This window comes from Haliotis rufescens, unplaced genomic scaffold (assembly GCF_023055435.1).
Source record: "Haliotis rufescens isolate VD_foot unplaced genomic scaffold, xgHalRufe1.0.p SCAF_4, whole genome shotgun sequence".
NCBI classification, from domain to species: domain Eukaryota; kingdom Metazoa; phylum Mollusca; class Gastropoda; order Lepetellida; family Haliotidae; genus Haliotis; species Haliotis rufescens.
In genome coordinates, this window is record NW_025964112.1 from 23441276 (window position 1) to 23585454 (window position 144179).

Sequence of the window (144179 nt, forward strand, 5' to 3'; positions counted from 1 at the left end):
AATCCAGTGACTGATATCATGAGCAACGTCCCAAGCGATCGGGGTACGGTGACACGCAATCAACCAAGTCACCGAGCTTGACCAACCGAACCATCACTGGGACGTATTCTTACCCGAATTCGCGTGACAAGGGGACGTAATGTATTAGGTTGATATGGCATTACTTCGGAAATTGGGGGCGATTGCAGATAAAATTTGTAACATCCTAAGTTCCTTCACTTCCAGTGTGTAAACATTTACTGTTTCGTTTGAAATAGCCGAAACTAATTTTCCATCAGCGGGTTTGGCACCGATTAAGTCACGAGCGGTTAGTGGGCGACCTGTAACTTATCAAGTCTGAACTACACAAACCAGTGGTTGTTAGCATGAGCGATGGACAGTCGGGACACGCTGAACCACACCAGGTCCCACTCCCAATCACAAGTTCAATCAGCTCTTACCAAGCGCATGGGCTACTTTCTCCCCGCACATCACCGTGGGGCCTCATTTTAGTTTCGCTCCCCCAAGAAGCCATTGTAGCTTGAAGACCCCAATTAACTCAACTTCATTACGAATACTGTGTAAGGAAATCTTTCATTGCGCAAATAATCCCAACGGGGATACATTTTCAGTGTATCAGTACTCAATTAACCGTAGATCTATACTAAAAACGCGTAGCGTAGGATCAAGTGTTTCTCTTGAATAGAGAAATGATGAGGTGACTGAGATCGTTGGAGTCAGTCTGTGCGCTGCGCTCATTATTATACGACATTGAATAACACATAACTGCCGGTCCTACGGGACTCACGGATACATTTGTGATGCGAGCAGTTAAGAACTATTCTGGTGGGGAAGCGACTACTGCAATATCCGAAGACATATAATAGATTTTCGAAACGTCGATACGGCATGGCATCGTACCCTTTTTTGGTTTCACGTCATTGTGTCAATTTCAATACGTGATATTCAAAAGGGGGTGGGAGATCCACCACATGGTGACACAAATCTATCACTAGACTCAAGGGCTACGCCAAAGTTAAGGTCACAAACAGGCAAACCATTAACGACAAAATTCCTGTATTTCAACACAAACTCGTTGTACAATATAACCATGTCCAAACGGTTGTCAATTCTGCAGATTCTTGTTCTATACACACATCGTAAGCTCCATACACCCAAAGGTTTCAGAGCAGATTTCGAAAATATGAAGCTATTATTTGAAGTGAAAAGCTCATAGAAGAGAGTTGTTTTATTGGGGTGGTTTTAGCATTATTCCAGCTATATCCTGTCGGTGGGACAGCAGCAGTGTGTTTCCTACATTACAGGAACACACTCTTGTCCTCCCATCTTACCGGGAATGAAAAACGTCGACGATGCGCGCCTCACCCTGTGACTGCGTTATTCTAGGTCAAGGTCATGGGTGTGACCAGCGAACGCTTTAACCACAAGGCTACCCCCATTTCCCCAAGCAAGGTCAAAAAGGAAAATGCACAGACAACTGAACATCTGATCATATACGTACCACATGCTTTTTTCAAAATAACTAAATTAGAAAAAATCGAAAACCCATTCACAATACAAGAAGCAGTAAGATAAGACAGTGTGTGTCAGTAGAAATGTTGAAACTACCACCAACAGAACTCTCCTCATCTTATTCTGCTTAGGTGCACAAAGAATGCCCCCCAAAACAATGTGTACTGCATAGTGCTCACCCAAACCAGAAACAAAACACTGGTCTCAGCTAATAATGATCCAACACATGATGCTAAAATAGTTTATTGCACATGAGCCAGTCATTGTTGAGTGAAATGAAGGTACATAACTCAAGTAATATATATGCATGAACAATATAATGAAACACCCACTTGTTTTCTTGCTAATAGCCTTTGCATAAGTGTCTCGGTATCACTGGAGTAGGGTTCATGGCCCACAGAAAGAATTATCATCTAAACCAAGCAATATATTAATTATTAGAATTGCAGCCCACCCACCTCAGTACCAAAGACTCCGCCTCATTATATTGTCCCCAAGTACCTACAGAAGAAACAAACACTGTGTTCCCTGCTTATTTCACTTGAAGAAATACACCACACATACATAGTCCAGTCAGATATATGGATGGTTAGTGTACACAGAAACTTTGTTCAAAAATAGAAGTAAAAATAGAATGACAACCACCTCATAGATTTTTGAGTGAGTGAGTGAGTTGTGTTTATTTCTGCTTTTAACAGTATTCCAGTCATACCATGGCATGTCAACTTAAGGGGGGAGGAAAGCCCCAAGACTTGATGCAGGTGATGTGATGTGATGCAGGTCTTTGACGTTTGCCACTTCAGCGAAACCCTCGTTTGGTGCTGACAAACCTAGAAACATAATCGGGATTCGAACCAACAACCATAGGTTTCTGGTGTGCCCAAGGGACGCAACTCTGCACAGCGAATTGCGGCGCCTTAAGACGATTGGCCCACCCTTGCCCCCCTCATAGTTTTCTAAACAAATGGATGAAAACATAATCAATTTATTGTGGCCTCATCCAATTACATCGTTCATGGACCTCAATACACATGTGAGATCAAACATATCTGGCTTCAACATTCAGGGTGACAAATACAAACACAACCTGGCTCTGCAACTCCCGTTTCATGAGTGATGCAATAAGGCATCTATCACCCATCCATCTTGATTTGTGCATTACATACATTTCTTATTCCATAATTGCTAGTGCAGATATCAAAGGATAAATAACACAATAAAGTGTCAAAGAAAATTAACAAGGCAATACTGGTAAGAAAAACTGTCAATGATGTTAATAAGCTGAGGCAATGCCATTTAGATGCATGCATTTTAGTTCATGTCTTGTAGCTTGTCATGTGTTATCCAGCTAGCCACTGTTATGGCAAAAACACTGAATAATAGTCAATACTGTCAATCAATATCAAAATAGTATTTTAACATAGATAAAGTACAAAGAATAGACAAGATAGAATAGGGACTTGTCAGTTCCTTGTTGATAAAGGTTTGTTAAAAATACCAATATTACTGCAGTAAGTGAGTGAGTGAGTTTTGTCTTTAGCCACTTTTAGCAATATTCCAGCAATATCAAGGCGGAGGACACAAGAAATGGGCTTCACACATTGTACCCTTAACACATTCTGAACATGAACAAAAAGAACATACCTTTCAAAACTATTTGACAAGAAACAGCATTATCACTATCCCCCACCATAGGGCACATTAGAATTTTGTCTGTTCTTATAATAGTGAATATAAATTATAAACAAAAGTCCTATAAAGCTTCAAATAGAGATAGCCCTGTAGGCTGCTTTTTGTCATAAAAAAAATTGATTAAATGTGAAATTAATACACACAAAAAATCCCCTCCTCTGGAAAAATAACTTACATACTTAGAGAAGCTAACTTCAGCAGTTTCTGAGAAAACTTGTCCCCATTGCACACACTATGCAGCAAGAAAATGAACATGGATCAAAGGTCATAACTCTGTAAACAAATAATTACGGGAAAATGTTTTAACTCATTTGAGATTGTGGCCAGTAACCATGGTAACATCAGTGCGTAAATTTTCATTTCTCTAACTTGAATAGATTCTGTGAAAACTTGTCCCCATTGCACAGTATGGACTTAATTGGAAAGTACGAAGCAAGGGCCATAACTAATTAATGAGGGGACAATTTCTTTAACTCAGTCTTAAAAGGTATCTCTTAGATAAACTTGCAACGTTTCATTCATGTAACGTCAGTAGTTTCTGAGAAAACTTGTCCCAACTGCAGACACTATGCACTGAGTTGAAAAGTATGGAGCAAGGGCAATAACTCTGTAAAACAATACTTGACGGGACTTCGTGGTGGGGGATAATAATATCATTGCATTTGACAAAATAAACATGCCAAGATGAGCACTTTGAGAGCCCCGATATTTACACTGACCCTCATTCCCTGTGTCATGCATGTGGAACAGTGTAACATTGTGTTGTGCACCTGCAGCAGTGTTATCATTGTGTCATGCATGTGGAACAGTGTTATCATTGTGTCATGCATGTGGAACAGTGTAACATTGTGTCATGCATGTGGAACAGTGTTACATTGTGTCATGCATGTGGAACAGTGTAAACATCAGGTCAACATGTAGAACAGTTAACATCATGTCAACATGTAAAACAGTTAACATCATGTCAACATGTAGAACAGTTAACATCAGGTCCTGCAAGAAAAACACTTCTACATTGAAGATGCTGTAATGTTCTGCCATCCTCTAAAATACTTGTGGTCAGAAACAACGATAAACACAGACTATCAGTAATGCCAACTGCGATCTGGCAGCCATAACACTTCTGTCTCTCCAGCCAGAGTAGTATACCAGGACACCATGTGCAGTTCAAATTAAACCTTCAGCTAAATTGATGAAATGTTGAGCAATGTCAGGAGGGTTATCCTAGTGACCGTCTTACTCATCTCCACACCAGGAACTCTTTATCATAGGATTCAGTCTGAAATGGAAAATAAGTAAGTTACTCAATGAATGAAATGTAAATTGTTAAACAGATGACATGTGTTAGTGTGTGTTTTTTGTTGAACTCTGCACTCAGCAATATTCCAGCTATATGACAGTGGCCCACAATAATCAACTTTTGTCCAGAAAATCCAGTGATTGATATTGTGAGCAATGATCCACACTATCAGGGTATGAAGACACGCTATCAAACAAGTCACTGAGTCTAAAAACCCGATCTATTTGGTCACCTCTTATGACCAGTATTCTAAACCGGAAACCCTGCCAGGCCAGTCTTCATACTAAGCACTCGCCCTTAGGCAGTGGCAGGTAGATTTCGTGTCGGGCCCATAGTTAAACAGTCGTATGGGTCTTTATGGCCTGCAGTAAATATACAGGTGTATTTATTTGTCACAATAAGCTGCAGTTTTGTAAATGAGGACCTTAAGAGCTAAGTCAGGGCCTGCAGCTTCTGAAGTCTTTGGGTCCTGATGTTTTTTATTCTAAACGCTGGCCAGGACAGTTGACAGATGGTCATGACATACACACGCTGACATACACACGCTGACATACACACGCTGACATACACATGCTGACATACACATGCTGACATACACACGCTGACATACACACGCTGACATACACATGCTGACATACACACGCTGACATACACACGCTGACATACACACGCTGACATACACATGCTGACATACACACGCTGACATACACACGCTGACATACACACGCTGACATACACATGCTGACATACACATGCTGACATACACATGCTGACATACACATACATGTGCAGGCTATCAAGCACTGGGTGGCATGGCACAGCCTCCATTAGTTACATTCACAAACCATGCATTCAGTTCAGCATTTATTGATGTTGTCAGGTGTCATGGCACAGCCTCCATTAGTTACATTCACAAACCATGCATTCAGTTCAGCATTTATTGATGTTGTCAGGTGTCATGGCACAGCCTCCATTAGTTACATTCACAAACCATGCATTCAGTTCAGCATTTATTGATGTTGTCAGGTGTCATGGCACAGCCTCCATTAGTTACATTCACAAACCATGCATTCAGTTCAGCATTTATTGATGTTGTCAGGTGTCATGGCACAGCCTCCATTAGTTACATTCACAAACCATGCATTCAGTTCAGCATTTATTGATGTTGTCAGGTGTCATGGCACAGCCTCCATTAGTTACATTCACAAACCATGCATTCAGTTCAGCATTTATTGATGTTGTCAGGTGTCATATGAACAACAGTCATATTTCATGTTTTATTTAGGAGATAAACCTACTGTGTTTTGAAACTTGTTGTAGTCCCACTGTTGAGTCGATACCTCTTATTTTAATTTGGAACCAAGTGCTTTAGCGCGAGGTTTCAAATGTATAAATAAGAGGAGGGACTGCATCAAATTTCAAAACACAGTAGGTTTATTTCCATTCTACCATGACGGCAACAACGCTTTCAAAACGGCGCTCTCTTGCAACGTGTAACAACACAGGTACAAAGGTCAGCTATCATAGAACATTCCAAAAAGTGATCAGAGGTAGTTAATATTTTACAAATATTACTAAAGTTCCAGATTAAAAACACCATAGTCTTGAGTAGTTCAAAATAAAAGGCCTCAAAGTTTAAATTTTTACCAAGTAGTCATATGGCTACAAGTATTTTTTTCCAGGTAGCCAGTGGTAAAATCATGAAGTCAAGCCAATATTATAGATAGTCAAAAGCATTTGAAATTATCTTTATCAAATAACTATCATAATATGTACAAGTTACAGCACTATACTTGAAATTGTATATTAATGGAAACTCTACTTGAATTTTGTAACTTGTGACTTGAACAATGATGCAATTTATGTTACTAGATAATACAGGTATATCCTCGCTTAGCCAATGAGCATTGCCAACTGAAATAAAGTACTAAGTACATTAATTTTTATTTATTTTGGTTCACTGTCGACTTTAGAAGGAATTATTTGTGAGTACAATTATTAGCAGACGTGTTTTCCAATATCAGCTGTTATTTATTTCTTATGTCTACAGATGTGTAGCAATAGAATTTAGTTGCCACAAGATATTTTTTCTAGGTAGTCATTTGGCTCCCTCTGAATATTAGACAGTAGAAAAACTGCAATTTGGGTCGCATTGGCTACCATTTTAGTCACAACTTTGAGGCCTGTCAATAAGTGTTCAAAACACATAGTTTTTCAAAAAGAAGTTGAGAAATAACCCTCCAAACTTAGTCTAAAGACAGATGTTTTATTTCTACCAACCTGCTGTGCACTGTTTGGACCGACCCCAAGTCAATTCTTGGAAATCAGCGAGAGAGGTCATTTCTTGGAAATCGAACATGCCATTTCCATTGTAGGGGTGATAGGTTGTAGAAATAGTTATTCAAAATGCTAAACGAATATATTTCTACAACAAAATTTATGAATTAACATTCTACTATTTATTTTGCATGTGTAGTTTGTCAGCAATTACACCCAGTAATGAGTATATAATAAAAAATGAAAATAAATGCCACTCCACCCACATCTTTGATGTGGCAGAACTTGACCTACATCACAGGTACTCACACTTCAAAGCTGTTTACATTTTCCGTGCCTCAGCAGACACGTTACAAAGCAAGATGACAACACCGATCTATGATGTGGTTCAACATTAACCTGTAGATTCACTGCGAATGACCCTGCTGGTACAATGTGATTACCAATGGAACTGGAGTATGGCTGAACAGCCATTTTGTAAGCTGCAGACAAGATGCTTTCATGGCTGCAGACAAGCCAGCTATTGTGACATGAGGAATCTGCATGATTTTATCTGTCAATTTGAAGTTTTCACGGATTCATGCAAGCGTATGAAAGAAAATTATTGTGACTATCGTGGCCCAGAAACAGTGGTTCGTGTATGATTTTCATAATTGTGCATGTTCTGAAATGAATCTCATCAGATAAGTTGCTATGATCAAGTGTGCTTTGACTTCAGTGATGTCGGGATATTGTTTTCGCCTTTCGAGTGTTTTCTGATGGACTTTTAAATCCTCTCCTGCCAAATCCTTACGGTGGTGGTAGACGGAGATGTCAATGAATATCACAAAAAGGTTTGTTAACAACATGTTGTCATGAATAAAGTTTCTTCAAACATGTTTTTTAATGTTTTATCATACTGTCATTGTCAGTTGTTTCAATTAGGAAATAGCCTGTTGCGATTCTGGTCACCATAGAATGTCCCTAACAGTTTCATAAAAATTTCATATGTAGGGAAAAGATATGCCTTCGTTAAATTTTGCAATGTCATCAACGTAGCAGTCAGGGTTGCGGCCTAGAATGCCAAAATCATCCGATATCAAACTGACGTATATCCTCTATTAGACGCTAGGCCGTCTATTAATTTCCCAAAAGGGCCTTTGACTCAGCATGTTTTAGAGACCTGGCTTGTATTAGAGACCCAGTGTGTATTAGAGGAAATATTGATACGTTTTACAGTTCATGTGGGGGTGATCAATTGGCAGACATTTTTTATGAATCGATATGTAGGCTATCGATGTATTCATACGCACGTTTTTTGTGTGAAAAGGCTTAATATATTTGAAAGAGGTTTCTGTAGCAAAAAGGAAACCTGTTTTTAACCAATAAGAATCAAGCATTCATCAATGTCATGGTAGCATCACAAATATCCCTGTTCATAAATGGATTTACTTTCAGTCTTGATCTTCAAAACCTGCTGGTGATACACATTTCCCGTGAAGTTCATCATGGCCAAGTGGTGCATTGACTAACAACTCATTCAGTTGCCACATGGTCAAAGACAGATGAGCCATGGTTTACATAAATAGAGATGTCACACTGTATTTACGTCAGAATGATACACACACTTATGTAATAATTTGTACATTATCAAAATGTCAAAATACCAAATATTTGCTAAGCCCACATTTAACTGCTTTCAAAGACAATCCCAAAGTTGTATTGTTGCTATACCAGTATATGCAGCTTGAAATATGACCAAGAACAACAGCAAATACACAAAGAATCCAGGGATTACTTGGGTGCATGATTCCATGATATTACTGCCAAACAGGTGTTCACATTGCTTTTTATGTATCATTATAAATATATACAAAGTAAGTCAGTTATTCAATGCATTGCATACTTTTAACAAATAGGATATAACATATTTTCTAAAAGGTTTCATCTAATACTTTCAGTCAGCTTTAAGTTTTTTCAAGACTTTCTCAACCACGTGTGTATCATTGAAAAGACAAATATTATTAGTATTAATTATGGTGTGATTGTGATGTCAATAAATTTGTGAGTGAGAAAACGTAGTACATATACATGGTTTCACTTTCACATGTATATATATGTCAAGCTGTAAACCAAACACATGTTGCTTGATAAAACTTTCAGCCATATGGTGACAGTGGTTATCTTCAAATCTATATGTCACCAAATTATAAAGGAAACACAATCCAAGTGATGTTGTAGAGACTGCTCACCCTGATCCCACACATTCTGGCATTCTCCCACACATATTATTTCCAGGTCAAACTTTGAAAGACAAATGTCTTTGAAAGAAATTAGTGGTGCAAGTGTGTCCCAGCCATGAAAAAAAATGATTCAACCACCTTCAACTTTGTACCCCTACTTTACCTGATTTGTTTCATTGGTGATGTGATCAAACTTTAGCCAGAATCTGAGATGCCGCCGCCACTCTGGGTGTCGTGTAAGCGTTGCCACTCCCTCCAGTCGGTCCTTTGATTTCACGTCTAGTGGAATGTCCAACATAAACAAGTTCTGCTTCCAATGTGTCAGGCTGAAAAAACAAGAAGTCAGAAGTTTCTTGAAGTTAATATTCTTTTTATCTCTTTAGCATCCAGGGCACCGCATGTTCCACTACGATATGTGTTGTTGTAATGTAGCATAACCTCTGGGTACAGGAGAAATATTTCTATTTTCATTTGAAGGGTAAATTCAAAGGGAAATACCTTCTCCTGGCAGTGTGTAGCTGTGACGTAAGTGAGTAGCCTGCCCCAGGTGTTTAGCTGTGAGGTAAGTGAGAAGCCTGCCTCAGGTGTGTAGCTGTAAGGTAAGTGAGAAGCCAGCCTCAGGTGTATCGCTGTCCCCAGGTGTGTAGCTGTGACATAAGTGAGAAGCCTGCCTCAGGTGTGTAGCTGTGAGGTAAGTGAGAAGCCTGCCTCAGGTGTATCGCTGTCCCCAGGTGTGTAGCTGTGACGTAAGTGAGAAGCCTGCCCCAGGTGTGTAGCTGTGAGGTAAGTGAGAAGCCAGCCTCAGGTGTGTAGCTGTGAGGTAAGTGAGAAGCCAGCCCCAGGTGTATCGCTGTCACCAGGTGTGTAGCTGTGAGGTAAGTGAGAAGCCTGCCCCAGGTGTATTGCTGTCCCCAGGTGTTTAGCTGTGAGGTAAGTGAGAAGCCTGTCCCAGGTGTATCGCTGTCCCCAGGTGTGTAGCTGTGAGGTAAGTGAAAAGCCTGCCCCAGGTGTATCGCTGTCCCCAGGTGTGTAGCTGTGAGGTAAGTGAGAAGCCAGCCTCAGGTGTATCGCTGTCCCGAGGTGTGTAGCTGTGAGGTAAGTGAGAAGCCTGCCTCAGGTGTATCGCTGTCCCCAGGTGTGTAGCTGTGATATAAGTGAGAAGCCTGCCCCAGGTGTATCGCTGTCCCCAGGTGTGTAGCTGTGACATATCTGAGAAGCCAGCCTCAGGTGTGTAGCTGTGAGGTAAGTGAGAAGCCTGCCCCAGGTGTATCGCTGTCCCCAGGTGTGTAGCTGTGAGGTAAGTGACTAGCCTGCCTCAGGTGTATCGCTGTCCCCAGGTGTGTAGCTGTGACGTAAGTTAGTAGCCTGCCCCAGGTGTGTAGCTGTGAGGTAAGAGAGAAGCCAGCCTCAGGTGTGTAGCTGTGAGGTAAGTGAGAAGCCTGCCCCAGGTGTATCGCTGTCCCCAGATGTGTAGCTGTGAAGTAAGTGAGAAGCCGGCCCCAGGTGTATCGCTGTCCCCAGGTGTGTAGCTGTGAGGTAAGTGACTAGCCTGCCTCAGGTGTATCGCTGTCCCCAGGTGTGTAGCTGTGACGTAAGTGAGAAGCCTGCCTCAGGTGTGTAGCTGTGAGGTAAGTGAGAAGCCTGCCCCAGGTGTATCGCTGTCACCAGGTGTGTAGCTGTGATATAAGTGAGAAGCCTGCCCCAGGTGTATCGCTGTCCCTAGGTGTGTAGCTGTGACGTAAGTGAGTAGCCTGCCCCAGGTGTTTAGCTGTGACGTAAGTTAGTAGCATGCCCCAGGTGCGTTGCTGTGAGGTAAGTGAGAAGCCAGCCTCAGGTGTGTAGCTGTGAGGTAAGTGCGAAGCCTGCCCCTGGTGTGTAGCTGTGAGGTAAGTGAGAAGCCTGCCCCAGGTGTGTAGCTGTGAGGTAAGTGCGAAGCCTGCCCCTGGTGTGTAGCTGTGAGGTAAGTGAGAAGCCTTCCACAGGTGTATCGCTGTCCCCAGGTGTGTAGCTGTGACGTAAGTGAGAAGCATGCCTCAGGTGTATCGCTGTCCCCAGTTGTGTAGCTGTGAGGTAAGTGAGAAGCCTGCACCAGGTGTGTAGCTGTGACGTAAGCGAGAAGCTTGCCTCAGGTGTGTAGCTGTGACGTAAGCGAGAAGCTTGCCTCAGGTGTATTGCTGTCCTGAGGTGTGTAGCTGTGAGGTAAGTGAGAAGCCTGTGCCAGGTGTGTAGCTGTGACGTAAGCCAGAAGCCTCCCTCAGGGGTATCGCTGTCCCGAGGTGTGTAGCTGTGAGGTAAGTGAGAAGCCTGCCCCAGGTGTATCGCTGTCCCCAGGTGTGTAGCTGTGAGGTAAGTGGGAAGCCTGCCTCAGGTGTGTAGCTGTGAGGTAAGTGAGAAGCCTGCCCCAGGTGTATCGCTGTCCCCAGGTGTGTAGCTGTAACGTAAGTGAGAAGCCTCCCTCAGGTGAATCGCTGTCCCGAGGTGTGTAGCTGTGAGGTAAGTGAGAAGCCTGCCTAAGGTGTATCGCTGTCCCCAGGTGTGTAGCTGTGAGGTAAGTGAGAAGCCTGCCCCAGGTGTATCGCTGTCCCCAGGTGTTTAGCTGTGACATAAGTGAGAAGCCTGACCCAGGTGTATCGCTGTCACCAGGTGTGTAGCTGTGAGGTAAGTGAGAAGCCTGCCCTAGGTGTATCGCTGTCACCAGGTGTGTAGCTGTGACGTAAGTGAGTCGCTTGCCCCAGGGGTGTAGCTGTGAGGTAAGTGAGAAGCCAGCCTCATGTGTGTAGCTGTGAGGTAAGTGCGAAGCCTGCCCCTGGTGTGTAGCTGTGAGGTAAGTGAGAAGCCTGCGCCAGGTGTGTAGCTGTGAGGTCAGTGATAAGCCTGCCCCAGGTGTATCGCTGTCCCCAGGTGTGTAGCTGTGAGGTAAGTGAGAAGCATGCCTCACGTGTATCACTGTCCCAAGTGTGTAGCTGTGAGGTTAGTGAGAAGCCTGCACCAGGTGTGTAGCTGTGACGTAGGCGAGAAGCTTGCCTCAGGTGTATTGCTGTCCTGAGGTGTGTAGCTGTGAGGTAAGTGAGAAGCCTGCGCCAGGTGTGTAGCTGTGACGTAAGCGAGAAGCTTGCCTCAGGTGTGTAGCTGTGACGTAAGCAAGAAGCTTGCCTCAGGTGTATTGCTGTCCTGAGGTGTGTAGCTGTGAGGTAAGTGAGAAGCCTGCGCCAGGTGTGTAGCTGTGACGTAAGCCAGAAGCCTCCCTCAGGGGTATCGCTGTCCCGAGGTGTGTAGCTGTGAGGTAAGTGAGAAGCCTGCCTCAGGTGTATCGCTGTCCCCAGGTGTGTAGCTGTGAGGTAAGTGGGAAGCCTGCCTCAGGTGTGTAGCTGTGAGGTAAGTGAGAAGCCTGCCCCAGGTGTATCGCTGTCCCCAGGTGTGTAGCTGTAACGTAAGTGAGAAGCCTCCCTCAGGTGAATCGCTGTCCCGAGGTGTGTAGCTGTGAGGTAAGTGAGAAGCCTGCCTAAGGTGTATCGCTGTCCCCAGGTGTGTAGCTGTGAGGTAAGTGAGAAGCCTGCCCCAGGTGTATCGCTGTCCCCAGGTGTTTAGCTGTGACATAAGTGAGAAGCCTGACCCAGGTGTATCGCTGTCCCCAGGTGTGTAGCTGTGAGGTAAGTGAGAAGCCTGCCTCAGGTGTATCTCTGTCCCAAGGTGTGTACCTGTGAGGTAAGTGGGAAGCCTGCCTCAGGTGTGTAGCTGTGAGGTAAGTGAGAAGCCTGCCCCAGGTGTATCGCTGTCACCAGGTGTATCGCTGTCACCAGGTGTGTAGCTGTGACGTAAGTTAGTAGCCTGCCCCAGGGGTGTAGCTGTGAGGTAAGTGAGAAGCCAGCCTCATGTGTGTAGCTGTGAGGTAAGTGAGAAGCCTGCGCCAGGTGTGTAGCTGTGAGGTCAGTGATAAGCCTGCCCCAGGTGTATCGCTGCCCCCAGGTGTGTAGCTGTGAGGTAAGTGAGAAGCATGCCTCACGTGTATCACTGTCCCAAGTGTGTAGCTGTGAGGTAAGTGAGAAGCCTGCACCAGGTGTGTAGCTGTGACGTAAGCGAGAAGCTTGCCTCAGGTGTATTGCTGTCCTGAGGTGTGTAGCTGTGAGGTAAGTGAGAAGCCTGCGCCAGGTGTGTAGCTGTGACGTAAGCGAGAAGCCTCCCTCAGGTGTATCGCTGTCCCCAGGTGTGTAGCTGTGAGGTAAGTGAGAAGCCTGCCTCAGGTGTATCTCTGTCCCAAGGTGTGTAGCTGTGAGGTAAGTGGGAAGCCTGCCTCAGGTGTGTAGCTGTGAGGTAAGTGAGAAGCCTGCCCCAGGTGTATCGCTGTCCCCAGGTGTGTAGCTGTGAGGTAAGTGGGAAGCCTCCCTCAGGTGTATCGCTGTCCCGAGGTGTGTAGCTGTGAGGTAAGTGAGAAGCCTGCCTCAGGTGTATCGCTGTCCCCAGGTGTGTAGCTGTGAGGTAAGTGGGAAGCCTGCCTCAGGTGTGTAGCTGTGAGGTAAGTGAGAAGCCTGCCCCAGGTGTATCGCTGTCCCGAGGTGTGTAGCTGTGACATAAGTGAGAAGCCTGCCTCAGGTGTGTAGCTGTGAGGTAAGTGAGAAGCCTGCCCCAGGTGTATCGCTGTCCCCAGGTGTGTAGCTGAGACATAAGTGAGAAGCCTGCCTCAGGTGTGTAGCTGTGACATAAGTGAGAAGCCTGTCCCAGGTGTATCGCTGTCACCAGGTGTGTAGCTGTGACGTAAGTGAGAAGCCTGCCCCAGGTGTATCACTGTCACCAGGTGTGTAGCTGTGACGTAAGTGAGAAGCCTGCCCCAGGTGTATCACTGTCCCCAGGTGTGTAGCTGTGAGGTAAGTGAGAAGCCAGCCTCCGGTGTATCGCTGTCCCGAGGTGTGTAGCTGTGAGGTAAGTGAGAAGCCTGCCCCAGGTGTATCGCTGTCCCCAGGTGTGTAGCTGTGATATAAGTGAGAAGCCTGTCCCAGGTGTATCGCTGTCACCAGGTGTGTAGCTGTGACATAAGTGAGAAGCCAGCCTCATGTGTGTAGCTGTGAGGTAAGTGAGAAGCCTGCCCCAGGTGTATCGCTGTCCCCAGGTGTGTAGCTGTGACGTAAGTGAGAAGCCTGCCTCAGGTGTGTAGCTGTGAGGTAAGTGAGAAGCCTGCCCCAGGTGTATCGCTGTCACCAGGTGTGTAGCTGTGATATAAGTGAGAAGCCTACCCCAGGTGTATCGCTGTCCCTAGGTGTTTACCTGTGACGTAAGTGAGTAGCCTGCCCCAGGTGTTTAGCTGTGACGTAAGTTAGTAGCCTGCCCCAGGTGTGTAGCTGTGAGGTAAGTGACAAGCCAGCCCCAGGTGTGTAGCTGTGAGGTAAGTGCGAAGCCTGCCCCTGGTGTGTAGCTGTGAGGTAAGTGAGAAGCCTGCCTCAGGTGTGTAGCTGTGAGGTAAGTGAGAAGCCTGTCCCAGGTGTATCGCTGTCACCAGATGTGTAGCTGTGAGGTAAGTGAGAAGCCTGCCCCAGGTGTATCGCTGTCACCAGGTGTGTAGCTGTGACGTAAGTGAGAAGCCTGCCTCAGGTGTGTAGCTGTGAGGTACGTGAGAAGCCTGCCCCAGGTGTATCGCTGTCCCCAGGTGTGTAGCTGTGAGGTAAGTGAGAAGCCAGCCTCAGGTGTATCACTGTCACCAGGTGTGTAGCTGTGACGTAAGTGAGAAGCCTGCCCCAGGTGCATCGCTGTCCCCAGATGTGTAGCTGTGAGGTAAGTGAGAAGCCAGCCCCAGGTGTATCGCTGTCCTCAGGTGTGTAGCTGTGAGGTAAGTGAGAAGCCAGCCTCAGGTGTATCGCTGTCACCAGGTGTGTAGCTGTGACGTAAGTGAGAAGCCCGCCCCAGGTGAATCGCTGTCCCCAGGTGTGTAGCTGTGAGGTAAGTGAGAAGGCTGCCCCAGGTGTGTAGCTGTGAGGTAAGTGAGAAGCCTGCCCCAGGTGTATCGCTGTCACCAGGTGTGTAGCTATGAGGTAAGTGAGAAGCCTGCCTCAGGTGTATCGCTGTCCCCAGATGTGTAGCTGTGAGGTAAGTGAGAAGCAAGCCTCAGGTGTGTAGCTGTGAGGTAAGGGAGAAGCCTGCCCCAGGTGTATCGCTGTCCCCAGATGTGTAGCTGTGAGGTAAGTGAGAAGCAAGCCTCAGGTGTGTAGCTGTGAGGTAAGTGAGAAGCCTGCCCCAGGTGTATCGCTGTCACCAGGTGTGTAGCTATGAGGTAAGTGAGAAGCCTGCCTCAGGTGTATCGCAGTCCCCAGATGTGTAGCTGTGAGGTAAGTGAGAAGCAAGCCTCAGATGTGTAGCTGTGAGGTAAGTGAGAAGCAAGCCTCAGGTGTGTAGCTGTGACGTAAGGGAGAAGCCTGCCCCAGGTGTGTCGCTGTCACCAGGTGTGTAGCTGTGAGGTAAGTGAGAAGCCTGCCCCAGGTGTATCGCTGTCACCAGGTGTATCGCTGTCACCAGGTGTGTAGCTGTGAGTTAAGTGAGAAGCCTGCCCCAGGTGTATCGCTGTCCCCAGGTGTGTAGCTGTGACGTAAGTGAGTAGCCTGCCCCAAGTGTGTAGCTGTGACGTAAGTGAGTAGCCTGTCCAGGGTGTGTAGCTGTCCCCAGGTGTGTAGCTGTGACGTAAGTGAGTAGCCTGCCCCAGGTGTGTAGCTGTGACGTAAGTGAGTAGCCTGTCCAGGGTGTGTAGCTGTAAAGTAAGTGAGAAGCCCTGCCCCAGGTGTGTAGCTGTGACGTAAGTGAGAAACCTGTCCCAGGTGTATCGCTGTCCCCAGGTGTGTAGCTGTGACGTAAGTGAGAAGCCTGCCCCAGGTGTGTAGCTGTGATGTAAGCGAGTAGCCTGTCCCGGGTGTATCGCTGTCCCCAGGTGTGTAGCTGTGACGTAAGTGAGAAGCCTGCCCCAGGTGTGTAGCTGTGACGTAAGTGAGTAGCCTGTCCCAGGTGTATCGCTGTCACCAGGTGTGTAGCTGTGACGTAAGTGAGTAGCTTGCCCCAGGTGTGTAGCTGCGACGTAAATGAGTAGCCTGCCTCAGGTGAATCGCTGTGACCAGGTGAGTAGCTGAGACGTAAGTGAGAAGCCTGCGCCAGGTGAGTAGCTGTGACGTGAGTGAGTAGCCTGCCCCAGGTGTGTAGCTGTGACGTAAGTGAGAAGCCTGCCCCAGGTGTGTAGCTGTCACCAGGTGAGTAGCTGTGACGTAAGTGAGAAGCCTGCGCCAGGTGAGTAGCTGTGACGTGAGTGAGTAGCCTGCCCCAGGTGTGTAGCTGTGACGTAAGTGAGAAGCCTGCCCCAGGTGTGTAGCTGTCACCAGGTGAGTAGCTGTGAGGTAAGTGAGAATCCTGCGCCAGGTGAGTAGCTGTGACGTAAGTGAGTAGCCTGCCCCAGGTGTGTAGCTGTGATGTAAGCGAGTAGCCTGTCCCGGGTGTATCGCCGTCCCCAGGTGTGTAGCTGTGACGTAAGTGAGAAGCCTGCCCAAGGTGTGTAGCTGTGACGTAAGCGAGTAGCCTGCCCCAGGTGTATCGCTGTCCCCAGGTGTGAAGCTGTGAGGTAAGTGAGTAGCCTGTCCCAGGTGTATCGCTGTCCCCAGGTGTGTAGCTTTGACGTAAGTGAGAAGCCTGCCCCAGGTGTGTAGCTTTGACGTAAGTGAGAAGCCTGCCCCAGGTGTGTAGCTGTGATGTAAATGAGTAGCCTGCCCCAGGTGTGTAGCTGTCACCAGGTGAGTAGCTGTGACGTAAGTGAGAAGCCTGCGCCAGGTGAGTAGCTGTGACATGAGTGAGTAGCCTGCCCCAGGTGTGTAGCTGTGACGTAAGTGAGAAGCCTGCCCCAGGTGTGTAGCTGTCACCAGGTGAGTAGCTGTGACGTAAGTGAGAAGCCTGCGCCAGGTGAGTAGCTGTGACGTGAGTGAGTAGCCTGCCCCAGGTGTGTAGCTGTGACGTAAGTGAGAAGCCTGCCCCAGGTGTGTAGCTGTCACCAGGTGAGTAGCTGTGACGTAAGTGAGAAGCCTGCCCCAGGTGTGTAGCTGTCACCAGGTGAGTAGCTGTGAGGTAAGTGAGAATCCTGCGCCAGGTGAGTAGCTGTGACGTAAGTGAGTAGCCTGCCCCAGGTGTGTAGCTGTGACGTAAGTGAGTAGCCTGCCCCAGGTGTGTAGCTGTGATGTAAGTGAGTAGCCTGCCCCAGGTGTGTAGCTGTGACGTAAGTGAGAAGCCTGCCCCAGGTGTGTAGCTGTCACCAGGTGAGTAGCTGTGACGTAAGTGAGAAGCCTGCCCCAGGTGTGTAGCTGTCACCAGGTGAGTAGCTGTGAGGTAAGTGAGAATCCTGCGCCAGGTGAGTAGCTGTGACGTAAGTGAGTAGCCTGCCCCAGGTGTGTAGCTGTGACGTAAGTGAGTAGCCTGCCCCAGGTGTGTAGCTGTGATGTAAGTGAGTAGCCTGCCCCAGGTGTGTAGCTGTCACCAGGTGAGTAGCTGTGACGTAAGTGAGAAGCCTGCGCCAGGTGAGTAGCTGTGACGTGAGTGAGTAGCCTGCCCCAGGTGTGTAGCTGTGACGTAAGTGAGAAGCCTGCCCCAGGTGTGTAGCTGTCACCAGGTGAGTAGCTGTGACGTAAGTGAGAAGCCTGCCCCAGGTGTGTAGCTGTCACCAGGTGAGTAGCTGTGAGGTAAGTGAGAATCCTGCGCCAGGTGAGTAGCTGTGACGTAAGTGAGTAGCCTGCCCCAGGTGTGTAGCTGTGACGTAAGTGAGTAGCCTGCCCCAGGTGTGTAGCTGTGATGTAAGTGAGTAGCCTGCCCCAGGTGAGTAGCTGTGATGTAAGTGAGTAGCCTGCCCCAGGTGTGTAGCTGTGACGTAAGTGAGAAGCCTGCCCCAGGTGTGTAGCTGTCACCAGGTGAGTAGCTGTGACGTAAGTGAGAAGCCTGCCCCAGGTGTGTAGCTGTCACCAGGTGAGTAGCTGTGAGGTAAGTGAGAATCCTGCGCCAGGTGAGTAGCTGTGACGTAAGTGAGTAGCCTGCCCCAGGTGTGTAGCTGTGACGTAAGTGAGTAGCCTGCCCCAGGTGTGTAGCTGTGATGTAAGTGAGTAGCCTGCCCCAGGTGTGTAGCTGTCACCAGGTGAGTAGCTGTGACGTAAGTGAGTAGCCTGCCCCAGGTGTGTAGCTGTGATGTAAGTGAGTAGCCTGCCCCAGGTGTGTAGCTGTGATGTAAGTGAGTAGCCTGCCCCAGGTGTGTAGCTGTCACCAGGTGAGTAGCTGTGACGTAAGTGAGTAGCCTGCCCCAGGTGTGTAGCTGTGATGTAAGCGAGTAGCCTGTCCAGGGTGTATCGCCGTCCCCAGGTGTGTAGCTGTGACGTAAGTGAGAAGCCTGCCCAAGGTGTGTAGCTGTGACGTAAGCGAGTAGCCTGCCCCAGGTGTATCGCTGTCCCCAGGTGTGAAGCTGTGAGGTAAGTGAGTAGCCTGTCCCAGGTGTATCGCTGTCCCCAGGTGTGTAGCTTTGACGTAAGTGAGAAGCCTGCCCCAGGTGTGTAGCTGTGACGTAAGTGAGTAGCCTGCCCCAGGTGTGTAGCTGTCACCAGGTGAGTAGCTGTGACGTAAGTGAGAAGCCTGCCCCAGGTGTGTAGCTGTGACGTAAGTGAGTAGCCTGCCCCAGGTGTGTAGCTGTCACCAGGTGAGTAGCTGTGACGTAAGTGAGAAGCCTGCCCCAGGTGTGTAGCTGTGACGTAAGTGAGTAGCCTGCCCCAGGTGTGTAGCTGTCACCAGGTGAGTAGCTGTGACGTAAGTGAGAAGCCTGCCTCAGGTGTGTAGCTGCGACCCGGGAATGATTGTGCGATTGTTGGGTGTTGACCTTGGAATGACTGTGGTTGTTGGGTGTTGACCTGGGAATGATTGTGCGATTGTTGGGTGTTGACCTTGGAATGACTGTGGTTGTTGGGTGTTGACCTGGGAATGATTGTGCGATTGTTGGGTGTTGACCTTGGAATGACTGTGGTTGTTGGGTGTTGACCTGGGAATGATTGTGCGATTGTTGGGTGTTGACCTTGGAATGACTGTGGTTGTTGGGTGTTGACCTGGGAATGATTGTGCGATTGTTGGGTGTTGACCTTGGAATGACTGTGGTTGTTGGGTGTTGACCTGGGAATGATTGTGCGATTGTTGGGTGTTGACCTTGGAATGATTGTGTGGTTGTTGGTAGTTGACATGGGAATGCTGGTTTAACTTGATTCTATTGCACAAAACAGATGTCATATTACATATTTCAAACAGCTATCTTTAGGGGACTGTTGACATTTCCAAATCCACCCTTTTCTGTTATATGAAAAACCAGTGAACACACCTGCAGAAACCAAACAATGAATGCGACAAACCAAACAATAACATTTCTGCATATTCTAATTTAAATCTCATATCTTTTCATACTTCTGGGCATGCTGAGACACTCAAATTTTCTATTTATTCTGCCGATTCCACAAGGCATAGTTACCCAAAGTTATCAAGGTGTAAGTCTTGGAACCTGGAGTCTAAAGGACACCAACAGCTACAGTGCTACAGAGTCGGCTACAACACTAAACAATCAGCTACAATGTCTTACTCATGATCCGGTCCGGTGTTCAGGATGGTCATTTTCACCCCTGACCCAAGCCCCTTGAAGTCTGTCTGGAACCAGGTACAGAAGCCATGGAGCTGGCCATCTTTGGTTATGTGGAATTCAAACTGCTGTGCGATCTTCTCCAGGTCCTCAATGATGACTGTGTGAAGGTCAAGGGAGAAGAGCTCGGTCTCCATGGCAAGACACTGCTCCCTCTGCAGGACATAGTTGTGGTACGGTTTCTCAAAGAACTCACTACTGGCAGGACCTCTGAAAACACAAGCAATAGCTGCATGATCCATGATCCAAATGACAGAAACATAAGTATGATCATCATGTGAAGTGAAAACATTTGCTTAAACTGTCCAGCCTTCTTGGTCTCCATGTGTGGATCTCCTGTTTAAAAACAATTACAGATGTATAAACATTTGATACATGCTGTCTTATCTCAACTCATTGTGACAGATATTTTACATTGGTGTCAGAATGACTAGCACTATTTACAGAGGCCTACATTGAGTTGTTGTTGTTGTTGTTTGTTGTTTAACGCTGCACTCAGCAATATTCCAGCCAGAAACAGGTGGTCTGTAAATAATCGAGTCTGGACAAGATTAGCTAGTGATTGACATCATGAGCGTCAATCTACTCAATGGGGATATGATGACATAAATCAACCAAGTCAGCGAGCTTGACCATCTGATCTCGTTTGTCACCTCTTACAACAAACAGTCGCCTTTTACAGCAAGCATGGGTTGCTGATGAGCTATTCTACCCCGGATCTTCACGGGTGACTACACTGAGTTTCACGTGGGCATCAAACAAACCCATGACTGAGAGGGTTTCACTAATCTTTGCCATCTGTCAGTCACCCCTTGTTCCTCCCACAACTCACACAGAACATGATTCTGGGTGGCCAATACATTCAGCATTGTCTTCATACTTGTTTTACAGGTCCGTAGATGCAAAAATTCACAAATGTTGACAAAAATAAAGAAAAGCCCATTTTCCCCATTAATATGTAAATGAATACAAAATCCACTGAGGACATACATTTTAAACATAAGGGGGAAGAATTTGACTGCAGAAAGGGACAGTACTATTTAATCTTCAACATAACTTCAGCATATCAGTGATGAATGTATGTAACAATGCAAGCCACAAAGGAGGATCAACTATCCTAAAACATGTACATATATCTTGTTATTTTCCTTTAACCTTGCATAAAAATTAATTGGTCTTACTTGAGAGATGAGAAGTCGAAGCTGTACTGGTTGTCCCAGAACTGTACCAAGTCCCTGTGTTTGTCATGAGCCATGCATGGCACCAGGTACAGGCTAGCCCGGGACGGCCACATCACACCCTCACTCTTCAGGAACTTGTCCCGAGCAATAATCACAGACTCAATCATCATTTCAAACTGAAACAGTGAAAGTGGCATGACAAATCAGTGTGTCACCTACTTTGTGAAATATGACAAATCTTTTCAGAACTTACAGTTCCAGTACAACCCTCAGCAGCATGTGACATTACTGCATTGTCTGTGGTCATGACAGCTCCTTGACGGCATGAGAGTGAGTGAGTGAGTATGGTTTTATGCTTCTTTTAGCAATATATTTCAACAATATCAAAGCGGGGACACCAGAAATGGCCTTCACACATTGTACCCATGTCAGGAATCAAACCCAGGTCTTCGGCGTGACGAGCAAACGCTTTAACCACTAGGCTACCCGACCGCCCCGGCAGTGAGTAAGTGAGTGAGTTAATATTTAAAGTCACATCAGCAATATTTCAGCCATATAGTGACTATATCAAATTATACTATACATACATTTAGATTAAAAACCTGTCAACAAAGGACAGTAAAAGAACAAGATTATCACAGATATAAGTTTAAAACTAGTAAATGACCATAAAACTTATTTATTTATAACAATACAATATAAAAGTGGGCTTTGTATCACCAGCAACCAAAGGTAGGCCACCATACTGGGGACAATGGGGACTTATAGTACCTTTGCTACCCAGCAGTATTTACACTATCCCTTTAGTCACTGGTGATTATTCAGGAGGTTAGCCAAAGATAAAAACAATCAGATATGCTATGATTAAATCACTGGTATATATAAATTACTTTGAATGACATGGGCTTATGTACACTCTCAGGGGGAGAATAATTTTACGCAGGACATGCTTGACCATGATTCTCTCATCACAAAGGATACAAAACAGAGGATCCTCACCTTTAAAAATATACTCAGGGGTGTATCAGGAATGGCCAATACGACATCATCTTAGAATGTCCTCTTCATATCTGGACTGACAGCCTAGGTAGGTGTAACCTATACTTGGTTTAATTTCATGTAACTTATTGATACCTACTTGGGTGTCCCTCGCCCTGACAGCATGTGACAATACATTACTGCATGGTCTGTAGTCATGACAGTAAAGGCCGGCAGATGGTACTCAGCTCCTTGACAGCATGTGACAATACATTACTGCATGGTCTGTGGTCATGACAGTAAACGCGGGCAGACAGTACTCAGCTCCTTGACAGCATGTGACAATACATTACTGCATAGTCTGTGGTCATGACAGTAAAGGCCGGCAGATGGTACTCAGCTCCTTGACAGCATGTGACAATACATTACTGCATGGTCTGTGGTCATGACAGTAAACGCGGGCAGACAGTACTCAGCTCCTTGACAGCATGTGACAATACATTACTGCATGGTCTGTGGTCATGACAGTAAACGCGGGCAGACAGTACTCAGCTCCTTGACAGCATGTGACAATACATTACTGCATGGTCTGTGGTCATGACAGCTCCTTGACAGCATGTGACAATACATTACTGCATGGTCTGTGGTCATGACAGTAAACGCGGGCAGACAGTACTCAGCTCCTTGACAGCATGTGACATTACATTACTGCATGGTCTGTGGTCATGACAGTAAAGGCCGGCAGACGGTACTCAGCTCCTTGACAGCATGTGACAATACATTACTGCATGGTCTGTGGTCATGACAGTAAACGCGGGCAGACAGTACTCAGCTCCTTGACAGCATGTGACATTACATTACTGCATGGTCTGTGGTCATGACAGTAAAGGCCGGCAGACGGTACTCAGCTCCTTGACAGCATGTGTCAATACATTACTGCATGGTCTGTGGTCATGACAGTTAAGGCCGGCAGACGGTACTCAGCTCCTTGACAGCATGTGACAATACATTACTGCATGGTCTGTGGTCATGACAGCTCCTTGACAGCATGTGACAATACATTACTGCATGGTCTGTGGTCATGACAGTAAACGCGGGCAGACAGTACTCAGCTCCTTGACAGCATGTGACATTACATTACTGCATGGTCTGTGGTCATGACAGTAAAGGCCGGCAGACGGTACTCAGCTCCTTGACAGCATGTGACAATACATTACTGCATGGTCTGTGGTCATGACAGTTAAGGCCGGCAGACGGTACTCAGCTCCTTGACAGCATGTGACAATACATTACTGCATGGTCTGTAGTCATGACAGCTCCTTGACAGCATGTGACAATACATTACTGCATGGTCTGTGGTCATGACAGTTATGGCCGGCAGACGGTACTCAGCTCCTTGACAGCATGTGACAATACATTACTGCATGGTCTGTGGTCATGACAGTTATGGCCGGCAGACGGTACTCAGCTCCTTGACAGCATGTGACAATACATTACTGCATGGTCTGTAGTCATGACAGCTCCTTGACAGCATGTGACAATACATTACTGCATGGTCTGTGGTCATGACAGCTCCTTGACAGCATGTGACAATACATTACTGCATGGTCTGTAGTCATGACAGTAAACGCGGGCAGCATGTGACAATACATTACTGCATGGTCTGTGGTCATGACAGTAAACGCGGGCAGACGGTACTCAACTCCTTGACAGCATGTGACAATACATTACTGCATGGTCTGTGGTCATGACAGTAAACGCGGGCAGACGGTACTCAACTCCTTGACAGCATGTGACAATACATTACTGCATGGTCTGTGGTCATGACAGTAAATGCGGGCAGACAGTACTCAGCTCCTTGACAGCATGTGACAATACATTACTGCATGGTCTGTGGTCATGACAGTTATGGCCGGCAGACGGTACTCAGCTCCTTGACAGCATGTGACAATACATTACTGCATGGTCTGTAGTCATGACAGCTCCTTGACAGCATGTGACAATACATTACTGCATGGTCTGTGGTCATGACAGCTCCTTGACAGCATGTGACAATACATTACTGCATGGTCTGTAGTCATGACAGCTCCTTGACAGCATGTGACAATACATTACTGCATGGTCTGTGGTCATGACAGTAAACGCGGGCAGACGGTACTCAACTCCTTGACAGCATGTGACAATACATTACTGCATGGTCTGTGGTCATGACAGTAAACGCGTGCAGACGGTACTCAACTCCTTGACAGCATGTGACAATACATTACTGCATGGTCTGTGGTCATGACAGTAAACGCGGGCAGACAGTACTCAGCTCCTTGACAGCATGTGACAATACATTACTGCATGGTCTGTGGTCATGACAGTAAAGGCTGGCAGACGGTACTCAACTCCTTGACAGCATGTGACAATACATTACTGCATGGTCTGTGGTCATGACAGTAAACGCGGGCAGATGGTACTCAACTCCTTGACAGCATGTGACAATACATTACTGCATGGTCTGTGGTCATGACAGTAAAGGCTGGCAGACGGTACTCAACTCCTTGACAGCATGTGACAATACATTACTGCATGGTCTGTGGTCATGACAGTAAACGCGGGCAGACAGTACTCAGCTCCTTGACAGCATGTGACAATACATTACTGCATGGTCTGTGGTCATGACAGTAAACGCGGGCAGACAGTACTCAGCTCCCTGACAGCATGTGACAATACATTACTGCATGGTCTGTGGTCATGACAGTAAAGGCTGGCAGACGGTACTCAACTCCTTGACAGCATGTGACAATACATTACTGCATGGTCTGTGGTCATGACAGTAAAGGCTGGCAGACGGTACTCAACTCCTTGACAGCATATGACAATACATTACTGCATGGTCTGTGGTCATGACAGTAAAGGCTGGCAGACGGTACTCAACTCCTTGACAGCATGTGACAATACATTACTGCATGGTCTGTGGTCATGACAGTAAACGCGGGCAGACAGTACTCAGCTCCTTGACAGCATGTGACAATACATTACTGCATGGTCTGTGGTCATGACAGTAAACGCGGGCAGACAGTACTCAGCTCCTTGACAGCATGTGACAATACATTACTGCATGGTCTGTGGTCATGACAGTAAACGCGGGCAGACAGTACTCAGCTCCTTGACAGCATGTGACAATACATTACTGCATGGTCTGTGGTCATGACAGCTCCTTGACAGCATGTGACAATACATTACTGCATGGTCTGTGGTCATGACAGCTCCTTGACAGCATGTGACAATACATTACTGCATGGTCTGTGGTCATGACAGTAAACGCGGGCAGACAGTACTCAGCCCCTTGACAGCATGTGACAATACATTACTGCATGGTCTGTGGTCATGACAGCTCCTTGACAGCATGTGACAATACATTACTGCATGGTCTGTGGTCATGACAGTTAAGGCTGGCAGACGGTACTCAGCTCCTTGACAGCATGTGATGATACATTACTGCATGGTCTGTGGTCATGACAGCTCCTTGACAGCATGTGACAATACATTACTGCATGGTCTGTGGTCCGGACCGAGATCCACTCTGCTTCTGCTTCTGCTTCTACTTCTACTTACTTTCACAAATCTCTACATAGTGCAGGCTTTTACCAGCATTAGAAAGTGTCAATTGTCCTGCAGTCCTTGCTAAACTGCCTAATAATTAAGGTATCTTAAGGACAAGTTGAGATTTGCCATTATTAAGGGTTTTGCTGATATTTTAAGTGACATTTTATTTTGGTAAGAAATACACTCAAAGTGAATAATTCCCTAAGCTACTTTTCCTCAAAATAACATTGAAACTCCTGCCAATGATAAGCTTTAGACATTAGGAAAATTATATGACATGAACAACTTTTTGGTAGATGTTGTGAGGCATGCCACATGTCACCAGGCTGGGACCCTGATGTTCCTGCCTTGGACCTGGTAAATTCCTGACAGTTTATGTGTAATTTGCTTCCAAGGATGATGTTATTTACAGCAGAACATGGTCGTAACCAACGCAGCTATAACAAACTACAAGTTCATCAAAAGTCCCTCCTGCTTTACCATATATTATCACATTAAGTTTACAGCAGCAAATATTATTGATAACAAATTAAATGCTATCGCGAACTGATATTTCACCTCAAACAGACCTAATAACAATATATTCTTACATTCAAGGCCTCAGTACAGCTTCAAAAAGTTTTATGGTAGACATGTGGAAGACATTTCCAAATTTGATGCATCAGTGTACGATGCAATGTCCTATTCTAACTTGTACCATATGTTCTCATGCTTTTTTTTCAGGTGAAATATTTATTTGCCTTTGCATGCATTTGTAAAGGGTGCCACCATTAGGGCAGAAGATGCTCACCTTTTTGTGAACACCTGGTATCATCTCTCTTTGACAATGATTCATAAACACTTCTCATGACATAGTGGAAACTGTCTGCTTCAAGCAGAGATTGCTGATGAATATGGACAGGGTTTTATCACTGTTGTTTACAAAGGTCATGAACTGGTCCAGGTCAGTTAAAATCCATGATGAATCTTACAATGTGCATGTACTTATCCCATCAAAACAGACCACATACAGATTAGTGAACCTCCATTTGCAACTATCAGCAGTGAATGAATAGTTATATTAGTCGGTGACTAATCAACATTATCACCAGATATCAGATTGACTCTGATGGTGTCAACTTTTAACATAAAACAACACTATTGAAACACAAGTACATCTTGCTACATTATGAGAACAGAGAAACATGTATGGCACTACAACATAGACATATATATGGCACTTCATCATAGACATATATATGGCACTTCATCATAGACATATATATGGCACTTCATCATAGACACATATATGGCACTACAACAGGGAAACATATATGGCACTACAATATAGACACATATATGGCACTACAACAGAGAAACATATATGGCACTACAACAGAGGCACATATATGGCACTACAACAGAGACACATATATGGCACTACAACAGACACATATATGGCACTACAACAGAGACACATATACACAGTAAAAAAAGTGTTGCACCCCCTATACTTTTTCATGGAGGGGTGTTTTGAAAGGGCGTAAAGATAACCGAATTAATATTATAACCAGGATTTCGTGTATACCAACAAACCAGTGTATTGTCTATACAATGAACTTAAATGGGGTATTCCATGACCTTATGGCATGTAATAATCTCTTGCTGAACTTTTACGAAAAATGAACGAACAACGAAGACGCATTAAGTATGGTGACATCTCAATAATTTTTAGTGACCAAATTCATCCAATAGGGTAAGAATGTCATATGGAGATTTGACGAACACAGTAAGTCAATATCGAGAACTTCCACCAAGCACTTGGATCACAGCTTGAAGTCTTCGTCTCATACTCCTCACCAGACGTTGGAATCGCTCCATGGGCAGCTGCTGCCACTCCTCGTGTAATGCTGCTTCCAATTCACGCAAGTTCTGTGGAGGAGGGTCCCGACGATAAATCAGGCGTCCCAAAATGTCCCATACATGTTCCAGAGGATTCAGATCTGGACTCATTGCTGGCCATGGAATCTGCGTCAGAGCATTGTTGTGGATAACCTGGGTCACAGCTTGTGAACGATGTGGTCTGGCATTGTCATCCATGAATATCGGTCTGGTGGCCAGTGGATGATTGTCAAAATGGGGCACCACAACTGGATTCAGCACCTCTTGGATGTAGCGCTCCCCTGTCAAGTTGCCTCGTATGGTCACTAAATCAAGCTTACAATCAAATGAGAAGCATCCCCAGACCATAACAGATCCACCTCCATACAGTTGGTACAGTTGGCATGATGTTTCTTGCAGTATAAGCTGTTCCAGGACGCCTCCATACTCTCACTCTGCCATCCACAACATGCAGAAGGAACCTGCTTTCGTCCGACCAGTGGACTCTTCTCCAGGACCTCAAGTTCCAGTTCTGTCTCAGTCTACACCAGGCTAGACGTAGTCGTTTGTGGTTGTCTGTGAGTTTAGGTCGCTTGATAACCCTTCTGGACTTCAACCCTGCAGCTTTAAGACGATTTCTCACGGTCTGGGTACTGAACTGTTGACGAGGAAGCCAAAGACGTTTCAAGGTTGTGCTTGTAGCAAATGGATGACGCCTTACCACCCTCAACAACGCTCTGTCATCTCTAACTGTGGTCTTACGTGGTCTGCCAGAGGGTCTGCGATTCCTTACATCATTAGTTTGTGCGTGTTTTCTGACCAAACGGCTTATTGTTGAGTAGTGATGTCCGGTTCTTCTGCCAATCTCCTTGAACGAAAGACCTGCTCCATGAAGGCCAATAATCTGCCACTTGACTGCTTCTGACAATCGTCTACCCGGCATTGTGGGTTACAATAAAATGGGCTGTCAGAGAACATCTTTTATAGGCGATGTTGAGCTTAAGAAGATACTGCAATCTGCAAATGTCATGCACCATGCAATTCACGTGCTGATTGCTACGTTTTGGTGATCATCTTCCCTCCGAAAACATTACACATTTAACATCAGATCCCCAAGGAATACCTACCATTAAAACCAGAGTCGGGCGTTTTAAATGTTGTGATGTATCAAACGTATTAATGTGGGGGTGCAACACTTTTTTTACTGTGTATATATGGCACTACAACAGACACATATATGGCACTACAACAGAGACACATATATGGCACTACAACAGAGATACAGTACAAGCGTGTATGTCATGTTTAAAGTCTGGTTAGTCTTCTGTGCATAACGTACCAAGAGGATTGTGCCCATCCACTCGGAAATGATCAGATCAACTTCATCATCCAGTTGAGCATCCTCGATGTAGCTGCGCTTGACACAGATGATGTCCTCAAATCCATTGTCACGGACAACACCTTCAGTTTTCTCCGCCATATCACTGGCCTCTACAGCATACACCTGTTGAATACAGAGGACAGCAGCATGGCAACTGTAACAATGGTAACGGTAGGTTGCAGGTTTGAATATGGCTGTCTTAGAGTCCATTAGAGTTCAATTTCTAATCAGAACTGGAACCACACTCACTTAAACAGGGCTCCAGATAATCTTTCAGCATCAGGAGTACTTACAATATAGGAGTATTGGCAAAACTACATAGTACATTTAAAGTACTGAATGGAACTTAATGGATAAATCATGTATTTCATTTTGGATATGCACCACAGCATTTCTACTTTTTTTTCATCGTAAATGGATGCCTATTGTATAATGTGCACCCCTTTAGGGAAAAAAATGAGAATTATGAGCAGAATTTGTTTTACAATGTATCCCATAAGTAAAGTCAGGTAAACAAACAGGTGATAACAAACTTGGTTAATACAAATTTGAAATTTGAGATAAAACATCACTAGACATGATGATTTATAGTTGAACTTGTATTTCCAGTTCTACTAGGCATTGTTTTATATGTAGAGATTAAGGTTATATTTTCTCGTAAACTAAGCCAGAAAACGCAATCATTTGCACACACATTTTCTCACAATCTACGGTGATATGGTCAAACTTTACCCGGGGGCACGGGTGGCCCAGTAGTCTAGTCTAGATTCGCTGTGCAGAGTTGCGTCCCTTGGGCAACACCAGAAACCTCGGATTGTGGGTTTAAAATCCCGGTTCGCCCCGGTTATGTTTCTAGGTTTGTCAGCACCATACCCGTGCTCGTGGGTTTCACCGAAGTGGTAAACGTCTTAGACCTGCATCACTTCGGGCTTTCCTCCCACATTAAGCTGGCACGGGGTGATATAACTAGAATACTGTTAAAAGAGGCGTTAAACCAACTCACTCACTCACTCAAACTTTACCCAAAAATATAACTGAAAGAAGTTTGAAGCAATGCTCTTAAGAATTGTACCTGAAACTATTATTTTATCAGGAATAACATAGTCCAATATCGTGTTACTCGTATTATAGTTGCAGCTTTACTATATATATTTAAAATAATAATAACCATAAGTGTAGAAGTAACTTTTATTGAATAATATAAACAGTCACCGTTGAGTCTCTCGGGCTCGTGCTTGTGAAAACTATATGTTGACATATATCAGTCCAACTACAACAAATATGACTATTAACGAGTCAAAGTATGGCATTTTCTGTCAACTAAAGTTTGTTTCAAAACATTGATAATTGTTATATGACCGTGGTTGCTGTAAATCATGGTGAGTTGTGCGATCTACCGTTCATTTCCTACACGATTTCCCCAAAATTAATGTAAACAAAATTGAATGAAACTTTGTATAAATTATTAAAATAGGTAACAAACATAAGTCCAGATTTTCAATAAAAACGTTTTGTTACCAGACAGTGTAATTACATGATTAATTTGTGTACTTCAGTACGGATTTGTTGACATGGCATTTCCAGTGTTAAGTGCTCACGGTAATGTATTTGCGCTGGGGATAAAAACTCATTATAACGAGTATAATGCGCACCCCATTTACACAGCTTTTTTGAAAAGTGTGCACTATACTCAAGAAAATATGCTGCTTGAAATCAGAAAAGTAAAATCCTAGATATTTTTTATATTTGTATACTTATCCTGCATTACTGCTTGTTCTTGACAGAGAATAGAGCTATGTTTTTGCTTGAAGAAGTTGTTTCAACTAGCTGAGAGGCCAACCCGATCACACATCTCCCACATGACCAAGGGAAGTCACGTCACAGATCCTCACATTGCTCTTGAGTCCAGAACATCGGAAGACATCGTGGGGAGGCAGCTCTGAGACGGGCGGGTCTCTTTAGATGCAGTAATGCAGGATAAGTAAACAAATATAAAAAATAACTAATATTTTACTAGATTTTTTACTTATCCTACATTACTCCTTAATGCATCTTTATCCGACGGTATCGGTGGAGGGCAAACCTTCAGATGTGGACTTTCATCTCAGAACTCTGTTTCCCTCAGCCAATCCTCGGCTGTGTGGTCGGCATCAAATGACAAATCCATGGATGGGAACCAAGAGTCAGGTATGCGGTGTGTCCAGGTACTACGCAGCCATAGACGATAACCTTACTCAAGTTAAAGTTGTTGACTGGTGTACCGAGCCTTATGCAAGTGGGGCATGAACCTTCTTCTCTTACCGCTACTAACGGACCAAAACTATGCGTGCCTTGCATATCCGCCAAAGGGACGTCTCGCAGGTAGTGACTGGCGAGGACGATCGCCAGAAGCACTCCTCCATGTTGGCACCTAGAGAGCAGTTGCTGTGTAGCGCCATGGTGGAGGCGACCGCCCAGATCTTATGCGGGTTGTTGGAGCTTGGGTGGTCCAACCCTGTGGCCTCGTAGGCCTGGAGAATGATGGCTCATAGCCAGAGGGCGATCGTGTTGCGGTTGACAGGTATAAAGAGGTTGCGGCATTGTCTACGGCATTCCTTGGACGATGAATGTAACAACGGAGCACTCTTACCGAGCACAGCCAGAGCTCTTGTTCGTCTTCGGCGCCCAAGATATTGGAGGGATGAGGAATGATCTATCGGGCTGACCTGGGAGCTGGTTTTTGGCAATGAAGTCCCAGCACAGTCCGCCATGAATGTCTTCATTTTTCATCAGATGATAGAATGATGCCACGTCGAGGGGCTCCAAGGGTGCTTCTCTCAGCAAGGTGAGAATGATGTTCAGGTCCCAAACTGGTGGACGAAATTTCGCCTTTTGGCTCTATGTAAATGGACCAGATGTAAAGACAAAGCTTGTCTGGTCCTGGGTGTGCTGTGCCTGCTGTGGATGAATCAGCAGGTTTGGCCAGTCTGGGAGTGGCCGCGGGTCGATGTCGGCTAATTCTCTGATGGACCAATCCCTCGCCAGCCACCAGGGCGCAAACAAAGTCAGATCGAGGCTCTGCGTCGATCTGGTCTTCTGGATGACCCTGTGGAGGAGTACATGTGGCTGAAAAGTGTAGGCTTTTAGTCCTTCCCAGGGGACGCTGAAGGTGTCGACTGCCCAAGCCAGGCGATCCGATACCGGCCATATCATTGTCGGTATCTGGTAGTTCCGGCTGGTAGCGAACTAGTCTATGTGGCTTCCACTATGTGGGAGCGACCTTGTCTGGCCAAGAAAGCGCATCCATGAGGGTGTTGCGACAGCCCAGAATGTGTTTGACCTGAAATGGATTCCCAGATGATCAACCAGGTGAAAGAAAATGTATATTGAAGGAGTGAGAGTGAGTGAGTCGTTCCTTGTGGGAGGCGCCGACGTCTGTTGCATGGCCTGCAAGGAGAAAGGCGTCCATCATAGGCAATTTGGACATAGGCGGGGGCGCCTGTTGGAAACCATAGCCCAAGGGCGTCTGTCAGATGGACTGGATAGGCGCCATCTGGTAGGAGTGAGTGAGTGAGTGAGCTGGGTTTAACGCCGCTTTTAACAGTATTCCAGTTATATCACGGCGTGTCAGCTTAATGTGGGAGGAAAGCCCGAAGTGATGCAAGTCTTGGACGTTTACCACTTCGGTGAAACCCACGAGCACGGTATGGTGCTGACAAACCTAGAAACATAATCGGGGCGAACCGGGATTTGAACCCACGATGAAAGGTTTCTGGCGTGCCTTTTCTCTATGCGCAAAGCGGATGCGCGTGACGTCCAGACATGGGCTGCTGTGCTGAGGGCAAGGAGGAAGACCGATTTTTCATCAGATGATAGAATGATGCCACGTCGAGGGGCTCCAAGGGTGCTTCCCTCAGCAAGGTGAGAATGATGTTCAGGTCCCAAACTGGTGGACGAAATTTCGCCTTTTGGTCTTCCAACGGAGCAGAGCCTGTAGTTCTGATGATTTTCGTCATGCGCTTATCTTCCGGAACTGCCACGATGGAGTTGAGTGCCACAAGGTAGGTCATGATGGTGCTACCCTTGAGTCTATTCATGTGGCAAAGATAGAGCAGGAACTCGGCCAGGAATTGAGGCCATGAAGTAGGGGGGTCTTGCCCTGCAAAAGCTCTTGAAGGATAGCCATTTGCCGTCATAAAGGTTCCTGTTGGTTGGGCGGTGAGCCATTGTGATGGCCTTCGCCACTCTGGCTCTATGTAAATGGACCAGATGTAAAGACAAAGCTTGTCTGGTCCTGGGTGTGCTGTGCCTGCTGTGGATGAATCAGCAGGTTTGGCCAGTCTGGGAGTGGCCGCGGGTCGATGTCGGCTAATTCTCTGATGGACCAATCCCTCGCCAGCCACCAGGGCGCAAACAAAGTCAGATCGAGGCTCTGCGTCGATCTGGTCTTCTGGATGACCCTGTGGAGGAGTACATGTGGCTGAAAAGTGTAGGCTTTTAGTCCTTCCCAGGGGACGCTGAAGGCGTCGACTGCCCAAGCCAGGCGATCCGATACCGGCCATATCATTGTCGGTATCTGGTAGTTCCGGCTGGTAGCGAACTAGTCTATGTGGCTTCCACTATGTGGGAGCGACCTTGTCTGGCCAAGAAAGCGCATCCATGAGGGTGTTGCGACAGCCCAGAATGTGTTTGACCTGAAATGGATTCCCAGATGATCAACCAGGTGAAAGAAAATGTATATTGAAGGAGTGAGAGTGAGTGAGTCGTTCCTTGTTCCAGACACCTGATGATGGTTATGTTGTTGCCACGTGTCTGATGGCCTGCTTCAAATGAGCGAAAGCCAGTATAAGCGTCTCCAGTTTGAGGTTGTTGATGTGCCAAAGGCGATGAATGGCAGACCACAGCTCCATCTGATTCCACTGTCCAACACCGGAGACGCTTTTGAGGTGATCCAGGAGGACGATGGACACGGAGGGGTCCTGATGCCTGATGTTGCGAGCCAGGAACATCTGAACTGGGCGTAGTTGAAGCCTTCCTCTGTATGTCAAGTCCTGCGCTGAGGTTAGGAGGCCCAGGAGGACTTGTATGCGCTCCAACTGATCCCTGGGTAAAGACAGGAGATCGAGGTGTGTCTGATCGAGGTTGTGTATTACCTTTGTCTGTCCGAGTCCTTCTTGGGGACAAGGATGATAGGTGAGTAGAGGCCTGGTGTTATGGCTGGGGCATGTACAAACTCTATGGCCTCCTTGGCCAACAGCGACAGGATGTTCTGGCATAGTAGCTGCTGTTGAGTGACATATGGATCCCCCAGGATCTCCCAATTTTTCCAGAATCGACCCAGTCTCCCGCCTATTGAAGAGTCGACAACTTGGAAGGCTGTGGGTGGGAGATCCCAGTCGAGAGTGTCTGACATTTTACTTAAAGTCCTTGCTGTCGCCACTTCCTCCCTTGGAGTGGCCTCGGTGGGACTGATTTGAGCCTTTGCCTTTGCCTCTGCCTCTACTTTGAAAGGTTGAGGTGGAACCCCGCCCTCGGGCCTGGATAGTGTTGTGTCGCGGCTGGTTGGAGCCAGATTGGGACGACTTAAGAGAGGCTGGCTGTGATACCCTAACTAGGGACATGAGAGCTGTCTTGGGCTAAGGCTGAAACTCAGGAGTGGGTCTTGGAGAGTCCTGTCAGAGGAAGACCATGGTTGACGGAGTATGTCTCTCTTAAATTCTGGGTCCCAATCCGACAGAGCAAGGCAGTGAGTTCAATCACAGCGGCACACATATGAGAGCACATATGCTCGACCTTTTGTTGGAGGTAGGTTAAGACGGTGGTAAGGTGGTCTATCTGGTGCGGGTTATCCTCCTGGAGAATGGCTCTGGAGGTCGATGCCATGAGTGAGAGTGGCTTAAGAGAGCGACGACTCTCAGTTTCCACGTAAGTGAGTTTGTTGTCTGAAACTTGTACTGAGGTGGGACGATTGGACCCAGTCATGCAGATCCTCATCTGACTCATGGGCATGGTCCACGACCTGGAGAGAGTGGATCGGATAGTCGCTCCATTTGTAGCGTGGGGCTCAAAAGGACAGTGTCAGTGAAAGCTTGCAAAAATCCTCATCCAGGGCCGAGATCATGTCCTTGATCAAAGGGTCAGGTGGGAGTGAGGTAGGGTCCGATCTAATGGCGGTCTTACTGTTGACATATAGGCGAGGGGAAGGAGAGACTTCCTCAAGTCTGTCCGCCAACCAGTCTGCTAGGTGGTCTAGACCAAGGTGGGACCCGCTGTCAATGGGAGTGTCATTGTAGCATGGGACGAAGTCACCCTCTGAGGAGTCTGAACGGTAACCGCTAGAACTTCTGTGGAGGGGAGAGCAGCTCCTAGATCAGGAGTCCAGCGAGACGAGGGACTGTCACTCCTACGAGAGGACGAACTGGGTGAAGCCAAGTCCAAGGAGGTAGACCGTAGATCGACGACTGGTAAAAGAGAAGGCGTTTGTATACGCGTCCGACAAGGCTCACCTCAGAGAGGCGCTTCTTCAACAGTCAGAGGAGCTGGAGGTGGCAGGAGTGTCTGTATAAGCGCTGTCTGGCAGATAGGAGAGATAGGCGCTAGGAGCGTCCGCAGAGGTGCTGTGGGAGGCGTTTGTAGAGGCGTCTGCATAGGTGCTTGGGCCGAGGCTGAGGCGGGAGGCGCCGACGTCTGTTGCATGGCCTGCAAGGAGAAAGGCGTCCATCATAGGCAATTTGGACATAGGCGGGGGCGCCTGTTGGAAACCATAGCCCAAGGGCGTCTGTCAGATGGACTGGATAGGCGCCATCTGGTAGGAGTGAGTGAGCTGGGTTTAACGCCGCTTTTAACAGTATTCCAGTTATATCACGGCGTGTCAGCTTAATGTGGGAGGAAAGCCCGAAGTGATGCAAGTCTTGGACGTTTACCACTTCGGTGAAACCCACGAGCACGGTATGGTGCTGACAAACCTAGAAACATAATCGGGGCGAACCGGGATTTGAACCCACGATGAAAGGTTTCTGGCGTGCCTTAGACGACTGGGCCACCCGTGCCCCCTCCATCTGGTAGGAGAGAGCCACACCTGATGTCATGGTAGTTGCCGCCGACGTAAAGACAGATGTGGTGGTGGTCGTCAGGGCGCTCTTGGTAGAGACTGAGACCGGGGGGGGGCCAACATCAAGGTAACAGTGGAGGCCAGGGAGTTTGTGTCCGAGGTAGCCGACAAAGCAGCTAAAGTAGGCGAATTCTCGGACATCTTACAATGCAGGTTCCTTGCCTGCTGTGATCTCTGCTTTTGTGACACACAGGCATATTGCCTAAAAGCTGTGGGGAAAAGTGGGAGACAATCTTTACATCGAGAGGCCTGGAGGCCTTGAGAGTTACAATTAAGGCACAAAGGTTGGGGATCCCACGCCGACATATTAAGCCGGCACTTTGAGCATGAGGGCATGATATCTGCAATGAAGCAGTGTAAAATCACAATGCATCGCAGCCCGATTATTTATCCCATCACATGGGTTTATGAAACAAATATTACGACAAACATAAGACAACATACAATGACAAAACAATGTACATGTACTTGCAAAGGTACGACAATTGTGGGGTACCAAGCAAGAAGGATATAGAACGTCAGGCAGATCATAACTCGTAGTCACATAAATATTCAAGATAGCCACTTGAAACAACAAAACACCTGGGTTTACCATTGTTTTCTTTTTTAAGAAAATGCCAGCATCTGTCAAAAAGTTTTAAAACATTTTAAAACAAACAATGTTGAAGATACAAACCGTATGCACAACACAAGCACAATGAGCAATAACTCAAGAAGCAAAACGTGTGAGGGTTATGCTACTGATCAAAAACAGGTCTTCTCTCAGCAAGTGACAAGAGTAATGTGAGGATCCATGACGTCACTTCCCTTGGTCATGTGGGAGTTGTGTGATAGGGTTGGCCTCTCAGCTAGTTGAAACAACTTCTTAAAGCAAAGATCTTCACACAGTTCTTTTCTCTTGTCAATAAAAAGCAGTAATATGCATTGAGTAATGCAGGATAAGTAAAAAATCATAATTGTTTAGAAATATGTCTATAAAGAAAGATGTATTCTGTGATGTGTATCTGATACATTTTATAAATTATCCCCCACCATATCGTGCATATTTTTCATCAGTACATACACCGATACAGCCTTTATCTGGAGCCCGACTAGGGTGACAAATGTCTATAAGCATTGTTCTCTTTCAGATTAAATCCTCCTTGGGGCACCTATTGCATTTTTCTTGCTCAAGAAAATCTACATGACATAGTTGTAACCATTTTCCTTAATAAAAATGTTACCACACAAAAAACTTCGTTTTTGTTGATATACGACCACCCTTACGGGGCCTCACCCTCCACGGCGCATCATGCCAGGGGGAGCAACTCTCACCCAAATCACTTTCCTTATGTCATCTGTAAGAGACAGACGTGCTGATTTTTCACACAAGACAGAAATAAGAGAATCTATAACGTTCAACAAGAACCATGGCTGACCAAACTGTATGTATGGTACATTTCTTTCGTTGCAAAGGCGTAATACCTCGCATTGTAAAGTTATAGAGTTGTAATTATATGCCACAGGTACAGTACATTTGAATTCAAATGGCCATAATGGCGTCCATATTGTAGTTCCACGGTCTGATACATGTAACACCAAGGCCATTAGAAACGGCTTGGGGTTTTGTTATATCATACAGCATTGGACTACAGTTTTTTCCTTTACATAAACCCAAGGTGGTGTGTTAATTTATAAACTACACTTACCTTTTTTACGGGTTTTACACCTTAGCGCGTAACACGCCCCTTTGGTGTTATAATTAAACTACGACATTGGCTATTAGTATCGCGTTACAAATCGCATTCTACATTACGCCTTTGCTTCTAGTTTCACAATTTATGCATGTATCTTTCCGATCTTTATATCGCACTGATACACTTTAATTCCCTCCCCGCCCACCTCAGAAATTACAGTCTTTTTTACAGACCTTCAAACTGTGTACTGGTTGTTCTGCTACCATTCCCCCCCCAAGACCGGCACGCCTGAAATGTCTGGTGGAGGACGGGCATGATGATGGGTCATGCCCTATATGCATTGCCTTTACCCCCCCGGGCCCAAAAGTAGAGACAAGTTGACTTGCTTCTCTTTAAAGGTCTCTTAAAGGCGGGGGTAGATATCAGATCTGCTAAGACCAACCCCCCCCAATCTATAAAGGGTAAAAAGAGTAAAAAAACTGCCGAGACTGTCTCCTCCGCTCCCTCTCCGGGGGCCGGGGGAGAAGGCTCGAGGGTCCCCGTAGTACGCACTGCACCCTCTCCTGCACCGTCTTTGGCAGACGTTTCTGCGTTACTTAAGTCGCAGATGGCGTCGATGATGGAGGAGGTGAAGTCTCAGTCTTGCGGGCTGTCTTCGAGACCTTGTGATATGCCCGGCGTCGGCCGAGGCAGGCCACTTGGTCTCGGGGACGATCCGAGACCGGGCTTCGGCTCCGGCTCGAGGTCGCTCCCCAGCGGAGGGGTGGCGGGCGCTGGCCCGTGCACTACCGACGCACAATTTTCCCTAGCATCCCCTTCCGACATCGTCTGCTTCATCTCTCGGGGAAGAGTCGATTAACTTCGGCTCGGAATCGAGAGAGGAGGAGTGGATGGAGGAATGGGGGGGAGGACTCGGAGACCTCGGTGACGTTTTCCTTCGCTGCCTCGTTGAGGCAAGTGCGGGACAGGATTTTCCAGGTACTGCCTCAGGTGGCTGCACCCACGCCAGAGTCGGATCCGACTGAGTTCCGCCTTCTGGGGGACGTTTTTGCTCCTAGCAAGGTGCCCCAGGTGCGGCTCCGTGTTCTATCCTCCCTGGTGCATGAAATTATCAACCCTCTGTTGTCGGGTGCCCGCAGGAAGTTCGACCTGCCCCAACTTATTAAGCGGTACCCGCTTGCAGAGGATGGTGACTTTGAGGTACCTGTGGTGGATGAATGCGTTTGGACTTCCGTTACCCTGTGGGGGTCTTTGACCCCCAACTTGACTAAGGTCAAGCAGGGCCGGCGGTTGCCCCCCTTTCCGGCGTGCGGTGCGGAGTTGAAGGCCGCTTACATATGCTTCGAGGAGCAATATCGTAATGCATGCCAACAGCTCCGTGTGTCCGTACACTCCGCGTATCTGTCAGCTGTACAGAGGGAGTTAGCGGTGGGGGGGGCGGCCGACTCTTCGGAGTTGGCCGTGCATCTTACAGAAGTTCACAGTCATCTTGCGCGGGACGCTATTCGTAGCTGTGCCTCGCAGATGATGTGCGCTGTTATGGGCATGCGCAGGCTGTGGATGTAGGTATCTAAATATTGACTTCCACACGCCAAGACCTCCTTGCTTTGCCGTATAAGATGGGTGCCACCCTCTTCCCTGGGGCTCACCAGGTGGTCAGAGAGGCCGCTCAATTGTATGCTTCCATCAAGGACTCTAAGGCCTTGTTGGAGGTACCAAGCGTTAAACCGCGTAAGTGGACCTCTCCACTTGACTCCTCCTACGCTGACGCGCCGGGTCAGAAGTCCACACCTGCTTGGAAGCAGCCGCTTCCTTCAGGTAAGGGCGCCGGGAGGAGCAAGAGAGGCAGGGGCGGGGGCAAGGCAGCTGGTCGAGGCCAGCAGCCTTTTCGCGGGGCCGGGAACCCATCGGATTCCCATTAACGCCCGAAGAGACCCGGGTGAACCAACAGTCGCAAGTTATCGAACTGCCGACAGCCGGGATCCACTGCCTCAAGCCGGATGTCCCCGTAGGCGGCCGACTGGCTCTATTCCTGAAGGAATGGGAGACAGTCACATCCAATCCCTGGACCCTGTCCACTGTAAGGGATGGCCATTTGCCTCGGTGGAAACATCATCCGCCCCCCTTCTCCAGGATAAAGCACACTCCGGTGCCTGCTACCCGAGAGAAGGCGGAATTCCTCCGTGATGTCTGCAGGACCCTCAATGCCTATATCAGCAGAACTAAGTGTATCCGTAAGGATAACCAACTATTTTGCTGTTATGGCGGTAGGAAGGCTGGCTTACCTGCGAGCAAACAATCTATCTCAAGGTGGATAGTTTCAACCATTTGTACAGCGTATACGCTTCAAGGCAGGGACCCCCCTACCAGGTTGAAGGCTCATTCGGTTAGAGCAGTGGCTACGTCACAAGCATACGCCGCAGCTCTGCCCATTGAGGAGATCTGCTCCGCGGCTATTTGGAGCCAGCCGAGCACGTTCATCAAACATTACAAACTCGACAAACACTCAAGCGAGCGTGCTCGGTTTGGTCAGTCAGTTCTCCGAACTGGGCAAAGTTCTACATCTCTAGCCGATTGAGCCTTCGAGATTTTAGACCATCCTCCGGTTATACTGCTCAGTAATGGTCCGGATTTTATCTTCTGCGGTCGATAAATATCAGTCCTTACAACTCGATAATATTCGTATTTGCACACGCACTCCTTCGATCCTCGGGGACCCTCTGGCCTAGCTCAGCGTGGGGTTATAGTCTCTCGTGATCTATGCCCCTATATCACTTGTTCAAAAAAGTGTGTGTGTGTGGGGGGGTGGGTGGGGGGTGAGGGGTGTTTCGAGTTCTCAACTTATGACAAGCCACAAAAACAGGCTTTATCATAATATATGGTCGACCACGCCCTGTCTCTAGCCCCCGCCTTTCGACGGTGGTGCCTCACGATAAGGTTGGTTCCATTTATTGAACTTATATTTTATTCTGTATGAATAATCAAATACGATGTATTTATTTACACCTGTTGCTGATGGATGCCACTTCCTATATTATCTTTAGGAGTCTATCTTGATGCAATAGGTGCCCCAAGGAGGATTTAATCTGAAAGAGAATTTTACAAACCTGTAGAGGTAATAAATTCTCTGATGAAATCCTCCTTGGGGCACGGCCACCCACCTCCCCACATTCCGTCAGCATTAGACATATGGAAAGTGATTTGGGTGAGAGTTGCTCCCCCTGGCGTGACGCGCCGTGGAGGGTGAGGCCCCGTAAGGGTGGTCGTATATCAACAAAAACGAAGTTTTTTGTGTGGTAACATTTTTTATTAAGGAAAATGGTTACAACTATGTCATGAGGATTTTCTTGAGCAAGGAAAATGCAATAGGTGCCCCAAGGAGGATTTCATCAGAGAATTCATAACCTCTACAGGTTTGTAAAAGTTTTAGGGTAAATGTAAACAATGTCTCAGGTAATGACCGGGGTTGGGTACTATGCTGCTTTTAGGACAATTCTAACAATATCACTGAAAGGGACACCAGAAATGAGCATCAAATATTGTACCTCAATCCTTTGGCATGAGGTGTGAATACTCAAACCACTAGGCTACCCCACCACCCTTTGGCAAGTTTGGCAAGTCTATGTATTTTTATGTAGATCATAAACACATACCAGTCCTTAAAGAATTCCAGAGTGAAAATTTTGTAATTTGAGAAAATGAATTAGTATGATAATCATCAAAGCATTACGACCTTGTGTATTACTTGTCAAAAGTTCCTATGTGTAACTGATAAATTCATTTGACATTAAGACATAAATTTGTATTCGTTCTTGTAATGATCAATACACAAAGACAATGCTGACAAAACAATGTTGACAAACATCAGCCACATGATTGGGGGAGAATTCAAGACTTGCACAATAGAACTGATGTATAAATGTGTTTGTGTGTTGTTGAAAGCCTCACACGGCAATATTCCAGCTACATGTATATGACGGCGTCAGCGAACCTGACCACACAATCCCATCTGTCGCCTCTAATGACAAGCATTGTCCCCTCTTACGGCAAGCATGGGATGCTGAGGACCAATTCTAACCAGGATCTTCACAGGTAAATGCATTGATGTACAATTTGGGGAAGATGTAAAACAAGAGCAAAATGTATAACTTGGGGAAATATACAACCTGGGGAAAATGTATAACTTAGGGGAAATATACAACCTGGGGAAAATGTACAACTTGGGGGAAATATACAACTTGGGAAAAACAACAAAGTCATCCTTCAACATTAACTTCAGTTATCCTCACCCAAAAGACTTAGAAAATTTCATTTTGATGTGTTGTATTTGATAAAAACCTGCAATGAGGCTTTGCACTATCATTACCGCAAAACCAAATGATCTGATCTGGAACAGTTGGGCTGGTAGATTTCAGAATTACTGTCCTGTTTTCAATACATTGAAAAATGTCAAAAATGCATGTTTCATCCCAAATATCAAGACAGAAAGTATATATTTGTTAAGTCACATTCAGAATTGGACATCATATTTTCACAGACCCCCTTAAGGGACTGATTTGTTCTGAATATTATATCTGTATTTTTTACTTGATATTTTAATAGTATCAATTTTACATTAATATCTGGAATGATTGATCTGATAAAACAGTGATTTAGTTACAAACAGTATCTGTACCTTCTTTGGATTTCCATACTTGGCACACATGAGGCTAAGGATGCCTGACCCAGAACCCACATCCAGAACTACCTGTTGGCAGAAGAATGCAAGTAGTAACTTCAACCTGACAACACTCACACTTGGCACACGAGAGGCAGAGCAGACACACAAGGGGCAGGTGGGAAGGATGATGGCATACCAGGCACCTGTGGGAAGGATGATGGCATACCAGGCGCCTGTGGGAAGGATGATGGCATACCAGGCACCTGTGGGAAAGATGACGGCATACCAGGCACCTGTGGGAAGGATGATGGCATACCAGGCACCTGTGGGAAGGATGATGGCATACCAGGAGCCTGTGGGAAGGATGATGGCATACCAGGCGCCTGTGGGAAAGATGATGGCATACCAGGTACAGGTTGGAAGGATGACATCATACCAAGCACCTGTGGGAAGGATGACGTCATACCAGGTGCCTATGGGGAGGATGACATCATACCAGGCACCTTAGGGGAGGATGACGTCATACCAAGTGGGAATGGTGTTACAGGCCTTGTCTTAATGGGGGCGGGTGCTCCTGTTGCAGGAGGCAGCAGGAGGACTGGAAGGTAGTCCTAGTTGACAAACACAGGCCTTGTGTATGGCACAGTCACAGTCATGTGCAACTGTAAATACAGATTATCGGAGACAAAGTTTCACAGGTGAAAACTATCATCATCCGACTCCTGGCATTCCTGGAAACATTCCTCTAAGAAACATGACATCATACCAAGCACCTGTGGGAGGGATGATGTCTTACCAGGTGCAGGTGGGAAGGATGACATCATACCAGGTGCCCTTGGGAAGGATGATGTCTTACCATGTGCAGGTGGGAAGGATGACATCATACCAGGTGCCTATGGGAAGGATGACATCATACCAAGTACCTGTGGGAAGGATGATGTCTTACCAGGTGCAGGTGGGAAGGATGACATCATACCAGGTGCCTATGGGAAGGATGACATCATACCAAGCACCTGTGGGAAGGACGATGTCATACCAGGCACCTAAGGGAAGGATGACATCATACCAGGCACCTAAGAGAAGGATGATATCATACCAGGCACCTAAGAGAAGGATGACGACATACCAGGCACCTAAGGGAAGTATGACATCATACCAGGCACCTAAGGGAAGGATGACATCATACCAGGCACCTAAGGGAAGGATGACATCATACCAGGCACCTAAGGGAAGGATGACATCATACCAGGCACCTGTGCTGAGGATGACATCATACCAGGCACCTAAGGGAAGGATGATGTCATACAAGGTGCAGGTGGGAAGGATGACATCATACCAGGCACCTAGGGGAAGGATGACATCATACCAGGCACCTAGAGGAAGGATGACGTCATACCAGGCACCTAAGGGAAGGATGATGTCATACAAGGTGCAGGTGGGAAGGATGACATCATACCAGGCACCTAAGGGAAGGATGACATCATACCAGGCACCTAGGGGAAGGATGACATCATACCAGGCACCTAAGGGAAGGATGATGTCATACAAGGTGCAGGTGGGAAGGATGACATCATACCAGGCACCTAAGGGAAGGATGACATCATACCAGGCACCTAAGGGAAGGATGACATCATACCAAGCACCTGTGGGAAGGATGACATCATACCAAGCACCTGTGGGAAGGATGATGTCATACAAGGTGCAGGTGGGAAGGATGACATCATACCAGGCACCTGTGCTAAGGATGACATCATACCAGGCACCTGTGGGAAGGATGATGTCATACAAGGTGCAGGTGGGAAGGATGACATCATACCAGGCACCTAAGGGAAGGATGACATCATACCAGGCACCTAAGGGAAGGATGACATCATACCAAGCACCTGTGGGAAGGATGACATCATACCAAGCACCTGTGGGAAGGATGATGTCATACAAGGTGCAGGTGGGAAGGATGACATCATACCAGGCACCTAGGGGAAGGATGACATCATACCAGGCACCTAGAGGAAGGATGACGTCATACCAGGCGCAGGTGGGAAGGATGACGTAATACCAGTTGGGAATGATGTTACAGGCCTTGTCTTAATTGGGGCGGGTGCTCCTGTTGCAGGAGTGAGTGAGTGAGTATGGTTTTAAGCCGCTTTTAGCAATATTCCAGCAATATCACGGCGGGGGACACCAGAAATGGGCTTCACACATTGTACCCATGTCGGGAATCGAACCCGGGTCTTCGGCGTGACGAGCGAACGCTTTAACCACTAGGCTACCCGACCGCCCCCTGTTGCAGGAGGCAGCAGGAGGACTGGAAGGTAGTCCTAGTTGACAAACACAGGCCTCGTGTATGGCACAGTCACAGTCATGTGCAACTGTAAACACAGATTATCAGAGACAAAGTTTCACGGGTGAAAACTGTCATCATCCGACTCCTGGCATTCCTGGAAACATTCCTCTAAGAAACACAAGGCAAGGAAACACGAGGCTGCGAAACAATAGTCTGGACAGGTCCTGAGGTCTGCAATAAACTTTCCATGTCAACAAGAGTCATCAGGAGATGACATATTTCCTGGTCCTGTGCAATCCTGTGCAAATTTGGCTACTTATAACCCACTTTAGGGTCATTGCCATTGGATACCTTCAGTTCAGTGAAGAAAAAAATTAATGCTATTCAGTATTTATCATTATTATGCATCAAAGTGAGTTTGACCAATCAGAGAGCAGAACTACTTACCCCATGTGAGCCTGTATACCATCAGTAAAAATCCGAGATGGTTGTTACTGACCTAATATGAGACCGTAGACTGTCAGTAACAGCCATTTGGGAGTTTCCAACACCCACCTCACTTATTTCACATGAAAATTCTGATACAGAAATTCATAGTCATTCGACACTGTTTTGTGTTTAAATATCATAAATTTTGATGTGCAAGGACATTAATGTTTTTTTTTTATCATGTTCGTGACCTTGATAAAGATTATACAAAGTTAAAATAATCAACAAGGTTTGGCCTCTGAGGTTTGAAGAGTAGTCTCCCTTTGACCCTTAATGTCTTAGGTTGTAAGTGTTGTTTTGAGCTTTAAGTTTTGACATGACATGTACGACAAAGATACCAAATAGTGTCAACTTTTCGGCATAATAAAATTGTTATGGTGTCATATCAGGTTAGCATAAAAATATTCACCACAAGACTGATGTGCATAGCAATTTTCATCCAGAATTTCTGCGCCGGTAATTGATGGCTGATGGATGGACATGGTGATCGCTATATCCCCAGCGCCCCCGAAAGGAACAAGTGGGTGGAGCAACAATCTTCTAAACATGGTATCTTACATTCAATGAAAGAGATACAATATTGGTAATATCACCTACATCTCTGTATAAGAAATGCAGTAAAACATATAAATACACAGATCAGCGTGACGAGCAGACATACAAGAAAATGAAACATACATAATGTGAATGCAAGTAAAAATGAAAATAACTTATGGCTTTCAAAGAATGAAGGAAATTGCATACTGTCATCTCGGGATTTTGTCTAATAGGAATAACTGAGTGACTTCACTCTGACAACACTGACGCGCCACTTGACCTGAAATACTTTATCTGAAATAAGTCGATATACAGCAGTTCCAACATATGACTATTGTTCAAGCATAGGAGGCTCTCAGGCCACTTGGCACTACTGTTATCTGAAGAGTGAGTGAGTGAGTGAGTGAGTGAGTGAGTGAGTGAGTGAGTGAGTGAGTGGGTGAGTGAGTGGGTGAGTGAGTGAGAGAGAGGGAGAGTGAGTGAGTGAGAGAGAGAGGGAGAGTGAGTGAGTGAGAGTGAGTGAGTGAGTGAGTGAGTGAGTGAGTGAGTGACATTGTATCCTGACGACCTGTAAATCAACAATGGATGAGGACAACTGTTGTGATCCTTCAACCAGGGGTTGAAGGTATTAGGATGAAAAGCAATCAGCCCACTCTCTGACCATCTGGTCCTCTTTAGGGGCCAGTTCAAAAGTTTGATGTCCGATAAAAAACTTAATTCCTTAAGTTTTAAGACATACCCCCTAATCCTCAACATAATTCTGAAAATGTTGAATTTCTGGGTTTAGTGGCCTGGAACGGCATATGAATGGAAACAGGATCTGTTCAGTCCCGTTACTATATAAGACAATGAGAAATCCGTTAAGTTGATTTTGTCTGATGGAAAACATGTAGGGCCATTAACCCCACCCCACAGACCTCTCACACAGACACACCTGAACTAAAGGAATTATTTTTTTATCCAACATCGAACTTTTGAACTGCTCCCTTAGACAGTATAGGGTAATGGAGGCCTGTTTTGATCTAAAATTGCCATGGTACGGCGTGGTCAAGATTAGGATTTTGTCAAAATGACTCAAACATATGATAAACATTTGCAAAATGTGCTTCATTTATCAGTATGTCAATCATGACATTAGACATATAAACAAGCAGTTCAAAAATGTCCAACTGACCTTATCTTTAAGGTGCTCTGCATTCCTCTGGATTGCCTTTTGGTAACACAAGTTTCTTGGACGGTCGCTGAGCATTTCATGATGAAGTTTCTACAACAGGTGTGCAGATTATAGTTCATAGTGTATCAGAGTGGTAGTTCAGATTACACAGATTAAAAAATGATATCATTTTCTTTTTCAGGTAAACATGTAACAATGATCAGTATTGTTACCCTCAATCAGTAAACCAATCTTTCATTATAATCATCAAGGTCTTGCTATTTTCTGCATCTCTACTAAAATGATTGTTATTTCTAAAAGGAATGTTCTAAAATGGACTACATCTTGGCCTTAATCATATAATAACTCTGGCTTTAAATACTCTGATGCCACATAAAAAAAATTCTTACCAGGCTACCATAGTTACCAAAATATTCCTGATCTTGCCAGAATATTTCTTGTGTTGATGTGTAAGTCAAATGATTGACAGGTACGTATCCTTGGCAGCCATCCTTCTCTCCCCACCACCAGTGACCATTAGTTTTCTTGAGAATACAGATCTTATCGCCAGTTACGAAAGACAGCTGTAAATGACAAGATGTAGTTCATTTGTACCAAGTGAACTTCCAGGTATCTAACAATCAGTACCTGTATTCAAGGTATTAACACCTGCTGATGAGAAAACACTAAACCTGGTTGATACACCTGAATAGCTGTATAGCTATATCTCATGCAACATGTCCCTTAGGGGAGTGGTCGTTTATTATGTAGGGCAGGAGTGGTGTCAGGAAGGCATCATATTTTCGCTGACACCTTTTTATAAGACTCCCCCTCCCCTATAATACATGACCAGTCCCTTCAGCATTTGTAAAGAGCAGAACATTTTGTTTTAATCCTTTATTCAAAGTTTGATTTCTGATTCTTCAACATTCCAAGAAAAGCAAAAAAGGTGAAACATATATTATAAAACAGTGAGTAACTGAGTTGGGTTAAACACAGCTTAAACATGTTAAACATTATTCCAGTTATATCATGGCGTGTCTGCTTAATGTGGGAGGAAAGCCCAACGTGATGCAGGTCTCAGACATTTACCACTTTGGTGAGCACGGGTATGAACCAAGTTCATAATCGGGGCAAAACTGGGATTCAAACCCACGATAATAGCTTTATGGCTTGCCAAAGGGACACAACTCTGCACGGTGAATTGTGGTGCTGGGCCACCTGTGACCCCTCCAAAGAAATAAACACTTGCGGATACTATTATGACTAAATGATCCAATTCAGTGAGTGTAAGAGGGAGAGAGATATACACGCAAGTGTCCTTGTCAAACCTAGGGAACACCAGATCACCCAAATGACCATGGTGACCCATTGTTAAACAAATGTATTAATATGTGCCTCAAACTTATTTGAAATGTTTGGGTGCTCTGGTTTCAAATGTGTTTTTCTGTACCAGCGACAGTGCCTCCACTCGAGTATTGATACACATGGGCAGAGACCATATATCGGTATATGGTCTCTGACATGGGTAACACTATAAAGTAGATCGGCAACAAACTAGTCTCATGGTCACTGAAAAATGTACAATTTATTACCTCCTCGTTCACGAATACAATGTACTAGCCTAATTACTCCCTTGTTCACAAGTACCATTAGTTACCTGGTCACGACCAAGTCCTTTGAAATTGGACAAGGCGTAAACAAGATCTGAAATCTGACATTCTGTTTCGTTTTCTACATCTTGTTGTTCTAGCGACCCGCCTTCCATGTGGCTTGATGAGTATTTTGTATTTTTGCGAAGTCTAAGGGAGGTAACTCTAATGTTGAACGTTTACATGCGTCCCACACACCGCCCCATAGTAGAACAAAGCAAACTAAGATTTTCTCCATGTTTTTGTATCCAACAGACTTAAAAATGATGGTTGTTGTCAAATGTTTTGGTAGCAGATACTGCTTTTGGTTCAAAATGCTCATTTCTGTTGTAAAAATGGAGAAATATGGTGGTGTATGCATTGAGTCCTTATTTTTTTTATCAATTATGTTATAGTTTACACATAGTAGACTTGAATTGTTATTATTATTTTTAATATAGCCTCTCACAAATTGAGTTATAAGTAAAAATAAGCCAAACATTGGTAAATTTCGCTCTATTTTCAGGGTTGGCCGCTGCTCCTGTCTCGAGATCAGGTCTAGAAATTCACATTCACATATGACCCTTTGGTGAAACGTCCGGGAGAATGGTACTAAATAATGTTTCAACTATGATGTGTGTTCTTGTATTATTTAGGATAAATTAAGTGCCATTTACATGTATGACCTATTCTAACCCGGATCTTCACGGGTGTGGTGACATGCAATCGGCCAAAATTGTAATGCTGATGTCTTAATAGATTTAATGAACTCCATTATGTCTAAAATATTTATCAGAAAATGATATTACGCCAAATATTGATTTGAAGGAGCAAAACACCTACTATGTCTTGTCGCCGTGTATATAGGCAAATATGTTTGCGCATGCCTTCGTCTGCGAGCTTGCTTGTGATTATCATTAATAACGTGGTCCTGTGAACCCAGCTAACACACGACGTTGTGGAAAGGTTGTGGATTGGTAACGTCGTGAAATAACGTTGTCACAACGTTATTATAACGTCAACGTGCAACGTTATTTCACAACGTTATAACAACGTTGCACATTCACGTTGTGAAAACGTTGTGCATCGGACATCGCACAACGTTTTGTAACTACGTTTCTGAAACGTCGGTGAAACGTTATAAAGTTTGCTTCTTGATAGTCATAAAGGAATAGAACTGATTTATCAAAATCAACATGAATTTGTCAGAATACCAAGGCAGTAATGCATTACCTTTCTGTATATTCGGCATTTGAATTTTTATCTCTTAATACTAAAATTTCCAGAACGTAATTGCGTATCTCTATTACAACGTTAGTATTACGTTACATTGTAACGTTATTCCACAACGTAACAACAACGTTGCAAATTAACGTTGTGATAACGTTATGCTTTGGACATTACAACACTTTTTGTAAATGATGTTTAGGAAACCACTTGTAGATCTACCATCTCGTAGTTTTATTTTTTTTAAACATATATATCTATGAACGAAGTTATCTGTCTACTAAATGTTGTCTAAAGCAAAATTACAGTTAAAAACACATTGGCGCGCATTTTTTGCGGCGTGAGAGCGACTGCTGAAAAGTTTAGCCTGTTACCTCGTGAAGTGACGTCAAAATGACGTCACATTGTCGCGGAAGATTTGTTGTCACCAGCCATCTTAGTTCAAACTCACTCTGGATATATTACAACCAAGTGATTGTGCAGCAACGGGAACTGGACAGATGATCTGTGAATTCGGATAAGGTAAGTTATTTTTCAAAAGCAGTCTCCGCTTGTTGATATGTTTCTGTACATGCAGATCGTCAAATGATTTAAATGTATCGTATTATTCAGAAGTGGCGGGGTTTAGAATGCAGTTTGCCGGTCACTTTCACTGAGCTGAGCGTCAGTGTTGATAGTAATATTTGATACACAGAACGTGATGTATATAGAGGTGAAGGAAGCCCATGACTTTTTACCATATTATTATTTTTGTGGATACCAAGGGTAATTACCAAGGGCAAGCAGTAGGTATATGTTGGACCAGAATTCAGTCTGGCGGCGTTTTGTGGTCGTCATATTATGTTCGGGTTTCGATCGTAAGCGTAGATCTATAGGTCTGTAGGCCTAAATAGGCCTAACGTATGCATCGCCTATTGACCACTGACAGTTATCGCCATTTCTTCCGTGTTATTTCTGAATTCTGAAAGTTTACATTCTGACTTTGATTTTTGTGAAACAATGTGGCTCATTCAGGCCATGGGAAAGGTTGAGTAGATTTCTCTTATACAGCGAAGAGAGGGAATCAAAACAATGGAAGTATTTTCAGATCGACTCTCTGTATGCTGCTAGTTATAGCCCTAGTCTAAAGGGCTCAATGATGTTATGAAAAATTGTATTTTCGGGAAGACACAGAAACATACTTGTTGTTCCCGAAAAGACCCAATTAGCACTGACTGAAGTAGCCTAAATGTGGATCATATGGTTGTTGGTGCTGTCTATAAAGTTTGTTTGAGCAAGGCGCTTATCATGTGTATTTTTAATATTTCCAAAAAAAAGAATCAATTCATCATTTTCCGATTACTAGATCTATGTCCGACTCCCTTCTAATGAAAACGAGCAAAAGTAAAACGAGTCTCGTCGCGCGCTATAACGGGGTGTTTGCGGTATTGTTCTCACTGGTGATGATAAGCTAGTTGATAATCAAAAGTTAAATATCACCATACATTGTCAGTGATTTGGTCATCGTTTGTTGATTATTAAGGTGAGATAGGTGTAGATCTAGTCAATGTGCACCAATGAAAAATACAATGGAATTGATAGCAACCATATTCGTTCGGTTTTCGATCTCCGTATGTTGCCAGGTAGGCTACCATACTATAGAATTATATTTAACGGTATTGAACTGTATAATGTTAATAAACGTAGTAAGTATATGATACTTGGTTCTCTGAAACGTTTTGGCAATGAGAGAGAATAAAATGGTGATCGAAAACTGAACGAGTAAGTTCCAGTGCTAGCTACGAAATCGTACTGTAGCTAGATCTATATAAACAGCGCTGCGATGAAGATGTGAGTCGTAATTAGCTACAATGCCTGTCAAATATATCTGTTCCCGTTTGGATTCCGGTTTAGAAAAGGTCCCCAACAAACCATGTTTGTACTAACATGATTGCGTGTCATTGTACTCTGACAGAGGTTGTGAGACGTGGCTCACTATAACAATCACTGGTTTGTCAGACCTGTGTATATGTAAAACCAAATTACATTAGGTGTTTTTTTTATGATGGTACTCATAATTTTGTTACTTATATCTGTAGCCTGAGTTTATTTCCGATCGGACCTTATACATGAAGACTTTAGATTTACAGTTTTCCTAAATTTTAGGCAATTATACAATGTATGTTATCTTTTTGTTTAGACTACAGATCTAAATGTATGCTTATTGAATATAGTTTTAGTTTTGACTTTTTAAATATGTTTTCGTTGCAGCAAGGGGGAAAATGTTACACGACCATTCCAGGAGATAAAATCAAGAATGTTGAATCATTTAGGAACACACCAAATAAACCCTGGTCTGTGAATTATGTTAACGTAAGTACAATTGTTTACGGTTACATTTCATTGTCTATATCCATGTTAATTGGTGGGGTTTTTTTTGCTTGAAATGAATGCTAAGAATGTAGATCTATTTATAAAAATCTATGCTCGTAACACGTTTTGTATTCAACCTGATTCTTGATGTCTCTGATTGAATGTTAAAATTTGTTTCCATCAGTCACTTGAATTATACATTATAGTTTGAATATTGATAAAACCTTATCTCCAAATGAATGTTTCTCGTCATATGAAATCTTTCATATACCTGCTCGAGATTGATTAAGCTGTTTGTATTTCAGGGAAGTGGAAGTGAACACCAAAGAAAGAAGATTCTGGCATTCAATAATTTCGAAAAGTGTATACATTTTCTATAATCTAAAAATAATAAAATGTCAACGCAAATGTGTCTTGGAGTTCTTTGTTGAATGGTGACTTCGCATGACTGAAAGTTGAAGTATACTATATGGACTAGATTAGAGACCGACCATTTAATATTCAAGGAGGTGGGGACCTGGAACTTTTCTATGGAGATTACATATGTGTTCGGTCACAGCTACAAAAGCAGATATATGATTTTCTTTAACTCTTTGAGCCTGAAGATAAGCACCTTGCATCTAGATCTATGTCATTTTTTCACCAGTCTGAACCGTAATTATTTTTGTCAAGAATTTTCGGTGACAATATATTTTTTTGATAATATTCCAGGACCCGACCCTCCCCAGAAAATATCACATGGTCAACCCCTTACAATGTCTGCCATTCTTTTTTTTGGTTTCTTTCAGTAGCCTAAAGGGTAATGGTGTCTGACTTTGTTATAGTCAAATCATGTATCTAGTTAACAGCTCAGTGGTGTTTTTACATTTTGAACATTGTTAGCAAAACACGATCTAACTCACTGTTAACCGGGCTATTCGACGCCCTGGTTTGAAAATATTGGTAAAGGTATCTCGAATCATACACATTCACGTGACTAAAGCATATTCTAAAACATTTCCGGAACAAGTTTTGGGGTTGTTTTTACAACATTTTAGTGTGGAATGGTCACAACCGTATTTCATCCTTGTAACACAAAGTTATTTCACGTCGTTGTGACAACGTCCATGGTAGTACACAGAATAACTTTGTAGGGACGCATTATTATAACATTGCCACAACGTCAAATACAACATAACCACAACGTCAAATACAACGTTCCCTCAACGTAAAAATACAACGTTCCCACAACGTAACATACAACGCCATCACAACGTTGTGACGACGTGAATATGACGTAACACAACGTTAGGCCATGACGTTGTGACAACATAAATGGGAGTCCACAGAATAACGTTATATGGACGTAACATCCGCAACGTTACCACAACGTAAACACGACGTTATCACAACGTTCCCACAACGTAAAATACAACGTCATCACAACGTTGTGACGACGTGAATATGACGTAACACAACGTTAGGCCATGACGTTGTGACAACATAAATGGGAGTCCACAGAATAACGTTATATGGACGTAACATCCGCAACGTTGCCACAACGTTGCCACAACGTTGTCACGACGTTGTCACAACGTGAAATTGTTAGCTGGGAAAGGACTAACTCACACGAGCGTCTCAGCGTTGCGACGTTGACTATCGTATGCGAGGTACAGTAGGCGAAGCGCTGAGATCGCTTTCTGCGGGGTGTCATTTGCGTCTCTCTGTTTTGGAGTGGATATAAACAGAACAACCTGTACAGATCTACACAGATATACAGACCCGATGCCGCGCGGTGACTACTGTGACTACTAACACTTGTGTACATGCCCTCCATGTAGACCCACCAGTGCGACTTACACTGCTGAGAGCGAATGTCGAGGTCACTGCACTAAGTTTATTCACACACGGTTCTTTTTCTTTTTGTCAATTCAATATCCGATTTTTTTATTCATATTGAGGCTCTTTTTTTCAAGAACACAACGTTCAAAACTCTGCACTAAGTAAATGGACATCCGTGTTATAAAGGGGACATTTTCACCTCACAACCGATTAAGTGAGTTATACAATTTAGGTGTTGTTCGAAAAACGATAACAAATTACGTCTTGGTTGATGACACTTAAACGTAAATAATCTGTTTTGGATGTTTGTTGAACCGGGGTGCAAATACACACGGCAATAGTTGTTGATGACTACATGCATGGTTGATCGATCGTTGAGTCTCAATAGAACCAAGTGGTAGTTCCCATGGGTGCATGCCCTTTACAGATCACTGGAAGCACACACTCATTATGGCGCCGATGTATGGACACTGTGTGTTCCTGAATATTTAAATGATTGTAGAATGCTAGGAACACGATACCTGAAACGACTGAAGGGAAACTGTTTGGCTACACTTGAATAAGGTAGTTAATTAATCATTGGCAATATCATGAAAATATTAGTACTGACAAATAATACGGGAGCAAATGATTTGAATGTCGCTATCGTTGAGGTGTACGTGCATGGCTGCATCTGAACACAACATCTAATCACAAAGCAATGTCACATCATGCATGAACAGCATGTGATGCAATTGCACACAGAAGCCAAGGTGTGCAATTGAACAAAACACACGCCTCAATATGCCTCCGAGACACTATCTCATTGAACAGACAAAATTACGAATTGTGGGTACAATAATCAATATCCTGAGATGACCGAATTTCAACATCAATACGTTTGGTTAAAACTCCGCTTTATGAAGCCCGCATGAAAGCAAGGGTGTGACTCCAACAGCTAAATCACAGACGACAAAGATTGGGGTGGGTTAGGCAACAACAGGGACGGGCTATGCGTTACATCATGTTTACAGACGAATCAAGGTTTTGCCTCAGATTCACAGATGGCAGAAAACGTGGTTGGCGACGTAGCGGTGAGCGGTTTGCCAGGGCAACAATTCTGGGCCATAATCGGTATTTGGACAGTAGTGTCATGGTGTGGGGCGGTGTCACGCACGGCAGGCGAACTGATTTGTTTGTTGTGAATGGACATGTGACTGGCCAGCCTGTCCATTCACAGAATTATCAGCAGACATTTTGAACTGCAAGATGACAATGTCAGACCACATATAGTGCCCAGGTCATCACCGATTATCTCCGACGAGAAGTCACACGGACATTGGACTGGCCCGCTAAGTCCCTGACATTCCCCCAACAAAGAATCTGTGGGATGTTATCGTCAATTCACCAGTTCCTTATTTTCTTCGGTAGTATTTTTTAGCCACGTGAAATCTCAAATATCGTTTGATATCGCCATTTTGTGAATGTACTTCTGTCAACAATGAGTCCAATGCCTTGGGTAACGTAGCCTGCTTATGTTTTGTTTACGTAATGATCAAGCGTAACCTGATTAAAAGAAAGACAATAGACGTAATACAAATCCTAATAAGGTGAGTCATTTAACGAATCTCATCACGTACAGTTAGGCTTTTGGTGCAATTATTGAAAACATGGGAACAGTAGTAATAAGCAGATAGTTGAGTGCAAATCCATACTCTCAGATAAGATGGGGGGCCCATTCGTCTTAGGCTCCGCAATTCGCTGTGCAGAGTTGCGTTTCATGGACTTTCTAGACACCTATGATCGTGGGTTCGAATCCCGGTTCGCCCCGATTATGTTTCTAGGTTTGTCAACACCATACCCGTGCTCGTGGGTTTCACCAAAGTGGTAAACGTCTGAGACCTGCATCACTTCGGGCTTTCCTCCCATATTAAACTGACACGCCTTGATATAAGTGGAATACTGTTTAAAAGCGGCGTTAGACCCAACTCACTCACTCAAGACCACAATCATCGTGTACGTATCATCATAGAACTTTAAGTGACTTAAATCCGAGATGTATTCAAACTTAAATATAAACAATAATGATATAGGTCCATTACAGACACAGCATGTTCCCAGAAGACGGATCCCACATATCTACTCCAGCTTTAAGGCGTCATTAAACCAGACTCGAGGCATAGTAAATATGTATTGTGTCATGGAACCGAATAGTTTCTGATATGCGCAGTTCTTTCCTGTCGCCGTATTTTGCATATTGAGATTAAACATTGAACAAAGCAGATAGAAGTTCAATGAATAATCACATGCTTCAACTCACATCGTGTCTCATTTCGCCAGTTTTCTGATATCATCAGAAACCCTTAAAGCCCCACCCTGACTATAAATAGCCCGCAAGGTGGCGGTGTTTCAGTTTCGAACAATGACTGACAATGTAAACACAACCGAGTGTCGGGAGACGTTTTTTGAAAACCATAAGGGAACGAGATCACCATTGACCGTCAAACTTCGTGTCAACTTGAATGACAAACCATGGATACAACAAATGGCTCCATATCAAGATATAAGTCAATAGATTTTCTGTAGTTTTATCATAAAAAATCGTATCGATCTTGTTTGGCGTCTGCATCAATCACAGTGGGCGGAGCTTATTTACGGTTGCGCTATAAATAGCAAAGCACATGGTCATGTGTACATGTGACACATTCAATGCATTTGTGGTCAAAGTGAATTGTGTTGCATATTTTTACGGCAGAACAGCAGCAGAACATCAGTTTCGGTTAATGTAACAGTAACGATATTTAAATACGAAATTGACGACGCGATTCTTTGAGTTCAATCCGAAAAATACAGATATTTGTTTAGTTTTGGTCATTTGCATTCAACAATTAGATTTGTGCCACACAATAATCAGTTTATATTTATAAAACCTAAATTATTACACAGATTTTTCAACTAGAAGTTGCGCCAATATTTCTCAGCTTGACTACAATAGATGAATATGTCACGTGTATCAACGTTAACATAACAATGCACATAAGCAACTGGTAAATAAGTAACGAAATATACTTGATGTTTTGACCTACTGAAGGCGTATCCAGATAATATTGTACTTACGATAAACGAAAACTCCAATACACATATTCCAAGACAACTTTAATTGTTAATTTCATAAGCACATGTAATGTGTGAATTGAAATTATAATTTCATTAATAAAACGAAGTAGATGTGATAGCGGTGTCTTCATCTTCTCATGCTAAAAAATAGGCCAAGTTCAAAGGTTACGATCTCGTGAAACGAGAGCGAGACCTAATTACCCATAAGCCCTTCTTCATTACGCCGAAGTGCTAAAAGAACAACTAAGAAAAGAGCTTCAATCAAACATTTATTTGGGATGTCCAAAATTAAGGTGACAAGTAACCCGAATGCGAACGCGAACTACAAAAACAGTCTCATCTGAGACTGCAACCGGACGGATAATCTTGGTCCAAGCTGGACATCTGGAATGTGGGAGTTTCAGCCAGGTCTCCTCCTAATGGCGTCCTCTGTAAAGAGATACAATTCAGTCAAAATACAAGCTAGGGAGGGAAATTCAAGGGTGGGGCTATCACATCTACTTCGTTTTATTAATGAAATTATAATTTCAATTCACACATTACATGTGCTTATGAAATTAACAATTTCACCACATAAAACTCCGTAGATGTGATAGCGGTGCTTTAAAGCTCTAGTTAAGTATTTTAAACTGGATTCCACATTCTTTAGTCTCCCTCAAGTAAAACTGCTTGAAAGTAGATGCTCTAGACCAGTTTCCCAGTTCTAAAATTTCAGTGATCGAAGCACCTTTAGTGTAAGCTTTTGATGTAGAAGCCCCCCGGACAGAGTGTGCTCTATACACTGTAACATTGATCCCTGCATCCTTCATCACATTAGTTACCCATCTAGCAACTGTAGCTGTGATATACAGGTTTGTGGGGTTTCACATAACTGAGTAATAACTTATCTCTATCCCCATCCTTTCTCCACAGGAGTGTGCGGTCAAGGTAGTCTCTGATACACTGCACTACACAGAGCAAAGGATTCTTAGGATAGGCTTGTATGGTCAACTTATGAGGTTCTGACCCAGGCTTAGAGACCTTTGTGGGCTTTGTCAAAAGAAAGACCACCTTGTCTCCCTTGTCAGATGTGAACTTTACGTTCATGGAAGTAAGTTCAGCTGCGCGACTTGCTGATGTAAGCATCAACAAAATAGCCAGTTTCTCTGTCAGATGCTTATCTGATAATTTACCATTTTCAGGCATATTACCAATATGGTCCAGGACCACGTCTACATTCCAAGTTTGGTGGTATCGAGGACATGGAGGTTTCTGATTGAAAATAGCTGTCATAAGTTTCTTGGTCAAAGGATGTTGACCAACTGGGTAGCCATGTATGTGGGGATGAAAAGCAGACAAAGCTGATCTGCTAGTGTTAACGGTTCTGTATTCAGATCCACTTTCATACATGTGGGTTAGATACTCTAGGATATGTTCCAAAGAGGCTGAAAAGGGATTGATTTGCCGTTCCACACACCAGCAAGACCACCTCTTCCAGGAGGAATTATAAGCTCCTTGCGTCCCTGGTCTCCACTGGTGTGACAAAAGCTCGGCAGTTTTTTGCGAAATGCCTCCTGAAGTGACCAGATTCCTGAAACCCTCCAGGCCGCTAATAGCAGCGTCCCGTTTGCTACCAGAGGGTGTGTTTGACCTTGTGGTGATTCCAGCAAGTCGGCCCACACTGGTAGAAGTATTGGACACTCCACTGACATCTCCAACAGGACAGGGTACCACGCCTGGCCCTGCCACACTGGAGTTATCAAGGTCAGTTCTGCCCTCTCCCTCCTTACTTTCCACAGACATCTCCCGATCATGGAGAACGGGGGAAAGGCATAACCTCTCGCCCCCTTCCATTCCAACCGAAATGCATCTATGTAAGTTGCCTGGGGATCTGGTCTCCAACTGACATACTTCTCCAGTTGATGTGATAGGCGGGATGCAAAAAGATCTATCAAATGAGGGCCAAGTCTCTGATTGCACTGGTTGAACACCTTGCGATTCAAGAGCCATTCGCTCGAATCTGCAAAATGGCGACTCTCCCAGTCTGCAATGATGTTCTCCTTGCCCGGTAGATACTGTGCTTCCAGAGTTATCTTTCTCTGGAGACAGAAGTCCCATATTTCTTTGGCTATTGTGACTAGAACATGAGACTTTGTCCCCCCCTGACGATTCACATAAGAGACTGCTGTGCGGTTGTCTACCTGGACCAGAAGGGACATGCCTGACTGACTTTGGCAGAAACACTGAAGAGCCAGTAGAACTGCTTTCAGTTCGAGAGCATTGATATGGAATTTGCTCTCCTCCAGACTCCACCGACCTCCAGTCCGGTCTTGATTGCAAACTGCCCCCCATCCCAGATTGGAAGCATCTGTTTGTAATATCAGATCTGGGTGGATTGCTGAAATGGGTTTGCCGTTGAAGGTCGACAGATTGTCTACCCACCAGTGAATTTCTTGCACACACTTCCTGGAAAGTTTGATCCTGTGTTCGTAGCTCTGGTGTTCCAATAGTTCCCGTGATGATTGCATTTGTAGGAACCGGCAGTGTAACTGGGCTGGAACAATAGCTCTCATTGATGCTGAAAGCTTTCCCAACAAAGTGGCCAGTGTTCGAATCTTTACCACTGGTAGCTTCAGTATCCTGTGACATCTTTGAAGGATGTCTGTCACTTTCTTCTGGGGAAGTGTTAGAGTGAGACACTGAGAATCTATCACGAAACCCAGGAAGTTGAGGTTCTGACACGGAACAAGAACTGATTTCTCTTTGTTGATAACGAAACCTAGGTTCTTCAAAAGATACAAGAGACTCTCTCGGCAACGAACTAGACTCTCTGGGCTGCGGGCAAAGAGAATCATATCGTCTAGGTATATGATCAACCGAATACCTGCTCTGCGTGCAATGCTTACCACAGGTTTCAGCAATTTGGTGAACGTCCGTGGAGCTGGCGCTAGGCCAAATGGAAGGCAGAGAAACTGAAACAATCGCCCTTTCCATTGAAAGCGGAGGATTTTCCTCTGGTACCTGGCAATTGGGATGCTGAAGTATGCATCCTTCAGGTCCAGTTTGCACATATAATCGTTTTCCTGAATGACATCCTTCAGGAGTGAAAGGCTTTCCATCTTGAAATGATTGTATGGAATGAAAGCATTCAGTTTTTTCACATTGAGTATTGGTCTCTGACCCCCGTCTTTTTTGGGAACTACGAACATGGGACTCAAAAACTGAGATTGAGAATCCTCCAGATTCACACCCGGAAGAATCTCTTCTATCGCCCCTTTCATCATCATGTTCCCAATCTCCTTGTCCAGTACAACCTGGTTCACCTGAGAAAGAGTTAACGGTGGAGGTGGTTTTCTCTGGATAGGCTTTTGAATGAATTTGATTTGAAAGCCCTGAACGGTCTGAAGAATCCATGGGTCTAGAGTAATTTTTGCCCAATTGGTGTAGAAATGTGTTATTCTGCCCCCCAAAATATTTTCCGGGAAAGGAATGCTTTCTAATTTTAGATCTTCTATTTCTGGTAACATACTGTCTGGATGTTCTGGATTTTGAGCATTCAGATTCAAGGGACTTGAACTTATGCTGCGCTTCACGGCATCGGTATTTGTTGAAAGAGAGTGATACAAACCTATATGGTCTTGAGGATCTTCCTCTTTTGCCACCACGGTCTTTCCCTCCTCTCCTGGGATTGAAGGATGCCTGAACTCTGAATCCGCCCCCAGACGAACTGGGCTTACCTGAGGGCTCTCCATGAAAGGGCTGCTGCGAGAAAGGCTGGTTTTAAAGAAATTAATCTTTTTCTTAGGAGCCGAATGCCGCCCACCAAGAATATCCCTGGCCTTTTGCTTACGCTTTACCTCAGCGAGTAGCGTGTTGTAAAAGGGGTCTCCGAAGAGCTTCCCTTTAGCATCAGCAAAGGTACCCTCATACTTGTAAAGCAACTTTTTGGCTTTCTTTGGATCCTTAACCAGTTTGGATAAAATTGAAAGCCGCCTGTGGAAATTGATCGACAAGTTAGCTTGTCCCACAAGGCAGACTGACTTTTCTACAATGTCAAGAAGTTCATAAATGTCTAAATCAGGTGAAGCCTCCCTGCGTCTGATTTTGTCAAGATTACCCCATAAATGGGACAAAGGACCCATGACATTTAACATTCTCTTTTGAATAAACTGCAAAGAGAAATCTGTTTTTTTCTCAAATGACCTGTCCCGCGCTTTAAAAAGATCATCTAAATACCCATCCAGTTGGGGAGCAGTCAAACAATGCTCATCAGGTATGGGGTGATCATCAAGAATGTTCTCATTCAACACATTATCTTTTTTGAAGGTAGAGAACTGAGTATTGAGATGATTAGACAGATGGCTTGGCAAGGACCAAGAATCTGATTCTGCCTGTGTGATCGAAAAGGGGACATATTCATCTACTGGTTCAGCTGAACCGGCCACAGTTACAGGACCATTTTCAGAGCGGGGTTTATCAAGTTTATTGATACAAACGTTTGAAAATCGACCTCTCTTTTGTGAGGGTTCGATATAGTCGTCCGCACCCGGCCCCGAAAACGTGCCAGGCGGATGATAACTATCAACCACATCGCACTCGTCACTATCAGTCGAACTGTCACTCGAACTTGACTCGCTCGAGTTAGACCAGTCTGAGATATCATGTTCAATCCTGTGGTTAATTCTCCTTTTTCTAGGAATCCTATAACCTTTAGGTAACTGATCTAGTTTGCCTGCGCTACTGACGCCCTGCGACGTACTCCGGTTAGTAGATATAACCTTCGGACCCACGTGGTCGTCATCATGGCTCGTACTGGCCAGATTTAAGGACACTTGACTGACTGCTCCACTTTCGGGAGGTTTGTCATGATCCCCTGAACCTTTGGAAGGTTGTTTGGGGATATTAGATTGAGTACTACTCATATTACTTTGTATATTCACCAAAAAAAATCTCCAGCGATATTCGTACGTGTTATTAGCATGAGGCCATGATGAAGAAGGGCTTATGGGTAATTAGGTCTCGCTCTCGTTTCACGAGATCGTAACCTTTGAACTTGGCCTATTTTTAGCATGAGAAGATGAAGACACCGCAATGACATCTACGGAGTTTTATGTGGTGAAATTATGAATTTCCTTTTCTTTCACAGAATTTTCACACACAAAAACTGAGTTTGATCATTAGATCCACACTTGTCCCATGTATTTTATGTTCGGGGTATTTGGATACACTTCGCGCACAAGTTTTAAAATATAATCTGGGATCCCTTTCCCGTTTTGTCCACACCGATCCTTCATCTGCTGCAACGTTTATTTCCGTTTCTTCAAGTCCAAGTATCTACGATCTCTCCAAACATTTCGTTTATTTAGCTCAGTCCAGAAGCAATGTGTTCGAATCGACGAATTTCTGCAACATGGTGGCCGCACCATTCCCTAACTGCGATTGCCTGTGCCGTGTCACGCATGGTTGACAAAAGAAATGTGAACGTACATATTCGGCTTCATCTGGTTCCACAATGAAATCTAGCTGTGACACTGATTCACTAATCCCAAGAATCGGCACTGAATTTATCAAAGTTTCTGTTGCACTTGCAAGGGCGGGAAGAGAGGCGCCATCTTGTCGATTCGAGTTGTGAATCGGAATGATGTCATCTTGAATTGGAACTTTCTCCACGATAAAGTCACCAATGTCATAATCGAAATTACCTAAGGCTCCCTGATTATCTCGAACAATTCTTCGTCAAATTAGGCTTCACATGAAAATGTTTTGTTGCTCATAATGAAGACAAGCGAAATTGCAAAGTTCTTGACAGTTGTAAGCAGCAACTCGATGCGCTCATGGGGCGTGGTTGCTAGGAGATCGCGTGGTCGGAAAGGCGAAAATAAAAAGTTTTAGAAAGTAATAAAAGAAATGCCCAGTGCAATCCAAAAGTACCATGTACAGGATATTTAAAAAAAAAAAATATTCACGAAAACAAATCTTTTCTAAAAATGCAAAATAATTTATTAATTTATCCCAAGGTCGTAACCCTGATCACGTGGTGGGTATTTGGAAGGAATCTTTGCGATGACGCCGTTAATGAGTGTGTATTACATTGTTGAAATCAGCTGCCCAGGAATGTTTAGGCATTGACATTATGACAGATGTTCGTCATGGATGGAGAGAAAAATGTATCTGAGAGAAACATTGTTGCTTTGAGCTTCGAGACAAAACATGTGTTAATGCCGAAGTAGCCAGCGACCTGAATGTAAGCTTGATGAAAGTAATGTTGAAACCCATTTTCACGCACATGACAGAATTATTGTGAACAAATATTTATCTGAACATCGTTTCGAAGTCTGTGAGGCTGTCCGTATTTGAATATTTTTATCTCCATTCCGACGTGAAATAATGTAATGTCTTCGTGTCTCAATTTTGCTGCCGCTGTGGAAAATTGCGCACCGATCTAATAAAAGAAATACTACTAGATCTACAATTGCACCGTCATAAAAGAACCAGGTCAACTTTATCTTTGTTCCGTTGTTTATTAAAAATTCGTTTCCGAAGCAAAGCGAATCGATCTACATCATAAATTAATTCATAGACTAGATTCTAGTACCAAGTGTTGAACCTTTTTTTAAAATGTCATCAAATAACTTACACAATTATTGAAAGACATGTTTTGATAAGTCATATATTTTATTTCGTCCGCCCGGTCTCTGATTAGTTGAGGCTTGAGGGGAGAAACACATACAAAAAATATGGATGGCCTTATGCAAATGACACTTGGCATGCCAATCAACAGGGATCTGGGTCACTGGGACCCGCCAAGTTTCACGGATCGAGTTACTTCGGCATGAGGAGCTTCATCGGACAAGTGAGACTTTGCCAAAATACATTGCTGCTGGGCAATGGAAAAAACGACAAGAAACTACTTTGATCACTTGAAAATATTTTTGACCATTACCAGGGTTTTTTACACGATCGTTGTCATCCAGATTCCAGATGAGGCAAGACGAACACAACGAAGAAAAACATTGTTGAAATCACTGATTACTGTATATATTGTGAGAAATGCTATTTATAAACTGCAGATATACCGCACACCACAGGATAGCGATTGGTGCCCCAACACATATTATGTTTCTTCATTTACACTGCTCATATGCATCACGACAAATGTATTTCGTTCTAGTCCAAAGATCTAGAACTAATTTGTGTGTTGGATAAATCGTGGACATTCCACGGTATCATTTTATGAAGATGTGAAGACTACATGGCAGGTAGGTTTTGAAACCAAAGACGTACGCGTTTGTTGAAAAGTCTTGGTATCGTTTGGTAGATATTTATATTACCATTAAAACTTACGTCCTTGTTGTCAAACGACCCACGTGGGTGGGTGTTTACATGACGTCACCCGTTTACGCATTAGCCAATGAAATGTATGTGTTATCATGACGTCATATTGACCTGTCAAATCACTTGTATAAGCTCCGCCCACTAGAGTGCAGTAGTTACTACCGCAGATGGGGCTTTAACTATCTCTTCATTTGATCTCCGCACAGTAATTGGAACATGTCACATAGCAGCGGTAATGTGACCTTCTGTTCATATGGTGGGTTATTTCTCACGAGCTACCACCAGAATTACGTCTACATTACGACCCATAATGCTATCACAGCCGGATCCAGGGGTCGGGATACTAAACGGTGCGCCTCGCCCTTCCGCCGTATTGTCACACACATACGTGAACTGCGCTCTCGACCAAGTCACTTCGTGACATGTGTGTCATGTACGCCCCGAATTTCACGATCCAGGATCCGCCTCTGGCTGCGTCTACATTCCTGCTGCCACACGGAGCGTCTGCCCACATAATATGTTGTAAAACATGTTCATACTCTTTATACGAGTTGTTTATATTATGATATCTACACACTGAAGATGGATTCAAAATCTCCCGAAAGCAATTTGTGTGTAGTGGTCGTTTTAGTTGAAATCAAACTACCAAATGAGTAGGTTATACAGTCGTAATGTGTTCACACTTAGTAGGCCCGTTCTCGCATAAAACCTCGAGGTGTATAAGCTGTTACAATGTTTAACAAAGTCCGTTCTCCTGGCTCGGGATACCAAATGTGTAATGGTAGCACTGCAATGAAACCCTTCTCTTATAAACTGGTCCCTTGTAAACCAATGTAACCCTAGTACCTTTAAAGCGCAACAGATTGTGTCACCTTTTAATCCCATAAGTATTGCTTGACAACTTAATTGTACCCCAACTTCCTGGCCATATAAGTCTAGTTTCCACCCTTGCCGAACAAGGCTTGCATTTCGGACTTACATTTTGGCTGGACTAACGACTCTATGCATAGTTCAATCAAAATCGCGCAACGAACTAGACATCCGGTTCGTAAACAACATAGATTTCAACGTGCAGATTTCTGTCGACTGAAGGATTTGCAAAGCATGTGTACCGCCAACTGGGCGTCGACAGATATTTTGCAAATCTTTTCATGTTTTAATCAAGGTGCTCAAGTGATTTGATGCTGAGGTAAGGCCCGTTTAATTGCAATATAGATCGTGACTATCGATCAGATGATCTTAACTAAGCGCCGACATTTTGTTTGAAGCAATTGCAAGTTATGGAAGAGGTGGACTCTGATTGGTCAATGGGGGGGGGGGGGGGGGGAGGAGACATAGAAGGGACATAACTCGTAATAGCCACTGGTGGCGCTACGATCGAGCTCAGAAATTCCAACGTTAAATTGTTAGTTAACTCCCTTGCCTCTGGAAGATGATTGTACCCTATCGGCATATACATTCAAGCATTTGCAGAAATTTATCACTCTGTTTTCTGCTTATGAAGCTCGAGGGTTTCCGTGAATCTTTATAACAATTCAACATAATGGTATTTTAAAATTTATGTTATGTCATTAATATTAAACAGTTAATAGTGATGTAACATGTTAAAATGGTAGTGTAGACCCTCGAAGATCCGGGTAAGAATAGATCTTCAGCAACCCATGCTTGTCGTGAGAGGCAACTAACGGGATCAGGTGGTCAGTCTCGCTGACTTGGTTGATGGATATCATCATATCCCAAGCGCGTGGGCCGATGCTCATGATGTCAATCACTGGAATGTCTGGTCCAGATTCGATTATTTATAGACCGCCATCATATAGCTGGAATATTGGTGAGTGCGGCGTTAAACAACAAACTCAAGAACAAACAAACATGGTAGTGTAAAAGCTGTCCTGGCATCGCTTAGTTATCGCTACATCGGAGCCGTCCCCTACTGATTTACCACTGATGCTCGTTAAATATACTCAAATTCAGTTCTGGATAGGTCGGGTTTTGTAGGGCCTTTTACTTAAAACAAAAGACTTTGCCAAAGACGTGTTTATAACCACATAGTGCAAGTATACCATACGTGATCCCTTGCTTTAAAACATTTCGAGTAAACATGTTAATTTTGAACTTGTCATCTTCCACGGGTCATGGGGTAACAGTGTCATCATCAATAGTGTTCGTGAAGTCGTCACGGAAGGCCATTACCATCAGATCACACTCAGTCATTTGAGAACAACCATGTTCCCGACTTTGTAATGTACACTATTCATTGAGCTTCTCTCATCGTACCTATGTACCTATTGTGGTGGGTTCGGGTAAAATCACACATACACAATGGCAGCTTGATAGTGTTACTTGAAAGTGGGTAAACAGGTGTATAAACGGCCCTTCATTCCTCTTGTTCAGCTATCCGAAGCATCGGGGTACTCGAATTCTTATAATGAAAGCCATCCATGGGGGTCCGGGTTAGAATTGGTCTTCAGCAATCCATGCGTGTTGTGAGAGGCACATCTGCACTTATTCGCAGCATACGTAATTAAAATTTAAGATGTCGTTTGTCTTTCAACAAAATCTTTTACGCCCAATAACAAAGGAATCTGTTTGGACAAATATTTAAATTATTCTCTGGCGCTGACGTTTCATATTTTGATTATGAAACAGTGTTTGTCGATATCATTAAGTCAGTGCTGGGACGTCTGAACTGGGTTCACATTTACTGGAAATAGTCTTGCAAACAAACACACATCTGGAAATATGTGGCAAACATTCAGCCATTACTTTTTTTGTTGACCTTTTATTAAGAGAATACCATGTACAACATGATGTCTAAACATATAACCTCAATACTCGGTACGCCCCAATACCCAAGCAATCGCGATACATATTGCACATTGTCAACTCTGCCTTGCTGGACAAAGATGAACACTGACACATTGTTCTCGTCAGCTGCATCCCGGATACTATAGTGTTATTGTGGAAGCAATAGATGCATCATTCTTTCATTTTAGTTCAAGCCAGTACAAGGCAATCATTGTTGTGACATTTGTCCATGCTTGGAGGAGTACACAAAACTGTAGACAAGCGTGTAATCAGGCGTCTCGTCTCGTCAGGACAGTATCTCTACTGTGTCGATCGGATCCTCGTTTCAACCCCCAAAACGTGTATGTATGAATGACATGTGTGTCTCCAACTCAAGATGGCCCTTACATTACATTACTGAAGGCATACAATAGTCAGGCAACCACGATACTGTCTCGTTTCAACAATCTTCTAAAGTCCTTTCTTGATCGTTCAAATCGTCTTCTTCTCTCATGCGATACTGTTCCCCGGGATTATGACCGGGGATGAAGGGGGGAGTGTTAGCCATGCATGCAGTTAAAGAGTTGGCTCTCGCGCTGAAGACCCGGGTCTGATCACCAACATGGGTACAACGAATGAAAACTATTCTGGGTGCCCCGATAAAGCTGGAATTTTGCTCAAACTCTTTCATTCATTTGGCAAATGCGTGCCTACCACTTTCATTCAGTCAGTACAACCAAATGGTTTGAAATGTTTAGAAACTTGGTCATTCACATCATTCAAATGAGGGAATGGTCATTTGAGGGAGAGTTGGCTGTCTCTTCTACCAGTAGTCAGTTGCTGTGATCGTCTTCTATGACTAGTGTCCGCTGCTGGACTCTCTAGTCCATCTCTTGTTGTCAGGTAGAAAACACCCCGTCCAGGCTACGTCTGTCGGTCACACCACAGGCCGGAGAGTGTTCCTGGTAGCAGCTCGTGCCGGCTTTGGCGACGTTGTGTGGCTGGTAGAACCAAGGACCACGGTGTACGGAATGCGCCAGGGGTCGTTATTGTACTTCAGTGGCACTACCAAATCTCCTGTATTCCGAGAAACACCAGCAGACTTCAAGAAGCGATGGTACGCATCATCAAGTTTGTAGAACTTTGAACTTTTTTCTTCCTTTTCGAGCCAAACGGAATCTTTCTTGAAGTCATATCCTGTCGGCAATCAACATAAATGTTGAGATGGCTTTCAATTGTTTATGTTACATTCTTAAGCATCTTTGAATATTATGTAAGTGATATAATATAGAATATGTCAATATCAAAACACTTTGGAGGCCGCTTATTGATCATTTAAAGAATGTGAGCACTAATTATTTAACCATCGTTTGAACTTAGTATAGCAACTGGAGAAGAAGTCATATCATTTGGATATATATATTGTTAGATCACAGCTACACTGTCAATAATATACATGTATGTAACTAATTGATAGTGGTAATGTTGATGCTAATAGTGATAGCTTTGGTGTTTGGTGCACTGTTGATGCTTACAGTGTAACCACCGAGCCATCAATCACTCTTTACGTATAATAATGCTCACCTGAGCTCTCCAGCAGCAGTAAACACTCAGTTGAGTGAAAGAACTGCGAGTGAATTGCTTCATACAGGGCACTGTGACCTCCATTGTCCATGACGTTAACGTCACACTTGTTCTTCATCAGGTATATCGCCGTCTTCTCGCTGCCTTCGTCAAGGGCGTAGAACAGGGCTGTTTTCCCTCTTGCGTCTCTCGCATCGATGCTGGCGCCTGTGTTAAGAGGACATGTTTGGAGGTTACAAACCGTGATTACCACACAAGCAAGATACATAACCAGCTCAGCTAAGACCTGCGTATACACCATGACCACGACATTGTTTTCAACGTGGATAAAAAGTAACTGAACAGAACTGTCTGTGACACAAAACGATACACTTGTAAGAATATACTACAGGGCAAAGGGGGGATAAACAACCATATTGGGTGGTGGCTAAACAAGAAATGGTTTTGGTCCTTAAGTTGACTTAAGTTTACAGTGTTTTGCGTGTGCGCGCGCGTGAGTGTGCGTGTGTGTCTCTCTGTGTGTGTGTGTACCACTCACCTTTGAGGTGAAGACATTTCATGATGTCCAGGTAGTCAAAGAAGGCCGCTTTCATCAAAGGCGTCTGTCCATCCCGGTTCTCAGCATCCAGTTTACATTTACCTGTGGAAGGGTGGCATTTCTTAGAATTACAAAACAACTACAATTTCCTCACTAAAACAAGTCTAGTGCTGATGTGTGGAGGGAGTTTGTCCATACATATAGGGAGGGAGTGAGTGAGTGGGTTGGGAGTGTGTTAGCTCTCTGTTTGATGGTTATCACAGGTGGAAGACATTTACCACTTCGAGGAGATACACGATGATGTCACGTAAAAATCATGACTGTATCACATGCATGTACGTGACAAATAGTGTTACACTATCAGAATACATATTTAGACACACCGTTAGAAAGTGAGAAACAGATGAGTGAAAGTGGGGGAATGATCGTTTAAAGAATAAAAAAACACAATTTCTGTTACAAATGTATATTGAAAGAACCCGCACCTGATTTTAGCAGTAATTGAACCATGGGTAAACTCGACTTCTCCGTTGCTTCATGTAAGGGTGTATCGCCATCATTGTTGGCAATATTTGGGTCACAGCCCAAGGCTAGCAACATCCGGGCTATCTCAACACGAGAGAAACATGTGGCGACAAATAAAGCCGTCCGGCCGCTCATGTCCTTTGCGCAGATGTCAGTGGAACTGTTGGCCAGTGCCTTCCTGATAGCCTCGATGTCGTTCTTGTAGGCATAATGGTGTAGTGGCAGCACTCTGGAGTTCTGTCTCGGGTTTGTTGATTTCTTTGTAGACGCCATCACAGCACAAGCTGAATAAAACAAGAATGTACGTGCTTTGTGTCATGTTACGAGTACCGAGGAACATTTGAGGGACATATCTACAATTATTTGTATCTTTGGTATTTTCATTTACAACATTAACCTATTACACTGTACTTGCCGCCACGCCACGTCACGCCACGCCACGTCACTCAACGCATCTACTATCAAGCTGTATTCACACGTCAGGGGAGACATGTTACAAAATGACACAGACTACATCTAACTCCAGCCCAAAGTTCATTTTTCATCTTAGAGAGTTAACTGGCAATAAAAGTCCAGTTTCCACCCTTGCCGAACTAGGCTGGTATTATGGAGTTACATTTTGGCTGGACTAACGAGTCTATGCTTAGTCTAATCAAAATCGCGCAACGAATTCGAAATCCGGTTCGTGAACTGTCGTGCAGACTGTATTTTCATGTTTTAATCAAGGTGTTCACGTGATTTGATGCATTTCGCGATGTAAGACCCGTTTTCTTACAATATATATCTTATCATTATCGATCAGATCTGACTGGGCGCCGCCATTTTGTTTTAAGCAAATGCGAGTGATACGAGAGGTGGAATCTGATTGGCCCATAGGAGAGGCATAGAAGGGACATAACTGGTGAAAGCCTCTGGTGGCGCTATGATCGAGCCCAGTGATTCCAGCCCAGTTCGGCAAGGGTCGAAACTGGACTTTTAAAGTCAGTCATCTCCCTTGCCTCGGGAAGGTGTCCACGGCGAGCCCGCCTCGTAACTACTTTATCTTAAACTACCTTGCTGAATTTGAAACCGTCCTACCATAACTATCTTATATCTTGTGACTGTGACAAAGGCAGTGTAGATGGTCGTGCTTCTTTAATTTGTTGGTGAAAGCCGAAATCTAAACGTCTTTAATACCCGCATCACTTCGGGCATCCTCTCAGATCAAGATGACACGCCCTGATATGAGTGGAAAACTTTAACCACTCTAACGCTTTAACCACTAGGCTACCCGACCGCCCGGGAGGTAAACTAATTATCGACTGTATACGGAATATTGAAATAACAATAAAACAAATCAGAGTGAAGGTACATTTACACTGTGTGCTTCAATTCGCATCGTGTCCCTTTTTTGTCAGTTTATGATAGAATTTGGAGGTCTGAATTTGCAAGGTACATTTGCTTTTTCACAATAATAGCGTGGTGTCGCGTTACAAGGAACACGCTGACTTGAATGACATATGGCGTTGCGCGTGGGTGTATTCATTTCTCACCAACTACGTGACAGCGCAAATATCCGAAGATATTGTATTACGAATACAAAATAATGTATATATTCTGATTCACTATCTTGTCCACATGCTAATTTATCTAAAATTTCCACATTCAATGACATCCACGTACGAATACGTATGTTGTCACGGTTCTGAAAGAAGGCACATTGCAAGAATCAATCCACAACGATATCACGTTGCCAAGCTACAGCATCAGTAATTAATTTACAACTCGGTGCAGTGCGGCTCCGCCCGGCTGGTGTCACCTTGATGACGTGTAAGAGACGGCTTTTTGCAATAGATCTGATTCATCTGCATCTAACACAACATTATGTCGGCACTTTTATATCTTGATAAGCAACAGTTTGTGAACCACAGTAGTGACTGCATGTGCCACAGTCAGGAAAGTATTCGAACCTAACCAAGTCGGTAGCGGAGATGGGTTGATATTCCACAATGAAGGTCAGCAATATGCTGGGGCAATGATACTGCCACGAAGTTCAAATTCAGGAATTCATGAAATTCATGAAAATTCAAATTACTAAAATGCAACATTTATTTAACCTAGCATCAAATAATCATGGTAAAGTATATTTGTAATACACCTTCAAAGCATTCTCTTTCGGTCAGGACTACTTTTGATTTTAGAATCTCATAAATTATTATCAAAGTATACGCAAGCTAAGAAGTGTCTGCCTGTGTGAGAAGCTTTCATAATCATACTTTAATTGGCCTTATTATATAAACATCCCACAATGACAGTCACAGTAGCAGGGCTGACCACCTCGGATGCACCCTTGATGTGATATCTCCTGCGTTACTCGGGGGTGTCGTGACAATGTCCCAGTGAATCGCAAGCCCTCCTCTGGGAACAATTGTCGAGATATATGATAGACGCTTCTAGCGGGATCGTGAGTAATAGTGGACCAGATAGTCGTCCTCCTTCTATACGATGTCTAGAAGTTTACACGGTAAGGCCGGTGAGTTATTTCGTTCAAAAGCAATTAATGACCATTATCAGGCAGAATCTTGGATTCGAACACGTGATCATCGGATCCTGGCATGACTAAGAGACACAACTCTGCACTGCGATATGACACCTAGCTTAGACGAGCCGGTCGTGGTCCTAAGATGAATGGTGAGGAACGGTAGATGACAGTCAGTCATTTTGAGATTTATGAAATATTTTGTCATATACTAGCAAGTTATGTGTTGGGTGATTGATGATGCTGACTGAGAAATGACAATATATTCAAATCGCCAAGGCCTTAGGAGTATTCCTATTTGTATCTATGTCACAATAAAAACATGATGAAAGTTTCACATTTATGAACCTACTCCCACAATCGTTGTAAAACTTATAGTGATGACAAAAGGTGTTCACGACTATTTGATACAGTCATCCATCAATTGCCGGGCTTGCCCGAGGGTCAGACAGATGTTGTGACACATTATTAGGTTACGAAAAATAACATGATCCCAGGAAATGCTTGTCAAAATATACTGGGCGGCAAAAGAAAGTATAGGTCGAGTTCCATGATCGATAAAAAAATAACAAGAAGAGGTTTTGTTGTGAATTAAAATATAATTTAGGGAGGGGTAACAAATGATTGATCAACCACAGTTTGAATGAAATTGTGCAATCACAGGTAATGTAAGCTCAAGGTAAACAATGGTGGGGTAAGAAATTCTATTTTCAAAGGTTGTCTGAAATGTCACCAAAAAATTGTCAGACACAGTTGCCTTCAATAGCGTGTATGACCTCCAGCTGCTTAAATGCATGCTGTGATATGCCGCCTCATCGATGACGTCAATCTTCTGATGTCGTGGACTGGAATCCGTTGCCACTGCTGCAATTCTTGTCTGTTGACGGGAGGCTGATGGCGTGTTCTAATCTGTCTGTCAAGATGGTCCCACAGATGTTCAATAGGATTCATATCGGGTGAGTGGGCAGGCCAGGGCAAAACGTCAACATTCTGCTGGTTTAAAAAGTTCCGAGTCAGTCTTGCAGTATGGGGCCTGGCATTGTCGTGTTGAAACAATGTCCCCTGCTGTTAGTTTTGTAAGAACGGAAGCACAACTGGCTGCAACATTTGGTCTCTATACTGCACTGCGTTCTGGTTTCCCTGTATAATCAACAAATCAGTCTTCTGATCTCCACAAATACCGCCCCACACCATTACACCTCCCCCGCCGAATGAATGGACCTCTCGAATACACGCCGGAGCCAAACGTTCCCCTCTGCGTCGATAAAACTCGTTCTCTGCCGTCATTTCGAAACAAGTTAAACCGACTTTCATCAGTAAACAGCACTCGACGCCAATTTCTCACTTACCAGCGTCGAACCTGCCTCGCCCATCGCAGTCTCAGGCGTCGATGTTGAACAGTTAGTACCATTCCTCGGAAAGGACGATACGCTCGGATTCCAGCAGCACGAAGTCACCGTAGTACTGTTCGTTGGCTAATGGGATGTCCCAACGCTGTTGCTGCCGTCGCCGTCGCCGTTACGAATCTGTTTCGCAGGTGAATGAGCCGTTTCTGACCGTCTTCCAGTGGTGTTGTCACTCGGGGTCGTCCGGTTCTAGGCCTGTCCTGTGTCCTCCCTGTCTGCCTGTACCGTTGAATCAGCCTGGCTTCTGTCAATGGTGTGCAACCAAACCTTCTGGCACTTTGGACCTGTGTTGCCCCCATTTCGGCCATACCGATGGCTCTCTCTCTCTGCTCCTGTGAAAGTAGTGGCATTTCTTTTGTGTTCTTTCATCACGTGTGGTTATACCCTGCAGACGAACGCATTTATACAGCTAACATGCACGTGCAGTTTATGCCATAGGCTGGAAACCTGTTTCACAGTTTTTTTGTCATCGAACGAGCGCCGTCAAAGGTGGCGCGTTCGGGTGAGGTGTTGTTTGGTACCTATTCCTTGGCAGTCATATTCCCAATACACACTTTCCACTAGTTATTGCTGTTTTTAGGAAAATTATAAAATTGCCAACCTATACTTTCTTTTGCCGCTTAGTATATAACTGTCAGCCTCCAAAATACATTATTGCATGAGGGGGCACGGGTGGCCCAGTCGTCTAAGGCGCCGCGATTCGCTGTGCAGAGAAACCTATGATTATGGGTTCGAATCCCGGTTCGCCCCGATTATGTTTCTAGGTTTGTCAGCACCATACCCGTGCTCGTGGGTTTCACCGAAGTGGTAAACGTCTGAGACCTGCATCACTTCGGGCTTTCCTCCCACATTAAGCTGACACGCCGTGATATAACTGGAATACTGTTAAAAGCGGCGTTAAACCCAACTCACTCACTCACTCACTCATTATTGCATGATGGTGCTTTTAAAGTCTTTTTAGGCTTATAGTTTGTAGATGTAGCTGAACATATAGCTGGTCTTGATACAAAATCCCAGCCGCCCCAGTCTCAACGGTGTAACAGAAATATGATCATCTTTAGAAACTCACTTCTTAAAAGTACCTTGCCAGAATATAGGACATGGCGACGCTCAATTGGGCTTTAATGTGAACACGTGAATCATGTAGAGGACATATTTGCCAGTAACCATAGAAACAACAGCCAAACTGCGTTCAATAACCCGGGAGGAAGATGTGTATCTCCAAGCACAGACTTTACGACTTGACAGATGCTTTAAGGTCTGCTTTTAAAATGTAGCCACGTGTATGTACCCCCACTGCATCCACTCAGCCTCGAGGCGAGATTAACCTTCCGGTCGCCTCGTGTGAGACTATGACACTAAGAATTGTCTTAAACCCAACTTGTCATGCACTGATAATATTCACAAAGGTAGTAGGACTCTCGCCTCAAGACACAAAGGTATGCTGAACATACTGAGACCATATACTGATATGTTATACCGGCGAGTATATGGTCTCTGTGAAGAGTCGCCATGTATGTGACTGATATGTATACACCGGTCAGTATATGGTCTCTGTGAAGAGTTGCCATGTATGTGACTGATATGTATACACCGGCGGGTATATGGTCTCTGTGAAGAGTCGCCATGTATGTGACTGATATGTACACACCGGTCGGTATATGGTCTCTGTGAAGAGTCGCCATGTATGTGACTGATATGTATACACCGGTCGGTATATGGTCTCTGTGAAGAGTCGCCATATATGTGACTGATATGTATACACCGGTCAGTATATGGTCTCTGTGAAGAGTCGCCATATATGTGACTGATATGTATACACCGGTCGGTATATGGTCTCTGTGAAGAGTCGCCATATATGTGACTGATATGTATACACCGGTCAGTATATGGTCTCTGTGAAGAGTCGCCATATATGTGACTGATATGTTTACACCGGTCGGTATATGGTCTCTGTGAAGAGTCGCCATGTATGTGACTGATATGTATACACCGGTCGGTATATGGTCTCTGTGAAGAGTCGCCATGTATGTGACTGATATGTATACACCGGTCGGTATATGGTCCCTGTGAAGAGTCGCCATATATGTGACTGATATGTATACACCGGCGGGTATATGGTCTCTGTGAAGAGTCGCCATGTATGTGACTGATATGTATACACCGGTCGGTATATGGTCTCTGTGAAGAGTCGCCATGTATGTGACTGTTATGTATACACCGGCGGGTATATGGTCTCTGTGAAGAGTCGCCATATATGTGACTGATATGTATACACCGGTCGGTATATGGTCTCTGTGAAGAGTCGCCATGTATGTGACTGATATGTATACACCGGTCGGTATATGGTCTCTGTGAAGAGTCGCCATGTATGTGACTGATATGTATACACCGGTCGGTATATGGTCTCTGTGAAGAGTCGCCATGTATGTGACTGATATGTATACACCGGCGGGTATATGGTCTCTGTGAAGAGTCGCCATGTTTGTGACTGATATGTATACACCGGTCGGTATATGGTCTCTGTGAAGAGTCGCCATGTATGTGACTGATATGTATACACCGGCGGGTATATGGTCTCCGTGAAGAGTCGCCATGTATGTGACTGATATGTATACACCGGTCGGTATATGGTCCCTGTGAAGAGTCGCCATGTTTGTGACTGATATGTATACACCGGCGGGTATATGGTCTCTGTGAAGAGTCGCCATGTATGTGATTGATATGTATACACCGGTCGGTATATGGTCTCTGTGAAGAGTCGCCATGTTTGTGACTGATATGTATACACCGGCGGGTATATGGTCTCTGTGAAGAGTCGCCATATATGTGACTGATATGTATACACCGGTCGGTATATGGTCCCTGTGAAGAGTCGCCATGTTTGTGACTGATATGTAAACACCGGTCGGTATATGGTCTCTGTGAAGAGTCGCCATATATGTGACTGATATGTAAACACCGGTCGGTATATGGTCTCTGTGAAGAGTCGCCATGTATGTGACTGATATGTATACACCGGTCGGTATATGGTCTCTGTGAAGAGTCGCCATGTATGTGACTGATATGTATACACCGGTTGGTATATGGTCTCTGTGAAGAGTCGCCATATATGTGACTGATATGTATACACCGGCGGGTATATGGTCTCTGTGAAGAGTCGCCATGTATGTGACTGATATGTATACACCGGTCGGTATATGGTCTCTGTGAAGAGTCGCCATGTATGTGACTGATATGTATACACCGGCGGGTATATGGTCTCTGTGAAGAGTCGCCATATATGTGACTGATATGTATACACCGGTCGGTATATGGTCTCTGTGAAGAGTCGCCATGTATGTGACTGATATGTATACACCGGCGGGTATATGGTCTCTGTGAAGAGTCGCCATGTATGTGACTGATATGTATACACCGGTCGGTATATGGTCTCTGTGAAGAGTCGCCATGTATGTGACTGATATGTATACACCGGCGGGTATATGGTCTCTGTGAAGAGTCGCCATGTTTGTGACTGATATGTATACACCGGTCGGTATATGGTCTCTGTGAAGAGTCGCCATGTATGTGACTGATATGTATACACCGGCGGGTATATGGTCTCCGTGAAGAGTCGCCATGTATCTGACTGATATGTATACACCGGTCGGTATATGGTCCCTGTGAAGAGTCGCCATGTTTGTGACTGATATGTATACACCGGTCGGTATATGGTCTCTGTGAAGACTAGCCATGTATGTGATTGATATGTATACACCGGTCGGTATATGGTCTCTGTGAAGAGTTGCCATGTTTGTGACTGATATGTATGCACCGGCGGGTATATGGTCTCTGTGAAGAGTCGCCATATATGTGACTGATATGTATACACAGGTCGGTATATGGTCCCTGTGAAGAGTCGCCATATTTGTGACTGATATGTAAACACCGGTCGGTATATGGTCTCTGTGAAGAGTCGCCATGTATGTGACTGATATGTATACACCGGCGGGTATATGGTCTCCGTGAAGAGTCGCCATGTATGTGACTGATATGTATACACCGGTCAGTATATGGTCTCTGTGAAGAGTCGCCATGTATGTGACTGATATGTATACACCGGTCGGTATATGGTCGCCATGTATGTGACTGATATGTATACACCGGTCGGTATATGGTCTCTGTGAAGAGTCGCCATGTATGTGACTGATATGTATACACCGGTCGGTATATGGTCTCTGTGAAGAGTCGCCATGTATGTGACTGATATGTAAACACCGGTCGGTATATGGTCTCTGTGAAGAGTCGCCATGTTTGTGACTGATATGTATACACCGGTCGGTATATGGTCTCTGTGAAGAGTCGCCATGTTTGTGACTGATATGTAAACACCGGTCGGTATATGGTCTCTGTGAAGAGTCGCCATGTATGTGACTGATATGTATACACCGGCGGGTATATGGTCTCCGTGAAGAGTCGCCATGTATGTGACTGATATGTATACACCGGTCAGTATATGGTCTCTGTGAAGAGTCGCCATGTATGTGACTGATATGTATACACCGGTCAGTATATGGTCTCTGTGAAGAGTCGCCATGTATGTAACTGATATGTATACACCGGTCGGTATATGGTCTCTGTGAAAAGTCCCCATGTTTGTGACTGATATGTATACACCGGTCGGTATATGGTCTCTGTGAAGAGTCGCCATATATGTGACTGATATGTATACACCGGTCGGTATATGGTCTCTGTGAAGAGTCGCCATATATGTGACTGATATGTATACACCGGTCGGTATATGGTCTCTGTGAAGAGTCGCCATGTTTGTGACTGATATGTATACACCGGTCAGTATATGGTCTCTGTGAAGAGTCGCCATGTTTGTGACTGATATGTATACACCGGTCAGTATATGGTCTCTGTGAAGAGTCGCCATGTATGTGACTGATATGTTTACACCGGTCGGTATATGGTCTCCGTGAAGAGTCGCCATGTATGTGACTGATATGTTTACACCGGTCGGTATATGGTCTCTGTGAAGAGTCGCCATGTTTGTGACTGATATGTATACACCGGTCGGTATATGGTCTCTGTGAAGAGTCGCCATATATGTGACTGATATGTATACACCGGTCGGTATATGGTCTCCGTGAAGAGTCGCCATGTATGTGACTGATATGTATACACCGGTCGGTATATGGTCTCTGTGAAGAGTCACAATGTATGTGACTGATTTGTATACACCGGTCGGTATATGGTCTCTGTGAAGAGTCGCCATATATGTGACTGATATGTATACACCGGTCGGTATATGGTCTCTGTGAAGAGTCGCCATGTATGTGACTGATATGTTTACACCGGTCGGTATATGGTCTCTGTGAAGAGTCGCCATGTATGTGACTGATATGTTTACACCGGTCGGTATATGGTCTCTGTGAAGAGTCGCCATGTTTGTGACTGATATGTATACACCGGTCGGTATATGGTCTCTGTGAAGAGTCGCCATATATGTGACTGATATGTATACACCGGTCGGTATATGGTCTCTGTGAAGAGTCGCCATGTATGTGATTGATATGTTTACACCGGTCGGTATATGGTCTCTGTGAAGAGTCGCCATGTTTGTGACTGATATGTATACACCGGTCGGTATATGGTCTCTGTGAAGAGTCGCCATATATGTGACTGATATGTATACACCGGTCGCTATATGGTCTCCGTGAAGAGTCGCCATGTTTGTGACTGATATGTTTACACCGGTCGGTATATGGTCTCTGTGAAGAGTCGCCATGTATGTGACTGATATGTTTACACCGGTCGGTATGTGGTCTCTGTGAAGAGTCGCCATGTTTGTGACTGATATGTATACACCGGTCGGTATATGGTCTCTGTGAAGAGTCGCCATGTTTGTGACTGATATGTATACACCGGTCAGTATATGGTCTCTGTGAAGAGTCGCCATATATGTGACTGATATGTATACACCGGTCGGTATATGGTCTCTGTGAAGAGTCGCCATGTATGTGACTGATTTGTATACACCGGTCGGTATATGGTCTCTGTGAAGAGTCGCCATGTATGTGACTGATATGTATACACCGGTCGGTATATGGTCTCTGTGAAGAGTCGCCATATATGTGACTGATATGTATACACCGGTCGGTATATGGTCTCTGTGAAGAGTCGCCATGTTTGTGACTGATATGTATACACCGGTCAGTATATGGTCTCTGTGAAGAGTCGCAATGTATGTGACTGATATGTATACACCGGTCGGTATATGGTCTCTGTGAAGAGTCGCCATGTTTGTGACGGAGGGAAGATGTAAACAACCATTTCTCTTGTTAACTTGAAACGGTCGTACACCTCATGCGTAATTCATGTGGAGGTTGTTAAACTATGCGGTGATGAGGGCAGATGAAATGTATGACCATTCCTGCCACTTACAACATTATGTAATTGTTCATTTATGTATTGTCGAACTAACTTATCTTATTAATTTTCGTCGTTTTCCTCTTTGACATATACATGTGCACATGCACAAGATCTTCCACATTAAACCTCGATGTTCAATTGGGCATACAACGTCTTTACATATTCTCAATCAGAGAAAACGAAATATTTAGAATAATGTTGATATGTTTACAGTGCGGAATACATGATCACATCTCAACTTACTCTGTCAGTTTCATCAGCTTACCAGGCGTCATTAAAGTGAATTGAAATCTTATGTACAATTACTTACATGAATTCAGTTTTCTTTTTAAATATTTTATGATCTACCGCTACCTTTCCAGACTTAAACATGACTTGATAGGGTACTCAGGAGTTAATGAGATTTCAGTGGCATATGACTATTGTTATGTCTTTCACACGCATATATGAAATAATAAACACCCATGGATGTCGATATCTTTATCTTTGCATTTGAAGATTTTCAAATGGAAGCCGCCCGGTCAGATCGGTCGCTGACTCGTCCAAGCAATAATTAAACGTGCAACAAATATACAGGCACTAAGACGTTCAAGTACGTCTGTTCGACTGAAATCTATTACGCGCCATGATTTAAAAAAATGAATATGTCTTTTTCATGGGATCACCAAGACATCTGCACAGTTACAATGCTGACCAATCGGTGAAATTGAGGACAACAAAATTATGTTATATAATAAAATAATGAGATAATATACACGTACAGAGTGAGAAAGATGTGCAGAATGTTTAGGAGAATCATGGCAAGCAGATACATAATTAAACACAGTGCACACACTGTTCCCACAGTGTACCTCCATAGCATGGACATACATACAGCGAACATTGCCTAAACCGACATGTCAGTTGTGTTAAATACTGCACAAACGGACAAGTGGATGAGAAACAAATGCATATATTCACTTAGATATAGCCATGTTGTAAAGTGGTAAACCGCTAAGTCATGTATAATATAAATATTTATTTATGGATTGCCAACATTTGCTATTGTTATATTCACCATGATGATATCCCATAGTGCATGTACTATTACTTGTGTTAACATATCTGTATCAATAGATATAGCACGAGACTTAAATTTAGTCATAATTTGACATATAACTTGGCATGTATTGATGACATATTTGTTAACTCTGTGAAATGCTCTCTTCCCTGCATGGCCGAAACAATGTAAATGCAACGTTACGTTTAACTCACCCACTGACCTTGGATGAGCAGTCAGCGACTAACGTAACAACGCGTGAACGGTAAATGTGCTGATTTCAAATGCAATACTTGTGTTCGTATTTACTACTCGTGCAAAAATGTTTATTCAAATATCATAATGAGCTTCAGGGAGACATGATAAAGTTAACTATGAACATATGTTACCTAACATAACGTTGTAAATGTGACGCTGAATGTTTATATAGAATGGTATCATTACGTTTTTAAATATTATATTATATAGATTTAATATAAATAAAACTACTTAATTACTGTTTACATACCCATATACCTCATGTTGAATTAATTTTCCCTCATAATCCGTTATTTAACATACTACATGCGTTTATGTTTGTAAGTGTTACTGTAGCATGTGTAACAACAAGTACTCGTAAGGACCCGAGAAAACCCAGGGTAGAATAGGTCTTCAGCAACCCATAATTGCCGTAAAAGGCGACTTTGCTTGTCGTAAGGGGCGACTAACGGGATCGGGTGGTCAGGCTTGCTGACTTGGTTTAATGCATATCATCGATCCCAATTGCCTGGATTGATGCTCATGATATCAATTACTGGATTTTCTGGTCCAGGCTCGATTAATTTGCAGACCGCCGTCATATAGCTGGAATATTGCTGAGTGCGGCGGTAAACAACAAACAAACAAACAAACAAACAAACAAAGTAGTCGTAAGAGAAGAGAATTGTAACATGTCTTGCTTACCTGGTCGTGTGATCAGTTTCTCTGCGCCCACAACACGAAGAGTGGCCTCGCTTGTCCTCTGTTTGACTCACAATGATTGACTGCGGGTAAGACAGCCCGCGGCTTTGAAACGACATGGTCATACATGACTGATCAGAGAGCATTCGTGAGAATTCACACGTACCCCCATGGCTGGGAACAGCCACACTATGGGAGTGACACTGTTTGCGGCGTGTTTCATTTTAAGACAAATACATCAATGGAATCAGTATTACAATGAACTGTTAGAGATGGAAATGTGTGTTGTGGTGAGAGCTAGATATGTGCCAACATGTGTTGGGGTGAGATCTAGATATGTGCCAACATGTGTTGTGGTGAGAGCTGTATGTGTGGCAACATGTGTTGTGGCGGGAGCTATATATGTGACAACATGTGTTGTGGGGAGAGCTGTAACTATGTGCCAACATGTGTTGTGGTGAGAGCTAGATATTTGCCAACATGTGTTGTGGTGAGAGCTATATACGTGCCAAAATGTGTTGTGGTGAGAGCTAGATATGTGACAACATGTGTTGTGGTGAGAGCTAGATATGTGACAACATGTGTTGTGGTGAGAGCTAGATATGTGACAACATGTGTTGTGGTGAGAGCTAGATATGTGACAACATGTGTTGTGGTGAGAGCTAGATATGTACCAACATGTGTTGTGGTGAGAGTTATATACGTGCCAAAATGTGTTGTCATGAGAGCTATATATATGACAACATGTGTAGTGGTGAGAGCTATATATATGACAACATGTGTTGTGGTGAGAGCTATATATGTGACAACATGTGTTGTGGGAAGAGCTATATGTATGGCAACATGTGTTGTGGGAAGAGCTATATATGTGCCAACATGTGTTGTGGGAAGAGCTATATATGTGCCAACATGTGTTGTGGCGAGAGTTATCTATGTGCCAACATGTGTTGTAGGGGGAGCTATATATGTGGCAACATGTGTTGTGGTAAGAGCTTTATACGTACGAACATGTGTTGTGATGAGAGCTAGATATGTGGCAACATGTGTTGTGATGAGAGCTGGATATGTGCCAACATATGTTGTGGTGAGAGCTAGATATGTGACAACATGTGTTGTGATGAGAGCTAGATATGTGTGGCAACATGTGTTGTGGTGAGAGCTGTATGTGTGGCAACATGTGTTTAGGCGGGAGCTATATATGTGACATCATGTGATGTGGTGAGAGCTATACATGTGCCAACATGTATTGTGGCGGGAGCTATATATGTGAAATCATGTGTTGTGGTGAGATATATGTATGTGACAATATGTTTTGTGTTGAGAGCTATATACGTGCCAACATGTGTTATGCTGAGAGTTGTAACTATGTGGGGATATGTGTTGTGGGGAGAGCCATATATGTGACAACATGTGTTGTGGGGAGAGCTGTAACTATGTGCCAAAATGAGTTGTGGTGAGAGTTAGATGTGTGCCAACATGTGTTGTGGTGAGAGCTAGATATGTGCCAACATGTGTTGTGGTAAGAACTGTATGTGTGGCAACATGTGTTGTGAGCTATATATGTGACAATATGTGTTGTGGTGAGAGGTATATACGTGCCAACATGTGTTATGCTGAGAGTTGTAACTATGTGGGGATATGTGTTGTGGGGAGAGCCATATATGTGACAACATGTGTTATGGGGAGAGCTGTAACTATGTGCCAAAATGAGTTGTGGTGAGAGTTAGATGTGTGCCAACATGTGTTGTGGTGAGAGCTAGATATGTGCCAACATGTGTTGTGGTAAGAGCTAGATATGTGCCAACATGTGTTGTGGTGAGAGCTAGATATGTGACAACATGTGTTGTGATGAGAGCTAGATATGTGCCAACATGTGTTGTGGTGAGAGCTAGATATGTGACAACATGTGTTGTGATGAGAGCTAGATATGTGCCAACATGTGTTGTGGTGAGAGCTATATATGTTCCAACGTGTGTTTTGGTGAGAGCTATATATGTGCCAACACGTGTTGTGGTGAGAGTTATCTATGTGATATGTGTTGTGGTGAGAGCTATATATGTGCCAACACGTGTTCTGGGGAGAGCTATATTTGTGCCAAAATATGTTGTGGTGAGAGCTATATATGTGCAAACGTGTCTTGTAGTGAGAGCTATATATGTGCCAACATGTGTTGTGGCGAGAGTTATCTATTTGCCAACATGTATTGTGGTGAGAGATATCTATGTGCCAACATGTGTTGTGGTGAGAGCTAGATATGTGCCAACATGTGTTGTGGTGAGAGCTTTATACGTACCAACATGTGTTGTGATGAGAGCTGTACGTTTGGCAACGTGTTTTGGTGAGAGCTATATATGTGACAACATGTGTTGTGGTGAGAACTGTATGTGTGGCAACATGTGTTGTGAGCTATATATATATATGACAATATGTGTTGTGGTGAGAGCTATATACGTGCCAACATGTGTTATTGTGATAGTTGTAACTATGTGGCGATATGTGTTGTGGGGAGAGCCATATATGTGACAACATGTGTTGTGGGGAGAGCTGTAACTATGTGGCGACATGTGTTGTGATGAGAGCTGTATCTATGTGGCAACGTGTTGTGGTGAGAGCGGTATCTATGTGGCAACATGTGTTGTACATATTTGTGGTCTTTATTGATTATTCGTGGGTCGGTAATACATTTGAAACTGACCGCGTTAGCCGGAGGTTTCAGACTGTCGACTTTCCTCGCTCTCTCTCTTATCCTGTCATGGCTCACTGAATTACGGCATGCCCTTCCATGGAAACTGAAGCCGTTGCCTGGCAGAATTCAGAGAAAAACAAAAAAGTACATGATAGTTATAAAGGAAGGAAAACTCTAGGCAATGAGGAATCAGACGCACTCACTTTCGGTTTCTAATACAACGTAAAGTTTGATGGCCTTAACACGCTTCCTTGGATTTTACGCTTAAACGCAACATCTGCCTAATGCTGTCGCTGTGGGCACTGACCTAGATTGGCAAAGAATATAGACATACAGTAACATTTTTCTGCACGATTATCTGCATTGTTTTTACAACAATGTGATCATCAAGTCTTATGCTATTTCCTGTGACATGTGTCAGTAGCCATGACGTCAACCTTTGAACTAATAATCACCCGAAACCATGAAGGGTAACATCAGCACTGTTTTCCTCTGGGTCATTGTAAGAATTCATAAAGAAATAATATCACTTGACACACACGAAGTATTGATGCTGGTGGTGGAGGAATGATCCCTGTCGCATCCCTCTTATCACCCACCTTTTCCGATAGTTTCCTTCCTGTGTTTTATTGACGTTCTAAAACCCTCAGATAGGAGGGGTGGTTAATTTGAGTTGAAATAAAAATGTCTGACTTTTTAAATTTACCATCCTTTTTAATATAACATTGATCTGAATTGATAAAAACAACCACTTGAATTTAGAAAAGATTGGCTTACATTGACAGGGCGCAATGGCATAATGTGGGCATATAATCGAAGTCATAGTCTGTATTTTTCATAAATATAGACATAAAACTAGCCATCCCATGCCTCACCCCGCATGTTTCTTCATACTTGAGCCTCCTGCACAGAGATTACATGTGCTATCTGTGACACTGCATATTGCGAGTGATTTCCTATGTGATACGAGATTCCATGACATGTCTTGTTTTAGAACTGCACAGTCAGACTTACACTAGAGAAGCATGTTTTCCATGCCTTACCTTTTCTGATGAAGAACATTTTGGCCACACACACTTTATATATATCATACGACTGTATTGACTCGAATCCAAATGTTAGCTGTGCTATTTGCGTGTGCTCATATGATCAATGGAATACATGTCTCACAACATTTCATCTGTTGTCTAGAGCTCTGGATTCTAATGCGTTGCAGCAGCTTTGTGATTGATTAGGATATATTTTCTTCGCGATCTATATGATACATCTATCTTAATCAATGTCCACGCTGGCGTGTTTTTCGTAGTTAATTCTATTTATCTTGCACAGTAAAGGGAGATAAGTAGATGAAATCTGTCAAAAAAATTGGCCTGGCAATGGAACTTAGAATCTACTGGCTTAGTAAGAATTTTGTTGTTTGTGTTCAAGTGTGTGATAAACAATCATTGAGACACATTGTCACGTGCCATGGTCACATTCATAAATTTGGTGGCATAGCTCAGGTTGTCTCTGTCATAAATCATGAATACTCTGCACCCTCTCCATGCAAGTCAGATAGAGGTATGATAAATCGTTACGATCTCGTCTGTATCCCTCCACCCTGTGGCAATCCATGGACGTCAACGCTCATTCTTCACGTTGTGGCTATATTACCAACATGTCGGAAATACAGGTATATACGTATCACTTGTCATGCAGACAAAGCTATTATTGAGGTGTTTATTGCTTTCTGTGTTACACCAAGTCAACGGGGATAATTCTTCTTTATTCCAAAGTAAGCGTTGGGTATTATTTGCTGGAAGCTATGACTTTACAGGTGGTGTGTCCTTAGTCAGAATGTCTGCTCAGATTGGCAAAATCAAAACAAAGGGTATTTGGCTAGGTATATCGATTATCTGATATAGTTCGATGATGGTCAAATAGCAAATCCCCGTCCACTGATTTACCCACCTGAATTAGAAATAAAGGAGACCCGTGAAACCGCCTAAACTGTTTCATATTTAGTTCTATGCATATATATTCAGAGTGACAAAACACTATTCACAAGACAAGCGGGATGACTTTAACTTTCCAACATGTCCAGCAATATTCCATCAGTTCCAACTTTTGGTGTCTGCACTTCACAACTTTTGAGTGAGTGAGTGAGTGAGTATTGTTTTACGCCGCTTTTAGCAATATTCCAGCAATATCACGGCGGGGGACACCAGAAATGGGCTTCACACATTGTACCCATGTCGGGAATCGAACCCGGGTCTTCGGCGTGACGAGCGAACGCTTTAACCACTAGGCTACCCAACCGCCCCCACAACTTTTGAAGACGAGCATGCTCCATATAGATTTCAAAGAGCGCCATACTAATATTTCTCAAAAGGCATTTGATCAAAGCTACAGCGTTCAAGGCATTAATGAAGCTTTCAAATGGTTTAGGGTAGACACATGGAGGATATTTCCAAATTGTGGCGCCTCAGTAACAAAATAATGTCAGATGCAAATACTTTATTTTGATTTGTATCATAAGCCCCCGTGGTTTTTTTCAGGTGAACAACTGACTTTGCACGTGTTTGTGACGGGTGCCACCGGTGGGGCAGGATATGCCCACCTTTTCGCGAATACCTTGTATCATCACTTTTTGATATTGATTCATGAAATCGGACTCCAATCAGAGATTTCTTATGATTATGGAAAGGGTTTGATTCATACCACTTCATCTGCATAGCAAACATGTTATCTATTAATACATATTTAGACCACTTATAATATCACACCATGGATTCAAGTTCATGTCCACTTCATATCATACTGAGCACACGGGTGATAATAATGCATACTTAAAATGCAAACTGTCCTTGTAAAATAGAAAGACCGCTTGTTGAGATGCAGTATTTTTATATACGCTACGTATCATATATACGCCATGTATCATTTATACGCAATGTATCATATATACGCTATGTATCATATATACGGAATATATTATATATATGACATGTATCATATATACGGAATGTATCATCTATACGCTATTAGGGATGGGGGTATCTAAGGCGATGCAGCTCGGATGTGTCCCAGAAACGTTTGATCGTGGGTTCGAATCCCAGATTTGTCTCAACAGTTACTGTAAGTCTGTCAGTTCCATACCGCTGCTCGTGGATTTCACGAAACTGATAAACGTCTAAGTCTAGTCTGTCTACCAGACCCTGAGAATAAATTAAACTCAACTCAAGTCTAGAATGATTTGGCAAGTCTAGATGGCCTCAACTCTAGGAATTAAGGCTTGTTCTGGCGTCCATTTGGATTTGATTTTATATTTAGTAAATATAGATTTTTAAACAAGAAAACTTTATTTCTCGGACTAAAAATTAGCCTCGTCGAAGACCTGCATGCCTTGGGTCTTTCAACCTTGGTTTTAGAATTACACTCTTGCTGTATCCATTGACATTATGTTCATGTAAACATTTCGGTGGCTTGTCTCAACTGTGGAAAGAATGCTGATCGATCATAATATTCAAAAATGGTGATACCATGTCAAGTTCTAAAGGCACATATCAGCAATATCTAAAACAACTACGTTCTTTTAGCAGCTACTTCTTTTGGCCCGAACCTATAGCTTATCCTTTTCTTCAATATATTACAACGAAACATAAGCTCCCAGTTGAGATAGGTCGATGGACTGGCATTGCCAGAGAAAACTGTTTCATTACATTTTCAGCTGTGAAGCATGTCATTATTATACATAATTGTATATACCACAAACATATTTAAAATTTCCAAACATGTTTACATTTAAACGCCTTTTTTGTACTTTCAATCTTAAATAATTAAACTGTTTGTCAAAATTTATAAGCAAGATATTGCAAACTCACAAATTATGTTTGCTATTCTTATGTCATGTAAATAAATAATAATGTCCGTTTTTGTTATTTGCTTTAATACATAATAATGTTATTGAGAAATATAACTACTAAGTACGTAAATGTCAGAAAGAGGACGACTAGCATAGACAGCTTCTGTCTTCACAGCTGGACTGTCACTCCGTCTTTGATCTTGTGTCGGGTACACCGACAGTCGCACGAACAAAGTTCTGACGACCGATCATAACAGGCTCATTTCACGATAACCTACTATTTGGGGCGAGTATATACATGTGTATAAATGGCATGTGGTATTTATCCCTATCACTCAAACAAACTCTGTAGTGGGTAGCAATATGTCTTAACATACTAGTAAATCAGTTTACCTATTATAATATTAAATGGCGTCCTCGAATCTCGGCCTTGGGTCATTGGGTAAGCAGGGTAGGCAGCGGGCTTTATTTGCGTGCTCTACCCGTCTCTCCACCCCCTGGGGCATGATGCCAGGAAGCGGCACCCCGCAGCGGGAGACACGAACACACTGACGCCATCCATTCTACTGCTGCGTCATTCCCGTGTTATTGTGCGTTGTAAGATTGTTATCTAGTAACCATGTTTATGTTTTTCCACGGTTGATTGCTATACTCGGTCACAACAGGGTGTGACGTATCAGTTTACCTCATGTTCACCTATCTAGGTATCACCCATCACGTGTCCACCCTTACACCAGACTCACATCGATGCCCACTGTACTTGATGAGCTGACGCCGGGTGTCTGCCATGCACGAACACCCTGTCCTATACACATCCAGTTGCTGTTAGGACTTCCGCATGTACCCAGCCTGGTGTGTTTATACATGGGCCAAATGTGCAATGTACCTTCTACCATCTACGCACTGCCCTCCCAGCTAGATCAACCATTCAACACTACCTGATCAACACCAGTTCACTCAACCCAGTATTCAATATCAATCTTAATCCTCTCAACGTACTCAATTATTATATTTAGCAGACAACCAGATTAACCCACGCGAGGCCTCATCTCACATTGTCTATAGTGTCATTTGTATCTCGCATATCTCGTTGTTTAACGCCGCACTCAACAATATTCCAGCTATATGACGGCGGTCTGTAAATAATCGAGTCAGGACCAGACAATCCAGTGATTGATATCATGACCATCGACCCACGCAATTGGGATCGATGACATGTTTCAACCAAGTCAGCGAGCCTGACCACCCGATCCCGTTAGTCGCCTTTTACGACAAGCATAGTCGCCTTTTACAGCAAACATGGGTTGCTGAAGACCTATTCTAACACGTACATGTCATCGTATCCTCAGTGCGTACATGTCATCGTATCCTTAGTGCGTACATGTCATCGTATCCTTAGTGCGTACAGGGGCGGTCGGGTAGCCTAGTGGTTAAAGCGTTCGCTCGTCACGCCGAAGACCCGGGTTCGATTCCCGACATGGGTACAATGTGTGAAGCCCATTTCTGGTGTCCCCCGCCGTGATATTGCTGGAATATTGCTAAAAGCGGCGTAAAACAATACTCACTCACTCACTCACTCAAAAGTTGTGAAGTGCAGACACCAAAAGTTGGAACTGATGGAATATTGCTGGACATGTTGGAAAGTTAAAGTCATCCCGCTTGTCTTGTGAATAGTGTTTTGTCACTCTGAATATATATGCATAGAACTAAATATGAAACAGTTTAGGCGGTTTCACGGGTCTCCTTTATTTCTAATTCAGGTGGGTAAATCAGTGGACGGGGATTTGCTATTTGACCATCATCGAACTATATCAGATAATCGATATACCAAGCCAAATACCCTTTGTTTTGATTTTGCCAATCTGAGCAGACATTCTGACTAAGGACACACCACCTGTAAAGTCATAGCTTCCAGCAAATAATACCCAACGCTTACTTTGGAATAAAGAAGAATTGTCCCCGTTGACTTGGTGTAACACAGAAAGCAATAAACACCTCAATAATAGCTTTGTCTGCATGACAAGTGATACGTATATACCTGTATTTCCGACATGTTGGTAATATAGCCACAACGTGAAGAATGAGCGTTGACGTCCATGGATTGCCACAGGGTGGAGGGATACAGACGAGATCGTAACGATTTATCATACCTCTATCTGACTTGCATGGAGAGGGTGCAGAGTATTCATGATTTATGACAGAGACAACCTGAGCTATGCCACCAAATTTATGAATGTGACCATGGCACGTGACAATGTGTCTCAATGATTGTTTATCACACACTTGAACACAAACAACAAAATGGAAAAAGCGGCGTAAAACAATACTCACTCACTCACTTAGTGCGTACATGTCATCGTATCCTTAGTGCGTACAAGTCATCGTATCCTTAGTGCGTACATGTCATCGTATCCTTAGTGCGTACATGTCATCGTATCCTTAGTGCGTACAAGTCATCGTATCCTTAGTGCGTACATGTCATCGTATCCTCAGTGCGTACATGTCATCGTATCCTCAGTGCGTACTAGTCATCGTATCCTTAGTGCGTACATGTCATCGTATCCTTAGTGCGTACATGTCATCGTATCCTCAGTGCGTACATGTCATCGTATCCTTAGTGCGTACATGTCATCGTATCCTTAGTGCGTACATGTCATCGTATCCTTAGTGCGTACATGTCATCGTATCCTTAGTGCGTACAAGTCATCGTATCCTTAGTGCGTACATGTCGATGCACATGATGTCAATTACTGGATTTTCTGGTACAGACTCGATTATTTACAGACAGCCGTCATACAGCTGGATTATTGCCGAGTATACGGCGTTAAACAACAAACAAACTTAAGTGGTTAAGAGTTCTTGACCTGTATCACTGGGGGCTTTCCTCTCACACCAAGCTGACACGCCGTGGTGACACTGAAATGATGTTCAAACCGGCGTTAAACCAAACTCACTCACTCATTATATAATAACGCGTGACTCATGTTTATTCCTTCATATCATTACTTCAAACAAATGCTTGGGTTTATTGCAATGCTATCTGCAGCAGTAACAACTCTGTCTATACAAAATTGATACAGACCTGAAAGGTGACTGATATTTGACATATTTGCTGACGCTAAGCATACCATTATCTCCCTCATTCCATGTCGGTAGTCTTATTATTGTCAAGTTAACACGTATTTCTACTCAAACATCTACTACTATTTATTTAGCGTAATGTCGATAACGATTGTATCACAAGGATCCATTTTTTCCTCACAATTCATACATAATTAGATTTCACTGCTGAGTTTATACAAAACAGTATAAAACCTGATACAATAGAAGGCTCATCAATTGTATTACAATTATTTAGGTATTTTATTTTCGTGTAGAAATATATACACTTGAGCCTGTGAGACGCTTGCTAAGCAAGGTGAAAGAGCTTTATCTTACCTCTGGCTCAGAATGATGAGATCTGATTGGTTCACGTGATCTTGATAAACTACTACGTATCCCGCCAAGGAGGGGACAAAATTCCGAGTGGAAGAATACATCCCTTATACCCTGCCACAAGCCAAAAGCTGAAATTTTACAAGTCAATGCGTTTTTGGTAAACCTGTCCTACATATTATGAAATTACAATGTCTAGGATGCGCTGCAACAAGGTACAATATCATTGTTTTCATGAGAGCCGTGAATATCCGGGGTAGAATAGGTCTTCAGCAACCCATGCTTGCTGTTACAGGCGACTATGTTTGTCGTAAGAGGTGACTAACGGGATTGGGTGGTCAGACTTAGTTGATGCATGTCATCGATCCCAATTGCGTGGATGATGATGCTCCTGATGTCAATCACTGGATTGTCTGGACCAGACTCGATTTTTTACAGACCGCCGTCATACAGCTTGAATATTGCTGAGTGCGGCGTCAAACAACAAACAAACATTGTATACATGATGTATTAATGGTCAGGTTGTTACATATGCAAGTACACTGTCTGTCTGTCTGTTGTTTCTATGCGAGTGACTGCAGAAAATGTATGGCGAGTCTGTCTATACAGCAATGTTCGAGTTTATCATGTGATGTAAATGAATGTCTTTTTATGATTTTTTTTCATTTTGGAGTATACAAACAATAAGTTCACAGAATATAGTTCACATGTAATCTTAAATACATCCAAGTTTCAAAGTATATCTATAGATGATAACCAAAAAAACACTATTATGTATTATATAAATGAATGTCTTATTTATGCTTCATGGTATGATTATTACAAAACAATTCTGATTCAACAAAACAAATAGTTCCGATAACTATCATAATAGTAATTTATAGGCCGGCTTGCACCATTTCGCTGTAACGATGAAGTTGCCTCCCTTGATCAAATCGATAACATAAAGCAGGCCATCACAACTTCCACCTTTCAGTCATCTACTGGACCAGCATTTCTGAACCCGCGAGTCCCCTACTTTCATGTTGATATAACCTCATAATGTTCATTGCAACACTACATACCTCTTAGTTTCGCCACAAGCACATATACCTGCTGTTTTATCGTCATTACCTTGATGGAAGCTCGAAAACCATCGTCACCAGACACTGACCTCAATCGAGTGTCACCTGTTAATATATGTACAGCCATGTGCGACTCAAATCGCGGCATCGGACTCGGCGAGGGATTTCCATGGCCCAGTTTGAAGTAAGTACTGCTATGTGGTATGGCGTATACTGCTTGTTGTGTGACAGGGCAGAGCCACAAGCCCATCGTGCCTCCATCAAGTCACCAGTGCCCAGCACGGCGCAATAAAGGAAGCCTAGTTTGTAGTATACCGACTTTAACTGTAAATGAACAAAGACCACTTATTATTATTATGTCTCGTGTTTACATAAGCTTGATTAATTATACCCACCCCCCCCCCCCCCACCCCCCCCCCCCCCCCCCCCCACCCCCACCCCCACATACACACACACACACACACACACACACACACACACACACAAAATGCATTTATATTAGAGAGTTATTTTACGATACTTCAGACAGTTTTTAATATCTTGTTACGAATTCGTAAAACACCTCGTAACATTTCCGTTGAACAAAGCGATCTGGGAGCTGAGGTGATCTAACTCCCACACCTCAACATAGACTGACGTCCGTCGTACTGTCATGAGATCGTTTTTGTGACTTAAACCGCAGAACGTTTTGCATGGATTGCACGTGCAGCACACAATCCTGTGCATTAAGCGTCAGCGCTAAATTATCGCACTAATAATCCACGTGATTAAATGACGACCTCTCATTGGCCGGAAGCCTTTCTTACTTAACATTTCACCTGGACTCTAATATTTCGCGTTTTCTACATTTAATTGTCTTTTCGCGGTCATATAACTTCACGAAAGACTAGGTGAACCAAGCTTCCATTGGGTATGGTATGACACTTTATTACGATGCGATGTCACTACAGTACGATGTGATGACATTTTATTACGATACGATGTCACTACAGTACGGTGTGATGACACTTTATTACGATACGATTGCACTACAGTACGATGTGATGACACTTTATTACGATACGATGTCACTACAGTACGATGTGATGACACTTTATTACGATACGATGTCACTACAGTACGGTGTGATGACACTTTATTACGATAACGATGTCACTACAGTACGATGTGATGACACTTTATTACGATACGATGTCACTACAGTACGATGTCATGACACTTTATTACGATACGATGTCACTACAGTACGGTGTGATGACACTTTATTACGATAACGATGTCACTACAGTACGATGTCACTACAGTACGATGGGAGGACACTTTTTTACGATACGATGGCACTACAGTACGATGTCATGACACTTTTTAGGATGCGATGTCACTACAGAAGGATGTCATGACACTTTACTACGATGCGATGGCACTACAGTACGATGTGATGACACTTTATTACGATACGATTGCACTACAGTACGATGTGATGACACTTTATTACGATACGATGTCACTACAGTACGATGTCATGACACTTTATTTCGATACGATGTCACTACAGTACGGTGTGATGACACTTTATTACGATAACGATGTCACTACAGTACGATGTCACTACAGTACGATGGGAGGACACTTTTTTACGATACGATGGCACTACAGTACGATGTCATGACACTTTTTAGGATGCGATGTCACTACAGAAGGATGTCATGACACTTTACTACGATGCGATGGCACTACAGAACGATGTCATGACACTTTATGAGTGAGTGAGTGAGTGCGTGAGTGAGTGCGTACGTGCGTCTGTTGGGCTAGGGATAGAGCTGATAACTTTGTAACAGATGGACGTAAATGGTTAAACAAAATATGTATGTATGTGTCAAATTCATAGCTATAAATTCAGTAGGTGTAGGTGTTTGTCATTACACATATATCACCTGTTAAGTAATATTCCGACATACCGTGATATAACTCAAATACTGTTCACATCGGCGTTACAGCCAGCTCACGTAGTCAGAATATGTCACAGCTGGTGGGAACGTCACACCTACGAGCACTGTTGCCGACAGAAGCAGTTACGCTCAATTTGTTCCTCGTAATGAATGTTTTATTCTCTTAAAATGCAATACATCAATTTCTGTGTACTTATATTGATATCGCGATTCAATCAGTCAATGCAAGGGCGCCAGCTGTTTAGTATGTGGTGATATCAATCACATACACGCACGTATAGAGCCAGCAGAACAGTAATTAAGAAATCTATGTAAATGTATTTACTGTAACACAATGAAATCGCATAATCAATTTTAACTCGAAATCAGAAAAGATGTGTTTTTGTGAAGTCCACATCGAATGACATTGGAACCCGTACGACGACAGTGTTGGGTTGGATTATCTCATGCCTAAATACGCAGAACAAGATTTAATTTCTGTGGCCATTATCCAAATATTACAAAATAAAATAGAATATGCGTTTTCAAAATATATATCTTGGTCACGTTTAAGAGAGGCTGTTGGGCACTGCTTGCATGTGGTTAGTAGTTAGTGTATTTTTATATTAACGGTATAACCAAGAGTACATAATCACTTAAAGTTATTTTCAAATGTACATTTATTACCTTGATGTGCACCGACGTTATCATATTACGACGCCTTTTCATATTATTTCGGTGTGGCAATGATAATGTTCACGTTTTAATGTTTTATGCACTGATCTCATGTTTCAGCATACGAAAATGGACTTCGACTGGAATTGTAAATTCGAGGTTGAAGTTACTTTGTGTGCAACAGGGAGTCGTTAACGCTATATAATTGTCAATATCCCTCACAATTTAACTATGTGTATACATCGAACAGTGTGTATGTCGTATACTAGTACCTGATTATACATAAACAGGTCAGTGAGTACAACTAACATTAGACAGATGACTAAACCGCAAACAGAAATCCTCGGGTGAACCTCAGTTCAACTTGTTAACGCCTAAATCTAAAAATACCCACCTCCATTGCTAAAGAAATAAGAAACATTTTATGAGTTATGCTCTTGAAACGACCCCTACCCTCGGGAGCTCCCACTTGTCATGGAAACGCAAAAAAATGAATAAAAACGTCCCAAGTGCAGTGTATCTATGCCTGATGTTGCATGAAGAAATATTGCATGATGTATGAGTTATGCTCCTGAACGAAACGTGACGGACGGACCACGTTACTTCATTTGATCGGGGAATAGTGAAAAACATTAAAGTAAATATTTGTGTACATTTATGTATTTTGTTGCAAAAATGAAGTTCAGTTCATACACCCAAACAGAAACAGCCCTTATTTTTCAGGCAACTAAATTGCATATAAAACAACAATTTCAACTCACTTTTTGTCACCCATGTTTCCTGGTCTACACCTGTGTATTTGTCGTCATTCACTTGATACTAAGTTAATGAATTTATTACACGTATAATTATGGGTAGTACAACGCAGATTACCTGACAAATGCCTATCTTTCCTTATTAATTCCAAGACATCAATGTGGCGATACGCTCTTGTACTATCAATAAAAAGCGACATATTCGTAATATAGGTCGCGAATTGATCGAGATTTCAGGGATATGATCCGGGTAACCACGCGAAAGAAACAGTAACAAAGGCAAGATCCCGTCCTGGAGAATAGTCAGAGATCAGACCCTCCTTTAAAGTGGTCGCCGTGAATTAACTGTCTGTCTGTCTGTCTTCTTGTTTTTGTTTTTTGGTACCTCGAAGAATGTATATACAAACACACATTCATTTGGTGTATGTTGTTACGAGGTGCTGCCCAGATTGACACGCAGTGGTTTCGGAAATCGGTACGTCAGAATATAAGTGTGAAATCGGTAAACGACCACTCAAGATCATTCAATAATCAACAAATTATATTCCAGCACAGCTTTAGATTTACAATAACAACGGCAATATAATGGCTGAAGTAAGTGGCGGCAGTAATACGTTACAAACCCAAGAATGAATGTTAGTGCACTGACGAATGTCCAGAATTTTGTTCTTGTTGAGTGTCTTGAAACAGACAAGAATTCGGTGTTTCCAAATTTGTATCCAAACCGAGCTTGGCAAATAAGACACGTTAGGGCCCGTTTGCACAAAAAACCCTTTTCCGAGGACACTATTTGCAGCGCAGGATGTTAAGGGTGCCCTTTTAAAAATTACACTGGTTTCACAAAGCACCCTTAGTGCCATCACAAGGATAAGATTTTCTACGACCGCCCTTTGCACTAAGGTCAAGCTCTTTGGCACAATGGAGATGCGTATTCCCCTGAGTTTCCTAACTGGAGTAGTCTCCCTTCCCACAAGGGCCCGCGCACGTTCTCCGCGCACTCAGTTGATTTACGATGATCTTAGCCTAAGGGGGCTTTGTGAAAGAGTTTGGCGCACTTAGTATAGCACTGAGGGCAAAGTTACGATCTTCTTAGTCAAAGTGGGCTCTGTGCAAGCGCACCCTGGTCAATAAAGGCCTCACAACGCCCTCTTCGCCGCTCTGATATAGGAACAGCCGCCTTGTGGAAACTACCAAATTCCCATCCCGAAATGTCTTGAACCATCACGCCTGCCATGTTCACAATAACTCCAAATTACACTCGCTGCGGCAGACAACCCTCGACCTTTTACTATCACTTCAATCTTTTAATTTGCTGCCACCGTTAATTGCTACAGATATATTTGAAAAAGCCTCTACTGCTCGATAACAATGTGTTCCTCAAAACAAGAGATAATATGAGCGTTTATCATATCATCCAGAATGATGTGATCTGATTGGTCAACGTGATCTTGATAAAATCCTGTGTAACCTGCCTTGGAGGGTAATACATTTCTCAGCCGGGGAGGGGGCACGGGTGGCCCAGTCGTCAAAGGCGCCGCGATTCGTTGTGTAGTTTTGTGTCCCTTGGGCACGCCAGAAACCTATGATTGTGGGTTCGAATCCCGGTTCGCCCCGATTATGTTTCTAGGTTTGTCAGCACCATACCCGAGCTCGTGGGTTTCACCGAAATGGTAAACGTCTGAGACCTGCTCACTCACTCAGCGGGGGAATATATCTCTTATATCCCGCGACGAGCACTAAAGGCTGCACGTGCATTTCAGAGAGACAGAATAAATCCTCAAAACCCCGCTTCAAAGCCAAAAGCCGCACGCTTTTTCCGAGCCAATGAATGTCACGTGACATATCGCAAGCTAACCTCACCTCAATCGAGCAGCTGTTTTCTATCAAGTTTGAATTTATTTGAATTATTTTACAATGGCATATTAAAACATGTAGATAAGATAAATACGTCGTAGCAGGATCACTCCGGGTACATGGGGTTTTATGCTTTTTTCCATAAAACCTAACGCGGGACACATAAAACCCCATATACCCCTCGTGATGTTGCTACAACTTATAATGTATGCCTGGTCACAACAAATACATTTTTAATAATATCATCACAAGATGAGCAATGCCTGTTAAGAACAACCTCAGTATATCAAGCACAGTGACTATGTGTCGAAATACATTTACTTCACGTATACTTCAAGTACATCAGAGCAGTGCAAACCCCTTTCTGTAGCACTACTGAACAATGAGGCATGTGGCCATAACTACCAGAGCAGTCTCAGTGCAAACCCCTTTCTGTAGCATTTCTGGGCATTGAGGCATGTGTCCACAACTACCAGAGCAGTCTCAGTGCAAACCCCTTTCTGTAGCACTACTGAACATTGAGGCATGTGTCCATAACTACCAGAGCAGTCTCAGTGCAAACCCCTTTCTGTAGCATTACTGAACATTGAGGCATGTGTCCATAACTACCAGAGCAGTCTCAGTGCAAACCCCTTTCTGTAGCACTACTGAACATTGAGGCATGTGTCCATAGCTACCAGAGCAGTCTCAGTGCAAACCCCTTTCTGTAGCACTACTGGGCATTGAGGCATGTGTCCACAACTACCAGAGCAGTCTCAGTGCAAACCCCTTTTTGTAGCATTACTGGGCATTGAGGCATGTGTCCACAACTACCAGAGCAGTCTCAGTGCAAACCCCTTTCTGTAGCACTACTGGGCATTGAGGCATGTGTCCACAACTACCAGAGCAGTCTCAGTGCAAACCCCTTTCTGTAGCACTACTGGGCATTGAGGCATGTGTCCACAACTACCAGAGCAGTCTCAGTGCAAACCCCTTTCTGTAGCACTACTGGGCATTGAGGCATGTGTCCACAACTACCAGAGCAGTCTCAGTGCAAACCCCTTTCTGTAGCACTACTGGGCATTGAGGCATGTGTCCACAACTACCAGAGCAGTCTCAGTGCAAACCCCTTTCTGTAGCACTACTCGGCATTTAGACATATAACCATAGCCACTAAACCAGTATTATTGACACCTTTTAGTATTTAGACGTTAATAATACACACATGTACTCTGAAAAAGTAGGGGACCATGAACTATAAATTTAAGTATTAGAACAAAGAAAAGTGTTTGCGACAAACATCCTATATCTGAACGCTTGTATGGCAAACCGTTTTCACATTTATTACGGCATTACAGATATCTTCAATTGTTTTAAAGATATCGGTATTTTATTTAAAGATATCAATACTGTTTTTAAGATATCAAAAAATAATTAAAGATATCTTAAATTCATTCCTGATATCCATAATACAATTACTGATATCTTAAAATGTTACGGTGATATCAACAAATTAGTTTGTGATATCTCTAAATGTATTTGAGATATCATTAAACAATCACATTCTAGTGTACATAAATCTATTAGAAATAAATTCAAGATATCTTAAATTCAATTCAAGATATCTTGAAATAAGTTATACATATCCACAAATGCATTACAGATATCTTTAATTCAATTAGAGATATCTTTAATTCAATTAGAGATATCTTTAATTCTGACCGTTACTGATATCAAAAATCAAATTAAAGATATTATTTATAATTTTGATGATATCTTTATATCTATTATTGATATCAGTAATCTAATTTAAGTAACATTGTTAATGTAACATCTTTAATACTGGCAACAATTAAATATATCAATAATTAATTATTGATATCTGTGTTTGGTTTCAAGATATCAGGAATTGAATTATTGCCATCATAACGAAACATGACATTTTGATGTCTTTAGTCATATTTTGATATCAATAATCGAATTTAAGATATCTGCAATTCTTTTCAAGATATCAGTAATACGCTTCGCCATATCCTTAATTCATTTCGTGATATCTTAAATTTTATTGCAGGTATCTACAATTATCGGCATTTAAGATATCTTCAATTCCGTTCAAGATATCTTCAATGCAATTGAAGATATCTTTAAAACAATTGAAGATATCTGTAATTCCGTAATAAATGTGAAAACGGCTTGCCATACGCTTATTGCTATGAGTTACGGGTCAGGCGATAAGATAGTGTTTATTTACTGTGGAAATGTAAGTCAAACATCGATTTGTCTCTTCAGATTCATGCTTTAGATGTGAAGTTGCTGATATTGTATTACTCGTTTTCAGGGGAGATTATGAATACTACACAGGTCTTACACAACGAACATCCGATCCAAGTAAGTTGATTCTGAAAGAATATGCTGCTAAGAGCCGAACTTGTGGTCTATGTACGTTCAGAATGAATGTGTAGAATGGTGTTGGTTATGTCCTTGCCTGTGTCTGCTAATTTGTCCCAGCATTCGGATTTTAATGGGTTTATTTTATTTTATGGCCTTTTCACCAAGTATACATGATTATCTAAACGATCGATGGTTCTGATTTCTTGGAAATAATACAAATATCGCTACACTGGCATAGTGATAACTGTGTGATATAAGTAGATTCACAGAATAAAGTGGGAAAAGAGTCCATCTTCGCAAAGAATAACACGTGACTAATCACAAATATACCAGAAACTAGTGTATTTGAGAGGTACATCATTCCTGAGCGATAGACAGCCAGAGATTGCGATCTGCTTCTTCACAAAACGATGACGTTACCACAAATGCTTGCAGTAGTGTTATCGTAAATATCAACGCAGCAATCTAAGAAGAATTTATTATGTAGACGTACAATGCAACTATTATCTTGCACCTACACTGTATATTTATGTTTTATTCAGAAAGTTCAGGGGCGGAAGGTAGCCTTGTGGTTAAAGCTTTTGCTCGTTACGCCCAATACCCGTGATATTGCTGGAATATTGCTGATATCGGCGTAAAACCATACTCACTCACTCACTAACTCACTCACGTTACTTGTTCCCTGCAGGTATGAAGGTGGTTCAAATCAAAGGAAGAAGGACATGGATGTTGACCGGGGAGAAGGAGAAGGATGCCGCATCTGTCATCAACGTTATCATCAGTTCTACTCTAAGGTGTACCCGTTGTGCCATGTGCTATGTATTCTACATTGGTGTCTATGCGTTGTCTGTATGCAGAGATCGTACCGTCTACATGCATACATCGACAGGACACGTTTATCCAGCAACTATGAAAGTGAGAGTGTTTGTGTCGCGATGTGATTCTGTCTCATGTCATGACAACTGTATGTTTTGCATGGGTGTTCTCACACTGGGAAATATGTATTATATCCTATAGCTATCTGTTGTATGTACGCTAGAGTAAACTGTGTGCACACCGACACTGACAGGGTGTCCTTGTCATGTTTGACATGTACCATAGTCAGATGAACCGACGTACATGTGCTGTACTCTCTTTCGATAGGGAGGGTTCGCATAGGAGTCTTCACAAAGTTGTGACGTCATTTGATGAAGCTGTACATTATGCCGTTTCTGGACCCCGCCGAGGTGAGATCGAGGCAATCTGGGTGATGGGAGGCACCCACGTGTATGAGGTAGGTACGCTGAGATACGGGTGTATCCGCAGATTATTTCTACACAAACATTTCTAAATGTTAGGATTCTGGGACATGTGTGCTCCATGACCTGGACGACTTCATGTCATGAGCTACATATTGTTTTATATTCCTTACTACAGGCTGCGCCCATATAGCTGAAATATTGCTGACTGCAGACTATTGGCATCTAGTTGACATGTTGCTGACGACTGGACTCTCTCATCTAGTTGAAATATTGCTGACTACAGACTACTGACATCTAGTTCACATTTTACTGATTATAGACTATTGTAACCTACTTGAGATATTGCTGACTACAGGCCGCTGTCATCACTCTGACATATTGCTGATTACAGACTATTGTCATCTCGTTGACATATTCCCGACTACTGGCCGCTGTCATCTAGTTGGCATATTCCTGACTACAGGCCGCTGTCATCTAGTTGACATATTCCTGACTACAGGCCGCTGTCATCTCGTTGACATATTCCTGACTACAGGCCGCTGTCATCTAGTTGACATATTTCTGACTACAGGCTGCTGTCATCTAGTTGACATATTGCCGACTACAGGCTGCTGTCATCTAGTTGACATATTCCCGACTACAGGCCGCTGTCATCTAGTTGACATATTCCTGACTACAGGCTGCTGTCATCTAGTTGACATATTGCCGACTACAGGCTGCTGTCATATAGTTGACATATTGCCGACTACAGGCTGCTGTCATATAGTTGACATATTGCTGACTACAGGCTGCTGTCATCTCGTTGACATATTCCCGACTGCTGGCCGCTGTCATCTAGTTGACATATTGCTGACTACAGGCTGCTGTCATCTAGTTGACATATTCCTGACTACAGGCCGCTGTCATCTAATTGACATATTGCTGACTACAGGCCGCTGTCATCTTGTTGACATATTGCTGACTACAGGCCGCAGTCATCTTGTTGACATATTGCTGACTACAGGCTGCTGTCATCTCGTTCACATATTTCTGACTACAGGCTGCTGTCATCTAGTTGACATATTGCTGACTACAGGCCGCTGTCATCTTGTTGACATATTGCTGACTACAGGCCGCAGTCATCTTGTTGACATATTGCTGACTACAGGCTGCTGTCATCTCGTTCACATATTTCTGACTACAGGCTGCTGTCATCTAGTTGACATATTGCTGACTACAGACTACTGACATCTAGTTCACATTTTACTGATTATAGACTATTGTAACCTACTTGAGATATTGCTGACTACAGGCCGCTGTCATCACTCTGACATATTGCTGATTACAGACTATTGTCATCTCGTTGACATATTCCCGACTACTGGCCGCTGTCATCTAGTTGGCATATTCCTGACTACAGGCCGCTGTCATCCAGTTGACATATTCCTGACTACAGGCCGCTGTCATCTCGTTGACATATTCCTGACTACAGGCCGCTGTCATCTAGTTGACATATTGCCGACTACAGGCTGCTGTCATCTAGTTGACATATTCCCGACTACAGGCCGCTGTCATCTAGTTGACATATTCCCGACTACAGGCCGCTGTCATCTAGTTGACATATTCCTGACTACAGGCCGCTGTCATCTAGTTGGCATATTCCTGACTACAGGCCGCTGTCATCTAGTTGACATATTGCCGACTACAGGCTGCTGTCATCTAGTTGACATATTTCTTACTACAGGCTGCTGTCATCTAGTTGACATATTGCCGACTACAGGCCACTGTCATCTAGTTGACATATTCCCGACTACAGGCCGCTGTCATCTAGTTGACATATTCCTGACTACAGGCTGCTGTCATCTAGTTGACATATTGCCGACTACAGGCTGCTGTCATATAGTTGACATATTGCCGACTACAGGCTGCTGTCATATAGTTGACATATTGCTGACTACAGGCTGCTGTCATCTCGTTGACATATTCCCGACTGCTGGCCGCTGTCATCTAGTTGACATATTCCTGACTACAGGCTGCTGTCATCTAGTTGACATATTCCCGACTACTGGCCGCTGTCATCTAGTTGACATATTCCTGACTACAGGCTGCTGTCATCTAGTTGACATATTCCTGACTACAGGCCGCTGTCATCTAGTTGACATATTGCTGACTACAGGCCGCTGTCATCTTGTTGACATATTGCTGACTACAGGCCGCAGTCATCTTGTTGACATATTGCTGACTACAGGCTGCTGTCATCTTGTTGACATATTTTTGACTACAGGCCGCTGTCATCTAGTTGACATATTACTGATTACAGACTATTGTCATCTACTTGAGATATTGCTGACTACAGGCTGCTGTCATCTAGTTGACATATTTCTGACTACAGGCTGCTCTCATCTCGTTGACATATTGCTGACTACAGGCCGCTGTCATCTAGTTGACATATTCCTAACTACAGGCTGCTCTCATCTCGTTGACATATTGCTGACTACAGGCCGCTGTCATCTAGTTGACATATTCCTGACTACAGGCTGCTCTCATCTCGGTGACATATTGCTGACTACAGGCTGCTGTCATCTAGTTGACATATTGCTGACTACAGGCCGCTGTCATCTCGTTGACATATTCTTGACTACAGGCCGCTGTCATCTAGTTGACATATTCCTGACTACAGGCCGCTGTCATCTAGTTGACATATTGCTGACTACAGGCCACTGTCATCTCGTTGACATATTGCTGACTACAGGCTGCTGTCATCTAGTTGACATATTCTTGACTACAGGCCGCTGTCATCTAGTTGACATATTCTTGCCTACAGGCCGCTGTCATCTAGTTGACATATTCTTGACTACAGGCCGCTGTCATCGCGTTGACATATTGCTGATTATAGGCCGCTGATATATAGTTGACATATTGCTGACTACAGGCCGCTGTCATCGCGTTGACATATTGCTGATTATAGGCCGCTGATATATAGTTGATATATTGCTGACCAAAAGAAGCAACAACAATAATGTCTGTTTTATCTTTACCGTTTATAATGAAGTCTGCATATGTATAGAGTTTGGTTAATGCAGCGATATTAGGTCCAGACTGCATGGTGTGCTTATCTCAGCCGTTCTTTAACAGAATGCCATCAATCACCCGATGTGTCAAAGGCTATATTTGACAAGAGTCTTCGGAACCTTTGATGCAGATGTCTTTTTTCCAAAGTTTGAGGAGAAGTTCAAGAAAATCAGGTAAATGTGTTTCAAAGGAAAAACGTTTAAGGCTATATAACTCGATACGTACTCACAATACAGATAAAACGGCATCTTTATTACGTCTTTGGTATCACTTGTTCCAGTGACCTGAAGGTGGATGGTGAGCCGAGGGAAGATAATGGTGTCAGGTACCAATTCGAGGTATATGAGCGTCTGAGAGAGATGGTTTAGTACCACAGGCAGATGAAGACAGGAGCACCATAGATGTCGGATACCCGAACCAGTGCCGACATGACTGGAGCCTACATGGCTGGAGCCTACGTGACTGGAGCCTACATAACTGGAGCCTACATGGCATGGCCTGGGTGGTGCGCTGTTGTACAGTTGTATAGCCATTATTTTCTATGGTTACATACTTTATTGTCATTTCATATTTAAAACATGTATTTGTCATTTAATGTCAGAAATATCTCCTATTATGACAATGCTCTTGTTTCGAAAAGGGAAATTATGTATTAGCTTTTTGGATGATTGTAAATATTCTGTATTTGTTTCAAACATTTCTATAGTAATGAAAACCAACACTGTACCAGGCCGATTCCGACATGCTGAGAACACGTGTTATCTGACTATATAGATAAGAGTTGTTGTAGATCAGACCTTTTGAAATGCAGATTGATTGTTGTTGACTCACTAATTGTTTGATTGTCCATTGTTCTTATTGATACAACTTGATGACATAAGAAGATTTTCTTCAGTTGTTAAATCGTTAACTAAGCGGCGTGTCATCAGAACCTCCTTGTCGAAATGTGACGCTCCTGGTGTTTCTCTGTATATGCATTACCTGTATACAGCAATATATTATGTTATCAGGGAAATATTGAAACTGTTTAGTCGATATAGCTAATGAAACATTACATGAAGCATATTGATCTTATCTTTTAACTGTCAGAACTTATGTTTATTACAGTATGATCAGATCAAACTATTCCTCTCCAAATAACCTCCTTAGGAGTACCCGAATATCCACTAGATTTTGTAATACGTTAAACAGTAAATATATTAACACACATTCAAATATCTTTGTTGACTTATTTTCAAAGCTATGCAGTCTATAACTGCTCTGTTATTCCAAGTGTGTTGCTGAGGTGCACATATAAACATAGGCTTATCAACTGTGTAATCTGCCAACTCGTGCTGCATTCTATTATATGTATTATCTTACAGTGTTACATTTCTGAAAATCATGGCATACAGACACCTTTCCATTAATCTATAGATTAAGGTTGATTTATCACCAGATTAAATAACCAGAGTTTACAATTAATCAGCCATGTGTATTGACGCCAGTGCATCATCTTCGTGACATATTGTTCGTAAAGGGCACATAGAAAGCGATCAATTTCACGAACACCACTATAATCGATATTCAATGGTTTACACCCCAGGGGACGTACGATACGTATGAAGGTTTACAAGTGTGGCAATTATATTCTAACATGCACTTGCACCTTCCTGAATAATCTTACTACCGACAAAATCCGAGTATAATGTTGCACATATGGATCAATCAGGTCATGTCAGTCTTTACGACGACTGCTGAAGCAGAGCCTAGTGTGTTTTGACGAGACTTCCTGCGGGAGGTTCAGGGCATCGCTTAGTGTATTCGTGACACTATGGTAAGTACAAGCATCTGGGATACGAAGGAACATAAATACAGGACAGGTAACGCTTGTTGACCAATGTATGTCCGTACTATTTGTGCTTTATGTTATCACTGAAATGTCATGGCATCGTGTCTGGACCATACTGAGGTCACGTTCTGCAAACGTTTTTTCAAGATCACAAAGGGATTCTGGTCAAGACGAATAATAAATAACATTCTCTTACATTCCAAGAATCCACGAACTGGATACAGAACTATCTCTACGATTTCACCGAGGAGATGCAATTTATACCTGTCATGTGACATGTTTATATGTTGGAGTTATACTAAAGATTATAAAACAACAAGATACACTTATGTTCATGTTTTGTGTTAGAAATTGACAATAAGACAATTTCATGAATCTCTTGAAATCTCCAGGGCGTTAACGTTATGTGATGACATGGCCCCAACTCGTCAGTCACTCGATGGTTCACGCAACGTGTGTGTATGTTGTATGCACGTGGCATTGGTCAGACCAGCTTATGACCGACATGCAATACAAATTTAATAAAGCTTTGGACTGTAATGTTGGCCAGTGACATTTCTCAGAAAAAAATACTGTCGCTGCTATAATCGCTGAAAGGTTATAGGAATGATGCATCAAGATAAGTATTCAGCAGATATACATATTTATTATAGATACTGACGGAAACGAATAAGGGAACAATGACAAATATAGGGAAATAAGCTATACTGTCAGTACAATTGTAATAGCGTCCATAGAAATTAAACATATGTCAGAATCAAATGCTATGACAGGATACCATTTTACTGTATCTAAAACTAATTGCTCCCTCATTACTCTCCATCAGCATATTAGCAATGGTTTACTAAATGTATCTGCTAATATAAAATATATTTTACTTGTGAAAAACTAGTTGACGGAGTGAAGCAACTCAGAACGACTTTCTGTATGTTCCCTCAGCCTCTCCTACACATACATGTAATATGCAGACGTGTTAAGCAGAGGTTGATCAATGATAGCGTACAGCATGTGACAACAGATGGCTCTATCGACATATTTGTTTTTGTCACAAACTGATTGCTTGAGTATACTTGAAATATCACCTTAGCTCTGTACAGCTGTCACAGCCCGTCTTGCGAGTCGATAAATAAAGTTTGATTGTATATTTATTTTACGTAATCTAATCGGTAGCAAAGATGTAGTGAGGAAGATCATCCATGGGTATTTATGGATGTGTTGTTTAATATATTTTATGGATGTATTTAAATTTTGACTCGTCTGAATATAGTTTACAATTAAATATTCACTTTATCGTACCTATAAGTTTGGAATTAAGGCAATCGTGCTTCCAAGTAATTGTAAAACGGGAAAAGGTGGCAGCGGTGTACGTTTCAACGATACGTATGACGGTTGATATTTGTCATTTCACTATCTGGAAGCATAGATATCCTCACACAAGCTGAATGGTTTGTGATAACAGTGTTGAATAAGTAAGAAATAGACTCATGGTCGTTGTTTATCGTGCAATAAAACACTGCAGGGAGAATAAACCATGAATATACATAATGTCATACATATTGTACAGCCTGTTGTGGATGTTAATAAAATGTATAAACTTTAAACATATTTACCCGTATATAAATAATGATGACTCCTTGAATATAATCCGACCTCGGCAATGTCGGACAAGTCCATTTTGTGAACAGGGGTTTTCGTTTGGTATTTCTACCATATTCTCGCAATTGTCACGTCGATTATCTGTACCTTTCCCCCCAATATTTGAATGTTATCGTCCGGCCACTGCGTTCTTCTTCATTGCCCGGCTCCATCTATGGGGAACAACAAGACGCTAACCTCTCAAAATAACGTCGTCCAATTTACGTCGTTCAAGTTGCGAGCGCATGTTCGAATCTCCAGAAATGACATCATGATAGAACAATGTTTTATCGTAAAATAGACGTGTAATGAGATGACTGTGCATCCAAATATCTTGCCATGAAAAAAATGTTTATCAGATCAAAAGACTAAAAAAATATATTAAATTTGACACGTTTAATGTTCTTATCTTTACATGTTTAATAGTGTCTTATTGACAGATTATTCACCCACTGTTTCAGCTACGTCGGCGATTTCGGAAGAGGCACGTCATCGTCTTTGGCTGCATATCATTGGTGTTGGTTCGTAGTATGATGAGCTGTAAGAGCATGTTCCTTTTATGTTGAGTTGTCTGATGATGAGTGTATTATGATGAGCTGTCAAATCATGACTGAATTATGATGAGGTGTCAGATGATGAGTGTATTATGATGAGCTGTCAAATCATGACTGAATTATGTTGAGTTGTCAGATGATGAGTGTATTATGATGAGCTGTCAAATCATGATTGAATTATGATGCGGTGTCAGATGATGAGTGCATTGTGATGAGTTGATGAAATATATTATAATGACACTTTGACACTGGTTGACTGTGACTTTTTGCGAAGGGAATCAGGAGTGAGTGAGTCAATTATTTACTTTGCCTATTTTGTGTCTTGTCTTCGGGTGTATACTAGAATTTCGAGAAAAAGGATTATGTATAATGTGTTGAATGAAGAGATGTCATATCGTGAGTGTATTACGATGAGAAGTCCGTACAACATCAGACCATGTATGCATGAACTGATGAGCTGAAAAGATGGGTTCGTATTCTCGAACTGAAAATTCCGTTCATAATTTCAAATATCTGTAAAACTATGTTCCTAATATAATACGTTGAGGCAGATCATCAGCTGTAATTGAGTAGGGTGAGCACATACCATAACGAATAAGGATGATGTACGGTTGTGTTTGGTAAATTGGGGATGATCTGTAGGATGAATTGTGTCAACAGATGGACCAGAATCGTCAGCAGACACATCCATGACGAGGCGACATCTTCACGTTAATGAGGTACATGACGGTGTTTCATTCCGTACCAACTGAACTGTGTGAACACCTATGTTCATTCCTTTGTTCTTTTAGATTAACGGAGCAGAAAAGGTGCCCTAGTACACAATGCATGTCGTAAGGGACATGCCACATAATACTGAGATATTTGTTTGAGACAGAAACTCTCAGTTAGCACCACAAAAAAAACTAAACTAATCAGCGACAACAAAACGACAACAACAACAATAATAATAATAATAATAATAATAATAACAACAATAACAACAACAACAACAACAACAACAACGCGCTCAAACTCCACAGCGTACTCATGTTGGCGTCTTCACAAAACGAAAAAGAAATAATGGGATGTTGAAGTAGAGTTTTGAAAAATATGTCTTTAACTGTGCTTTGAAATGTGCCAAAGATTCAGCAAATCTCGAAAAGGAAAAGAATTCCACTTCGTAGCTGCTTCTACTCCGAAAAAGCGATATCCAAAAGTATTTGACTATAAATATAAACCTGATGGCCACAGTGACGACATGGGATGGGAGGTAGTTGAATGTGTGACATCAACCGCAGGTCAATTCCTGGTTGTACTCAGTCTTAGTTTGTGTCAACTTACACCACACGTACTTTTTACTATCGATATTGCTCAATAAAACGTGATAAATCTCCGGAGCTCCTAAATTTATTCCCAATCACTCGGTAAAGGAGCAGAGCCGAATCGTACCGTTTCCGGATAATAATAGTAATCTGGGTCATCCATGACTCGTTATATAGCCCCATTAATAAAACATAATTAGGAAAAAGTCTACATTTTAATGAAAGTAAAAGTTCTACCACTGACAAACAAATGTAACTACAAGATATATTTCAGATGAGGAAAAAGAATTATCTAAAATTGGCAATAGAGGGCATCCAAACGTCCGATGAAAAAGTATTACTGAAGCGCTACCATGACAGCCTGATGACTGCACTGGGAAACAGAAGCGAGGAGACCAAGGTGAGGAGCCAATGTATCTTGCATGCTTCAGTTTCCACTTGTGCTGCCTTGTTTCCCCCGCTAACGCCCAGGCTGATACGTGATCAGCGGTTCGTGTGTTATTCAATTGTGTATGGTGTGTAAGGGCATCAGTGTATATTTTTGCTTTCCTCAAACCGACCGTATTTCCCACGGTTTCTTGATTTCTTCCGACCAACTGGAAACCCCCCAACCTGATAAAAAAGTGATGGTTTGTGCCGTGTTAATTCAAGCCAAAAAGGCCACTGGCCCACAGGACATACATTGTCAATATTAAAACAAAATAGATAGTTACGATATACACGAGAGGATTAAAACAATATATATACATAACGACAAGCAATTATTGATGAAGTGTAGGATACAATTTAAAAGCGAAAAATATGTATTTACTTAAATTTAACAGTGTTTGAGGGCATTTGGAATTCATTAGCTTTTCAAATGTTGTAACAGAAGGATGTTTATAATAAATAGGTTGAATATAAGATTCCCGGAGTTGAGGGAAGGCTTTGCAGACAAGTAAAAAATGATATTCGTTTTCAATAACATCTATTCCATAACGGCTACAGTATGAACATAATCTGATTTCTTCATCCAAGCCCATTCTTCGTCCAAGTTCAATCATTAAATTGTGGCATCCGCATCTAAATCTTGATAGTGCTTGTCTGTAAGTCCGTAAATTGATATGTGTAAGATAAAGTTCGACATTCAAAACAGATTTATAAGTAGAGTAGGAAGATAGTTTAGAGTTGCCTGTAATGTCTGCTTGCCATTGTTGAATATCTACGTCGATGATACGTTGTTGTATTTCTGATTTAATTCCAGAGTCCTGCATGATCCAAGTGTATCCAAATCCATATCTCAATAAAGTTTCTTTAACATCTGACACCCACGATGTACGATTTACACTGCCCAGTCCATGTAACATTATGTACGTTTGCTTTGGAAGTCGATTGTTGTCCATTGAGATAAGTTTAGTCCAAAAAGATAACAATTTCATTATTTGCGTCACGAAGACAGTATTTCTTCCACAGTCACCAAGAACAGCAGCATTGCATGCATTTTGAGGACATAGATAATCTTCTTGAAATATTTTAGCTGAACTGTTTCGATACATTGAATCCGTTGAAACACCCAAATTACAGCGCCGTAGGTAAGGACTGGTAATATCATTCTGTCAAATAGGTTTGCAGCAACATTTATTGGCAGTCCACCACACTTAAAACGGAATGTATAGATAAGCTGGCATGCTTTTTCGGCTTGCTGTGCTAATGTCGTTGTTGCTCGAGTCCATACTGCCTTAGGCGTGAAGAGTGTCCCAGGTACTTATAGAATGGCACAACTTTAACCTTTGTTCCTTTGTAAAACCACTTTTCGTAGTTGCGTAGGTATCCTCCGTTCCGAAATACTACAATCTGGGATTTATCTAAATTAAGTGAAAGCCCCCATTTGTCAAAGAATGTGCTGAGAACATCAATTTGTTGCTGAAGCCTCCCAACTGTATCTGCAGTGTTTGCCACGTCATCTGCATATAGGAGAGAACATACATTTGGAGCATCCTCTGAAAAATATATACCTTTACAGTCTGATATTGTCATCTCCGTTGTAAGTTCATTTATAAATAAGCTGAAAAGTAACGGGCTTAGCATACAGCCTTGTCTTGTTCCTTGAAAAAACTGGAAGAATTATGTTAAACCACAGGAAGTTCTGCCACATTACTTTAATTTGGAATACATTTTTCGTAGAATAGTCAAGATATTACCATGTATATCATAGTTGATGAGTCGGTACCAAAGATGAGAATGGTTTACATTGTCGAAAGCTTTCGAGAAGTCTATGAGAAAACACTTAAATCGTCCACCAGACTTCGAGAGATATTTCATTATCATTCCATATAAAGTGAACATGTTATCTACGGTTGCGTAGCCCTTCCTAAATCCAGCTTGATTTTCGTATATGATATTGTTATCGGATGTCCACTGATAAAATCTTTCGTTCAATATTTTTGTGAAGACTTTTCCAATTATCGATAAAAGTGAGATACCTCTATAGTTGTTTACGTCATTCAGTGATCCCTTCGTTCGGAGAGGACATATTATAGCTTTACACCACTCGTCAGGAAAATTTCCAGTTACAAGAGTCTTGTTGAAGAGACGTAAAAGAACAGGCGATATGACATCAACAGAATGAAGTAATATTTCTGATGGTATACCATCACAACCCGGCGTCTTGTTCCGCTTTAATTCTCCAATTGTTCTAGTTACCTCAGACAAAGTTATAGATGCATTTAGGAAATAAGGTGTGTTATCTTCACAGTCCAGACACTGGTCGTCATGTAGAGAGATAAGACATTATTTACCGTATCTTCCATTGTTGTATCTTTTTGTTCACTATTTAATGAACTTTGAAAATGATTCAGCCAATCATGTGCACTTATTTTGTTATTAGGTTTTGAAGTTGTTAGCTTCTTCAGTTCCTTCCAGAGATCGTCAGTATTGTGTTTAACTTAGATGAGATTGTCCGATACGCTTCTTTTAAAATCTTCTTTTTTCTTTCGGCAAACATCTCTGAAAAGATATTTCAATCTTTTATAATCTTGAATATCTTGGTGAAGATTGGTTATCCTGAGTTTATCAAGAGCAAGATATTTTTCTTGTTTTGCTGTCTCAGTCACTTTCCCACCATTGGTGTTGAGTCCTCACGTGCTGATCACGTGACGTTTGTCGTCTGCTCATGCATTCAGCAGCTCTACCGTAGAAGTCGTTAATTAATAGTTAGAGTTACAGTTAGAGTGACGTCCCTTTCCTCTTGACAAGAAGTAAACAAGAAAGCAAAGCACTCAGAAAGGTATGGGGGTAGATATCAATACCTGGAGAGTAAAGATAGGAACTTTTTCGAGACGAAAACCAAGCGTAAAGTTCAGAATTAACACATTGTGTGTGCCGTTGTCAGTGACCACGCTTTTCGTGATAGCGATTTTGACTGTGACTGTGTGTGGGGATGTTGAGACGAACCCAGGTCCTGAAACCCCAGCAGGTAGTGTTAAATATACAGTAAAAGAACTGAGTGAAATAGTACATTCACTTCAGGCGGAGATAAAGGGGCTAAAGGAGCAGGTAGCTAGACTTACTTCAAGTCTCGAAACGAAGACTAATGACTTAGGGAGAAAAACTGATGATCTAGAGAATAACTCAAGGAGAGAGAATATTGTGGTGTACGGGATTCCTGAGAAGGATGTGAATGAAAGAGAGACCTGGGCAGATTGTGAGACCGCTGTGAGAAAGGTTCTGGTGGATAAGCTAGACATGGATGAAGCAGACAGTGATGAAGGGGTGGGGATAGAGAGAGCCCACAGAGTTGGGAAGAAGAGAGATGGAGGGAAGCCTAGACCTATAGTTGTCAAGCTCACAAGGGGAAAGACAGCCATCCTTACTTATGCCAGGGAAAAGCTTAGAAAGAGTCCTGTGAAAATCAGTGAGGATTACAGTTATGTGGTAAGAGAAAAAAAGGAAGAATTTGATTCCTCACATGATAAAAGCCAGGAATGATGGACAAGAAGCTTACCTGCGGTTTGATAAGCTGGTTATCGATGGGAAGTCATATGACTTTAACCACAAAACCAGTACATTGACTGAGTTTAGATAGAGGTTAGGCCGGGCCCAGTCACTAACAGACTACCCAGGGACTGAAACTTATACTGATGCTTCATCTGCTAAAGATATCTTCACATGGAACTGCCAATCTCTTAAACGCCATCTACAGGATAAACTATTGGAACATATACTGTCACAACACTCAGTGGTAGGATTATGTGAGACATGGTTGTATTCTGTATATGACTACAGTACATTTCTCTCAGACACACATCAACTATTTGCTACATGCAGAGACAGGCTGAAGCATGGAGGAGTTGGTGTGTATGTTGATAAGCGTTTGTGTTGTACAAGAATACTGTCACATATTCAAGATGCTGTCTTCTTACTTTTTGACAAGAAAGTCTTTGGCTATACCAGAGATGTAGTAATAGGAGTGCTGTATGTTTCACCAGAATACTCACAGTATTATGTAGGAAAAGATACTGACAGTTTAGATACACTAGATGAATGTCTTCATGATATTAAAACGTGTTATGATGCTGACATTATACTTACAGGTGACTTTAACTCTAGAACAGGTATCAGTGATGATTGTATTATTGATGACAGTGCCGACTATCTTCCAGGTGGTGAGTGGTATGATAGTGACGATTTACACACCAAGAGAAACGACAGAGACCTAGAGGTCAATAACTTTGGTAGACGTCTTTTGAATATATGTATATCACACTCTTTGCATATTGCCAATGGTAGATTTCAGGGTGATGCCCTCGGTGATTTTACATGTGTTTCAAGAAATGGGCAAAGTGTTTTAGATTATTTGATTGTTAGTTCATCTTTATTTCCAGTGATAAATGCTTTCAAGATTGGAAACTTGAATGATTCAGATCATTTTCCAGTCATAGGTGAATTTGTACCAAAACAGCAAGCTGGTATGGAAAATGAAGATTATTCAAAGGCGTCTTACACCAAATATAAATGTTATTCTAGATATTCTGACACGTTCCAGAGACTAATCAGAGATGAAACTGCAGCGGAATTAATTGCGGAGATTGTCAATAGAAGAGGCTGTACTATTAATAAAAAGTGATGGAAAAGAAAACAATAAGATAGAGATATATTAATGTGAAATAACGAGTCCTGCATAGTGGTTATAAACCATGGTGTGCATTATCTATAACGGTTTCTTTTACTCTTTTTCCGGCCGACACATTTCTTATGTCTGATGACCAGGTTAAACGTTAAACATTGCATGCATTGATGTCGTCAAGACTGTATTGTCACTTCTAGAACTGAACGAAGACACTGATAGAAACACTCTTAACAGGGTAAAGAGTGTATGTCCAATGATATGTATGTCTAATAATGTGTGTGTGTGTAATAATGTGAATCCTACACAAATATGCCAATATGTACAACTACTAAGTTGAAGATATTTTTTCAAACAAATACTTTATTTACCCGAAATGTGTACATAGTTATCATGTGTTTTGCAAAGAAAACAAAACCGTCATCTTTTTCAAACGATGATAGTTTCACAGAATTGTCACATTGCAATGGAGGATAAAAAGCAAATATTTAAACATATCTCCATTGAACATCTTTTATGTTATCACAAATTGATAGCAGCCCCTCTTTTCCGGTTATTCGTTTGTAACATGCACCAATACCCGAAGATAAACTGGAATGTATTCTATTTACAGCTCCCCAATCGAAATCGATACTCAGAAAGACGGGATCACCTGACACGTGCGTGTGATTCCATACCAGGAAGACAGAAGACTTTAAGATCACTGCACACCTTGTGGTACATGGACACTCCTAAGATGGTGTACTGTTCTGTTGCCAAATCTGGTTCGAGTTTCTGGAGACGCACATGGGAAGCGCTCAGTGTGTATGATGGTCATGAAACATCACCCTACAAATTTGCTCATTCAGCGTTCAAATCCCAATATCATAGGCTGGACATTATCAATGCTACTAAGTCAGGAGAGATGGGTTTTTCCTTGCTAAAACTGCTTGACACATCTTTCAAATATGTATTTGCAAGAGATCCATACGCACGTATTTTTTCGGCGTATGTTGATAAATTTGTAGCTCCCAATAATTATTTATGGAAACAAATCGGAAAGAAAATTGTCCAATCCAGAGATTTGGCTTCCGATAAGAGTCTTCGATGTGGGCATGATGTAACATTTCGTGAGTTTGTGAAGTACATCATAGACACCCCTAGGCGTCGCCTTGACGATCACTTTATTCCCGTGTCTAGTGTGTGCGATGTATGCAACCTTCAGTATGACGTTGTTGCGAAAATGGAAACGTTTAAAGAGGACGTGTCATACATTTTTAGGCATCTCAATGTCGACAACAGAATAAAGTTTAAAGATTTCAAACTGGAGCATTTGGTTGATTCAGTCGTCGATTACGTCACACGGGCCTTTTCCCAACGCGAGCGGATTCGTCCATGCGTGTCTTTCCACACAGCGCTTCGTCGTCTCTGGAGACAGATGCAGATCCTGGGACTGATATCAAAGCAGGAAGAGTTTCCCCTTACCCCGGAACAAAGTGAAACATCCAAGGAAATTGAAGTCATCAATTTTGCCCTTGAAGCAAGCTTGAGAAGTGGTGTGTCCGCATCAAACAAGGAGGCCTTTCTTCAGGCATATCGTACGATTTCGAAAGACGATTTGGAAGAAATAAGAAAAAAATACCATAAAGACTTTTTGTTATTTGCTTATGACGATCGGCCACATATGTTGTTTCAGAAATCTGAACAGTTGGACAATACGTTTGATTATTTTGATGTGCTGAATGAATAATCAGGAATGAAGCGTTAGATGACACCCCAACTGTAATAAACATTTCAACAAAGCTCCTATTATATAGAGAAAACTGTCACTGAACGTGTTGAAAATTGAAAATACCCTGGCATTTTACAATGAATTTTGTCTGTGTGTGTGGGGGGGGGGGGGGGGGGGATTTTTTGTTTGTTTGTTGCTGCACTCAGCAATATTCCAGTTATATGAGAGAGAGAGAGAGAGAGAGAGTATTTGGGCCTTACCAAAGTGTACCTAAATCACTCACTTTTAATAAATGTAGGCCATCAAATCATAATCTCCCCCGTCGAAAAAAGAAGATGGCAAAGTTTAACCCATGAGGACAGCACATGTAATATATGAATGGAAATGTGTTTGAAAGTGAACGATTATGAACATTACATATTTAAAAAATCTAAATGATAAGTAACATTACATCAACTGTCTACAGAAAATTACTAAATTCGTGTTTGTTAATGTCATATTATCATGTGTCTTTTAGTTTTTGTTTATGTAATAATATGTAGCATGTTGCAGCAGAACGTAGCATGCAGTAACAGCATGTAGCATGCAGTAACAGTATGTAGAATGAATTAACATTAATATATATTATGTTTGGAGAACTTGTATCATGCTGTAACAGTATGTAGAATGAATTAACATTAATATATATTATGTTTGGAGAACGTGTATCCTGCAGTAACATGCAGTATCTTCAAGTAGAATGCAGTAACAACATGTAGCATGCAGTAACAACATGTAGCATGCAGTAACAACATGTAACATATAGGAACAACATGTATCATTCGGTAACAACATGTAACATGCAGTAACAACATGCGCAATAGCGTGCTACATGGTTGCAACCCCAGAACACCCTAATCCTAACCATTTTACATCACATACAGCTAGTTTGACGGGGCTTTGCAACGTGTCGGGTCAACAAGTGAATAAACTTGATGTTTCCAAGAAGAAGCCTAAATCATCTTTAAGCGTGATCAGTACAAAGTGACGAGACATAATTGTGAATCTCGCGATATGCGACTTAGAAACAAAATAAAAGTAATAATTGTTCCGATTTGTAATTGTTCCTACAAATGTCGGGGGCACGGGTGGCCCAGTCGTCGTCTAAGTCGTCGCGATGCGCTGTGCAGAGTTAAGTACCTTGGGCACGCCAGAAATCTATGATTGTGGGTTCTAATCCCGGTTCGTCCCGATTATGTTTCTAGGTTTGTCAGCACCATACCCGTGCTCGTGGGTTTCACTGAAGTGGTAAACGTCTGAGACCTGCATCGCTTCGGGCTTTCCTCCCACATTAAGCTGACACGCCGTGATATAACTGGATTAATGTTAAAAGCGGCACTAAACCCACATCACTCACTCACTCACTCACTCCTACAAATGTCACACAAGCTGTACAAAAAGTGTTCTGTCAGAAACCATATTTTCTCCGTGCCTGAACCGGACGATGGTTAGGTCAAATTCAAGATTCACATTCTGTTTTTGTCAGCTGCTCGATGGTGGTCTTGTACTGCTTTTATACGTACTTTAGCCGTCCGTACATAGCCTGAGATTGTCGGATAGTAAAAGCAGACCAGTACATAGCTATGATTGTGCAGCTGGTCAGCATCATACCAATGCTCGTGGGTTTCACCTAACGCAACATGCATTAACGGCATGTAGCATGCAGTATCATGTATCTTGCAGTAAAACATGTAGAATGCAGTAATAGCATGCTGCATGCAGTATCATATGTCTTGCAGTAAAACGTAGAATGCAGTAACATGCTTCATGCAGTATCATATGTCTTGCAGTAAAACATGTAGAATGCAGTAACAGCATGTTGCTTGCAGTATCATATGTCTTGCAGTAAAACATGTAGAATGCAGTAACATGTTGCTTGCAGTATCATGTATCTTCCAGTAAAACATGTAGAATGCAGTAACAGCATGTTGCTTGCAGTATCATGTATCTTGCAGTAAAACATGTAGAATGCAGTAACAGCATGTTGCTTGCAGTATCATGTATCTTGCAGTAAAACATGTAGAATGCAGTAACAGCATGTTGCTTGCAGTATCATATGTCTTGCAGTAAAACATCTAGAATGCAGTAACATCATGTTGCTTGCAGTATCATATATCTTGCAGTAAAACATGTAGAATGCAGTATCATGTATCTTTGATTAAAACATGTAGAATGCAGTAACATCATGTTGCTTGCAGTATCATATATCTTGCAGTAAAACATGTAGAATGCAGTATCATGTATCTTTGATTAAAACATGTAGAATGCAGTAACATCATGTTGCTTGCAGTATCATATATCTTGCAGTAAAACATGTAGAATGCAGTATCATGTATCTGCAGTAAAACATGTGGAATCCAGTAACATCATGTTGCTTGCAGTATCATATATCTTGCAGTAAAACATGTAGAATGCAGTAACATCATGTTGCTTGCAGTATCATATATCTCGCAGTAAAACATGTAGAATGCAGTAACAGCATGCTGCATGCAGTATCATATGTCTTGCAGTAAAACATGTAGAATGCAGTAACAGCATGTTGCTTGCAGTATCATATATCTTGCAGTAAAACATGTAGAATGCAGTAACAGCATGTAGAATGCAGTAACAACATGTAGAATTCATTAACAACATGTAGAATGCAGTAACAGCATGCTGCATGCAGTATCATATCTCTTGCAGTAAAACGTAGAATGCAGTAACAACATGTAGAATGCAGTAACAGCATGCTGCATGCAGTATCATGTCTTGCAGTAAAACGTAGAATGCAGTAACAACATGTAGAATGCAGTAACAACATGTGGAATGCAGTATCAGGTATGTTGCAGTAAAACACGTGGAATGCAGTAACAGCATGTAGAATGCAGTAACAACATGTAGAATGCAGTAACAGCATGTAGAATGCAGTAACAGCATGCTGCATGCAGTATCATATGTCTTGCAGTAAAACGTAGAATGCAGTAACAACATGTAGAATGCAGTATCATATGTCTTGCAGTAAAACGTAGAATGCAGTAACAACATGTAGAATGCAGTAACAGCATGCTGCATGCAGTATCATATGTCTTGCAGTAAAACGTAGAATGCAGTAACAGCATGTAGAATGCAGTATCAGGTATCTTGCAGTAAAACACGTGGAATGCAGTTACAGCATGGAGAATGCAGTAACAACATGTAGAATGCAGTAACAGCATGCTGCATGCAGTATCATATGTCTTGCAGTAAAACGTAGAATGCAGTAACAACATGTAGAATGCAGTAACAACATGCTGCATGCAGTATCATGTCTTGCAGTAAAACGTAGAATGCAGTAACAACATGTAGAATGCAGTAACAGCATGCTGCATGCAGTATCATATGTCTTGCAGTAAAACGTAGAATGCAGTAACAACATGTAGAATGCAGTAAGAACATGTGGAATGCAGTATCAGGTACCTTGCAGTAAAAAACGTGGAATGCAGTATCATATATCTTGCAGTAAAACATGTAGAATGCAGTAACATCATGTTGCTTGCAGTATCATATATCTTGCAGTAAAACATGTAGAATGCAGTAACAGCATGCTGCATGCAGTATCATATGTCTTGCAGTAAAACATGTAGAATGCAGTAACATCATGGTGCTTGCAGTATCATATATCTTGCAGTAAAACAGGTAGAATCCAGGAAAACATGTAGAATGCAGTAACAACAGGTAGAATGCAGTAAAACATGTAGAATGCAGTAACAACATGTAGAATGCAGTAACAACATGTAGAATGCAGTAACAGCATGCTGCAAGCAGTATCATGTCTTGTAGTAAAACGTAGAATGCAGTAACAACATGTAGAATGCAGTAACAGCATGCTGCATGCAGTATCATATGTCTTGCAGTAAAACGTAGAATGCAGTAACAACATGTAGAATGCAGTAACAACATGTGGAATGCAGTATCAGGTATCTTGCAGTAAAACACGTGGAATGCAGTAACAGCATGTAGAATGCAGTAACAACATGTAGAATGCAGTAACAACATGTAGAATGCAGTAACAGCATGCTGCATGCAGTATCAAATGTCTTGCAGTAAAACGTAGAATGCAGTACCAACATGTAGAATGCAGTAACAGCATGCTGCATGCAGTATCATGTCTTGCAGTAAAACGTAGAATGCAGTAACAACATGTAGAATGCAGTAACAACATGTGGAATGCAGTATCATATCTTGCAGTAAAAAACGTGGAATGCAGTAACAGCATGTAGAATGCAGTAACAACATGTAGAATGCAGTAACAGCATGCTGCATGCAGTATCATATGTCTTGCAGTAAAACGTAGAATGCAGTAACAACATGTAGAATGCAGTAACAGCATGCTGCATGCAGTATCATGTCTTGCAGTAAAACGTAGAATGCAGTAACAACATGCAGAATGCAGTAACAACATGTGGAATGCAGTATCAGGTATCTTGCAGGAAAACATGTGGAATGCAGTAGCGTGTATCTTGGAGTAAAACATGTAGAATGCAGTAACAACATGTAGAATGCAGAAACAACATGTAGCATGTAGTAACAGCATGCTGCATGCAGTATCATATGTCTTGCAGTAAAACGTAGAATGCAGTAACAACATGTAGAATGCAGTAACAGCATGTAGAATGCAGTAACAACATGTAGAATGCAGTAACAACATGTGGAAGGAATGCAGTATCAGGTATCTTGCAGTAAAAAACGTTGAATGCAGTAACAGCATGTAGAATGCAGTAACAACATGTAGAATGCAGTAACAACATGTAGAATGCAGTAACAACATGTAGAATGCAGTAACAGCATGCTGGATGCAGTATCATATGTCTTGCAGTAAAACGTAGAATGCAGTAACAACATGTAGAATGCAGTAACAACATGTGGAATGCAGTATCAGGTATCTTGCAGTAAAACATGTGGAATGCAGTATCATATGTCTTGCAGTAAAACATGTAGAATGCAGTAACATCATGTTGCTTGCAGTATCATATATCTTGTAGTAAAACATGTAGAATGCAGTAACAGCATGCTGCATGCAGAATCATATGTCTTGCAGTGAAACATGTAGAATGCAGTAACATCATGTTGCTTGCAGTATCATATATCTTGCAGTAAAACATGTAGAATGCAGTAAAACATATAGAATGCAGTAACAACATGTAGAATGCAGTAACAACATGTAAAATGCAGTAACAGCATGCTGCATGCAGTATCATATGTCTTGCAGTAAAACGTAGAATGCAGTAACAACATGTAGAATGCAGTAACAACATGTGGAATGAAGTATCAGGTATCTTGCAGTAAAACACGTGGAATGCAGTAACGGCATGTAGAATGCAGTAACAACATGTAGAATGCAGTAACAACATGTAGAATGCAGTAACAGCATGCTGCATGCAGTATCATATGTCTTGCAGTAAAACGTAGAATGCAGTAACAACATGTAGAATGCAGTAACAGCATGCTGCATGCAGTATCATATGTCTTGCAGTAAAACGTAGAATACAGTAACAACATGTAGAATGCAGTAACAACATGTGGAATGCAGTATCAGGTATCTTGCAGTAAAACACGTGGAATGCAGTAAAACATGTAGAAGGCAGTAACAACATGTAGAATGCAGTAACAATATGTAGAATGCAGTAACAGCATGCTGCATGCAGTATCATATGTCTTGGAGTAAAACGTAGAATGCAGAAATAACATGAAGAATGCAGTAACAGCATGCTGCATGCAGTATCATATGTCTTGCAGTAAAACGTAGAATGCAGTAACAACATGTAGAATGCAGTAACAACATGTGGAATGCAGTATCAGGTATCTTGCAGTAAAACGTAGAATGCAGTAACAACATGCAGAATGCAGTAACAACATGTGGAATGCAGTATCAGGTATCTTGCAGGAAAACATGTGGAATGCAGTAGCGTGTATCTTGGAGTAAAACATGTAGAATGCAGTAACAACATGTAGAATGCAGAAACAACATGTAGCATGTAGTAACAGCATGCTGCATGCAGTATCATATGTCTTGCAGTAAAACGTAGAATGCAGTAACAACATGTAGAATGCAGTAACAGCATGTAGAATGCAGTAACAACATGTAGAATGCAGTAACAACATGTGGAAGGAATGCAGTATCAGGTATCTTGCAGTAAAAAACGTTGAATGCAGTAACAGCATGTAGAATGCAGTAACAACATGTAGAATGCAGTAACAACATGTAGAATGCAGTAACAACATGTAGAATGCAGTAACAGCATGCTGGATGCAGTATCATATGTCTTGCAGTAAAACGTAGAATGCAGTAACAACATGTAGAATGCAGTAACAACATGTGGAATGCAGTATCAGGTATCTTGCAGTAAAACATGTGGAATGCAGTATCATATGTCTTGCAGTAAAACATGTAGAATGCAGTAACATCATGTTGCTTGCAGTATCATATATCTTGTAGTAAAACATGTAGAATGCAGTAACAGCATGCTGCATGCAGAATCATATGTCTTGCAGTGAAACATGTAGAATGCAGTAACATCATGTTGCTTGCAGTATCATATATCTTGCAGTAAAACATGTAGAATGCAGTAAAACATATAGAATGCAGTAACAACATGTAGAATGCAGTAACAACATGTAAAATGCAGTAACAGCATGCTGCATGCAGTATCATATGTCTTGCAGTAAAACGTAGAATGCAGTAACAACATGTAGAATGCAGTAACAACATGTGGAATGAAGTATCAGGTATCTTGCAGTAAAACACGTGGAATGCAGTAACGGCATGTAGAATGCAGTAACAACATGTAGAATGCAGTAACAACATGTAGAATGCAGTAACAGCATGCTGCATGCAGTATCATATGTCTTGCAGTAAAACATAGAATGCAGTAACAACATGTAGAATGCAGTAACAGCATGCTGCATGCAGTATCATATGTCTTGCAGTAAAACGTAGAATACAGTAACAACATGTAGAATGCAGTAACAACATGTGGAATGCAGTATCAGGTATCTTGCAGTAAAACACGTGGAATGCAGTAAAACATGTAGAAGGCAGTAACAACATGTAGAATGCAGTAACAATATGTAGAATGCAGTAACAGCATGCTGCATGCAGTATCATATGTCTTGGAGTAAAACGTAGAATGCAGAAATAACATGAAGAATGCAGTAACAGCATGCTGCATGCAGTATCATATGTCTTGCAGTAAAACGTAGAATGCAGTAACAACATGTAGAATGCAGTAACAACATGTGGAATGCAGTATCAGGTATCTTGCAGTAAAACACGTGGAATGCAGTAGCGTATATCTTGCAGTAAAACATGTAGAATGCAGTAACAACATGTAGAATGCAGAAACAACATGTAGCATGTAGAATGCAACAATATCTACATTGATATAATATTGCGTATATACAGCTGAGTTTGGCCAACGAGAATATTCCCTCAACATTCATATAATATTGCGTATATACAGCTGAGTGTGGCCAGCGGAAATATTCTGTCAACATTGATAAAATATAGCATGTATAAAGCTGAATGTGGCCAACGAGAATATTATGTAAACATTTATTAAAATATAGCGTTTATACAGCTGAGTGTGGCCATCGAGAACATTATGTAAATATTTATAAAATATAGCGATCATACAGCTGAGTATGGCCAACGGGAATAATCTATCAAGATTGATATAAAATAGCGTGTATACAGCTGAGTGTGGCCAACGAGAATGTTCTGTCTACATTGATTTAATATAGCGATCACACAGCTGAGTATGGCCAACGGGAATATTCTATCAAGATTGATATAAAATAGCGTGTTTACAGCTGAGTATGGCCATCGAGAATATTCTGTCTACATTCATTTAATATAGCGATCATACAGCTGAGTATGGCCAACGAGAATATTCTATTAAGATTGATATAAAATAGCATGTATACAGCTGAGTGTGGCCAAAGAGAATATTCTGTCTACATTTATAACATATAGCGATCATACAGCTGAGTATGGCCATCGAGAATGTTCTGTCTACATTGATATAATCAAGCGTGTATACAGCTGAGTGTGGCCAGCGAGAATATTCTGTCTACATTCATATAATATAACGTGTATACAGCTGAGTGAGGCCATCGAGAATATTCTGTCAACATTCATATAATATAGCGTGTATACAGCTGAGTGTGGCCATCGAGAATATTCTGTCTACATTGATTTAATATAGCGTGTATACAGCTGAGTGTGGCCAACGAGAATATTCTGTCTACATTGATTTAATATAGCGATCATACAGCTGAGTATGGCCAACGGGAATATTCTATCAAGATTGATATAAAATAGCGTGTTTACAGCTGAGTATGGCCATCGAGAATATTCTGTCTACATTCATTTAATATAGCGATCATACAGCTGAGTATGGCCAACGAGAATATTCTATTAAGATTGATATAAAATAGCATGTATACAGCTGAGCGTGGCCAAAGAGAATATTCTGTCTACATTTATAACATATAGCGATCATACAGCTGAGTATGGCCAACGAGAATATTCTATCAAGATTGATATAAAATAGCGTGTATACAGCTGAGTATGGCCATCGAGAATGTTCTGTCTACATGGATATAATATAGCATGTATACAGCTGAGTGTGACCAAAGAGAATATTCTGTCTACATTTATAACATATAGCGATCATACAGCTGAGTATGGCCAACGAGAATATTCTATCAAGATTGATATAAAATAGCGTGTATACAGCTGAGTGTGGCCATCGAGAATGTTCTGTCTACATTGATATAATATAGCGTGTATACAGCTGAGTGTGGCCAAAGAGAATATTCTGTCTACATTTATAACATATAGCGATCATACAGCTGAGAATGGCCAACGAGAATATTCTATCAAGATTGATATAAAATAGCGTGTATACAGCTGAGTATGGCCATCGAGAATGTTCTGTCTACATTGATTTAATATAGCGATCATACAACTGAGTATGGCCAACGGGAATATTCTATCAAGATTGATGTAAAATAGCGTGTATACAGCTGAGTATGGCCATCGAGAATGTTCTGTCTACATTGATTTAATAAAGCGTGCATACACCAGAGTGTGGCCAACGAGAAGTTTCTGTCAACATTGATATGAGATAGCGTGTATATAGCTGAGCGTGGCCATCGATAATGTTCTGTCTACATTGATATAATTTGGCCTGTATACAGCTGAGTGTTGCCAACGAGAATATTCTCTCAACATTGATATAATATTGCGTATATACAGCTGAGTATGTCCATCGAGAATATTCTATCAACATTGATATAAAATAGCGTGTATACAGCTGAGTATGGCCATCGAGAATGTTCTGTCAACATTCATATAATATAGCGTGTATACAGCTGAGTGTGGCCAAAGAGAATATTCTGTCTACATTTATAACATATAGCGATCATACAGCTGAGAATGGCCATCGAGAATATTCTATCAACATTGATATAAAATAGCGTGTATACAGCTGAGTATGGCCATCGAGAATGTTCTGTCAACATTCATATAATATAGCGTGTATACAGCTGAGTGTGGCCAGCGAGAATATTCTGTCAACATTCATATAATATAGCGTGTATACAGCTGAGTGAGGCCATCGAGAATATTCTGTCAACATTCATATAATATAGCGTGTATACAGCTGAGTGTGGCCAAAGAGAATATTCTGTCTACATTGATATTAGATAGCGTGTATACAGCTGAGTGTGGCCAACGAGAATAAAATGTCAACATTGATAAAATATAGCGTTTATACAGCTGAGTGTGGCCAACGAGAATATTCTGTCTACATTGATAAAATATAGCGTTTATACAGCTGAGTGTGGCCAACGAGAATATTCTGTCTACATTGATATTAGATAGCGTGTATACAGCTGAGTGAGGCCATCGAGAATATTCTGTCAACTTTGATATAATATAGCGTGTATACAGCTGAGTGTGGCCATCGAGAATATTCTGTCTACATTGATATAATATAGCGTGCATACAGCTGAGTGTTGCCAACGAGAATATTCTCTCAACATTGATATAATATTGCGTATATACAGCTGAGTATGTCCATCGAGAATATTCTATCAACATTGATATAAAATAGCGTGTATAAAGCTGAGTATGGCCATCGAGAATGTTCTGTCAACATTCATATAATATAGCGTGTATACAGCTGAGTGTGGCCAAAGAGAATATTCTGTCTACATTTATAACATATAGCGATCATACAGCTGAGAATGGCCATCGAGAATATTCTATCAACATTGATATAAAATAGCGTGTATACAGCTGAGTATGGCCATCGAGAATGTTCTGTCAACATTCATATAATATAGCGTGTATACAGCTGAGTGTGGCCAGCGAGAATATTCTGTCAACATTCATATAATATAGCGTGTATACAGCTGAGTGAGGCCAGCGAGAATATTCTGTCAACATTCATATAATATAGCGTGTATACAGCTGAGTGTGGCCAAAGAGAATATTCTGTCTACATTGATATTAGATAGCGTTTATACAGCTGAGTGTGGCCAACGAGAATATTCTGTCTACATTGATATTAGATAGCGTGTATACAGCTGAGTGAGGCCATCGAGAATATTCTGTCAACATTCATATAATATAGCGTTTATAAAGCTGAGTGTGGCCATCGAGAATATTCTGTCTACATTGATTTAATATAGCGTGTATACAGCTTAGTGAGGCCAACGAGAATATTCTGTCAACTTTGATATAATATAGCGTGTATACAACTGAGTGTGGCCATCGAGAATATTCTGTCTACATTGATATAATATAGCGTGCATACAGCTGAGTGTGGCCAACGAGAATATTCTGTCAACATTGATAAAATATAGCGTGTATACAGCTGAGTGTGGCCAACGAGAATATAATGTCAACATTGATAAAATATAGCATGTATACAGCTGATTGTGGCCAAAGAGAATATTCTGTCTACATTTATAACATATAGCGATCATACAGCTGAGTATGGCCAACGAGAATATTCTATCAAGATTGATATAAAATAGCGTGTATACAGCTGAGTTTGGCCATCGAGAATGTTCTGTCTACATTGATATAATATAGCGTGTATACAGCTGAGTGTGGCCAAAGAGAATATTCTGTCTACATTTATAACATATAGCGATCATACAGCTGAGTATGGCCATCGAGAATGTTCTGTCAACATTCATATAATATAGCGTGTATACAGCTGAGTGTGGCCAACGAGAATATTCTGTCAACATTCATATAATATAGCGTGTATACAGCTGAGTGTGGCCATCGAGAATATTCTGTCTACATTGATAAAATATAGCATGTATACAGCTGATTGTGGCCAAAGAGAATATTCTGTCTACATTTATAACATATAGCGATCATACAGCTGAGTATGGCCAACGAGAATATTCTATCAACATTGATATAAAATAGCGTGTATACAGCTGAGTTTGGCCATCGAGAATGTTCTGTCTACATTGATATAATATAGCGTGTATACAGCTGAGTGTGGCCATCGAGAATACTCTGTCTACATTTATAACATATAGCGATCATACAGCTGAGAATGGCCATCGAGAATATTCTATCAACATTGATATAAAATAGCGTGTATACAGCTGAGTATGGCCATCGAGAATGTTCTGTCAACATTCATATAATATAGCGTGTATACAGCTGAGTGTGGCCAGCGAGAATATTCTGTCAACATTCATATAATATAGCGTGTATACAGCTGAGTGTGGCCATCGAGAATATTCTGTCTACATTGATTTAATATAGCGTGTATACAGCTGAGTGTGGCCAACGAGAATATTCTGTCTACATTGATATTAGATAGCGTGTATACAGCTGAGTGTGGCCAACGAGAATAATCTGTCAACATTGATAAAATATAGCGTTTATACAGCTGAGTGTGGCCAACGAGAATATTCTGTCTACATTGATAAAATATAGCGTTTATACAGCTGAGTGTGGCCAACGAGAATATTCTGTCTACATTGATATTAGATAGCGTGTATACAGCTGAGTGAGGCCATCGAGAATATTCTGTCAACATTCATATAATATAGCGTGTATACAGCTGAGTGTGGCCATCGAGAATATTCTGTCTACATTGATTTAATATAGTGTGTATACAGCTTAGGGAGGCCAACGAGAATATTCTGTCAACTTTGATATAATATAGCGTGTATACAGCTGAGTGTGGCCAGCGAGAATATTCTGTCTACATTGATATAATATAGCGTGCACACAGCTGAGTGTGGCCAACGAGAATATTCTGTCAACATTGATAAAATATAGCGCGTATACAGCTGAGTGTGGCCAACGAGAATATAATGTCAATATTGATAAAATATAGCATGTATACAGCTGATTATGGCCAAAGAGAATATTCTGTCTACATTTATAACATATAGCGATCATACAGCTGAGTATGGCCAACGAGAATATTCTATCAAGATTGATATAAAATAGCGTGTATACAGCTGAGTTTGGCCATCGAGAATGTTCTGTCTACATTGATATAATATAGCATGTATACAGCTGAGTGTGGCCAAAGAGAATATTCTGTCTACATTTATAACATATAGCGATCATACAGCTGAGTATTGCTAACGAGAATATTCTATCAAGATTGATATAAAATAGTGTGTATACAGCTGAGTATGGCCATCGAGAATGTTCTGTCTACATTGATTTAATATAGCGATCATACAACTGAGTATGGCCAACGGGAATATTCTGTCTACATTGATTTAATATAGCGTGTATACAGCTGAGTGAGGCCAACGAGAATATTATGTCAACATTCATATAATATAGCGTGCATACAGCTGAGTGTGGCCAGCGAGAATATTCTGTCAACATTCATATAATATTGCGTGTATACAGCTGAGTGAGGCCATCGAGAATATTCTGTCAACATTCATATAATATAGCGTGTATACAGCTGAGTGTGGCCAACGAGAATATTCTGTCTACATTGATATTAGATAGCGTGTATACAGCTGAGTGTGGCCAACGAGAATATAATGTCAACATTGATAAAATAAAGCGTTTATACAGCTGAGTGTGGTCAACGAGAATATTCTGTCTACATTGATAAAATATAGCGTTTATACAGCTGAGTGTGGCCAACGAGAATATTCTGTCTACATTGATATTAGATAGCGTGTACACAGCTGAGTATGGCCATCGAGAATGTTCTGTCTACATTGATTTAATATAGCGTGCATACAGCTGAGTGTGGCCAACGAGAATATTCTGTCTACATTGGTATTAGATAGCGTGTATACAGCTGAGTGTGACCAACGAGAATATTCCGTCAACATTGATAAAATATAGCGTTTATACATCTGGTTATGGCCATCGAGAATATTCTGTCTACATTGATATAAGATAGCGTGTATACAGCTGAGTATGGCCAACGAGAATATTTTATCAAGATTGATATAAAATAGCGTGTATACATCTGAGTGTGGCCATCGAGAATATCCTGTCTACATTGATTTAATATAGCGTGTATACAGCTGAGTGTGGCCAACGAGAATATTCTGTCTACATTGATTTAATATAGCGTTTATACAGCTGAGTGTGGCCATCGAGAATATCCTGCCAACATTGATATGGTATAGCGTACATACAACTGAGTATGGCCAACGAGAATATTCTGTAAACATTGATGTAAGATAGCGAGTATACAGCTGAGTGTGGCTAAGAAGAATATTCTGTCTACATTTATAACATATAGCGATCATACAGCTGAGTATGGCCAACGAGAATATTCTATCAAGATTGATATAAAATAGCGTGTATACAGCTGAGTTTGGCCATCGAGAATGTTCTGTCTACATTGATATGATATAGCATGTATACAGCTGAGTGTGGCCAAAGAGAATATTCTGTCTACATTGATAAAATAAAACGTTTATACAGCTGAGTGTGGCCAACGAGAATATTCTGTCTACATTGATAAAATATAGCGTTTATACAGCTGAGTGTGGCCATCGAGAATATTCTGTCTACATTGATAAAATATAGCGTGTATACAGCTGAGTGTGACCAACGAGAATATAATGTCAATATTGATAAAATATAGCATGTATACAGCTGATTATGGCCAAAGAGAATATTCTGTCTACATTTATAACATATAGCGATCATACAGCTGAGTATGGCCAACGAGAATATTCTATCAAGATTGATATAAAATAGCGTGTATACAGCTGAGTTTGGCCATCGAGAATGTTCTGTCTACATTGATATAATATAGCATGTATACAGCTGAGTGTGGCCAAAGAGAATATTCTGTCTACATTTATAACATATAGCGATCATACAGCTGAGTATTGCTAACGAGAATATTCTATCAAGATTGATATAAAATAGTGTGTATACAGCTGAGTATGGCCATCGAGAATGTTCTGTCTACATTGATTTAATATAGCGATCATACAACTGAGTATGGCCAACGGGAATATTCTGTCTACATTGATTTAATATAGCGTGTATACAGCTGAGTGAGGCCAACGAGAATATTATGTCAACATTCATATAATATAGCGTGCATACAGCTGAGTGTGGCCAGCGAGAATATTCTGTCAACATTCATATAATATAGCGTGTATACAGCTGAGTGAGGCCATCGAGAATATTCTGTCAACATTCATATAATATAGCGTGTATACAGGTGAGTGTGGCCATCGAGAATATTCTCTCTACATTGATTTAATATAGCGTGTATACAGCTGAGTGTGGCCAACGAGAATATTCTGTCTACATTGATATTAGATAGCGTGTATACAGCTGAGTGTGGCCAACGAGAATATAATGTCAACATTGATAAAATAAAGCGTTTATACAGCTGAGTGTGGTCAACGAGAATATTCTGTCTACATTGATAAAATATAGCGTTTATACAGCTGAGTGTGGCCAACGAGAATATTCTGTCTACATTGATATTAGATAGCGTGTACACAGCTGAGTATGGCCATCGAGAATGTTCTGTCTACATTGATTTAATATAGCGTGCATACAGCTGAGTGTGGCCAACGAGAATATTCTGTCTACATTGGTATTAGATAGCGTGTATACAGCTGAGTGTGACCAACGAGAATATTCCGTCAACATTGATAAAATATAGCGTTTATACATCTGGTTATGGCCATCGAGAATATTCTGTCTACATTGATATAAGATAGCGTGTATACAGCTGAGTATGGCCAACGAGAATATTTTATCAAGATTGATATAAAATAGCGTGTATACATCTGAGTGTGGCCATCGAGAATATCCTGTCTACATTGATTTAATATAGCGTGTATACAGCTGAGTGTGGCCAACGAGAATATTCTGTCTACATTGATTTAATATAGCGTTTATACAGCTGAGTGTGGCCATCGAGAATATCCTGCCAACATTGATATGGTATAGCGTACATACAACTGAGTATGGCCAACGAGAATATTCTGTAAACATTGATGTAAGATAGCGAGTATACAGCTGAGTGTGGCTAAGAAGAATATTCTGTCTACATTTATAACATATAGCGATCATACAGCTGAGTATGGCCAACGAGAATATTCTATCAAGATTGATATAAAATAGCGTGTATACAGCTGAGTTTGGCCATCGAGAATGTTCTGTCTACATTGATATGATATAGCATGTATACAGCTGAGTGTGGCCAAAGAGAATATTCTGTCTACATTGATCAAATAAAACGTTTATACAGCTGAGTGTGGCCAACGAGAATATTCTGTCTACATTGATAAAATATAGCGTTTATACAGCTGAGTGTGGCCATCGAGAATATTCTGTCTACATTGATAAAATATAGCGTGTATACAGCTGAGTGTGACCAACGAGAATATAATGTCAATATTGATAAAATATAGCATGTATACAGCTGATTATGGCCAAAGAGAATATTCTGTCTACATTTATAACATATAGCGATCATACAGCTGAGTATGGCCAACGAGAATATTCTATCAAGATTGATATAAAATAGCGTGTATACAGCTGAGTTTGGCCATCGAGAATGTTCTGTCTACATTGATATAATATAGCATGTATACAGCTGAGTGTGGCCAAAGAGAATATTCTGTCTACATTTATAACATATAGCGATCATACAGCTGAGTATTGCTAACGAGAATATTCTATCAAGATTGATATAAAATAGTGTGTATACAGCTGAGTATGGCCATCGAGAATGTTCTGTCTACATTGATTTAATATAGCGATCATACAACTGAGTATGGCCAACGGGAATATTCTGTCTACATTGATTTAATATAGCGTGTATACAGCTGAGTGAGGCCAACGAGAATATTATGTCAACATTCATATAATATAGCGTGCATACAGCTGAGTGTGGCCAGCGAGAATATTCTGTCAACATTCATATAATATAGCGTGTATACAGCTGAGTGAGGCCATCGAGAATATTCTGTCAACATTCATATAATATAGCGTGTATACAGGTGAGTGTGGCCATCGAGAATATTCTCTCTACATTGATTTAATATAGCGTGTATACAGCTGAGTGTGGCCAACGAGAATATTCTGTCTACATTGATATTAGATAGCGTGTATACAGCTGAGTGTGGCCAACGAGAATATAATGTCAACATTGATAAAATAAAGCGTTTATACAGCTGAGTGTGGTCAACGAGAATATTCTGTCTACATTGATAAAATATAGCGTTTATACAGCTGAGTGTGGCCAACGAGAATATTCTGTCTACATTGATATTAGATAGCGTGTACACAGCTGAGTATGGCCATCGAGAATGTTCTGTCTACATTGATTTAATATAGCGTGCATACAGCTGAGTGTGGCCAACGAGAATATTCTGTCTACATTGGTATTAGATAGCGTGTATACAGCTGAGTGTGACCAACGAGAATATTCCGTCAACATTGATAAAATATAGCGTTTATACATCTGGTTATGGCCATCGAGAATATTCTGTCTACATTGATATAAGATAGCGTGTATACAGCTGAGTATGGCCAACGAGAATATTTTATCAAGATTGATATAAAATAGCGTGTATACATCTGAGTGTGGCCATCGAGAATATCCTGTCTACATTGATTTAATATAGCGTGTATACAGCTGAGTGTGGCCAACGAGAATATTCTGTCTACATTGATTTAATATAGCGTTTATACAGCTGAGTGTGGCCATCGAGAATATCCTGCCAACATTGATATGGTATAGCGTACATACAACTGAGTATGGCCAACGAGAATATTCTGTAAACATTGATGTAAGATAGCGAGTATACAGCTGAGTGTGGCTAAGAAGAATATTCTGTCTACATTTATAACATATAGCGATCATACAGCTGAGTATGGCCAACGAGAATATTCTATCAAGATTGATATAAAATAGCGTGTATACAGCTGAGTTTGGCCATCGAGAATGTTCTGTCTACATTGATATGATATAGCATGTATACAGCTGAGTGTGGCCAAAGAGAATATTCTGTCTACATTGATAAAATAAAACGTTTATACAGCTGAGTGTGGCCAACGAGAATATTCTGTCTACATTGATAAAATATAGCGTTTATACAGCTGAGTGTGGCCATCGAGAATATTCTGTCTACATTGATATTAGATAGCGTGTATACAGCTGAGTGTGGCCAACGAGAATATTCTGTCAACATTGATAAAATAAAACGTTTCTACAGCTGAGTGTGGCCAACGAGAATATTCTGTCTACATTGATAAAATATAGCGTTTATACAGCTGAGTGTGGCCAACGAGAATATTCTGTCTACATTGATATTAGATAGCGTGTATACAGCTGAGTGTGGCCAACGAGAATATTCTGTCTATATTGATTTAATATAGCGTGTATACAGCTGAGTGAGGCCAACGAGAATATTCTTTCAACTTTGATATAATATAGCGTGTATACAGCTTAGTGAGGCCAACGAGAATATTCTGTCAACATTGATCAAATATAGCATGTATACAGCTGAGTGTGGCCATCGAGAATATCCAGTCTACATTGATTTAATATAGCGTGTTTACAGCTTAGTGAGGCCAACGAGAATATTCTGTCAACTTTGATATAATATAGCGTGTATGCAGCTGAGTGTGGCCATCGAGAATATTCTGTCTACATTGATATAATATAGCGTGTATACAGCTGATTATGGCCATCGAGAATGTTCTGTCTACATTGATTTAATATAGCGTGTATACAGCTGAGTGTGGCCAGCGAGAATATTCTGTCAACATTGATAAAATATAGCGTGCATACAGCTGAGTGTGGCCAACGAGAATATTCTGTCAACATTGATAAAATATAGCGTGTATAGAGCTGAGTGTGGCCATCGAGAATATTCTGTCAACAATAATAAAAAATATAGCGTTTATACAGCTGAGTGTGGCCAACGAGAATGTTCTGTCTACATTGATATTAGATAGCGTGTATACAGCTGAGTGTGGACATCGAGAATTTTCTGTCTACATTGATTTAATATAGCGTGCATACAGCTGAGTGTGGCCAACCAGAATGTTCTGACAACATTGATAAAATATAGCGTGTATACAGCTGAGTGTTGCCAGCGAGAATGTTCTGTCTACATTGATTTAATATAGCGTGCATACAGCTGAGTGTGGCCAAGGAGAATGTTCTGTCTACATTGATATTAGATAGCGTGTATACAGCTGAGTGTGGACATCGAGACTGTTCTGTCTACATTGATTTAATATAGCGTGTATACAGCTGAGTGTGGCCATCGAGAATATTCTCTCTACATTGATTTAATATAGCGTGTATACAGCTGAGTGTGGCCAACGAGAATATTCTGTCTACATTGATATTAGATAGCGTGTATACAGCTGAGTGTGGCCAACGAGAATATTCTGTCAACATTGATAAAATAAAACGTTTATACAGCTGAGTGTGGCCAACGAGAATATTCTGTCTACATTGATAAAATATAGCGTTTATACAGCTGAGTGTGGCGAACGAGAATATTCTGTCTACATTGATATTAGATAGCGTGTATACAGCTGAGTGTGGCGAACGAGAATATTCTGTCTATATTGATTTAATATAGCGTGTATACTGCTGAGTGAGGCCAACGAGAATATTCTGTCAACTTTGATATAATATAGCGTGTATACAGCTGAGTGTGGCCAACGAGAATATTCTGTCAACATTGATCAAATATAGCGTGTATACAGCTGAGTGTGGCCATCGAGAATATCCAGTCTACATTGATTTAATATAGCGTGTTTACAGCTTAGTGAGGCCAACGAGAATATTCTGTCAACTTTGATATAATATAGCGTGTATGCAGCTGAGTGTGGCCATCGAGAATATTCTGTCTACATTGATATAATATAGCGTGTATACAGCTGATTATGGCCATCGAGAATGTTCTGTCTACATTGATTTAATATAGCGTGTATACAGCTGAGTGTGGCCAGCGAGAATATTCTGTCAACATTGATAAAATATAGCGTGCATACAGCTGAGTGTGGCCAACGAGAATATTCTGTCAACATTGATAAAATATAGCTTGTATAGAGCTGAGTGTGGCCATCGAGAATATTCTGTCAACAATAATAAAAAATATAGCGTTTATACAGCTGAGTGTGGCCAACGAGAATGTTCTGTCTACATTGATATTAGATAGCGTGTATACAGCTGAGTGTGGACATCGAGAATGTTCTGTCTACATTGATTTAATATAGCGTGCATACAGCTGAGTGTGGCCAACCAGAATGTTCTGACAACATTGATAAAATATAGCGTGTATACAGCTGAGTGTGGCCAACGAGAATATTCTGTCTACATTGATATTAGATAGCGTGTATACAGCTGAGTGTGGCCAACGAGAATATTATGTCAACATTCATATAATATAGCGTGTATACAGCTGAGTGTGACCAACGAGAATATTCTGTCTACATTGATATTAGATAGCGTGTATACAGCTGAGTGAGGCCAACGAGAATATTCTGTCAACTTTGATTTAATATAGCGTGTATACAGCTTAGTGAGGCCAACGAGAATATTCTGTCAACATTGATCAAATATAGCGTGTATACAGCTGAGTGAGGCCATCGAGAATATCCAGTCTACATTGATTTAATATAGCGTGTATACAGCTAAGTGAGGCCAACGAGAATATTCTGTCTACATTGATATAATATAGCGTGTATACAGCTGATTATGGCCATCGAGAATGTTCTGTCTACATTGATTTAATATAGCGATCATACAACTGAGTATGGCCAACGGGAATATTCTGTCTACAGTGATTTAATATAGCGTGTATACAGCTGAGTGAGGCCAACGAGAATATTATGTCAACATTCATATAATATAGCGTGCATACAGCTGAGTGTGGCCAGCGAGAATATTCTGTCAACATTCATATAATATAGCGTGTATACAGCTGAGTGAGGCCATCGAGAATATTCTGTCAACATTCATATAATATAGCGTGTATACAGGTGAGTGTGGCCATCGAGAATATTCTCTCTACATTGATTTAATATAGCGTGTATACAGCTGAGTGTGGCCAACGAGAATATTCTGTCTACATTGATATTAGATAGCGTGTATACAGCTGAGTGTGGCCAACGAGAATATATTGTCAACATTGATAAAATAAAGCGTTTATACAGCTGAGTGTGGTCAACGAGAATATTCTGTCTACATTCATAAAATATAGCGTTTATACAGCTGAGTGTGGCCAACGAGAATATTCTGTCTACATTGATATTAGATAGCGTGTACACAGCTGAGTATGGCCATCGAGAATGTTCTGTCTACATTGATTTAATATAGCGTGCATACAGCTGAGTGTGGCCAACGAGAATATTCTGTCTACATTGGTATTAGATAGCGTGTACACAGCTGAGTATGGCCATCGAGAATGTTCTGTCTACATTGATTTAATATAGCGTGTTTACAGCTTAGTGAGGCCAACGAGAATATTCTGTCAACTTTGATATAATATAGCGTGTATGCAGCTGAGTGTGGCCATCGAGAATATTCTGTCTACATTGATATAATATAGCGTGTATACAGCTGATTATGGCCATCGAGAATGTTCTGTCTACATTGATTTAATATAGCGTGTATACAGCTGAGTGTGGCCAGCGAGAATATTCTGTCAACATTGATAAAATATAGCGTGCATACAGCTGAGTGTGGCCAACGAGAATATTCTGTCAACATTGATAAAATATAGCGTGTATAGAGCTGAGTGTGGCCATCGAGAATATTCTGTCAACAATAATAAAAAATATAGCGTTTATACAGCTGAGTGTGGCCAACGAGAATGTTCTGTCTACATTGATATTAGATAGCGTGTATACAGCTGAGTGTGGACATCGAGAATGTTCTGTCTACATTGATTTAATATAGCGTGCATACAGCTGAGTGTGGCCAACCAGAATGTTCTGACAACATTGATAAAATATAGCGTGTATACAGCTGAGTGTTGCCAGCGAGAATGTTCTGTCTACATTGATTTAATATAGCGTGCATACAGCTGAGTGTGGCCAAGGAGAATGTTCTGTCTACATTGATATTAGATAGCGTGTATACAGCTGAGTGTGGACATCGAGAATGTTCTGTCTACATTGATTTAATATAGCGTGTATACAGCTGAGTGTGGCCATCGAGAATATTCTCTCTACATTGATTTAATATAGCGTGTATACAGCTGAGTGTGGCCAACGAGAATATTCTGTCTACATTGATATTAGATAGCGTGTATACAGCTGAGTGTGGCCAACGAGAATATTCTGTCAACATTGATAAAATAAAACGTTTATACAGCTGAGTGTGGCCAACGAGAATATTCTGTCTACATTGATAAAATATAGCGTTTATACAGCTGAGTGTGGCGAACGAGAATATTCTGTCTACATTGATATTAGATAGCGTGTATACAGCTGAGTGTGGCGAACGAGAATATTCTGTCTACATTGATATTAGATAGCGTGTATACAGCTGAGTGAGGCCAACGAGAATATTCTGTCAACTTTGATATAATATAGCGTGTATACAGCTGAGTGAGGCCAACGAGAATATTCTGTCAACATTGATCAAATATAGCGTGTATACAGCTGAGTGTGGCCATCGAGAATATCCAGTCTACATTGATTTAATATAGCGTGTTTACAGCTTAGTGAGGCCAACGAGAATATTCTGTCAACATTGATAAAATATAGCGTGTATAGAGCTGAGTGTGGCCATCGAGAATATTCTGTCAACAATAATAAAAAATATAGCGTTTATACAGCTGAGTGTGGCCAACGAGAATGTTCTGTCTACATTGATATTAGATAGCGTGTATACAGCTGAGTGTGGACATCGAGAATGTTCTGTCTACATTGATTTAATATAGCGTGCATACAGCTGAGTGTGGCCAACCAGAATGTTCTGACAACATTGATAAAATATAGCGTGTATACAGCTGAGTGTTGCCAGCGAGAATGTTCTGTCTACATTGATTTAATATAGCGTGCATACAGCTGAGTGTGGCCAAGGAGAATGTTCTGTCTACATTGATATTAGATAGCGTGTATACAGCTGAGTGTGGCCAACGAGAATATTCTGTCAACATTGATAAAATATAGCGTGTATAGAGCTGAGTGTGGCCATCGAGAATATTCTGTCAACAATGATAAAAAATATAGCGTTTATACAGCTGAGTGTGGCCAACGAGAATGTTCTGTCTACATTGATATTAGATAGCGTGTATACAGCTGAGTGTGGACATCGAGAATGTTCTGTCTACATTGATTTAATATAGCGTGCATACAGCTGAGTGTGGCCAACCAGAATGTTCTGACAACATTGATAAAATATAGCGTGTATACAGCTGAGTGTTGCCAGCGAGAATGTTCTGTCTACATTGATTTAATATAGCGTGCATACAGCTGAGTGTGGCCAAGGAGAATGTTCTGTCTACATTGATATTAGATAGCGTGTATACAGCTGAGTGTGGACATCGAGAATGTTCTGTCTACATTGATTTAATATAGCGTGTATACAGCTGAGTGTGGCCATCGAGAATATTCTCTCTACATTGATTTAATATAGCGTGTATACAGCTGAGTGTGGCCAACGAGAATATTCTGTCTACATTGATATTAGATAGCGTGTATACAGCTGAGTGTGGCCAACGAGAATATTCTGTCAACATTGATAAAATAAAACGTTTATACAGCTGAGTGTGGCCAACGAGAATATTCTGTCTACATTGATAAAATATAGCGTTTATACAGCTGAGTGTGGCGAACGAGAATATTCTGTCTACATTGATATTAGAAAGCGTGTATACAGCTGAGTGTGGCGAACGAGAATATTCTGTCTACATTGATATTAGATAGCGTGTATACAGCTGAGTGAGGCCAACGAGAATATTCTGTCAACTTTGATATAATATAGCGTGTATACAGCTGAGTGAGGCCAACGAGAATATTCTGTCAACATTGATCAAATATAGCGTGTATACAGCTGATTGTGGCCATCGAGAAAATCCAGTCTACATTGATTTAATATAGCGTGTTTACAGCTTAGTGAGGCCAACGAGAATATTCTGTCAACTTTGATATAATATAGCGTGTATGCAGCTGAGTGTGGCCATCGAGAATATTCTGTCTACATTGATATAATATAGCGTGTATACAGCTGATTATGGCCATCGAGAATGTTCTGTCTACATTGATTTAATATAGCGTGTATACAGCTGAGTGTGGCCAGCGAGAATATTCTGTCAACATTGATAAAATATAGCGTGCATACAGCTGAGTGTGGCCAACGAGAATATTCTGTCAACATTGATAAAATATAGCGTGTATAGAGCTGAGTGTGGCCATCGAGAATATTCTGTCAACAATAATAAAAAATATAGCGTTTATACAGCTGAGTGTAGCCAACGAGAATGTTCTGTCTACATTGATAAAATATAGCGTGTATACAGCTGAGTGTGGACATCGAGAATGTTCTGTCTACATTGATTTAATATAGCGTGCATACAGCTGAGTGTGGCCAACCAGAATGTTCTGACAACATTGATAAAATATAGCGTGTATACAGCTGAGTGTGGCCAACGAGAATATTCTGTCTACATTGATATTAGATAGCGTGTATACAGCTGAGTGTGGCCAACGAGAATATTATGTCAACATTCATATAATATAGCGTGTATACAGCTGAGTGTGACCAACGAGAATATTCTGTCTACATTGATATTAGATAGCGTGTATACAGCTGAGTGAGGCCAACGAGAATATTCTGTCAACTTTGATTTAATATAGCGTGTATACAGCTTAGTGAGGCCAACGAGAATATTCTGTCAACATTGATCAAATATAGCGTGTATACAGCTGAGTGAGGCCATCGAGAATATCCAGTCTACATTGATTTAATATAGCGTGTATACAGCTAAGTGAGGCCAACGAGAATATTCTGTCTACATTGATATAATATAGCGTGTATACAGCTGATTATGGCCATCGAGAATGTTCTGTCTACATTGATTTAATATAGCGTGTATACAGCTGAGTGTGGCCAACGAGAATATTCTGTCAACATTGATAAAATATAGCGTGCATACAGCTGAGTGTGGCCAACGAGAATATTCTGTCTACATTGATATTAGATAGCGTGTATATAGCTGAGTGTGGCCAGCGAGAATATTTTGTCAACATTTATAAAATATAGCGTGTAAACAGCTGATTATGGCCATCGAGAATGTTCTGTCTACATTGATATTAGATAGCGTGTATACAGCTGAGTGTGGCCAACCAGAATGTTCTGTCAACATTGGTAAAATATAGCGTGTATCCAGCTGAGTGTGGCCAACGAGAATATTCTGTCTACATTGATTTAATATAGCGTGCATACAGCTGAGTGTGGCAAACGAGAATATTCTATCAACTTTCATATAATAAAGCGTGGATACAGCTGAGTGAGGCCAGCGAGAATATTCTGTCAACGTTAATAAAATATAGCGTGTATACAGCTGAGTGTGGCCATCGAGAATATTCTGTCAACACTGATAAAATATAGCGTGCATGCAGCTGAGTGTGGCCAGCGAGAATATTTTGTCAACATTTATAAAATATAGCGTGTATACAGCTGATTATGGCCATCGAGAATGTTCTGTCTACATTGATATTAGATAGCGTGTATACAGCTGAGTGTGGCCATCGAGAATGTTCTGTCTACATTGATTTAATATAGCGTGCATACAGCTGAGTGTTTCCAACGAGAATATTCTGTCAACATTGATAAAATATAGCGTGTATACAGCTGAGTGTGGCCAGCGAGAATGTTCTGTCTACATTGATATTAGATAGCGTGTATACAGCTGAGTGTGGCCAACGAGAATATTCTGTCTACATTGATATTAGATAGCGTGTATACAGCTGAGTGTGACCAACGAGAATATTCTGTCTACATTGATATTAGATAGCGTGTATACAGCTGAGTATGGCCATCGAGAATATTCTGTCAACAATAATAAAAAAAATAGCGTTGATACAGCTGAGTGTGGCCAACGAGAATATTCTGTCTACATTGATATTAGATAGCGTGCATACAGCTGAGTGTGGCCAACGAGAATATTTTGTCAACATTGATAAAATATAGCGTGTATACAGCTGAGTGTGACCAACGAGAATATTCTGTCTACATTGATATAATATAGCGTGTATCCAGCTGAGTGTGGCCAACGAGAATATTCTGTCTACATTGATTTAATATAGCGTGCATACAGCTGAGTGTGGCCAACGAGAATATTTTGTCAACATTTATAAAATATAGCGTGTATACAGCTGAGTGTGGCCACCGAGAATATTCTGTCAACATTGATAAAATATAGCGTGTATACAGCTGAGTGTGGCCATCGAGAATATTCTGTCAACATTGATAAAATATAGCGTGCATGCAGCTGAGTGTGGCCAGCGAGAATATTTTGTCAACATTTATAAAATATAGCGTATATACAGCTGATTATGTCCATCGAGAATATTCTGTCTACATTGATATTAGATAGCGTGTATACAGCTGATTATGGCCATCGAGAATGTTCTGTCTACATTGATTTAATATAGCGTGCATACAGCTGAGTTTGGCCAACGAAAATATTCTGTCTACATTGATATTAGATAGCGTGTATACAGCTGAGTGTGACCAATGAGAATATTCCGTCAACATTGATAAAATATAGCGTTTATACATCTGATTATGGCCATCGAGAATATTCTGTCTACATTGATATAAGATAGCGTGTATACAGCTGAGTATGGCCAACGAGAATATTCTATCAAGATTGATATAAAATAGCGTGTATACATCTGAGTATGGCCAACGAGAATATTCTGTCAACATTTATAAAATATAGCATGTATAAAGCTGAATGTGGCCAACGAGAATATTATGTCAACATTTATAAAATATAGCGTTCATGGCCATCGAGAATGTTCTGTCTACATTGATATAATATAGCGTGTATACAGCTGAGTGTGGCAAACGAGAATGTTCTGTCTACATTGATTTAATATAGCGTGCATACAGGTGAGCGTGGTAAACGAGAATATTCTGTCTACATTGATATAATATAGCGTGTATCCAGCTGAGTGTGGCAAACGAGAATGTTCTGTCTACATTGATTTAATATAGCGTGCATACAGCTGAGCGTGGTAAACGAGAATATTCTGTCAACATGGATAAAATATACCATGTATAAAGCTGAATGTGGCCAACGAGAATATTATGTCAACATTTATAAAATATAGCGTTCATACAGCTGATTATGGCCATCGAGAATGTTCTGTCTACATTGATATAATATAGCGTGTATACAGCTGAGTGTGGCAAACGAGAATGTTCTGTCTACATTGATATAATATAGCGTGTATTCAGCTGAGTGTGGCCAACGAGAATATTCTGTCTACATTGATTTAATATAGAGTGCATACAGCTGAGTGTGGCCAACGAGAATATTCTATCAACTTTCATATGATGTAGCATGTATACAGCTGAGTGTGGCCAGCGAGAATATTCTGTCAACATTGATAAAAGATAGCGTTTATACAGCTGAGTGTGGCCATCGAGAATATTCTGTCTACATTGATAAAATATAGCGTGCATGCAGCTGAGTGTGGCCAGCGAGAATATTTGGTGAACATTTATAAAATATAGCTTATATACAGCTGATTATGGCCATCGAGAATATTCTGTCTACGTTGATATTAGATAGCGTACATACAGCTGAGTGTGGCCAACGAGAATATTCTGTCAAC

At 42.0% G+C, this 144179-nt stretch overlaps 4 protein-coding genes and 1 long non-coding RNA gene across 9 annotated transcripts; 2 read left to right on the forward strand and 3 right to left on the reverse strand.

The window, feature by feature from the left end:
* Window positions 1-1739: 1739 nt before the first annotated feature.
* LOC124132188 (protein arginine N-methyltransferase 2-like) lies at window positions 1740-48344 on the reverse strand. Of its 3 annotated transcripts, XM_046495959.2 has the most exons (9): window positions 48213-48344; window positions 46963-47136; window positions 46574-46663; window positions 42105-42176; window positions 28622-28786; window positions 20851-21026; window positions 19613-19879; window positions 9167-9329; window positions 1740-4483 (listed from the first exon to the last, which is right to left on the reverse strand). In XM_046495959.2, the coding sequence occupies exons 1-9, from the start codon at window positions 48318-48320 to the stop codon at window positions 4445-4447; spliced, it is 1254 nt and encodes a 417-aa protein (XP_046351915.1). In that variant the 5' UTR covers window positions 48321-48344; the 3' UTR covers window positions 1740-4444. The 3 variants fall into 3 exon arrangements, with proteins under 3 accessions (XP_046351915.1, XP_046351916.1, XP_046351917.1); XM_046495960.2 differs by lacking the exon at window positions 42105-42176; XM_046495961.2 differs by lacking the exon at window positions 48213-48344 and having other exon boundaries at window positions 46980-47110.
* Window positions 48345-49161: 817 nt separating this feature from the next.
* On the forward strand, window positions 49162-52170 carry LOC125372243. Its single transcript, XR_007218041.1, has 3 exons — window positions 49162-49932; window positions 51661-51762; window positions 52068-52170. It is a non-coding gene; the product is annotated as an uncharacterized LOC125372243 (long non-coding RNA).
* Window positions 52171-56918: 4748 nt separating this feature from the next.
* On the reverse strand, window positions 56919-62016 carry LOC124132189. The gene is made up of 2 exons (XM_046495962.2): window positions 60287-62016; window positions 56919-57108 (listed from the first exon to the last, which is right to left on the reverse strand). Exons 1-2 carry the CDS (start codon window positions 61578-61580, stop codon window positions 57080-57082), a joined length of 1323 nt encoding a protein of 440 aa, XP_046351918.2. The 5' UTR covers window positions 61581-62016; the 3' UTR covers window positions 56919-57079.
* Window positions 62017-63743: 1727 nt separating this feature from the next.
* Window positions 63744-116926, forward strand: LOC124132190 (dihydrofolate reductase-like). Of its 3 annotated transcripts, none has more exons than XM_046495964.2 (8): window positions 63744-63917; window positions 100308-100357; window positions 101049-101154; window positions 101504-101633; window positions 108580-108658; window positions 109333-109391; window positions 110251-110376; window positions 115694-116926. In XM_046495964.2, the coding sequence occupies exons 3-8, from the start codon at window positions 101051-101053 to the stop codon at window positions 116807-116809; spliced, it is 1614 nt and encodes a 537-aa protein (XP_046351920.1). In that variant the 5' UTR covers window positions 63744-63917; window positions 100308-100357; window positions 101049-101050; the 3' UTR covers window positions 116810-116926. The 3 variants fall into 3 exon arrangements, with proteins under 3 accessions (XP_046351920.1, XP_046351919.1, XP_046351922.1); XM_046495963.2 differs by lacking the exon at window positions 63744-63917 and adding an exon at window positions 92624-92962; XM_046495966.2 differs by lacking the exons at window positions 63744-63917; window positions 108580-108658; window positions 109333-109391; window positions 110251-110376; window positions 115694-116926 and adding exons at window positions 92637-92962; window positions 104716-104825; window positions 104933-105146.
* On the reverse strand, window positions 66729-81847 carry LOC124132191 (serine/threonine-protein phosphatase 6 regulatory ankyrin repeat subunit C-like). The gene is made up of 5 exons (XM_046495967.2): window positions 81753-81847; window positions 69388-69711; window positions 68903-69004; window positions 68365-68571; window positions 66729-67977 (listed from the first exon to the last, which is right to left on the reverse strand). The coding sequence occupies exons 2-5, from the start codon at window positions 69698-69700 to the stop codon at window positions 67718-67720; spliced, it is 882 nt and encodes a 293-aa protein (XP_046351923.1). The 5' UTR covers window positions 69701-69711; window positions 81753-81847; the 3' UTR covers window positions 66729-67717.
* Window positions 116927-144179: the final 27253 nt, after the last annotated feature.

Bases quoted from the DNA above. Each gene is read 5' to 3' on its own strand.
- LOC124132191 (XM_046495967.2), bottom strand. From the start codon at position 69,700: ATGGCGTCTACAAAGAAATCAACAAACCCGAGACAGAACTCCAGAGTG. The intron at 69,005-69,387 runs GTGCGGGTTCTT...ACCCTTCCACAG, and splicing joins TCAATTACTGCTAAAATCAG to GTAAATGTAAACTGGATGCT. The intron at 67,978-68,364 runs GTGAGCATTATT...GATTGCCGACAG, and splicing joins ACTGCTGCTGGAGAGCTCAG to GATATGACTTCAAGAAAGAT.
- LOC124132190 (XM_046495963.2), top strand. From the start codon at position 92,832: ATGGAAGCTCGAAAACCATCGTCACCAGACACTGACCTCAATCGAGTG. The intron at 100,358-101,048 runs GTAAGTTGATTC...TGTTCCCTGCAG, and splicing joins ACAACGAACATCCGATCCAA to GTATGAAGGTGGTTCAAATC. The intron at 108,659-109,332 runs GTAAGAGCATGT...TTGTGTCAACAG, and splicing joins GGTTCGTAGTATGATGAGCT to ATGGACCAGAATCGTCAGCA.
- LOC124132188 (XM_046495959.2), bottom strand. From the start codon at position 48,320: ATGGAAGGCGGGTCGCTAGAACAACAAGATGTAGAAAACGAAACAGAA. The intron at 19,880-20,850 runs GTAAGACCAATT...TTGTGTTTTCAG, and splicing joins TTCGACTTCTCATCTCTCAA to AGGTCCTGCCAGTAGTGAGT. The intron at 4,484-9,166 runs GTAAAGTAGGGG...TTTCCATTTCAG, and splicing joins TCACCAATGAAACAAATCAG to ACTGAATCCTATGATAAAGA.
- LOC124132189 (XM_046495962.2), bottom strand. From the start codon at position 61,580: ATGAGTAGTACTCAATCTAATATCCCCAAACAACCTTCCAAAGGTTCA. The intron at 57,109-60,286 runs GTTTGTATCACT...ATCTCTTTACAG, and splicing joins AGATCCTCAAGACCATATAG to AGGACGCCATTAGGAGGAGA.